Here is a 133,943-nt window from a genome sequence, read left to right as displayed (position 1 = left end):
AAAATTAGGATGTAATGGTTGTAAAGAAGATAAAGACAAAGGTAAAGTAAGAAGGGTAGCTGTGTGTAATAGTTGTAAAGAAGATAAAGACAAAAGGTAAAGGATGTAATGGTTGTAAAGGTTGTAAAGAAGATAAGACAAAGGTAAAGTAAGAAGGGTAGCTGTGTAAAATTAGGATGTAATGGTTGTAAAGAAGATAAAGACAAAAGGTAAAGTAAGAAGGAGGTAGCTGTGTAAAAAAATTAGGATGTAATGGTTGTAAAGAAGATAAAGGTACAAAGGTAAAGTAATGGTTGTAAAGAAGTAAAATAGGATGTAATGGTTGTACAGAAGATAAAGTAAAGGTAAAATAAAGAGGGAGTAGCTGTGTAGAAATTAGGATGTAATGGTTGTAAAGAAGATAAAGACAAAAGGTAAAGTAAGAAGAATTAGCTTGTGTGTAAAATTAGGATGTAATGGTTGTAAAGAAGATAAAGACAAAGGTAAAGTAAAGTAAGAAGAGGGTAGCTGTGTAAAATTAGGATGTAATGGTTGTAAAGAAGATAAAGACAAAGGTAAAGTAAGAAGAGAGGTAGCTGTGTAAAATTAGGATGTAATGGTTGTAAAGAAGATAAAGACAAAATAAAAGTAAAGAAGAGGTAGTTAATGTAAAAGTAGGATGTAATGGTTGTAAAGAAGATAAAGACAAAAGTAAAAAAAGAAGTGTAGTTGTGTAAAATTAGGATGTAATGGTTGTAAAGAAGATAAAGACAAAGTAAAGTAAAGAAAGGTAGCTAGTAAAATTAGGATGTAATGGTTGTAAAGATAAAGACAAAGATAAAGTAAGAAAGAGTAGCTGTGTAAAATTAGGATGTAATGGTTGTAAAGAAGATAAAGACAAAAGGTAAAGTAAGAAGGAGTAGTTGTGTAAAAATTAGGATGTAATGGTTGTAAAAATAAAGATAAAGACAAAGGTAAATAGAAAAGAATAGCTATGTAAAAATTAGGATGTAATGGTTGTAAAGAAAGATAAAGACAAAAAAAGTAAGAAGAGGTAGCTTGTGTAAAATTAGGATGTAATAGTTGTAAAAGATAAAGACAAAGAGTAAAGTAAGAAGAGGAGTAGTTATGTGTAAAATTAGGATGTAATGGTTGTAAAGAAAGATAAAGACAAAGGTAAAGTAAGAAGAGTAGCTGTGTAAAATTAGGATGTAATGGTTGTAAAGAAGATAAAGACAAAGAAGAGTAAAGTAGAATTAGGATGTAATGGTTGTAAAGAAGATAAAGACAAAGTTAAGAAGTTGTGTAAAATTAGGATGTAATGGTAAAGAAGATAAAGACAAAAGGTAAAGAAGGGTATAAAAATTAGGATGTAATGGTTGTAAAAGATAAAGACAAAAGTAAAGTAAGAAGGGTAGCTGTAAAATAGGATGTAATGGTTGTAAAGAAGATAAAGACAAAGGTAAAAGTAAGAAGGGTAGCTGTGTAAAATGGTGTAATGGTTGTAAAGAAGATAAAGACAAAGGTAAAAGTAAGAAGGGTAGCTGTGTAAAATAGGATGTAATGGTTGTAAAAGAAAAGATAAAAGACAAAAGTTGTGTAAAGTAAGAAGAGTAGCTGTGTAAAGTAAAAGTAATTAGGATGTAATGGTTGTAAAGAAGATAAAGACAAAAGTTAATAAAAGTAAGTAAAAATAGGATGTAGGTTGTAAAAGAAGATAAAGACAAAGGTAAAGTAAGAAAGGTTAGCTGTGTAAAATTAGGATGTAATGGTTGTAAAGAAGATAAAGACAAAGCTGTAAAGTAAGAAGGTTAGCTATGTAAAATTAGGATGTAATGGTTGTAAAGAAGAGGTAGATAAAGACAAAGGATAAAGAAAGATAAGAAGAAGGTAGCTAATGTAAAATTAGGATGTAATGGTTGTAAAGAAAGATAAAGACAAAGGTAAAATAAGAAGAATTAGCTTGTGTAAAATTAGGATGTAATGGTTGTAAAGAAGATAAAGACAAAAAATTAGGAATGGTTGTAAAAGAAGATAAAGAAAGAAGAGGAGTAGCTGTGTAAAAATTAGGATGTAATGGTTGTAAAGAAAAGAAGAAGGGTAAAAGACAATGTAAAAGTAGAAATGTAATGGTTATAAAAAGATAAGACAAGGTAAAAGTAGCTGTGTAAAATTAGGATGTAATGGTTGTAAAGAAGATAAAGACAAAGGTAAAAAAATTGTAGAAGAGAAAAGGATAGCTTTGTGTAAAATTAGAATGATGTAATGGTTGTAAAAAAATTAGATAAAGACAAAGAAAGTAAAGTAAGAAGGTTGTAATTAGTTAATGTGTAAAATTAGGATAAATGGTTGTAAAGATAAAGACAAAGATAAGTAAAGTAAGAAGAGGTAGCTAGCTGTGTAAAATTAGGATGTAATGGTTGTAAAGAAGATAAAGACAAAAGGTAAAATAAGAAGAGTAGCTAGTAAAAAGAGTAGGATGTAATGGTTGTAAAAAGATAAAGATAAAGACAAAGGTAAAGTAAGAAAAGGTAAAATAGCTAAAAAGTAAAAATTAGGATGTAATGGTTGTAAAGAAAGATAAAGACAAAGGTAAAGTAAGAAGAGTAGTTGTGTAAAATTAGGATGTAATGGTTGTAAAAAGATAAAGACAAAGGTAAAGTAAGTAAAAATAAGAAAGAAGATAAAGACAAAGGTAAGTAAGAAGGTAGCTATGTGTAGAAATGTAGGATGTAATGGTTGTAAAGAAGATAAAGACAAAGGTAAAGTAAGAAGAGGTAGCTGTGTAAAATTAGGATGTAATGGTTGTAAAAAAGATAAAGACAAAGGTAAAGTAAGAAGGGTAGCTGTGTAAAAATTAGGATGTAATAGTTGTAAAGAAGATAAAGACAAAAAATAAAGTAAGAAAAAAGTAGCTGTGTAAAATTAGGATGTAATGGTTGTAAAGAAGATAAAGACAAAAGTAAAGTAAGAAGAGGTAGCTGTGTAAAATTAGGATGTAATGGTTGTAAAGAAGATAAAGACAAAAGGTAAAATAAGAAAAGGTAGTTGTGTAAAAATTAGGATGTAATGGTTGTAAAGAAGATAAAGACAAAGGTAAAGTAAGAAGGGTAGCTATGTAAAATTAGGATGTAATGGTTGTAAAGAAGATAAAGACAAAGGTAAAGTAAGAAGAATAGCTGTGTAAAATTAGGATGTAATGGTTGTAAAGAAGATAAAGACAAAGGTAAAGTAAGAAGGGTAGCTGTGTAAAATTAGGATGTAATGGTTGTAAAGAAGATAAAGACAAAGGTAAAGTAAGAAAGGTAGCTGTGTAAAATTAGGATGTAATGGTTGTAAAGAAGATAAAGACAAAAGGTAAAGTAAATGAAGAAGTAGCTTGTGTAAAATTAGGATGTAATGGTTGTAAAGAAGATAAAGACAAAAGGTAAAAGAAAGTAAGAAATGAAACACAAGGTTAAAATAAAGTAAAAAAATTAGGATGTAATGGTTGTAAAAAGATAAAGACAAAGTAAAGTAAGAAGGGTAGCTTATGTAAAATTAGGATGTAATGGTTGTAAAGAAGATAAAGACAAAGGTAAAGTAAGAAGGATAGCTGTGTAGAAATTAGGATGTAATGGTTGTAAAGAAGATAAAGACAAAGGTAAAATAGAAGAGGTAGCTGTGTAAAATTAGGATGTAATGGTTGTAAAGAAGATAAAGACAAAACAAAGTAAGAAGAAGTAGCTATGTAAAATTAGGATGTAATGGTTGTAAAGAAGATAAAGACAAAATTAGGATAAAAGTAAGAAAAGGTAGCTGTGTAAAAATTAGGATGTAATGGTTGTAAAGAAGATAAAGACAAAAGGTAAAGTAAGAAGGGGTAGCTGTGTAAAATTAGGATGTAATGGTTGTAAAAAAGATAAAGACAAAGTAAGGTAAAGTAAGAAGATTAGTTGTGTAAAATTAGGATGTAATGGTTGTAAAGATAAAGACAAAGGTAAAGTAAAAAAGGAGAATAAAGTTGTGTAAAAAATTAGGATGTAATGGTTGTAAAGAAGATAAAGACAAGGTAAAGTAAGAAGGGTAGCTGTAAAAATTAGGATGTAATGGTTGTAGAAGATAAAGACAAAGAGCTGTGTAAGGATGTAATGGTGTAAAATTAGGATGTAATGGTTGTAAAGACAAAGAAGATAAAGACAAAAGTAAAGAAGTAAAAGAGATAGTTGTGTAAAATTAGGATGTAATGGTTGTAAAGAAGATAAAGACAAAGGTAAAGTAAGAAGAGTAGTTGTGTAAAATTAGGATGTAATGGTTGTAAAAGAAGATAAAGACAAAAGGTAAAGTAAAGAAAAGAGTAGCTGTGTAAAATTAGGATGTAATGGTTGTAAAGAAAGATAAAGACAAAAGGTAAAGTAAGAAGAATTAGATAGCTATGTAAAATTAGGATGTAATGGTTGTAAAAAGATAAAGATAAAGACAAAGTAAGAAGAGTAGTTGTAAAATTAGGGATGTAATGGTTGTAAAGAAAGATAAAGACAAAGTAAAGTGTAGTGTGTAAAATTAGGATGTAATGGTTGTAAAGAAGAAAACAAAGGTAAAGACAGAAGTTGTGTAAAAAATTAGGATGTAATGGTTGTAAAAAAGATAAAGACAAAGGTAAAGTAAGAAGAGGTAGTGTGTAAATTAGGATGTAATGGTTGTAAAGAAGATAAAGACAAAGGTAAAGTAAGAAGAGGTAGCTGTGTAAAATTAGGATGTAATGGTTGTAAAGAAGATAAAGACAAAGGTAAAAGTAAGAAGGGTAGTTAGTAAAAATTAGGGATGTAATGGTTGTAAAGAAGATAAAGACAAAGGTAAAGTAAAGAAAGGAAGGAGTGTAAAAGATTAGGATGTAATGGTTGTAAAATAAGATAAAGACAAAAGGTAAAGTAAGAAAGGGTAGCTGTGTAAAATTAGGATGTAATGGTTGTAAAGAAGATAAAGACAAAGGTAAAGTAAGAAGAGGTAGCTGTGTAAAAATTAGGATGTAATGGTTGTAAAGAAGATAAAGACAAAGGTAAAGTAAGAAGAGGTAGTTGTGTAAAAATTAGGATGTAATGGTTGTAAAGAAGATAAAGACAAAGGTAAAGTAAGAAGGGTAGCTGTGTAAAATCTAGGATGTAATGGCTGTAAAGAAGATAAAGACAAAAGGTAAAGTAAGAAGGGGTAGCTGTGTAAAATTAGGATGTAATGGTTGTAAAGAAAGATAAAGACAAAGGTAAAAGTAAGAAGATAGCTAGATAAAATTAGGATGTAATGGTTGTAAAGAAGATAAAGACAAAAGTAAGTAAGAAGAATAGTTGTGTAAAATTAGGATGTAATGGTTGTAAAGAAGATAAAGACAAAAGGTAAAAATAGTAAGAAGAGGTAGTTGTGTAAAAATTAGGATGTAATGGTTGTAAAGAAGATAAAGACAAAGGGTAAAATAAGAAAAAGGGATAGCTGTGTAAAATTAGGATGTAATGGTTGTAAAGAAGATAAAGACAAAGGTAAAGTAAGAAGGGTAGCTGTGTAAAATTAGGATGTAATGGTTGTAAAGAAGATAAAGACAAAGGTAAAGTAAGAAGGGTAGTTGTGTAAAAATTAGGATGTAATGGTTGTAAAGAAGATAAAGACAAAGGTAAAGTAAAGAAGTAGTAGGTAAAATTAGGATGTAATGGTTGTAAAGAAGATAAAGATAAAGACAAAGGTAAAATTAGGATAATGAAGAAGTAGACAAAGGTGTGTAGCTGTGTAATTAGGATGTAATGGTTGTAAAGAAGATAAAGACAAAGGTAAAAGTAAGAAAAGATTAGCTGTGTAAAATTAGGATGTAATGGTTGTAAAGAAGATAAAGACAAAGGTAAAAAGTAAGAAGAATAGCTTGTAATTAGGATGTAATGTAAAATTAGGATGTAATGGTTGTAAAAGGGAGATAAAATTAGACAAAGAAGTAAAGTAAGAAAGAGTAGTTGTGTAAAATTAGGATTAGGATGTAATGGTTGTAAAGAAGATAAAGACAAAAGGTAAAGTAAGAAAGGTTAGGTAGTTATGTAAAATTAGGATGTAATGGTTGTAAAGAAGATAAAGACAAAGGTAAAGTAAGAAGGGTAGTTGTGTAAAAATTAGGATGTAATGGTTGTAAAGAAGATAAAGACAAAGGTAAAGTAAGAAGAATAGCTGTGTAAAATTAGGATGTAATGGTTGTAAAGAAGATAAAGACAAAGGTAAAGTAAGAAGGGTAGCTTGTGTAAAATTAGGATGTAATGGTTGTAAAGAAGATAAAGACAAAAGGTAAAGTAAGAAAGAAATAGTTGTGTAAAGAATGGGATGTAATAGTTGTAAGAAAGATAAAGACAAAAAATTAGTAAGTAAGAATAATAGTTGTGTAAAATTAGGATGTAATGGTTGTAAAGAAGATAAAGACAAAAGTAAAGTAAGAAAAGAATTAGCTGTGTAAAATTAGGATGTAATGGTTGTAAAGAAGATAAAGACAAAGGTAAAATAAGAAGAAGTAGCTGTGTAAAATTAGGATGTAATGGTTGTAAAAGATAAAGATAAAGACAAAGGTAAAGTAAGAAGGGTAGCTGTGTAGAAATTAGGATGTAATGGTTGTAAAGAAGATAAAGACAAAGGTAGTAAAGTAAGAAGAATTAGTTGTGTAAAATTAGGATGTAATGGTTGTAAAGAAGATAAAGACAAAGGTAAAGTAAGAAGAGTAGCTGTGTAAAAATTAGGATGTAATGGTTGTAAAGAAGATAAAGACAAAAGGTAAAAGAATAAGAAGAATAGAAAAGCTGTGTAAAAGGGATGTAATGGTTGTAAAAGATAAAGAACAAAGGTAAAGTAAGAAGAGGTAGTTAATGTAAAATTAGGATGTAATGGTTGTAAAGAAGATAAAGACAAAAGTAAAGTAAAGAGGTAGTTATTGTAAAAATTAGGATGTAATGGTTGTAAGAAGATAAAGACAAAGATAATATGTAATGGTTGTAAGAAGATAAAGACAAAAGGTAAAGTAAGAAGAGGTAGTAATGTAAAATTAGGATGTAATGGTTGTAAAAAGATAAAGACAAAGGTAAAGTAAGAAGAAGGTAGCTGTGTAAAATTAGGATGTAATGGTTGTAAAGAAGATAAAGAAAAAAGAAAAAGTAAGAAGGATGTAGTTAAAGTAAGAAATGTAAAATTAGGATGTAATGGTTGTAAAGAAAAGATAAAGACAAAGGTAATGGTTGTAGTAAGAGAAGTAGTGTGTAAAATTAGGATGTAATGGTTGTAAAGAAGATAAAGACAAAGGTAAAGTAAGAAGAATAGCTGTGTAAAATTAGGATGTAATGGTTGTAAAGAAGAAAAGATAAAGAAAGTAAGAGAATAAAAATTAGGATGTAATGAAAGAGGATAAAGACAAAGTAAGTAAGAAGGAGTAGCTGTGTAAAATTAGGATGTAATGGTTGTAAAGAAGATAAAGACAAAGGTAAAGTAAGAAGAATGTAAAAATTAGGATGTAATGGTTGTAAAGAAGATAAAGACAAAGGTAAAAAGTAAGAAGGGTAGTTGTTGTAAAATTAGGATGTAATGGTTGTAAAGAAGATAAAGACAAAAGGTAAAGTAAGAAGAGGTAGCTGTGTAAAATTAGGATGTAATGGTTGTAAAGAAGATAAAGACAAAAGTAAGAAGAAGTGTAAATGGCTTGTAATGGTTGTAAAAGAAATAAAGATGTAATGGTTGTAAAGAAAGATAAAGACAAAGGTAAAGTAAGAAGAGTAGTTGTGTAAAATTAGGATGTAATGGTTGTAAAGAAAGATAAAGACAAAAGTAAAAGTAAGAAGGGTAGTTGTGTAAAATTAGGATGTAATGGTTGTAAAGAAGATAAAGACAAAGGTAAAGTAAGAAGAAAATTAGGATGTAGCTGTGTAAAAATTAGGATGTAATGGTTGTAAAGAAGATAAAGACAAAGGTAAAGTAAGAAGGGTAGTTGTGTAAAATTAGGATGTAATGGTTGTAAAGAAAGATAAAGACAAAGGTAAAGTAAGAAGGGTAGCTGTGTAGAAATTAGGATGTAATGGTTGTAAAGAAGATAAAGACAAAAGGAAGATAAAGTAAGAAGAGTAGTAATGGTTGTAAAGAAGATTAAAAGTGTAAAAATTAGGATGTAATGGTTGTAAAGAAGATAAAGACAAAGGTAAAGTAAGAAGAATAAGTTGTGTAAAATTAGGATGTAATGGTTGTAAAAAAAGACAAAGATAAAGGGTAGCTGTGTAAAATTAGGATGTAATGGTTGTAAAGAAGATAGCAAAGGTAAAAGAAGGGGATGTAATGGTTGTAAAGAAAGAAGATAAAGACAAAGGTAAAGTAAGAAGAATAGCTGTGTAAAATTAGGATGTAATGGTTGTAAAAGATAAAGACAAAGATAGTAAAGTAAGAAGGGTAGCTGTGTAAAAAATTAGGATGTAATGGTTGTAAAGAAAAGATAAAGACAAAGTTGTAAAAAATTAGGATGTAATGAAAGGTAGCTAAAAGAGGTGTAAAAATTAGGATGTAATGGTTGTAAAGAAGATAAAGACAAAACAAGTAAATAAGAAGGTAGTTGTGTAAAATTAGGATGTAATGGTTGTAAAGAAGATAAAGACAAAGGTAAAGTAAGAAGGAGTAGCTGTGTAAAATTAGGATGTAATGGTTGTAAAGAAGATAAAGACAAAACAAGTGTAAAATAAAGAATGGTTGTAAGAAGATAAAGTAAGAAGGATAGTAAAAATTAGGATGTAATGGTTGTAAAGAAAGATAAAGACAAAGGTAAAGTAAGAAGAAAGTAGTTGTGTAAAAAATTAGGATGTAATGGTTGTAAAGAAGATAAAGACAAAGGTAAAGTAAGAAAGAAAGAAGATAGTTGTGTAAAATTAGGATGTAATGGTTGTAAAGATAAAGACAAAGGTAAAGTAAGAAGGGTAGCTAATGTAAAAATTAGGATGTAATGGTTGTAAAGAGATAAAGACAAAGGTAAAAAATTAGGATAAGAAGATAAAGGGTAAAAAGTAAGAAGAGTAGGATGTAATGGTTGTAATGAAGATAAAGACAAAAGTAAAAGGGTAAGAATTAGGATAGTTTGTGTAAAATTAGGATGTAATGGTTGTAAAAGTTGTAAAGAATAAAGACAAAAGTAAAGTAAGAAGAATAGTTGTGTAAAATTAGGATGTAATGGTTGTAAAGAAGATAAAGACAAAGGTAAAGTAAGAAGAATAGCTGTGTAAAATTAGGATGTAATGGTTGTAAAAAAATAAAGACAAAGGTAAAAGTAAGAAGAGGGTAGCTGTGTAAAAATTAGGATGTAATGGTTGTAAAGAAGATAAAGACAAAAAAAAAGAAAGAAGGTAAAAGTAGTTAATGGTTGTAAAAAAGATTAGGATGTAATGGTTGTAAAGAAGATAAAGACAAAGGTAAAAATAAAGGTAGTTGTGTAAAATTAGGATGTAATGGTTGTAAAGAAGATAAAGACAAAAAGTAAAAGTAAAGGTAAGTGTAAAATTAGGATGTAATGGTTGTAAAGATAAAGATAGCTAAATGTAGAAAGTAATGTAAAAGATAGGATGTAATGGTTGTAAAGAAGATAAAGACAAAGGTAAAGTAAGAAGAGGTAGCTAATGTAAAATTAGGATGTAATGGTTGTAAAGAAGATAAAGACAAAGGTAAAGTAAGTAAGAAAAGCTATAGAAATTAGGATGTAATGGTTGTAAAGAAAGATAAAGTGTAAAAGGAGCTAGGATGTAATGGTTGTAAAGAAGATAAAGACAAAGTAAAATTAGGATAAGAAGGATAGCTGTGTAAAAATTAGGATGTAATGGTTGTAAAGAAGATAAAGACAAAGGTAAAGTAAGAAGGGTAGCTTTAATAGAAAATTAGGATGTAATGGTTGTAAAGAAGATAAAGACAAAAGGTAAAGTAAGAAGAGGTAGTTAATGTAAAATTAGGATGTAATGGTTGTAAAGATGATAAAGACAAAGGTAAAATAAGAAGGGTAGTTGTGTAAAAATTAGGATGTAATGGTTGTAAAGAAAATAAAGACAAAGGTAAAGTAAGAAGGGTAGCTGTGTAAAAATTAGGATGTAATGGTTGTAAAGAAGATAAAGACAAAGGTAAAGTAAGAAGGGTAGCTGTGTAAAAATTAGGATGTAATGGTTGTAAAGAAGATAAAGACAAAGGTAAAAAGGGTAGTTGTGTAGAAATTAGGATGTAATGGTTGTAAAGAAGATAAAGACAAAAGAAAGAAAGTAAAAAGAGGGTAGCTGTGTAAAATTAGGATGTAATGGTTGTAAAGATAAAAAGACAAAGGTAAAGTAAGAAGAAGTAGCTGTGTAAAATTAGGATGTAATGGTTGTAAAGAAGATAAAGACAAAGGTAAAGTAAGAAGGGTAGTTGTGTAAAATTAGGATGTAATGGTTGTAAAGAAGATAAAGACAAAGGTAAAGTAAGAAGGGTAGCTATGTAGAAATTAGGATGTAATGGTTTTAAAGAAAGATAAAGACAAAGACAAAGTAAGAAGAGTTGTAGTAGTGTAAAATTAGGATGTAATGGTTGTAAAGAAGATAAAGACAAAAGGTAAAGTAAAAAAGGGTAGTTGTGTAAAATTAGGATGTAATGGTTGTAAAAGAAGATAAAGACAAAAGAATGTAATGTAAGAAGAAAGACAAAAGGTAGCTAGTAATGTAAAATTAGGATGTAATGGTTGTAAAGAAGATAAAGACAAAGTTAAAGTAAGAAGGGTAGCTGTGTAAAAATTAGGATGTAATGGTTGTAAAGAAGATAAAGACAAAGGTAAAAGTAAGAAGAATGTAGTTGTGTAGAAATTAGGATGTAATGGTTGTAAAGAAGATAAAGACAAAGGTAAAGTAAGAAGGAGTAGTTGTGTAAAATTAGGATGTAATGGTTGTAAAGAAGATAAAGACAAAGGTAAAGTAAGAAGAGTAGTTGTGTAAAATTAGGATGTAATGGTTGTAAAGAAGATAAAGACAAAGGTAAAGTAAGAAGGGTAGCTGTGTAAAAATTAGGATGTAATGGTTGTAAAGAAGATAAAGACAAAGGTAAAGTAAGAAGGGTAGCTGTGTAAAATTAGGATGTAATGGTTGTAAAGAAGATAAAGACAAAGGTAAAGTAAGAAGGGTAGCTGTGTAAAAATTAGATGTAATGGTTGTAAAGAAGATAAAGACAAAGGTAAAGTAAGAAGGGTAGTTGTGTAAAAATTAAATATAAACGTAAATTAGTACTAATACTGAAGATAACGGTAATGTAAGAATGGTAGCTGTGTAGAAGTAAATACAGGGTGGACCAAGATCGATAGCCCTAGTCAAGAAAAGTAGGAAAACAAAGGGCATTTAGGGAAGATAGCTATGGGAAAGAAAAAATAAGGAAACGTAATAGTTATGGAGAAAATGAACGTATAAATGAGAAATAACAGAAACCACGTAGTGAGACAGTCCGATCAGAAAGTATGTCAAAACTCTTCACATTTATCTCTCGGGTTCAGTATGGCCAAGTGGTTATGACACTCGACTCGTAATCTGAGGATCACGGGTTCGAATCCCGGTTGCACCAAACATGCTCATTTTTTCAGCCGTATGGGAGCGTTATAATGTGACGGTCAATTCCACTATTTGTTGGTAAAAGAGTAGCCCAAGAGTTGGCGAGGGTTGGTGGTGATGACTAGCTGCCTTTCTTCTAGTCTCACACTGCAAAATTAGGGACGGCTGGCGAAGATAGCCCTCGTGTAGGTTTGCGCGATACTCAAATCAAACGAAACTGTTACTTAGTTCCGTTTCATTTTGAAGAAATGACAAAATTCAAACGGACAGCAAGTTATTTTCCCTTGTTTGTGGTTTTCTTAGACTCATAATGGTTTACGTGCGTATTAGACATGAGCAGTAAGAATTTAAACAAAGGATCTGAACAAACCGACCTTGAAATGAATCAAACTATGAAGATGTTTGTTTGTTTTTTTCGTTCCTTGTAACCTTCCTAACCATTCGTGTATTATCAAAAGGAAAAAAAAAACTTAATACAAACTTATTACGATGTAACGTAACCTAAATCTAATCAGTTCAATCAAACCACCCTAAGTTCGTCGACGAAAATTGGATCTGGGTCAGTATTCGCACGTGACTTGAGCTAAAGGGGGATATTGTGAATGAGGGACTGAAATTTTAAGAATACGCTTCCCTTCAGTGCTTCCACGAAATCTTCAAATCTCGTGCACCTACGCTCTTCTTTTGTCCAATGGCTTTATCTCAGGTATATGTGTCATCGTGTCAACGAGCCAATCATAAGTCGAGTAATACGAATGGTGCTAGCTGGCACTTTGGTAACGTACAAAAAGATACCGTGAAGAAACTGAACATCCAGAGTTAATTTAGTAAACCAGAGGGAAGTCAGAGGTTGAATTCAACCGTTTCATTCGTACTTACTACCTGTCATGAAGGTCCTTTTTATCGTGGTGTCCGTGGTGCTAGCTGGAATCTGTAAGTACACATATTAAATTTGGTAGTTTTACTGGACATATCGAGAATAATTCTAAGATGGTATTGCCACAAAAGGAGCATAACAGAAACTTCGTTAAATATTTCGGTATTCTCTCTTTTTATCGTTTGTATATCCTACAGCGCAACAACAGAACTGTTTTTGTTCTTGTCATTGTATTATACTTATAACAAAACTGCGACGCCCTCTACCTGCGTCCCTAATTATTTTGATCTACTGACTGTCGATATTGCAGAACGTCCTCAATGGGCTAGTCCTCGCCTTTTTTTTTTTCTAACTTTAAAGAAACAACTAAAACGGTTAAAGTAGTAAGTTGAAAAACTGAATTTTCTTTACAGAATTAGAAGTCAGTGTTAAAAAAACAAACTCGCTTGTACGTTACCTCGGTTGAAACTGACAAATATGTATGTATCACGTGTTTTATTCATAATTTAGTGTAATAGCAATACTCGTAATAATTACATTCGTTATAAATTACCTTTATAAAAATCTCGTACACTAACCCTCAATACTAATTATTACTGACAAGGTCCACAAATTACGTCATATTTATAAACGTATGTTTTTGCCTCACAACATTGTATAAAGAAGTGATGAAATATATGGTTGAAATCGTCTATTTTCTACGTGAAATACATAGGTGGCCTCGGTGCTAACTAAAAATGTTAATTTAAATAATATCTTTTTTATTTTGATTGTGTGTGTCTTTAAAGACAAGTATTTTTATAATCGACAAAATCTTATCTTCGTGAACCATTTTGTGCATCAGTAATTAAGAAAAATATGGAACCCATCAACATGTCTCACTGGCCCGGCATGGCCAGATAGTTAGGATGATCGTTTTTTCAGACGTGGATGCGTTATAAGGTTACGGTCAAAAGAATAGCCCAATAATACACTGCTAGATTAGGGACGAATAACGCAAACAGTCCTCGTGTAGCTTTGCGCGAAATTAAAAAAAAAAAAGCGAACTGTCTTCCAGTGACATTACGATACGTCTGTGGACTTACACGGTTAGAAACCCGTGATTTTGATACCCGTGATTGGCAAAGCACATGTAATTCTTTGTGTAAATTTGTGCTTAACTACAAACAAACTCATCAGAAGTTCTATGGTTAGTAAACAACTGCTTATCGAATTAATTGATTGTTTCTCATACATTTCGCTCAAAGCCTCAAGAGGGCTATTTGCTCTAGCCGTCCCTAATTTAGCAGCGATAGACTAGAGGGAAAGCAGCTAGTCATCACCACCCACTGCCAACTCTTGGGCTACTCTTTTACAAACGAATAGTGTGAGTTACCTTTACATCATAACACACACACGGCTGAAAGGGCGATCATGTTTGGTGTGACTGAAATTCAAACCCGTGGCTCTCAGATTACGAGTCGATCGCCCTAACCACCTGGCCATGCCGGGCCACTATCGAATTGATAAAAAGGACGCAATCACTTTTTCCATGAACGATTAATTTTATATTTAAATAATATTCTGTACAAAATAAATAGTCGAATACCTTACTTATGTGTAAAAATTACCGTCTTTGCCTTCTTTTGTCGAATATCTCAGCTTCCTGGGGCAGAAAACTATCTAAAGCATACTTTTAGTTCGTAAATGATACTGAATCAAAGTTTAAACCATGATCGAACTACGATTAACATAATGAGCCATTTAAATAAAAAGTGTTATATTTTGGAGATTCTTGGTTCTAGAAGGTAAAATAAAAAGTTGAGTTTTGTGGATTTTTGTTTCTTGAGAGAGCGATTTGTAAAAACTGAATCTGCTGTGAGGTTAATGTTCACTCCTCTTGTGAGACAGCGATAAATCTACGGACTTAAAATTCGGTATTTGATATATCGCGATAAACACTGCAGATGGCCCAAAGTCGTTTAACTCTCAGAGAAACAAACAACCTAAATTCATTTTATTAAACAGTATGTTTCTGAAATAATAAAACAATATATTCAGACATTTTTGTTGCATTGTTAGCCCTAATTTGTATCTTTCTTTCCTTTTTCCAACTTTGAGTGATAAATTACCTCAAATTAAATTTCCGTAAATACAGCGAGCACACCAAGAATTATTTTTAACCGCAGCATAACGGCTCAAAGAATGTCTCTGAGTTCTATTTTGTTTTTTCAAACACAAAATTTTTAGCTTAGCTCCATCTCGCCATCGACTCGAAATCTAATTAAAGCTGCGGCTCTTGAGAATTCCCGCTTGTTATTTTTTTTTACGTGTTAGTCGTGATTTTCATCTTGGATTGATTACAAACCTATAGTCTTTCACAGGATACCGCATCATAAGTTTTAGCTGTAGCATTTTTATCTCGCATTAAAATAATCGACTGATTTAGCATCTTATTTGTGGTAACGCAGGCCTTCCTTTATTGACCACTATGACACTGGTTTTATTTAAACTTAACAACAACAACAAAAGAACCGAGAAGCTCTTTCAATGTTCATTTCTTAATTCAATCGTTTCAAATTGTGAACATGGAAACATTAGTTTTATCATAGTTTCGGGCTCGTTCATTTTATTGTTTATATTCAATGTGGTATTTTGGAATAAATAACCATTGAAGTTACGAATATGTTGCACGACACGCACTAGCCGTCGCTTGTATAGTTGCATTGAACCATTCAAAAAAGTGGTCAGTGAAGTTAAGTAGGCTTATGTGTCAGAGCAACAAGTAAACCTGTGAAGAACACGTTTATTGTACTGTTTAAAAGCTTGTTCTTGCTTATAATAAACTGACATTTGTTAGAGAAACAATGCACATCAGAATGTTACTGTTTTCTTGTTTAGCTATTTTAATATACGTACAGTAAAAAAACTAAATCTATGTATAAAACCTAGATTTTAACCGTTATTGTTTAATATATTCAGGAAATTAAACGTTCGAAATACAAATCAAAATGAAAGCTCAAAGCGTCCAGTGGGTTTGCTGTAATAAGACCTCCTGAACTGTCGTGTTGTAAAAGCTCACCGAGAAACGGGACACGAGTTTTCTTTCCAGTTGTGTGCGCTAACTCTTTAAGTTCAACGCTTTGTAAACGCTTTTGTTGTTTTAATTGACATATACTCGCGTTTGAGAATTTATATGGTTTAATAATGTGTGCTTTCACATATCATAAAATTGAATGTAACGCAGGCTTTTACACTAAATATTTCAGTCTATATATTATAGGTCTCGCATGGTAAAGTGGTTATGGGCGCTCGACTAGCAATCTGCGGGTTACGAGTTGTAAACGTCGCGTCCAACTAAACACGCCCACCCTTTCAGCAGTGGGTACGTTATAGTGTGACGATCAATCCCTCTATTCGTTGGTAGAAAAGAGTAGACAAAGAGTTGGCGGTGACTGGTGATGACGACTATTTGCCTTCTCTCTAGTATTCTCTGGTTGGCGCAGATAGCCCTCGTGTAGCTTTGCGACAAACAAACCAAACCATACTACCAACTAGTTAAGGGACATAACATGGCCAGGTGGTTAAGGCACTCGACTCGCAATCCGAAGGTCGCGTGTTCGAATCCCTGTCACACCAAACATGCTCGCCCTTTCAGCTGTGAAGGCGTTACAATGTTACGGTCAATCCCACTATTCGTTAGCAAAAAACGTAGCCTAAGAGTTGGTGATGATGACTAGCTGCCTTCTCTCTAGTCTTACACTGCAAAATTAGGGGAGAGCTAGCGCAGATAGCCCTCGTGCAGCTTTGCGGAAATTCAAAACATATCAAAAGATACTACCAACTAATTGAAATACTTTTGTTGGTTTGTAACGTTTTCTCAAACCCATTATCATATAATCTTAAACTTTTTGTCTTCCCATTTATTTGAAGTTAAGCACAAAGTTAAACAATGGGCTATCCGCTACTAGTGGACAGATTTCAAAGACTAAATACTTGTATGTCGTCCTTAAACTTCAAACAGGCGACAGGAAAATAATTTTAATTAAATCTTCGTTAAATCATTATTTATATTATTGAGTTTTCTCAATATGTATTTTACATTTATTCATTAACGAGTCAAAAAACAAAGAGTGTACCTAAGCACTTGATTAAAAAATGTGTGTGTTTTCTTACAGTAAAGCCACATCGGGCTATCTGCTAAGCCCACCGAAGGGTAGCGAACCCCTGATTTTAGCGTTGTAAATCCGAAGACATACCGCTTCACTAGCGGTGAGCAATTTGAAAAAAAAAAAAAAAAAAAGAAGTTAATCTAAAGACACTTATATAATATAATTTTCACAATAGATGGCAACACCTCCGAAAGCACCGAGCAATTTTGTTGGATGTAAAAGATTGTTCAGTTTAATGTTTGCTACTTAATGTATCTGTTGATTTAATATTTAATGATTACTTAGTTTTCATCACAAAAGTGCTAAAAGTTGCTTATTAAAAAAAAGCAAGTTAAGAAAGATAATTACATCTAGACTGACTTACTGTCAGTTCAGCCGTGATGTACGTTTTCTGAAGAAATTAAAAACGGTTAGTGAGAAGTTAAACTAATAGTTAGTTTAGCTGTAACTGACAATATATATAAAATGAGTTTCACTGTGATATTGTAACAACAGAAATAAAGAAAAATAATTTGTTTTCTCAAAGGTTGTTCTTAGGTAATTGAGTCCGCCAGTTTGGACTTTGACAAAAAGCTCTTGATACCACTGTGATTAATCAATATCATAAATATTTTTTTGTACATGCGTTTGATTTACTTTTAATATAGTATTTTAAAACAAATAGATTATGTGCTGTCTGTTTATTGTTGACATTTATCGCCAACAAGTTACAGACACCTACTGAAAAAATCCAGCCTCATAAAACCTGACAAATATAGTGCTATAAATTGGGACGTGGGCCACTTCCTATATTTTGAGGAGTAATGCACGAAATGTACATCCGAGGCAAAGATATCCGTGTTACGCGTGGCATTAAACGTCATTTCGGTAGGTGTTAGCTTTGCATTTTGCTTGGGACACTTTTAAGTCCTCATTCTCGGTAATATTGCTGTTTGTTTTAGAGCAAAACCACATTCAGCAGAGAATATAACCTCGGATTTTGGCGTTTTAATTTCGGTAATAAGGTGAGAAAATTGAAATAAATATCTCGCTAGTCTACATCATGGGGGTAGTGGGTTTACTTTGACCCCAATGTTGCATATACGCCTACATCCACTAATAAACATATAGCATATGGATAAAAGAAAGGAAGAGGTGAATGAACTTCAATCTTCCAGGTCTTAAAGACCTAAATTCTATCAAAGAGAAAGAAAACCATTGAGAAAGAAGATTCTGAATTCATCTACTAAAATGTGTACAGAATTGGTTAACCCACAACTGCCCATCGGTATTTATACATACACGGAAATTCGACTGTTTGTTTTGAATTTCGCACAAAGCGTTCTGTTCTAGCTGTCCATAATTTAGCAGTATAAAAGTAGAGGGAAGGCAGCTAGTTATCATCCATCGCCAGTTCTTGGGCTACTCTTTTATCAAAGAATAGTGTGATTAATTGCCACATAATAATGCTCCCGCAGCTGAAAAGGCGTTCGTGTTTGGTGTGGCAGGGATTTAAACCCGCAACTCTCAGATTACGAGTCGAGCACCCTAACCACTTGGCCATGGCGGGCCCGAAACTTTCTTGCACATAAATACGTTTTGTTAGGCTAGTAACATTATTTGCCCAACATAACTGGTGTTTTAAAAAGCCTAGTCAACTAAATATCCCGAAAGGCTCAAGAACTGAGATCGCATTGATTGAAATCGGAACAATTGTCATCAGACGTCACTGAAGAAAATGTATATAGAGAAAAATAAGGACTTGAAGATATCCAGTTTCCTCTTGTCTCGTGCAGTTCAAATGTTAATTATGCAAGTTTGAAAAATAGACGCCTGTCTCATTGACTAAAACAGAGATTTCGGTTTTCAAAATAGAAGAACAGTAGCAGGAAATAACAACAAATTCCTTGAAAGATCAGGTTTGAAGTGTAAAGCATGTATAAAAAGCGTAGGCGGTCATTTCGGTCATATTTTATAGGTAATATCGAGGACGTTGGCAGAGGTCTATTATTAGTTTCGAGCATCAATGAGGTGTTCAAACAAGAAATTCATGTTCAGTGTGGAAGCATTTAGGAACAAGAGTACTAAATTAGACGTCACACATTTCGAACCGGGTTTTAAGGCCTGTTAAGTAATTATAATTAAATTATTCTAAATCTAATGGCCCGACATGGCCAGGTGGTTGAGGCACTCGGCTCGTAATCTGAGGGTTGCAGTTTCAGATCCCCGTCACACAAACGTACTAGCCCTTTCAACCGTGGGGGAGTTATAATGTTACGATCCATTTCACTATTCGTTGGTAAAAGAGTAGCTCAAGAGTTGGCGGTGAATAGTGATGACTAGCTGCCTTCTCTCAAGTCTTACACTGCTAAAGTAGGAATGGCCAGCGCAGACAGCTCTCGTGTGGCTTTGCGCAAAATTCAAAACAAGTCAAACTAAATCAATTCTATTTCAATTTATCGAATTTATTTTTTAAGGTTAACTGTTTACGTTTACTTATAGGCCTGGCACGGCTGCTAGTAGTTAGCATTAGTGGGCCGTGAACTCGAGGATTCGCTGTTCGTAGCCCGTTCCTGAAAAACCCACTCTTTGGGACTATGGATGTGTTGTAACAGTAGCTGTCACATTCAATTAGGCAAGAGTAGCCGAAGAAGGTTGGGGTCCGTCAGTAGCACAGCGATATGTCTGCGGAATCGCAACGGAAAAAACAGTTTCGATGCCGTAGTGAGCAGAACACAGATAGCCTTCATGCTGAACTTCGAACAAAAAAACAAAACACTTTGTGGTGACTATTATTGGTTAGCTTCCTTTTCTTTAGAGTTTAGTCACCAATTGAAAATCAGAAACTGCTGTATACATATGGCCTATATGTAGCGTTGGCGAAATTCTTAAGAAACAAATAAGACGTTTATTAATATAAATTAAAAAATTCGGGACCATAATTTAAATGAAAAATTTGGCTACATCAGTTTAATTCATGTTGTGTAATAAGAAACTTATGCTAACTGGTTTTGTTTTTCTAAACAAGATATAAAAAATATTAAACTTCAGTAAAATACTTTACAGTCCTGGCCTAAATGGTTTAAATAATTGGTTTTACAATATAATCATATTTAGTCCACAGACAAATCCAAAATTAACAAATAAAGGTATCGTTAGGCCTAAAAAAGAAAGCGGTATTTTACAAAAGGCTACATAACTTAAGGCCAGACATGGCCTTCGTAATTTGAAGGTCGGGGGTTCGAATCTCCGTCACACCAAACATGCTCGCCCTTTCAGCCGTGGGGGCGTTATAGTGTGACAGTCAGTGCCGCTATTCGTTAGTAAAATAGTAGACCAAGGACTGGCCGTGGGTGGTGATGACTATTGGCCTTCCCTCTAGTCTTACACTGCAAAAATTAGGGACGGCTAGCGCAGATAGCCCTCGTGCAGCTCGCGCGAAATTCAAAAACAAACAAACATAACCTAATGGAGAACAATCTCCTCACCAAAAATATCCCTCCCCCTCATAAATAATGTTAGTATATAGTGTCTACTCATGTGGAAAGCAATTTTAAGTATATCCTCTTAATTCTAAGCCGTTCTAACACACGTGTGTGTTTCAGGCTCAGCACAACAGCGAGGTAAAGACTCTACTTGTGTGTACGACAATGGGCAATTCCCACACGAAGACTACTGTGATTACTTCTACGACTGTATAGATGGCGTTGCCACCTTACAACTATGCCCTAATGGTCTTGCATTTCAAGGTAAAGGACGTGGTCTTATCCAGAGCTGTGATTATCCAAAAGGGTTGGTTGTCCAGACGGGAAGCGTGTGATGGGACGTAAGTAGTGAATGTTGGTTTCTCTTTTTTGTTCCAACATTGAATTTGATGACGTCGTTTCAGATGTATCTTATGTAATTAATGGCTTTTAAACAGAAATGTTTGTTTTGCTTGTTTGCGTGACAAAATGTAAGGAACATGATGAAAATATATATTTTGTCTTTTGATTTTTTCAAACTTTCGAGTTCTTTATAAACTAAAAACGCTAGAGGGCAGAACGAGGACAATATCAGTTTAAGTTTCATCGAAAAATAATTATTATTATGACACAGAAAATAATTACATCGTAGAATATAATTATATGGCAAAGATGTCCATGATTTAGTTTCACTTAGCTATCAAGGCAATGTTTTAGTGGAGCAACCAGTTACATTATTCTGCATTCTAATTAATAATTGTATAACTTTATATTTTCCTATTTATTTATATTACCATGTCGTTAATTTAAAATCGATTAATAAAAATTACCTTCTAATAATAAGATAAAAGTAAACATTCTGAAGATTAGACTTTCCGCTGAGCCACTGCGGAATATACCATCGAGGAATTTAGTTTATAACTTTAAAAACTGAGTTTTGATACTCATGATGGCACAGCAAAGGTAGCTCACTCTGGAAATTTGTGCTTAACAAACAATTTTATCTTTTTTTAGTTTGAATCCCAAGCTTTTTTCCAAAATATTTACAACTTATTTAGATACGTTCTTTTTTCTCGAAAATAATATTAACTTGAAGTAATTGAAAGTATTGTAGTTCATAATATTTAATAACTTTGTAAATAAGATGTCACACTTTAATTGAAAAATGGATTGAGTCCTTTATTAGCTGTGTAAACAAAACGTTCTAATCTGTGAGGACGAGAATACATATACATTTACATGTATTTTATAAAAAATATATTACATATTTGTAAAACCCGTTCTAGCATAAATTCCCTCGATTTCTGAGTAAACCTTGGAACAACTGAGCGGGTGTGATTTATACTCCATTCTTATATTTACAGAAAGTCCCATCTCAACGGAGAATTGTAACTGGCTGTGGGGGAGGTTTCCCCACAAGACAAGCTGTACAAGTTATTGGGAGTGTTGGAACGGCACTGCCACCCTCAGCAGGTGTGGAATTTCCCTTCTTTACAGCACTGAGAGTGAGGCCTGCGAGTGGCCAGAAAACGTACCAGGATGTCAGCAACACCGTAAGTAATAACAAACTCGTAGAAACTTTAATAAACCAGTACAAAATTTGACACTTCGTTAAAGGCCAGTTTACAAATACAGAATTGTCACAAAATGGCGATTGTTACTCCTATATTTATAACAACGCACGACACTTTGGTGAGTGTGGCATTTTTTATTTTGAGGCTTACTTGGACAGTAACAACTACCCTTTATAATATGTAACGTGGCTTTTGAAGGGCATAAACAAATGTAATTTCATCACATATATGTTTGCACAAAAAGTAACGTGCCATTGCACTTATTGCATAAAAAAAATAGACCATGTTTAACGACAACATACGACAGATCTCTTTATGAATAACGCTGGATTTTCTAGCCAGTGCAAAGTGTGTTTACAGAATAGAAAGGTTTGTCTGAACTACTAGCGACATCTTAAATTCACAAATGTTATAATTTAACGCTGAAATCTAATTTGAAAGACACGTATAACAGAAAATTTTAAAACGTTTATTGTATTACTGTTTCATTGAATATTGTCAACGAACAATGTTTGCTACTAACCTTTAGCAACCATATTGTATACGCAAGACTGTTGGTTTAAATTATTACTGAGTGATATTTAATTTTCATAACAAGAGCGTCAAGGGCTCATCAGATTAAAAGCGGTGATTATGACATGCATTGTGTATGTAGTTTAATGATGACGCCCTCTACTTGAAGTTTCTCTCGTTGTGTGCAATACTGTTGTCACTAGTAGACTCAATTTTCCTGTCGCGTATTATAAACACATATGGATACAGAGGTAAAGGGAAGACAGCAAGATACTAGCATCGTTAACTCCCGCGATTTCTGAGTAAACCTTAGGACAACTATGTGATTACACCCCATCCTTACATAAAACCTTCAACAGTTATATTAATTGCAAGTTATTGGTGAATTATTCATACTACTGAACGGTCAGTCACCGGTTCCGTTTCCCAGTACAATGTAATGACTAGCGGCCACAACTTAAAACAAAAGCTATATTCTGGTCCGAATAAATACTTCCCAATTCCAGGTGGAATTTTTTACTCTCAACATCGAGGTCGTTATTGTTATTGTGATCTTTTCCGTTTTGTAGCGACCTGCAAAAACATTGCGAATGGAGCTGTCCCTATTGAAAACAGTTGTAAGAACTTCTGGCAGTGTATTGGAGGTTATCCTTTTATCCAAGAGTGTCCTGCTGGTCTGGCATTCGATCCTCAGTTCCTAGGATGTAGGTTAGCTGTGGACGTTCCTGGATGGTAAGTAGTTTATTGTATCTTATTACAGTATTTAAAATACAATGCAAGCTCAACAAAACTCATACAGGTTTTCCAACTTTGAGTCATTTGTACACGAGAAGAAAAAAATCTTAAAATTATGGTAAAATACGTGCTCGACTTTTATAAGTATATTTGAAGAAAAAGTTACCAAAGATGCAATCAAACTGATCTAAGTCTTCATAATTTGGACATGGTTAAACCAATTACAGCGCGATAAATGTCATTTGTAAGTGAGAATGACGTAATCAATTTACACAATGCAATCAAAACCATAAAAACAGTCTTATTATGGCGTAGAGCAGGAAACTAGTAACAAAAAACACAAAATTAAATAATTGAACGGTATCAGATGTTTAGTTTAAATTCTTTACTTCTAAAAAAAAATACTCAAGCTAAAATTTTTAGCCTTAATATTATATTAACGTTAACAAAAGATGTAAAGGGCATTTTATAGAAAAACAATTAAACCTTGTGTTGAACTGAGAGTTTGTTTTGAATTTCGCACAAAGCTACTCTAGGGCTATCTGCGCTAGTCGTCCCTGATTTAGCAGTGTAAAACTAAAGGGAAGGCAGCTAGTCATCAACACCCACCGCCAACTCTTGAGCTACACTTTTACCAACGAATAGTGGGATTGAACGTCACATTATAACGCCCCCATGGCTGAAAGGGCGTGCATGTTTCATATGACGGGATTCGAACCCGCGACCCTCGGATTACGAGTCGAACGCCTTGACCCACCTGGCCATCCCGGGCCTGAAGTGACAGTTTTACAACCTATGACAGAGAGAATTTCAGTTTTAGTGGATATTAATAAAACTGTTAAACTTTATTACCCTTTCAACAACTAATAATTAAAACAAGCTCTCTGGCGATTAATGCACAAAATTATGTGTATCTGATCCATCCCGTTACAGCAAACAAATCACTCAAATAGGAAGGATTTTTCATACTTTACTACCAGAAGCAAGATCTGAAAAATGTCATTCCTACCAGTCGCGAATTTGAACTTAGGGTCATCTTGCGTCTTAACTTCTTTCTTATAGCAAAGTTAGTAGAAAAATTAGTTGTTTTTCCCCACTATCATTTTTAATCTTTGTTATTCAAATGTGTTAAGTTATTTAAGGTCTAGTTTCTTGAACGAAGTGGAAGCTTATTTTAAATTCAAAGTGTTTATTTTAGTGTCTAAGGACTTTGTCAATATGAAGAACGATATAAATTAAGCGTAAGATCCCAGTGAAAGTAAAATTTTTCTTATCCCCTAAAACCAGTCCTCTACTCGACTGGTATTATGAAATCCTTGTTCCATCTATCGAAATATCGCACGAAATAAACTTTCTTCTTTCCGTCCATTTCGTTTCAGAAGTTTTTTGGAATGTAGATTTATAAGCATGTCTAAGTATTTTTTGTATTTAAGCTGAAATGTTCCGTTCTGTTTTTGTTGTGTTTTTTTTTTTTGCACGGATAATGGGATTCATTAATTTTGATCTGTTCGCTACAATTTCACTTTTTTTAGTGAACCACCCCCTACAACAGCAGCACCGGAAGACGAAGAGCTTCCAGTTTCCGGTAATCGTCGTCGTACAGGCGCAGGCCTACAACGACAAAATTATCAGAGTTTGGATACTGGCAGTTCCAACCAGCTACCCCTTAATAACAACCGTGTAAATAACAGACCACAGTTCAGGACAGTGCCTGGCAAATAATTTAACTAACGACATTTAATAGTGCAGGGCAAAAAATATCAGTTAAGCCAATTTAAACATCTTATTTCGAAGGAAGCCAAACTCCATAACGCTATTAAAAGAAAGGTTTGATACTTCTCAACGGATAGATAATATGCTAACCCTTACCTTTCGAGAGGGGACAGTAGTTAGGCTTTCGTTCTATGCTGTTTTTTATATTCAATGTTTATTACTGTAAAACTTTTTTTTTCATACAATGTGTTTTATAGTAGACTGTCCCCTTTAAAAGGATTTAAAATGGCGATTTTAACTTTTATGAGGGGGTTGTTCGTGTAATTCAAGAATTTTTCTTAAAGATCAGTCTTAAAACTCTATATAGTAAAAATTCATTTGTAGCACTTATTCACTCAACCACCTTGTTTATGGACATGTTATCAAATCAGGTTTCAAGTTAGTTTTTTTTCATTAGTGTTCCCATTATCATATTTAAAACTACTCTATTCGTGGCATTTTGTCAGATTCATAACATTAAGTAGTAATGGGTTTGTCAGTACTTCATTACTATATTTTTCCAATTTCAACAATATCGTATTTTTATTTGACTCTTAATTTGTATTTCGTTCTGTTATATTTAAAGTTTTGTTTTTGGAGGTATGGAGGTGCGAGGTTATATTAATTAAAAAAAGCGCTTTTTAACAAACTGCTTTTCTCGTTTTAATCAGTGTTTGTATTCATTCTACATTAATATTTGTAAATAAAGAAATGAGTGAAAGAACCCCTGGTGTCCTTTTGATGAAATTATTTCTACGCGGAGCGAGTTGCGACTTTTCGTTCCAGTAAAAATTAACCGATAGGACAGGCATACCTTACACATTAGGTTTACGAAAACTAAACAATACCATGTTTAAAAAGCTGGATCTCTGGTACCTGTTTTAGTATTCATTTGAAATTAAACATTAGCAGCCATTATAGAGAAAAAATCTCTGTACCTACACTGTTTAAGAATGTATTATTCGTCAATTAATTTGGTCTAGTTAGAAAACAAATGAATTCTGGATTTGATATTATATTTAGATTTGAGCAAATGTGTTATAAAAGTGAGCATTTTGTTGATATACAAATAGTTTTCATTGAAAATCAAATGAAATCATTCAGACATATACCTATGATGTATAAACATCTACTGTGTTCACCACCACCACCAGTGAAAGTTTAAAAAAATATTAAACATTGATTTCATACAACATGTCAGATATTTATTTCCTACTTTATAGGATTATGGTCACAAATCAACATTCGATGACACATATATAGTCAACATTTTGTAAAAAATAAACTGTACAACAAAAATACAAGTTAAAGTTAGAATCTCACTCAAGAAATACACATTACATAAACAGAATAAAATAGTTGCAAACTAATGGCTTGGAAAATGACAAAAAGTGTAATTCATAAAGAATGACTTTACTAAAGCAGTTACAGTGAAGTTACTTGTTTTTAATGAAGACAAGGCCTGTGTGCAAGGACTAACCCAAATGTCCAAGTAAACTTTAAATACATATATATATAGGGCAGAGAGAGAGAGATTGGAAGTAACAAAGCAAAATGAAAACCAAACAAAAATTGAGCAGTAAATTTCATTCAACAAAAACAAACTGACTGATAAACAATGACTCAACTTAATGCCAACCAGAAAAATTTAACAAATCATCAATTTTTATATGTGAACCACAATGTTCCTCTTAGTTAATTCAACTTAACGAATCTTTTACACCAACAATTGTAGTTGAGAACTAAACACGAAGCTCTGTACCTTTCCATGACATCCTTTACTTACACCACCAAAGCCAACTGCAATATCAGCTTTGAACTGTAACTATATCCACACTTAATGGTAGATGTCAGGACAACAAGTAGATAAAAAAAAAAAATTAACTAAACATAAAGCAACAGAGGATTTCATAATTCAAAATTCAGATTTCTTAACCCTCAAACTATCACCTTATTTTTACACCATTCACTACTGGGAAGGGGGGTGTCAACACCTTACATCAGATTGGATATACATTATGCTTTGTTTTAAAACACTCAAGTGTAAAGAAATGACCAGAAAAATATTTAATTTTAAAATAAACCACATAAGGAACTACAGTGGAATTAAAAAAAATAACACCAATATTGTAATTCATTAGATATTAGGAACTCTTAAGCTATTTGGTAAATGAATGGTTTTGAAAAAGGCAGATGGAATGCACATGGGTTACAGCAATAATTCTAGGGTTAGTGAATATGAAGAACATTTCTTTCTAAAAGCACAACTTCAAGAACACAACTGCTACTTGTGTTAAAACAGTTAAATTAGTAGTTGAAAAGACAGCACATACAAAACTAAAATTGGAAGTAATTCATTAGTCCATTAACAGGTTATATCTGCTTATGTCACATCATATGCATTTTGCTTAAGCAAAAAGACATCTTCAGATAAAAAAACTTGCCCAAGTAATAAGTAATGGTAAAAGTATTCTGAGGGTGGTCAAACATGTGGATAGAAAACAAAAGCCAAAATACTAAAGTGGACAGTTCTGTATATGGATACAGAAGATAGGATGGCAAAGGATAAGTAATTCTGCAGATGAAATCACAATATCCTGGAAAGATATTTATGATCCTAAATCAATAAAAAAAGATGGGACTGTCTTACAACTGGAAGACAATGTATGGCTAAAGCTATGGAACAAATGTATTCTAAAAACTCTAATACATCTAGGTAAAGTACAAAATTTAGTTATTACTAGTATAGATTAAGAGGATAGCATCTAAATATAAAAATATCAGGACTGGACAAGGCAATTAATTAGCTCTGAAGCCTAAAGAACATAAACATATATGCAAGCTGAAAAGAATGACAAGAAATATTTAAAATCATACAAGTTCCAATTCACAACTCCTGCTATTGTCAGGTTTGAAACCTAATAAGCTTACAGGTAAGTTTTTGAAACAAATTGGTATCAAAAGGTGAAAAATATGAGAGGTCTTCAGATGTGACACCTTCAACAATGATATGATGGAAACGCCATCAAAGTTCAGTATATTTCTAAAACAAAAATATCCTACTATGCAATTATTGGACCTTCAATTGTTAAAACCAAAAGTCCAGAAACCAAAGCTGAACAAGAGTTAGCAAGGAGAGTAAGGGTATTAGTAACATAAATACCCTCTCCACCTGTCAAAGAAATCAATAAATGAAAAGCTGTGATACTGAAGTTCAGTCGTAGCTTTGCAAATCAGGTATCAGAAATAAATTTTTAAATCCTTGCTAGTGTGGCAGAAACCTAGAATTTGAATCATTACAAACAGAGATTAGTAAATACAACAAGTAGTAGAAGATAGTTCATGTGCCTATGAAACATCGTTTGGCATCAGAATTTAATAGAGCTGTTGTAGCAATGAGTATGGAGATAGAAGAAAAGCCGCCAGATGGATAATGGCAAGATAACTTTGACATATATCTTGTCTAAATGATTAACTCGGACAGTGTTGTAGATGTTAAAGTTTTTAGATTTGCCTACAAATAATAAACCAACACAGATCATATGTTGATGATAAAATAAAATAATGGGTTTTGGAGTAGTTTCATGTTAAGTGAAAAATTGTCTTTATGTAAGCCTTTCACTACAAAGAGAAAATTATCCGACCGTTGTCAAGAAAACTTCCAAAAATTTACATTCTCATAAAAAAATTAAGATATCTATTGTACAGGCTTTACGTTTTTTGAAGAACACTCGGCTGAATAGTTCCTTGAAAACGTAGTATTTGGAATAAAATATTAAAAAGTATCAGATAGTTTCATAATTATTAAAAACAAGAGTTTAAATCTAATTATTTATAAATTTTCTTAACTAGTTCAATTCCATGATTTTTCATAAAATAGTGTAAGAAAAACACAAAAGTGCAGTTGAAAAGCTGATAACTCTTTAACAAAAAGGATTTTTAACTAGACTCAGATATTTTTAATTTGATGACAATTTCTTTTAAGAATTATAAAGTCTTAACCAGACTAACATTGTTTACAAGTGGTTTTACAATAATTTATTTTAAAAATAGTTACATAAAGAAGTCACATAATATTTTTGTCTTTAACAAAGAAAGTTAACCAACGAAATTACTTCAAAGATTTTTGGTAGTTCTTTTAAACATCTAGCACAAAATCATTAGAACATAAAAATGAAAAGACATTTTATACAAACACTGTTAGTGCTAACAGAAGCTCATAAGGCACATTCGTTTATTCTTTACAAGCAGAGTTCTAGTTAGAATTCAGGTTAAGGCCGCTTAGCATTACTGTACAGGCACACACTATCACACACTAATATATACATGTATCGAAATTTACAGAAGTGGGGAAAACTAGTACACCCACGCACTCACATGTGATGAAATAACACATTTTACTTTACTATCTCTTGAGAGAGACAAAAATATGGCATTCAATGAAAGAGATATTTTAGAATGTTTTATATAACTAATGTATTTATATAATACATATATTCATTTAGGACAAAATTAAAGTCATCCAAATGTACACTTCAGACACTTTCTCATCAATTGGAGATTCGCATTTGACTTCTTGTATTCTTACTGTATCACATAACTCACCATCACTTTACAAACGTATCTTTAGAGTGAGTAATTTTCATACATGCCAAAGTTTCACTTTTGTACTAAATGGAAACAGTACATGAAAAGAAAAGAGACAGACTAAAAAAAAAAAACAATATAAAAGAAACAACTGCTCATTTAGTATGACACATTAAGTTGCTCTCTTAGAAGAATGACAATTACCTTAAAAACTTATGGCTACCAAATCCAGATATTTTTATACTAACAAGCAGAAGTGGTTGTTCTGAGAGCTGTTAATATCCTACTGTGAATTTCCTACCTGAACTATTCAGCAGAGCAGTTTTCTTTGATGTTGTTTTAGAAAATGCAGTCTTACAGAACGAATACTGCTTTCCTCAAATGTGGCAACCTATCCACAAGATTACATCTGTTTTCCATGGAAGTTTTAGACTTTATTAAAGTGCAAAAACCACACTTTCTATAAATCTTGAGCATCAGGTATTGTTTCATCATCCTTTCTTTAATGTTTTCATTCTATTACTCCTTCATCAAATGTCATTAGGTTTGCTGGAGGCTTAAATATAAAAATAATAAAAACCACAATATTACTATATGCAGACAAACCACGATTTTCATAAAATAAGTTTTGTTATGTTTGATTCAATTTTTCTATTCTCCTGCCATGTTAAAAAATTAATATACTTTTTTTCTAGATTAAATATTTCACAAGTTTAATGTATTTAGTATTTTTACCTGAATGGCACTGTGCAACGTATGATCTGAACATACAGCTAAGACATGGCTAAATTTCAGACTTAAGACATCACAAACTTAAACTACTGACCAGAAAGAATACAACTAGCCATTAACAACTACAGCACATGCTGTTATTCTGAGCTAAATAGAACTGACTATCACAGTTATAATGTCCCACAGTTAAGTGTTTATAGTGATATTTCTTACCTTGAACTATATTCACTCCAATTCATGGTCCAGCACTAGTTCCAGTTCAGTGTATATTACAATTTTAAAACAAATAATCCACACTCCCCAATATTAGAATTAATTCAAAAGACAAAAAAAGGTCGCTAATTTGAAAATTTAAGTTACACATTCTTCAAAACAAAAGAGTGTGTCAGTTCCACACTCACAGCTATAACAGTCTCAAAATCGACTATTCATCTCTTTCCTTTTACACTTCTTACTGTTTACTTTTTTTGCATGCAGTTTGTAAAACAGAAACAAAATTAATGAAAACAATAACTACAATAAGTTCATGTTAAATAGTCTCATTTCTTGATGACTAGAAATGTACTTGATATAAAAATATATCTCAGAATGGCTGGTATGGGTATTAATACTTTTACTGATAAGGAGAGAACGGGTTACGAAGATGACCTAGGAAGGTTGTAACGTTGTTCTTTCCTTTCAGTAAGTGTTAATACCCATACTAGTCTAACATTTGAACAACAACTTTCAGAGGAATAGAAGCTCACAATCTTGACATGTGATATACATAAAAATTTCCTACACAAGTTAACTCACGAAAAGACCCAAAGATATTCATCATGTATTACACAAAATACTTCTTCCAACATTGATATGTATATCCTACATTGTAGTTTCAATCAAGGTTTAAAAAGTTTCACGTTCGAAACCTTTTTTTCTATTTCAACTTTGTCTTCTAAACTCGTGACGATTAAAACCTTTGAGGCTTCCCTTACATTTCTGATGAATTTGATACATAATTTTAATATATATTTAAAAATGTAATTATTGTAAGTTCTTTCAACTACTACACTTTAAGCATATGGTAGTATAGTGCAAAGTGAAACATTTTTAAGATGCACAGGAAGTATTACAGTGTCTGGGTAGCATCTAAGAAATATTTTGCTGTTAAATTCATGTCCCCTCAAATAAAAAAAGTCAGTTGATTGCTAGAATTCTGCCTTTCAGTATAAGTACAAATGTTAGCCCTCTACTGACAATAAATAAAGCATTACAGAGCTTAGATCTCCAGTTTTCAAGTATTAGTCAAAGAGTTATATCTTTCTCTGCCTTCCAACTTAGAGCAGCTACACTGTTTTATTGCTACTAATGTTATATCAGATTTAGGCCTAGATACAGTACGAGATTAGTGATAAATTATATCAATGTACAGTTAATCAAGTTGGGAAATGTGACAGTTACCAACTACTAATTATATATAAAGTATTCTATATAAGCTCTGACAAAACCTAACTAACAATTACCAGTCAAGGGTGACTAATAAAGCATTGTCCTGTTTGTTCTTAGAATAAATTTCAGCCCTGGTAAGACAGTGAATTCATGATGACGAGAAACCTACTTGAAGTAAAAATGAATCTCAAGATGGCTGGTATGGGTATTAAAACTTTTATTCAAATAAAGTTGAGAACAAAATTTTGATCTAAGTGAACTGTTTGATAACTTAGTAGAAATCAGCCCAGACATGTACATCTTCAAAAGACAATTATAAAGACCTAAAAATAAAATGTACAATTGCAATGATTTTGGATAACAAAACAACAAGTGCCTTGTATGAAAACTAGAAACATCCTGATGCATGTTGTTCAGAGTAAACAAAAATTGTTACATCTAGTACAACTCTCATCCTGACTTTGTTTTGGTAAATCAGATACAATTTTACATTTTTATGTGATTTTCAGAAACACATTAAATTATGTACCATGCATTAACGATATCAAACCACTCTTGGAAGAATATTCTGAATTTCAATCATACCGTTTCTTTTCCTGTATTTTTATTGTTATTTTTCATATACAATAAAATCAGTATCAGTTTTACAAGTTAAGTAGCTACACTTGTCGAGAACTCTTAGTCTGATGTTAAGTTATTCAAATTACTTCAATTTACATGTATATTTCTAACTTTTATTCTTCCAAATAAAACATTCTCCACCTGATAGTGGACTTTCTGGTTCTAATAACGAGAGTTAAGTTCAAAAAATCAAAAATTATTTAAGATAATGTCTAATTTGTTGCTTTCAGAAGTTGTCATAATAATTTATTCAGACAATTTTCTAGCTGTATTTAGGATTTCTTTAATACAGAATATAGTTTGTAATACAACTTTTCTTTTTACATGCCAAAGTACCACTAATTTCTGTCACTAAAGCATGCAAGTTAAGTTACTTAAGACGTTAAATGTTAAGACAAATCCCAACCTGCTCTTGATATTGCTTGGTAGCTTCATGAAGGTAGTAGCACCACTCGAGTGCCTTAATTTGTGTGCCAGCTCGGAACTTGTATATGTTTCCTTTCAGAGGATCACTCAGTTGGAAAGTATCAGACTGGCGAGGGTTTTCACTCCGAACAACCATCCAATCAACAATTGATGTTATTTTGTTGGGGGTGGACTTGAACTGTTTAGAGACAATCATTAAATATAAGAAATATCACACTTCTAATTCGTACACTTCCTGAGTGATCACAATTAACAATTTTGTGCACTTGTTAAGGAAGGAGACATTTCTTTAATTTGTACTCCAAACAATTTCTTTTTGAATAATATGTACATGGCAAGCATTTTAGGGTTTATTTAATGTTTCAATTTACATGAGAGAAAAAATACTCAATGTTTCATTTACAAATCAAATACACAGAGATCTAAATAGGTGTCCTTGTAATGATATTTTGAGAGATCTAAATAGGTGTCCTTGTAATGATCTAAATAGGTGTTCTTGTAAGGATATTTTTAAGCTTCATTCTTATTTTAAATCATATTTACTGTCTATCCTTTTACAGTAACTAGTGGAGATGTCACTAGTTCTATAAATACACATTAACTGAAACATCAAGGTGATGGTACAACCACTGTGTTCCAATGCTCTTGGTTCAAATGAAATTTCCAAAGTTTCTTGATGGAAGTAATACACAATTTCAAAGTGCTATTGAACTATAAAAGAAATATATCAAATAACGAGAGAAAGAACTTTATAAAAAGTGTAGTGAACTAGGGAATTTTAGAAGTACTTAATTTTATATTTTACCTATTGTTACACAATTTGTATTTACAAGTAATAATAATAATAATGTTAAACTTACATCTGGTCTGTCACGTCCTTTAAGAGTTTTCGGAGAGAAGTAAATCAAGGATGTTCCCCAAAGACTCACCCAATATCTCACCCATGACGACACCTAACGTGTAAACATATAACACAATCAGAAGTCTCAAAATCTCACCCATGACGACACCTAACGTGTAAACATATAACACAATCAGAAGTCTCAATATCTCACCCATGACGACACCTAACGTGTAAACATATAACACAATCAGAAGTCTCAAAATCTCACCCATGACGACACCTAACGTGTAAACATATAACACAATCAGAAGTCTGAATATCTCACCCATGACGACACCTAACGTGTAAACATATAACACAATCAGAAGTCTCAATATCTCACCCATGGCGACACCTAGCGTGTAAACATATAACACAATCAGAAGTCTGAATATCTCACCCATGGCGACACCTAGCGTGTAAACATATAACACAATCAGAAGTCTGAATATCTCACCCATGGCGACACCTAGCGTGTAAACATATAACACAATCAGAAGTCTGAATATCTCACTCAGGGCGACACCTAGCGTGTAAACATATAACACAATCAGAAGTCTGAATATCTCACCCATGACGACACCTAACGTGTAAACATATAACACAATCAGAAGTCTCAATATCTCACCCATGACGACACCTAACGTGTAAACATATAACACAATCAGAAGTCTGAATATCTCACCCATGACGACACCTAACGTGTAAACATATAACACAATCAGAAGTCTCAATATCTCACCCATGACGACACCTAACGTGTAAACATATAACACAATCAGAAGTCTGAATATCTCACCCATGGCGACACCTAGCGTGTAAACATATAACACAATCAGAAGTCTCAATATCTCACCCATGGCGACACCTAGCGTGTAAACATATAACACAATCAGAAGTCTGAATATCTCACCCATGACGACACCTAACGTGTAAACATATAACACAATCAGAAGTCTGAATATCTCACCCATGACGACACCTAATGTGTAAACATATAACACAATCAGTACTAGTAGTCCCAATATTTCATCTGTGATGACACCTAATGTGTAAACATATAACACAATCAGTACTAATAGTCCCAATATTTCATCTATGATGACACCTAATGTGTAAACATATAACACAATCAGTACTAGAAGTCTGAATTCCTCAAAAGACTTTATAGTTACATAAACAAACTAGTTAACTTTCAAAGAATTCTTTTATTTGGCACTGATATAAATTTATTTATTTGGCAATAAGCCTTATTTAGAATAATTTTAAAAATACAACTCTTAATATCATTTTAGGTTTAAGAGGACCCTAATTAATTACTCATAAAAACAAAAGGGCAATAATGAAACATTCCCTTCAATTACTTCATTATTATATATAACACTGTTTCTCAACAACAGCTTCAAGGGATTCAAGAAAGATGATAAAAAATCACTCATGTAAACCAAAATGTTTTTGTTGTAATTGGTTTTAGCAGTTGATGACAGTTCAGGGAGGCAGCAAGCTAATCCCCAGTAATAAAGAGGTTCACAAGTGATGGTATCAGCTACCTATATTTTTCTACTCTTTCAAGCCATAAGTATTTCAGTATCTACCACTAGTTACTATAATAGTACTTTACAAACTGTTATTACTGCTTCTATATTTGTGCTTATGTCAAAGTTACTAAGGCTACTTGTTGCTAACCCTAGTTTTAAGCTATTGACCAGAGAGAAAGTAGCCATACTGAGGAACTTACAATCATTCTTATACTGCATCAACAGTTTAAAGTGCAAGAAGTATTTTGCCGCATGGTATGGATTCAAACCTGGTTCATCAGCTTTAAAATCCAAAGTGCTACTACAGGGCCAACCCTCATTCTTTGTTACTTAAACTTACATTGAAGAAGTTATCTAAAAAACCTTCTATGTTTAATTCATTTGGAAAATTAAAAAACAGAATATAAAAGTTTTTAACATATTATACTTTAATATTTATTTCAAACTTTTCTTACAAAGCTACACCAAGGATTAAATGCAGAAAGCTTTTCCTATTTTCAAATCAACAGACTACCCAGACAACAGCTTTCTAGTACCAACTACTGTTAACTGTTCAGATACTCACATCTTACCATCACTCTTAGGGTGTACCCATAGCCCCTAAGAGTGCATTCTTGCATCAGAAGAGCATGAATCATCAAGCCTCAAATTAACAGTCTAGCTACACTAACCACTATGGTTTGATCCACTTTGGAAGTGAAATACACAACCAACAGCTAGCTTGTTCCATATATCCATTAAATATTCAACCTTCATAAAAGTACATGTACATAATCTTAAAAAGCAATCAAGTTGTTTGTAATAATAAAAAAAAACTACCCTATCATGCCATCAACTTATAAAAACCACCTAATATTTTCCCCCACAACAAAGATTAAAAAGTGTGCTAGTCAGTACAGTAGATGCTGATAGTACTACACTTGGATTTAAACAGTGAATTCATTTTTTATTTTAAATAGTTCACACTACATCTATTCCCCTCCCAAAATTAAGAAATACACACATAATTAAAGAACTAAGTTCATAAACATGACTTAATATCTCAGTCTTGATAATAATACAGATCTTTAACAAAGTGAAGATAGATGCTTCTTAACAAATAACAGAATATACATTTGATTGAAACCTCACATACCACTGGTTTCTTGCCTTCCTTTAGCAAAGTTTTTCTTTTAAGACATCCTTGAAACGTCATTTGCCCTTCAATTAGTTCTGGATTTAGCTCTTCTGATCCACTAATTTCATGTAAAAATACAATTTACCAATGTAAATCACTAACTACACATAAAATGAGTTCTTCAGTTTTTCAACCACTAATCACATTTAAATATTAAAAACAAAGTTTTTGATGGGAATCAACTGGATATTATATTTAGAAAGATACCATCAATCTTACTTCAATTGATTCTTTTAGAGTACATGACTATAGTTCATTTCTTAGTTTAGCAACATGTTAGATTTAGTAAATAATAATAACAAAAAAGCATTGGAGTGACCATAAAGAACTAACTTTGGAAGATGGTTAGTTTCTGTTGAATATAATGTTACACAATGGGCTGTCTTTGTTGTGCCCACCATGAGTACCAAAACTATATATATTTTTTAAGCATCATAAGCCTGCAGATGTTTTTGCTGAGCCACTGAAGGCCAACCCAAAAACAGATGATCAGTTACACTGCAGTAAAGATTAAACTGTTAACCTGAAGATGACCCAGTAAGGTCAAAATGTTGTCCTCTGCTTTATTAGTAGAAGTGTCAATATCCATACAAGCCGTTCCGAGATGCATTCTTACTTCAAGTGGATTTCTCATCATCAAGAATATATAGTTAACTTTCTATAAATAACATTTATATTGTGTCACATGTAGACAAGAATAAGCTATGAGCAAATAAACTTGTACTGATGGAAATACAAAAGCTAACCCTAACTGTATTTTTGTTTTTAATCTAGAGAGATACATTTAACTTATATTAACTTACTACAGTTGGTTTAAAATGAAACAAGTATAATTAAACTGACCTTGTGGGGTACACATGTACAATGATAACACAAACCACTGTTATAACATCAGTCAGCACCAATAACTTATTGCTATGCAAATTAGTCAACAGTTATGTGAATTGAAGAACAAATAATAAGTCATGATATATACAGCAGCCACATATAATCTTGTATCATTTGTAAATTTTAACTAACTCAAAGTTAAAGTTTCAGATTGTTCATAAATCACAATTAGAATTCAAAAAAAGTTTGTATATTTCACTCCAGTAGAAAATGAGATGAATGGAAGTCAGCCAATGATTTGTTAGAAGAATGTAAAACTGCTTCAAACCCAGTGGTATAAGATAATTATTTACAAGCAGACACTAATTAATTGTAGTCTCAATCACTGAATCTAGAAAAGACATCCTTAGCTATGGCAGGATGCCTTGTCAACATACAGATGGTTAGGAACAGAGTACACAAGGATACACTACTAAGTAGCACCCAAATCCAAGCAGCTCAGCAATCAGTGATACCACAATACATCCAGTGGGCCACCAATATGCAATGTACCATCAGTGATACCACAATACATCTGGTGGGCCACCAATATGCAATGTGTTTACACACAAGTTGGCAAATGCTATACATTCAAGATAAAGATTTACAGTCAAATCCAATAACATGTTCATTTAATAACAAGAGGCATCGGGGAATAGAAATAAGCACTGCTGAACTGACATATTAAAAATGTCATAAAGTAAGGAATCTCATTATATGACCTTTTGTTTTCACAGAATCCACTGTTTCAATTTGGTCTAGCTCCAGCCAAATGGATATTGATGCAACTTCAAACTGGTCAACACATTTATTGAAGATGTTTGACAATCATAGGAAAGAAGTTGCATTCCATCAGCTGGCTCAAGATACCAAAGGTGATCTGGGAAAAGCTATTTCACAAGCATAGTCAATGATTTTCTGAAACCTTACCAACACTCTGAATTTATGCATGTAATGTTAATGCCAGGTGTTTAGGGTGATTGTTCTCTACGCTGAAGTGAAATTCCACAAACCTTTGAACATAAACGTAATGATGAAAAAAATCCACATTTCAAATCACCAGGTTGACTGACTTCACACACACTTTTTCTGGATCAGGAAGTTTAATATTATTTTACAGCAGATAAATTATGCCACAACTGACATATAGGTTATATCCCTTCAATTTGTTCATTTGTTCATGCGTGCGTGAGCGTGTTACAAAGTTCAGTTATCTGCATTATTCTATGAATAAAGGCTCTAATATCATGTTCAGCCCAACTATGGCCTTTATTGTTGTACAGCTGAACAGATAAATAAACATCAGGATACAAATGCATGTTCTCACTACTGGAAGGAATGTAATGTATTGTTCGTTTGAATTTCCCACAAAGTTACACGAGTATTATCTGCACTAGCCGTCCCTAATTTAGCAGTGTAAGACCAGAGGGAAGGCAGCTAGTCACCACCACCCACTGCCAACTCTTGGGCTACTCTTTTACCAAAGAATAGTGGGATTGACCGTCACATTAAATTGCCCCCCCACAGCTGAAAGGGTGCACGTTTGGTACAACAGGGATTCAAACCCATGACCCTCAGATTACGAGTCGTAGTGCCTTAAACCACCTGGCCATGCCTGGTCCGAGTGTAACGTAACTGATGTTTAATCAGTTTCAACGTAAAATCAATAAAAATAAGAGTAGGCTAGTAGCAGTTCCCAAAACTAATTTTACCCCTTCAAAATAGTTGATTACCTCATTTTACTTGTACAGTTCTACTACAGTATATTTGTAATGTAAACACACTTGATTTATTATTAATGACATTTTCAATATTCCCAGGTGAAACATTTGAAAAACAAGTTTTTTTTCTATTGAATGAAGGTAATGTTTTTTTTGTAACAATGTTTTTCACATAACAACCCATGAATTGTAAAATCACAATTCATTACAAAATTAAGCACAATTCTGTTACTCTAAGATTAAACTTAAGACTACAGTTTTTAATGACAACAAAAACAGTGAAATATTTCATGTCTCTAAAAGACTCCAATTGTGATAAATGCAAACAAAGTTCATGTGATTTCATAATTTTGTTGTAAAAGCTCTGTTTATAAATCAGTAAGAATTTGTTAAGTTCATTTTAAAACAGCCCGAAGTACAGGAAGGCAACAAAAAGAAAAATATCCAACAGAAACGTCAACACAAGCTAAAGGCCTTGGTCAGTTATGGCATTTCAGAAATAAAACTGTTTAAAAGTAGGTTTAATAACGGCTATTTGCTCGCGTTGTTTAATTAAAACTGTTTAAAAGTAGGTTTAATAACAGCTATTTGCTCTTGTTTAATTAAAACTGTTTAAAAATAGGTTAAATAACAGCGATTTGCTCGTGCTGTTTAATTAAAACTGTTTAAAAGTAGGTTTAATAACAGCTATTTGCTCACATTGTTTAATTAAAACTGTTTAAAAGTAGGTTTAATAACAGCTATTTGCTCACATTGTTTAATTAAAACTGTTTAAAAGTAGGTTTAATAACGGCTATTTGCTCACATTGTTTAATTAAAACTGTTTAAAAGTAGGTTTAATAACAGCGATTTGCTCGTGTTGTTTAATTAAAACTGTTTAAAAGTAGGTTTAATAACAGCTATTTGCTCGTGTTGTTTAATTAAAACTGTTTAAAAGTAGGTTAAATAACAGCTATTTGCTCATGTTGTTTAATTAAAACTGTTTAAAAGTAGGTTAAATAACAGCTATTTGCTCATGTTGTTTAAAACTGTTTAAAAGTAGGTTTAATAACAGCTATTTGCTCGTGTTGTTTAATTAAAACTGAACGGAGATTAAAAGTTAAAGAACAAAAACGAATTTGTCCTTGGCCTCATATCAGCTACTAAAAAACAATTGCTTAATAACAAGTGTTTCTTTTTGTGTGTTCGTACAGCAAAGCCACATCAATGCCGAGTCCATTGAGGGAAATCAAACCCGATCTTAGCATTGTAAGTCCACAGATTAATTGCTGTACTAGCTGGGAAGGGGACAGTTATTTTACTTTTCTGATACACATTTGTTAGAAATAAGTACATGAACTGAATGCTATAGAAAATTATAACATACATTAGCTAACTAAACAAGGCAATGAAAACTTGAGTGTTAACATTAACTCAGTCAATTTGACTGACCATTATATGACCTGTTTGTACTTGTTTAAAGTCTCTCTAGATTTAATATTTCTAACTTACAATATAGTGTGTACGTCTTCACAAAATTTCTCAGCCTTTTAGTTAATATTACAAGTTTCACATATAAAACATTTTTAGTGAAGAATTTTTAATAAACTAAAATAAAGATTTATCCATGACTACATTAAGTATTTGTTTTCAACAATCTGTGTGAACAGTAAATTAAGATGAAAAGTATTTTGCATTAGAAAATCTTCAAATTTCATTATGATGTCGAGATAGTTTTGTTTCAACTTTGTTTTTATATAGATTATTTTTACTGACATATCTCTGAATGGGTTCAGTCAATATGACTGATCTTATAACCACCATATAAAATTAGGAAATGAATACAAGTTATGGGTCTTTTTTTGTTCTAGAATAACTAGAAATTATAACACAAAAACACGAGTTTAGACAAAATATTAAATCTCGTAACATTATACATTTATATAGATTTACTATTTTTATTATGTTGGCCTTTCAGAATTTACAATGATGTGACACATGTGCACTCGTGTTACCTTATCCAATAATATAAAACTTGCTTTTAGTTCTTACAAAGTGACCCATCTTGGCTGTGTTTTAGTCTATTAGTATTTGGTAAAATACAGTCACATTTCAATTATTATAAACCATATTTTACAAACACACACACATGGAACAGTACATAATGAAATAAAGCAAATAATCACATCCTCTTGTTATGATCCATGCACTTTGCTGCTGCTTGTCACAGCTTGCTAAGCCTTAAAATGGAGGATACGAAATAAAAATTTTTTTACATTTTATGTATACATTTCAATAAGCAAAAATTCTTACATTACTTCATCAATACAATAGAATTTCATTATAATTTATCAAGTTTAATAACTAAGCTGTATTTGTATTTAAAACAATATGAAATATTGAACAGGCTAAAGACAACTTACCAGCATGAAGGTGTTTTGAATGAAAGAGGGGATGCCATTATATTTTAAAATGGCTGAGAAAATCACTAAGGGGACATTCTGTGTTTTTGATTGGTTATTAACATCATATATAGAAAGTGTATATATGGGAATGTTTCCACAAATGGAAAGAAGAGAGTGGGGACACTGTGTTTGATTAAAAAACAAAATATAGTAATATCTTAGCAAATAGAAGATAAAAAGGTTTTCATTCTATATATTTGCTATAAAATTCTAAGACTTTGTATTTTGATATCACAAACATCTTACTTAAAAACCAGTGTTGCATTTAACATACAATGTGGCAAATTTATTTTTGGATGTGTTTAATATTTACTTTTAAATTACAAAATTAAAGAGTAATATAAAAAAATTGAATTAAAATCTACAGTTTCAGACTAAACTGAAAGAAATGAAGTCCTAAAATAGTAGTTCAATAAAATTTGAAATGCAAGTCTACACAGTTATGACAAGGCCTCTGACTGCAACCTATCACAAGAGTTAGGGGTAGGGTACTTGTGAATTAATCGATGCATTTTATTAAAAGAAATAAAAAGCTCCTATTTGTGATCATATAGTAACAAAAATATTCATCAACACCAACAGTAGTAAGGCAACACACATACCTGGTATGTATCATTGGAAGAAACAAATTCGAACTTTCATCCACATGGTCCAGTCCATTGTTTATCTCTATTGAAAATACAAATTTTGTTACTGTAAATTAGAAAACAGTTGCCAATGCAAATGCACTTTTCTTCACATTAACAAATGAAGTAATAAAACTTATTTCTTTGATGATCCATGCCCTCAAAATATAATTTCTGAAAAGAATAACGGCTGAACATTATACAAATGTCAATGTTCAGCTACATGCTGGAAGTAACAGTTTCTCGACTAAACAGTGTGTGAAAACCTCAACCAAACAATATCATTAATAGAGTAACTGCTCAGACATAAATTTCCTCCATTATCGTATGTTAAGAAACAAAATCATATGAGTGCCACAAACTTGTAATTGGATTAGCAGGATGCATATTGCAACGATAGGCATGAAAAGCAAACTAAGAAATTTAACTTAAAAAGTCAAATATGTTCACATTACCCCCAACAAATAAAATGAAAAGGCAAAGCCCTGATGCTTGAAATTTACAATATTCATTGTATGCTTGCAGACCTACAAAGCTGCTCATAAAATATTGACAGCACAATTAAGATATTTTAAACCTATATAAATCTACATCACTTTTCTTCAACAAAATTTACATTTGTTGGGGGGGGGGGATTAACTATTAGTCCACTGCTAAATAATAGTAGAAAATTAATTGTGACAACACATCACTTTATCCAAACACAAATGGTTAGAGCTTAGTGGTTGGTTGTTTGGTATTTATCGGCACAAAGCAACTAGGCTATTTGCACCATGCAACCACTAAAAAAATTAAAAGTAAAATTATTAAAGTGTATCAAAAGAATTATGTTAAAAAGAAAACAAAGTCCAATTTTTGAATTAACAACTTACAGTTAAAAAGGCTAATGACTCTCAGAAATTTAAAATTCACTGAGGTGGACAGTGTCACCATCGCCAATGACAATATCAAGGGTGAACCCATTGTAATAATACATTTGAAATGTTGCCAATGCTTAGAGTTGTAACGATGGTATGAAAGTAAAATGTGAACTATTGCAACTTGAGTGTCAAACTAATCACACATTGCTACATCAGTTCCAGATAAAAGACAATGATGAGTTAAAAAAACTTACCAATACATAGCTTAGTTCGGACAACTTCCTCCTTCTGATCGTTACAAAAGCAAAATAGCCAAAGACCAACAGAAGGTTTTGTCTGGAAAATCTTGTCATCACATACTCACTTCAAGTCAACTGCCAACTGGCATGGAGCCGAGCACTGAACACAGGACCGTTGTCCATGCATGAGACATGAACAGTCATGATAAAACCAGAGTAGACAGGCTTAGCTGTGGTATCAGTAAGCTCATTCCTGCAAATATCAATGTGTCCTGGAATCCAGAAGAACTGGATGATAAAGAGAAACGAGCCAGTTGGCTTTGAATATTGATAAGAGGGTTAGAACCAACATGTAAAAATTCCAGGAACAGTATACATCTAAGTAAATTGGTATAAATAGTACAGTTTGTGTACTGTATAGCTTCTATGTGATCCAGGGCAAAAGAAATAGTGTACAGTTCAGCAGTGAACACAAACTGTAGAGGGGATTCTGTGTGCAATCACCAAACCACAACAAACTATGGCAGAGCCCAGAGATTCACCTGATTTCAAACCATCCATATAAATGAGAATAGAAAGATAGTTTGAAAGATGTTCGGCAAATAGAAGACAGTATTTCTAATTAGGAGTATCTGTCTTCTTCGGATATTTCAAAGAAAGGTCACACTAGGTGGTTGTAATAAGCCATGGTGGGATGGGATGACCAGTGGAGAGAGCAACATCCTCCAAGGACAGATCCAGTTCAGCCAAATGTGCCTCGATATGAAGCCCATTCTGAAAAAGCATGGTCCACCAAAAAAGGAGAAAACAACCTCAGGTGGGATGCTGGTAAAAATTGAAGCTTAGAAGCATACAGTAAAGAGAGTTGCAAAAATTAGAAGTGTAGAGGAGATTTATGAGACTCAGTGTAAAACCTCTGGACTGGAGAAGTGTAGAAAGCCCCTGACAGTGAAATGGGTCCAACATCTCAAGGACGAGGTCCAGGCAGAGCTAATGATCAGAGACACATAGTCTAGTTTTGATCAAATGAGAGTATGGCAGACATTTAGCATAGAACATTGACTGATCCACTCTCCACAAGGTGGAAGAAAGAACACAGATTGTTTAGTGCCCTTAATACAGAGTTGCTTAGTGTGTGGTATAAAGGTCAGATTACAGTCAGAGATAAGCCCTAAGAACTTTGTCTCAGGTACCACAGACTGCATGACTTCACTGATATGGAGTTCAGGATCAGGGTAAATACCTCATTGGCAGCAAAAGTGCATGCAAATGGTTTTTGTGCAAGAAGTTAAAGCCATTTGCTGTGGTCCACTTCAATAAACGATCGAGGGCAGTCTGTAGCTGCTGCTCATTGTACCTCATGTTCAATGACTGACATGAGATGTGAAAGTCATCGACATAGAGGTCGTTTGCAACAGTGAGAGGGAGTTGTTCAGTGATGGCATTTATCTTTATACTGAAAAGTGACACTCAAAACACAGCCCTGAGGGACTCCAAGTTCCTGTAGAAAAGAATGGCAAAGTGTCAAAAACCACACAAACTTGAGACCGCCTGTCCATTAAGACATTTTTAATAAAAATAGGCAAATGGCCACATAACCCATATATATGGAGGTCTCGCAAAATGCCATACCTTCATGTTGTATCATAAGCCTTCTCAATGTCAAAGAATATTGATACAAGATATTGTTATTTGTAAAAGGCTTCTCTGATGCTTCAAGTCTAATCAGGCGGTCCATGGTGGAGCTGTTATCGGAACCCACACTGGGTAGGAGAGAGGAGGTTGTTTGATTTGAGGAACCAAACACGATGAGCATTAACCATCTTCCACAGCAATTGGATGGAACTTTGAAGGAATCTTGGGATTCTTCCCAGGCTTAGAGAAAGGGAGGACAATGGCCTGGTGCTCGGCATTAGGAAAAACATTCTCCTTCCAGATCTGGTTAAAAACAATCAGAAGAACAGCAAGAGAAGCAGGAGATAGATGATGCAGCATTTCATAATGCATATCATCAGGTCTGGCTGATGTACTGCCAGACCAATGAAGGGCCATTTTGAGTTTTACCAGTGTAAAGGGACAATTATAGTCATAGAGACCATCAACTTGAAAGGAAAGAGGTGATCCCTCTGCTTGAGTCTTGATGGCTAAGAACGTGGAGGAAGAAACAGAAGTGCTAGATACCCAGCAAAAGCTTTAACCTAAAGTACTGATGATGCTCTGGGTATCATCTACTTCCTGGCCATCAGAGAGCAAGATCGAGAGGGGGATATAATTATACTGCCCACAAACCTTTTGAATCTTGTCCCATGTGACTTTGGAACTAGTGGTAGAAGATGTGTTGGTTGTGAACTTAATCCAAGATTCCTTCTGGCTTTGATATCTTACCTGCAAAGTATGTGCATGGGCCCACTAAAAAGTGATGTGATTTGAAAGTGTCAAATATCTACTAAAGCTATCCCAGGCCTATTTTTGACACTTCCGTGCCATATGGGAGGCAGGATTCAACCATGGATGAGGATACCATTGAAAACATGCAAAGGTTTTAGGAATCGACTGAACAGCTGCTTGGACAATACAGTCAGTTACTACTGCCACAGTTTTCTATTAATGGCTTACAGACAATAGCACGATCAAGTTCCGAGAGAGCAGTGAAAGAGGGCCAGTTGGCCTGGTCCAGCTTTCACTGTGGCACAATGGATCAAGTGATATCAACCATGGTCAGTCTCCCTCAATATGATAGTAAAATGATCACTGTCCCATGGGTCACCATCAACCCTTTAAGAGAAATGAGAGAAAAGTGAAGGGGATCAGAGAAAGATCAACAGCAGTAAAGATTGACTAGGTGCATTAAAACAGGCATAAATACCAGTATCGAAGAGAGAAAGGTTATCATCCAAGAACATACACTCTATAAAATGACTCCTCCCATCAATATCAGCACCACCCCAGAGGGGATTATATCCATTAAAGTCCCCTATGATTAAAAAAGGAGACAGCAACTGTTCAATGACAGCATCAAGGTCTACTCAAGAGACACGTACAGAGAAATAGTAATGTTACGAATGAAGTAAACACAGATGACTACAGCCTCCAAGGGTGTGTCAAGTGAGTGGCAAAGGTAGGGTGGGCACATGCTGCATCAATCAAAAGTGCCACACCTCCATGCACCTGTCCATCACACAACCTGTCATTCTTAAATGAAGAAAAAACTGCTGAAAGGTGACTATCATCAGGTTTTAGAAATGTTTCCTCTAAGGAAAGACACACCGGATAGTAAGAATTAGTGCTTTGATGTTATCCAAATTAGAATGGAAACCTCAACAATTCAACTACATTAAAGTGGCCATTTTTACTTATGTTTTCCACCACATCATTTCTCCTTATTAGAAGGTCTATCAACCTCTATGAAGCCTGGGTCGAATGGGTAGGTCTCTTTCAGTAGATGAAGATTCCAGTGACTGAGGGCATGAACAAATAATCATTCTGCATTTCAGGGCCAAAGAAAGAGATGGGCCTGAGGAAATGCCAGAAGTTGGAACCAAAGAAAGGAATGGTAGGGATATAGATAGGTGCTGATGTTGACTTGTCTTCTCTCTTAACCTTCTTCACGTGGCTTGAAAATGACTGTCAGAGACAGAGATCTGTCTGCATTCCCACTCTAACAGTAGAATTGAGTGTACAGAATTAGTCCGAGATATAGTGATGGACAGTAACTTTCGAGCCTTGGAGTAAGAAATGTCAAGAACCATTTTCAAAAGCTGTAACTTTTTCCTCCACCCACCGAGGGTAAAAACGAAAGTTACTACAATTAACATAATGAGAGTCCATTTAACACTCATAAGCATCACCATACTTGCCAAAACGAGCACACATCAAGGAACCATGGCATGATGTCCAAGTGACTGAACCGCTGACACTGGAAAACTGTTTGAGAGGGTTCGGAACATACAGCCACACCTTGCAGTATCAATAACTTATCTTGTTGGTAACAAGTGGAGGTGGTGATGTAAAGGTCAAAATTAGAACACTGGTTGGCATCATAGTTCAATCTTTGCAAGTGGAGATGCACCTAACTGCAGAAACTCCTTGGGTGGAGAAACAAGTGAGGATCTCCGACTCAGGGATGTTCTTCAAATCTCTCTTAACAATATCTCCTCATGACAAATTCAAAGTAGCATGAGGAGTAATCTCAATGTGTATATCCACCAATGGCCTTCAAATGCCAAAGGAATTCAATCTGTTTTGGAGTGAATGTTTCCACTAAGATGTCTTCAGAATGTAGCTTTTTTGACTAACTTTTTGACTAAGAGCCAGTAAGTCTCTCTAGTCACTTCTGAATAGAAAAGGGAGACATTTGCACTAAATATTTGTCTGATAAAGAATGTAATATCAGAAAGTGAGGACAGCTGTTGAAGAATATTGTTCAAAACATTCAAGACGTGATTCTTTACTTATGTTTTGTGTTATTGTTATATTTTATTTTTGAGTTGGGGTATCCATAATAAAGAAAGAATAACAACACCAGTTGAGTACATCCAAAACTGGTACTTGGTTGACTGTAGCCCAAGTCAACCAGCTGACTGACCTTAGGGGAACCACTCCAAGGCTGCCTCCACCTACAAGAATTCAAGGCCAAAGTGGTGTATGAAGGTTGAACCTCTCAACCACCAGGATCCTTTTCTCCCCTTCATGGGTCACAACACACGGCAAACACATGGATGGATGTTTAGACCCCAGAGGAGGAAAAATAAAAGTATAGAACCTTTTCTGGGTTCACCACGTACAGAAATTCACACCAAGGGGTTTGAGGTTACTAGTGGTAAGTGAAGGATTATACATCAGAACCAATCAAATGGTTTATGCCATTATATTAGATCTACCATATTTATTCATTTCACATTTTTAAGCGTCACTGATGAGCCATGAATTCAGCAAGACCAGTATGCTGCAGCAGAAGTGGCAAAACGAACAACAGATGTCTTTTCTTCACTGAAATTAGAGTTTTGAAAAGGAATTAAGTAAAAAGAATTCACTGATTGATTATTGGTTTGAAACAGTTAACTTAAATTTCACTTTATACATATACTGACTGATTCAAGCTCAGGTATCCATTGTTTGTTCCGTTTATGAACTTAAAAAGATATGTTGGTAGATGCAATGACAAAACACAAAAATACTTTCTTCTAATTTATTTATAACATATTACAGTGTTCATTATTACCTTATCAAATGTTTTGTACAAACTTTAAAAACTGAGCATATATATATATTTAAAACAGTGGGTAAAATTCAAGCAACAGCTTTTCATATCAGCCTCATGGTGGCTGTTGCAGTAAAAGATTCAGCTAACTTTAGTAAATATTGATGCAACGATGGCAGCCATATTTTTCATTGATTTCCTCCACAGAGTGCACTAGTGCATCCTCAGATATACAAGATGCTTGTGTGCCCTCTCCCTCCACAGCATGTTACGTTACAGAATTTTTTCTGTGTGACAACAGTGGCACCAGTTATGAATGTAGTTAACCCTAACTTCCATCAAATATAATAAATGCTCAATAACAGAAATAACTGGGGTGTGAAGGGGTTATGATGCCCCCAATTACATGCTCCTTGATCCAAACTATCATCCCAAAAAGTTTGGTTAAAATAAATCTAGTGACCAAAAAGTAGTTGGATAACAGACACACAGACAAAAATATTTGTGCTTTACTTTTTTTGTTATTGACAAAGAAAAATAGAAAAGTTGTTGTTTGTTCAGTTCTGAAAAAAAAAAGTACCTTAAAACTAATTGCACAAGCAATCCATAATTTAGATATGATGAGATTAAAAGGAAGACAAGTAGTCAACACCACACACTGCCAACTCTGGGATACTCTTACCAATGAAAAGTGGAACTGACCATCACATTATATCAGCCCCACAGCTGAAAGAGCAAGCAAATTCAGTGTTGAAATTCAAACTTGTGACTTATATAAAAGTTGTAAGTCAAGTATCTTTACAACCAGACCCTTAAAAAAGGGTACATAAGCATCATTAAATAATAATAAGGGTTTAAATAAACTTCAAATAGAATTTTCTATTTACTTTTGTATCACTGATTACAAGTTCAGATTGTGGCCAAGGTTTTTAACAATTTTAAATTTATCATAAATTTGTCAAAAACTAAAAAACAAAGTTATGATTCTACAGGCATACATAATACGTGTTTATTCAACATAACATACAATAACAAACACAGAAAATTTTCTAGTTACAGACACAAAATAACAACAAGTCTTTTAAATTATTTCAGAGAAAAAAAATCAACTTTGATGTTAACAGCAGATGAAACAACAATAAAAAGCTACATAAGTAGCAGAATTGTATTCTTAAGACAGTTAGTGTGGGTACTGAAACTTTAATTAAAATAAAGTACAGAACAACGACCTCCTGTATTTTAAAATTTCAACACCAATATCAGCCATCCTGAGAATACATTTTTACTACAAGTAGGTTTCTCAATCATCATGAAAGAATAGAATTATTTCAAAATCTTACCTCCTTGATCTGGGCCTAAAGATGTTGCCCTCGAAAGCTGCGGAGTTATTTCTAAAACACTGTCGTCAAGTAAATGTCTCATTTTACAAGCAGTTGCAGATTTGTACCTACAATTTAAAAAAATGTAGACTATTCAGTTTATGCTGGTAAACATTACACTCATTTTGTAAATTTAATGGGTTATTTTAAATTTCAATCACTTGTCACCAGTTATTGTAATTTTACTTCAACCAAAGCAGTAACTTTTCCATGTGAATTTGGTTCTTTGAATAGTTTGATTTTACTAGCAAATCACCAGTCTTCATGGTAGAGAATTTTCACAGCATTATTACTACCAAAGAATGTATTGGGTGGATCACGACCACACACACAACAGGTAATTAGGATATTTATTTAATTTTACCATATTTAACTGACACTTTTATGTTACTTATGCACTGGTAATGGTAGTGACTATTTGTAATGTTAAACAGATTCATATATTATACAAATACAGATGTGATCCATCAACTATATTAATTGTAACAGTTTAATACATCTCAGCATATTCATGCTTTTCATTAGAAAATTAGTCTGAAGACAGAGCAACATTTGTTGTATACGAGATAAGACAATACAACTATATTAATTGTAACAGTTTAATACATCTCAGCATATTCATGCTTTTCATTAGAAAATTAGTCTGAAGACAGAGCAACATTTGTATAGACAATACAACTATATTAATTGTAACAGTAATACATCTCACTTCTCTTACATATTGTATAGCTCATAAAACACTTCTCTTACATATGTACTCGTAAAGACAAATGCATTTTATCATAATTGAAATCCACTTGTTCACATTTTTAGCCATGAACCCAATGGTTTGGATAGCTTGGGAGGCTTAGGTTAGTCCCAAATAAAAATTTTAAACTTACAATGCAAACTGCTATTTATAATATAGGTTTAATCATTAGTGATAATTCAAAATTAAACAATTACACTTGATATAGCAGATGGTATACTTATACTGCCAGTAAAAGAAACAATAAATAAGCAAAATAACTCACCTTTGTAAAAAATATTTAGCTAATAGTTTGTATTAAAAGGAAGTGTGCAAAGGTTTTTTCTCAAAAGATCAGAAAGAGGAATAATTATCTTTTCAGAAAGAGGAATAATTATCTTTTCAAAACAATTAAAGACATTTTACCAGATTTATTTTTTTATTACAAAACGAATCAAACAAAACACTGAGAAAATAATGAAACATCTTTTGGAAGAAATTTCATACAACATTCATGTTTTTGTTCTTCTTTACTGAAGTAAAATATAAATTTTTAATGAATCAAATGTTACACTTCTGCTATTTCACCACAAAAAGTATACATGAAATGGGGATTTATGTAAACCTAAATACTGTCCCCTTTACATTATCGTCAGAAATATATTATACAAAAAATATAGGTCACTTTTGGCGATTTTTTGTTCATCAAAAAGTTATATAATAATAATAATAGAAAGCACAGATCTTCTTACATGAATCCAAATGCTAACCCTATAATTTATAACCAACAACCTTTATCAACTAGTTATTACTTCGTAAATGACTTTCAAAGATTTAGATTAACAGTTAGAAAATGATGATGTATTATTTGTCCTTCAATTTTAAGCATCTGTATCAAACACAACGTTTTTTTGAACACTTTACCAAATCAAAAATAACTTAAAACAAACATTACTCACGTTGTCAACTCACATGCACTTGATGATGCAAATATGCTACAATAAGTAAAACAAAAACAGTATTAATTCATGTTGCATCAAAACTTGAATTAGGAGTATACATAGAGTTATTAATAATAAACTATTACACTTCCCAGTCTGATTAATAGGAGTTTCATTATAGTATGGAACATAAAACTATCAATATTCACAGTTTGAAGTTTAGATGTAAGAAAATGGTGTTTATTTTTTACAAGGAAAGGAAAATCATCACAACAGTGGTTCTCAGCCTCATTTATGGATCCCTTCATACACTAAAGCAACATATAAAAATTAGCACTAGCATTTGTAACACTAATAAGATTTTCAATAAAACATTGACTTTCGTTTACTCAGGTATAGTATCAATTTTTCTTTTAATGAAATTTCATCTTTAATAATGCAGACCCCCTTTTTGAATGCTCATGAACACCCCATGTTCCCCAGGATTGAGGACCATAACATTAGAGGAGATTTAAATTTCACTTTTGTTTTTTTTATGACATAAGATATTACATTAAATAAAACTTTCTAAATATTTCATTATACAAACAAGTTATTAAATTGAGAACAATTTTTAAGAGGAAATAAATTGAGAAACGTTCAAAGCAGTTGTAACTAAATTAAACATTATTTTTACACACTATTAAAGAAAAAAAAACCAACTTAAACCTAACTGTTTTTGGCACAAAATTTTGTTAAATTGAAACAAAAAAGGTCATTTAGGTTCAAAAACTCCCATTTTATATTTTTGTTCACTTCCCTGTTTTTTTATTTTCATGACAACCTACACTAGCTGTCCCCTTATCTTGAAGAGATAGATTAGAAGGAAGGCAGCCACTCAACACTATCCATTACAATACCCGAGCTATTCTAATTAAATAGTGGGGTCATCATATATCTCAGAGTGGTTGGTACATGTATAACACTTTTACTGAAAAGCAGATAACATTCTGACCTTCCTAGATCATTTTCAGGAAGGCTAAAACATTCTCTGCTTATCAATATGTGCTAATACTCATACCAGCCGTGTTGAGATAGATTTTGATTTCAAACAGGTTTCTCTTCATCAAAACGAAGTGGGATCACTTATGCTTCCATAGATCAGATGTAATGACTCTGAAGTAGTAGAAGAGAAAATAATGGAACAACTCTTCAGATTAAAAATAAAATATAACAGGAATTTGTATTCTATTTAAAGTGTGCATTAATTACATAAAAGTAATAAAATAATAAGCTTACATTAACCCTTTCGGCGCATTTGGTGACCTCAGTCGACTTGAAGGCTCAGCGAGGCAGGCAGCCTTCCTCTTTCCTGTTATTCTAATGTATTGAATTTAACGTATATAGTATTGGGTACAATCACTGAATATTTCAGGGACTTTTGTTGAGTTATTACCAAGATATCATGCTTTTAGTACTGATACCATAATTAGTTGAAGTGTCAAACATATATATTCAGTACCATGCCAAACATTAAAAGTTGTTATTCAGTGCGAAAGGGTTAATATTTTGATATTAATATAAGTTATCTTTCTTAAGAAACCAAAATTCAGCACAGCAGTATTCAAATAACTTTAAAAGGTGAAAGCACGTAAGCTTACTTTGTGCCTAAGCTACGAGCTTTCCTGTGACACGGAACAAACTTAGTTCCCACGTGTCCATGACCTGGCATTGATCCAGATGATCTAGCAGTCATAACCCCAGGAACGTGAAGGGTTCTGTTACTCTCAGAGAAAGCGAGGTCTTCACGAGAATGACTCAGGCTTGGATGAGTATCAGGTGGTTCCAATTTAAGTGAAACTCTTCAATAACCAATATCACAATTCATAAACTTAACACTCATCCATAGTTCAAAAGAAAATGATAACATACAAGATTCTGTTTCTATCTAAAATCTTGTTCTAAAAAACAAGTAGCACTAATTTAAAAAGTAAATATACTGCATATGGAAAAAAAACAAAAAAAACACATTTTCTTTAAAATAAAATTTGCAACATGACCAAAAGAAAGTTTTAGAATAATACAGATAGTTACATAATATCTAAACCAGGTTTTATACGAATTCATGTTCCTTTTATTCACAATTTTACTGATTTACATTTAAACAGCAATCATACATGTATCAAGTTCATTTTAGGTTCATTACTGTTAAGATTAAAACCTAACTTATTAGCTACATCATTAGTAATAATGTAGTAGATTTTTTTCAAATTTGCCAGATTAAGAAAACAACTTGTAAGAATTGATGATAATTCAACTTTAACAAATGTATTAATGCAATAAACAGTACACAATATAATTTCTTTAGAACAATATATTTCTCTCTATAACTACTAATGCTTGAATAAAAAATAGGTACAATAAAAAAATAGCTAAAACCAAGAATGGGATATTTACTTATAATTGTCTTCTTCCATAAATCTTTGAAGTTCTTCTATGTATTGTACAGACATTAAATAATTTTGAACATGTGACAATACAGGTAAGTGATCTGAAAAAAAAAACAATAAAGTTCTGAGATTATACTATGATAGTAGTACAATAGTAAAAGAAATCTGTTCTGAACAAAGCATGGACCCTGAATTATCATATTAACATTGTAAGACCAATGCTCTATTAGTTGAACCACCAGGGTCCAGAACCTGATGCAAACAATCTTATATGTGGAAATGAAATATAAAACCTGTAACCAAATGTTTTCAAAAGTGGATCTTTCTTCCTCGGGGTTATAGGTTTTCTATTTCATTTCTATCGAGACTTCTTGAACCTACATGTTTTTTTAACATCACGAATCCTACACGTGGAACATGCCAAAACAAACTTGAACAAAAGAAACTGAACTCACAATAAAAAATATCATTTCTAAATTTTGTAATAAACATTTGACAGAACAACATTGTGTAATTTCAAATTTACATTTAGCTAAAACGTCTTTACAAATTCTCTTTTGAAAAACAAATTGTAAGCGTTAAAATAAGCTACTGTTATAAAAGTAATACAATAAATAAACTACAGAATATAAATAAAACCATTTACGAAGCTTACTGGTGAGTGGGTGTAATAACTGTACAAAAAGCTTCACTTAGCAGGGACATGTTTTCTAAAATAGTCATGAACATCAGTTCCTTTTGCTATTTAACTTCATGTAGAACATATTTTTTTAACATGTATTTATTTAAAATATAAGCACTGTTACAACCCCTAATTATTTACAAACATTCCAGACATTTCATTTGCTTTACTTACAATATTTCGATTGTTGAAAGTCTGCAATTATTCTAAGTATGTTGTTCATAAGCATCTGACGCTGATGGTTTTCAAGCCCTCTAGACTCTGGGTGTGCAACATCGATGTACACTATATCTGTGAGGTATATACCTAAAACCAGAAAAGAATTATTTTAGTAAACTGATAAAACACATACTGTTTAATTTTAATGTTTTCACATAATGATTATTTTCATCATAATAACAGCATTCAGTGCTCAGTAAGTCCATAACTCAACGTGTCATTCTGAACACTATGATGCTACACAGTAACCTAACATCTCTTATTAGACCTGCAGTCATACTAAAATGAAAGTTGATAAAATAGGACATTTGGCCTACCAAGAAAACTCTACAAATGAGAAAAAATTCACCTTTCACTTAGAGTATTTATAGCCAGGAATAAAAAACTGGTTTTCCAATTTGTTAAGGAAACACGGAAAGCATAAAATGAACATCACAGCTAAGAACATGCTGAAGTGGAAAATCTAGGAATTTTATATATATATTCTGAAGAACATTCACAATCGAGATGCCAGAATTCTCTCCCTTCTTAGAGTTTTCCATGTGTTTAACAAATGTAACAGAAAATTAAAAAGTTCATGCATGTAGATTTTTTTTATTTATTTAAAAGGACCTAGAATTTTGTGGCTACATATTCTAGAAGTTTTCAGTGCTTATGGAACTAACTGCCATCATAAAGTGTTGCTCTCAGTCAGTTAATGCAGAACAAAATTAGTTCATAATTTCTAATAGTTTACTTAGTTTGAAATTAAAACTGAATTATGCATCATCTTTTCAGTTTTTAGAGGCCTTCATAATTAATAAGTAAAGAATCTGGAAAAGATCTGTTTATCTCTTCAAACTTTGCTTTTGCAACCTGTGTAATATATAACAAAAAACTGATGGGAGACAATATTTTGGGGCTGATACGTGAAAATGATTTACATTACAGTCGCAAGTCTCGAAAAACTACTCACTTCTGAAAATTTTTGTATAACTTTAGTATAAATACATGTAAATCTTGATTCATATGTTGTTTTATTACAACCTTATGTAAATGAAAATGTACAAATTTGCCCGTTTTTACATATAAAACAGGTTAATTTCTAAATTTCTTTATCCAGGTCACAAAAGCAAAGTTTGAAGGGAATAATGGTCATTTTCTGTACTTTTACAACACAAGCAATTAAGAAATAACACATACTATCCAGGAACAAAATTTGTGTTACATAGTGCAATTTATATAATAATCCAGCCATACAACATTTGTCAGACTAGAATGAATAAAAAAAACACGTACTCAATAAAAGAAATCAAAATGACGAACTAAGTGACAAGTTTTAACATAACCTGCACACAATAAAATTAATTAAGCAGAGGACAACATTGTTTAAACAAAAATATTAAAGAGAAAGATGATTTATTACCAAACTTGAATCATTCAATCAATTATAATTGTGATAATAGAACCATATTAGAAATGTTTTTTTTTTTATTTGTACACACTACATCTTTGATTCTGTCCTACGGGGCTTTTCTGAGAAAACTGTATGAACATTATTTCAACACTAGCATGGCCCATATCCATTGCCAATGGTGCATTTCACTTAGTAACAAAGCTCAAACATTTGTGACTAGAACACCATTTAAACAAGGAATTTGTTAAAATAAAAAATGTTATGGTGTGAACACCTTTTGCTAGTGATGTGCAATTATAATGAATTAAACTAAGGCAATACTAATAGGCTTAGTGTTTTTCTAAATATTACTCATTTATCACCTTAGTATTTTCCCAGACAAAGAAAAAAGATTATCACATTATTATGACATTTGTCATATCCATACCCATTATTCTATTAAAGATATTACATAAATAGCACATCACCCACTACTGTAATAATTTGTATCCTACCAGATGCAATAAGCTCACATGTTGAACAAATAATCACCAATGGATTTATTCAGCATAGTGTGGACAAAACAGTATAATATACTTTATGAAAATTCTAAGAATAAATAAATAAAACAGTATTCCAAAGCATAACACACTAAGCCTAATATTACCTAATGAATAAATATGACTGATTACGAACATGCCTCCAAAGGCATTCACAAAATAACACTTAATTTAAGACTAACAATAAAAACATGACATTTAAGACAAAAGTGACAGTATTTAAACTGATTAATGAACTATTTTTATAATATAATTTAAAATTAACCTTGTCCACTGTGGAAAAGCTTGGACAAATCTACAATGTTGTAAAATGACCAATGTTTAATTTGTGATCTACTATTAACTACTAAGTTTTGTCAACTCTGTGGTAATTATCTTATCATTCAAACATACAAGTTGAAAAATAAACAGTAGATAAACTAAGAAAAACAAAAAGGTACAAATATTTCCTTTCATAAATGTGTGCATATTTAGCCTACAACTCCTATATATTTACATGTAGCTTCATACAGTCCTATCACAATGAACATTTAACTAATACATACTATTAACTGATAATACTTATTATGGGTTTCCACTTACCAAGATATGGAATGCAAGGAAGCTTAATGTTTGAGACATGTTCACGAAACTTTTCAAAGTTATTTCTTTCAGAAAAAACATCTGCTAACTTTTCAAAAGTAGCTTTATCCTTTTTGGAAACTTGCTACAAAATACACATGAAGATAAAATTTAGTACTAGCAAACTCAAATTTTATTTCAGGTTTTAATAAACTGCATATTTCTACTAAGTTAGCAAGAGATACACCACATTTCTATATTACTCATCAGAAAATTGAATGAAAAAAAAATTTGCCTTTTCCAGAAAAACTTCAATTAACAGAGCAAAACAAAATAATGTAGTGTTCAAAACACATACAACGATTTTACCAAACCAGCTAAATTAACAGAATCCTCAACATATGACAGTTGCAGTTAGAATTCAATTTAAAATAAATATGCGACAGTGTCAAATTTTGAAAAACAAACTAAAAACCTATCATCCAAATGTTGATAAGACTGATATATAACATGACTATCAAAAGATATTTATAATAAAATAAAATGCAATTACTTGAGAATAGTAGAGTAATTACACTATGTAACAAAATTTTTAATTTTCTTGTTCCTGAGCAGAAAGTGTTATTTCCCAATTGCTTATGCCTAATGTAAATGGAAAAAGACCTATTTTTCTTTTTTCAAACTTTGCTTTTGTAACCAGGAAGCATATAATAAAAACATTATGGGAGACTATATTTGGGGGCTGATCCGTGAAAATGATTTATATCACACAAGTCTCGAAAAACTACTCACTTCTAAACATTTTTGTTCATTTTTGCACAATTTTAGTATAAATACATGTAAATCTTGATTCATATGTTGTTTTATTCAGACCTAATGTAAATGCAAATGTACAAATTTGCCTGTTTTTACACAGAAAGTAGATTAATTTCTAAATTTCATTATCCAGGTCACACAAGCAAAGTTTGAAGGAAATACTGGCCATTTTCTGTACGTTTAGGACATAAGTAATTGAGAAATAACATACTATCCAGAAACAAAATTTGTGTTGCATAGTGTAATGAATCATAAATGTTTAGTGAATTACAAAGCTTTACATGTGAAAGTTTAAAAATATCACTTGAAATATGTTGAATTCTTTTTTTTCCCCCTTAGAATGTTCTTTTTGAAATTTGAATGTTAAATATCTTTATTTAGGGAAAGGTTTCTATCTTCTTTTTAAGATAATAGTTCATTCTTTATTTTATGATATATTTTCTAAACTTACACAATCCCATCTTGATTCAGTAATAGAACTTTAAACAAATTCATTTCTCTGCTTTCAGTTCTACTTATTTTTCTGTACTCGTACTAAAATTTTATATCTTAAATGCGATCATTTTGATAGTTTTTCAGACAAGCATTAAAAAGCCTAAATACTTTTATCATCTCCTACAAACCTGAACCTAGTACTTGCAAGATAAATTTTTCACTAAATTTAAAACCTTAATAGCCAGTTTTGTTAAAAGAAATCATTTGTAGTATAATATAATGCTATCCAAATAAAAAAAAAAACAACAAACATCCAGGACTGGCTTAACTTACTGCCCACGTTCTATTGAGCCTAAAGATTGAAGCACTCTGGAGAGCAGAAATGATGGCAAACTCTGAATGCAAGTTATTCAGCTCATGAAGTCTTTTGGCAATCTTGATAAAATGTACAACGATTTCTCCCCGTTGTTTCGCTGTCTGGCCATTTAGAACTTCTTTTACAGCCCAAAAACTGACCTACAGTAAGAAACCAAACATTGAAATATGTTCATTTAAATAGCCAGTCCTAGGAAAATGATTATTGTTGGTAAATAAACTGAATAAGATATCTTTAAAACAAATACATACATCTGCACATTATTCATAGGTCTGAAATTAAATAACCATTAACGAACATTCATATTAAACAACAAAACAGCATTAAATCTGAAATTGAAATTAATATTTTCCTACACTGAAACTACAGTTCCAATAGGTACTTACCTCTGCTCAGAATTGTTCTTTACTTCAGTGCCCTCTAGTGTGGAGATATTCACTCACCACTAGTCTTTAAACTCTTAACTAATTCCACACACACACACATATATATTAAAGTATGCACATTTGCATGCAACAGTCCTACACCAACAGAAGTGCAACTCACCCTCCTATCACAGCTGACCTCAATTTTGACTTCGAGATTAAGCACAGAAAACAGCACCAGAAGCAAGGAACGTGGATGGGAAGAGCAAACAGAATTAGGTATGTGTAATAAATATATTTACAGTGTTGGAAAATTCTAACTCCTGATATGGTTTCTTTACCTCCATTCGTAATTACAGTGAGAATCCCACATTGGGAAGTTGGAGAGACTAGTGTAAAATTAATTTGATAAATCACCCTTCAAAGCCATCTGAAGAGCACCCATGGAATGTGCCACCACTACGGAAAGGTAACATAACCACAGGAGACATCACTACATCTAAGCCAGGTATATTCTTCACTTGTGTGAAGCCAATTAGTGCCATGTAGTAATCCCAGGGGTGGAACAAGTTATTCCACATCTAAGACACATCTTCATTAGCTAGGTCACATTGGACCATAACACTGGGAGCCAAACCAGGGTCTTAAGAATGAACTCAACTGGCCCCTGGCAGAAAGGGAGTCCTCAACCATTCATTTCAGGTGTAGGATCCAGCAGAACCTAAATAACCTGTGTGCAAATCTAACATAACTTGGAACAATGAACCCCAGAAATGTACATCTGGACAATGTCAGAAAGGTGGAAGTGTAAAGTTTAGTGTCTCCCAAAAGGAAGAACCTGGATAGGTACCACTCACCATACAACAGAATCCATAATATACTACGTAGGCCTCTAAAAATAAACTTACTCATCAACTTATACTAATGTAAGGAAAATTATTACAAGAGGGGAAGAGATGATATCCAGTTGAGCAGAAAACTGCCTGATGGTGCAAGTAGCATGACGCCAAGGTATGAGGGGTGACCCACATGTTGACCTGGATAACTTCCTCTAAAGAACAATGGAAATAAGCAGCCAAGGGAGATCATAAGGACACTTTATAGTCCATAATAGCTGAAAAGCACAGCCCCTCCCAAACCACAATGTTAAAAAATATATCTGAAAAAGAAAGTGGAAAATTTATTCCAGATATTAACAGAATATTCTCCACTTATGTTGATACACAGACGTGGATGTGAAAACCACAGGGATGCTACATGTGTGGATAGTCCTGGATTTTGCTTGGTTAAATAGTCTGGAGTATGAAGGTTTGAACCCCAAGAACAAGTGGATTTAATAGTCCATTAAGAAAGGATATGCTTAATGATGACATGTGGGTTGTGCATGAAATGTTGCAGTACATGGGGAAGGGGACATGGCATACTAACCCCCACAAGTAACTGTTCTGCAAAACATTCAGTATGTACCCCAATATTAAAACCAGGCACTGCAGTTAATAAGTGAAAGGACTACTTAACAGAGGGGACAAATAGAAAACAGAACAAACCTATGACAATATCTAAAAATGGGGACTGAGGTATAGGAATCTATAGAACAGATTGAGGAGGTTTTTGCACAGCAGAGAAACGGGGCAGGAGGGTTACTGTCCCCATGAGAAAAGTCATGTCCAAGTGAACTGCAACCAGCAATTTCTCAACTGACAATGCCACATCTGCAGTGTTGCCATGAGCTGTTGAGTGTTGGCACAATTGGCAGCCATTGTAGTCATAAAAGAAAACTGAATTCTTAAATATTGACTGGCCACTGGTAACTGAGCAAAAAACAGAATTCAATCAAATAAACAAAATGTAACTGAATATTTTCAAATTGCACAAAATAAAAAATGTCCAAAATTAAACATTAGGTCTCAACATTGTTGTGACAAATGAAAATTTGGTTCAACTAAATGTTAGGAGGGTTGTTGCATGCTTAAATACAGTTGTGTGTTTTTCTTATATCAAAGCCTCATCTAGCTATCTGCTGAGCCCACCGAGGGGAATAAAACCCCTGATTTTAGCATTGTAAATCTGTAAACTTACTGTTGTACTAGCAGAGGGCCTTAAATACAGTTAATCCATGTGGGGTACATGTGGGATTAGGTGAGAATTCAAGACTAGTGGCAAGAGAAAACTTGTACATCACAAGGCAATCAAACAGAATATATGTAACTGAGGGAAAATGAGTAATCATATTGGAAAATTAATGTATTAACTTTGTATCATGTTAGTGCAAATTTGAGAAATTTCACAGAACTGGTTAGTTACAAGGAACTTCCACACAATGCTTAGAGGATGAAACATTTTGATTAGTATGACTGAATAAAGATTAATTGAGGGTTGCACTTATTTCATTATTATGGTCCATTTCAGTTCTCAAGTTCAGGATTTTCACTATTTAAGGTGTGAACATTTTATAGATATGTTAAGATGGAGTCTTTTATACGTTCATAAACTGAAATTAGCACCTCAAGACATTATGAGATAGTTTTCTGTAACTAACAGTTTCTCTATATCATCGATTCTCAACATAAAAGTGCCTTGCTTGAGACTGAACATACAATGATATGATGCTAATAAATCAGTTTAAGTTATTCATTTGTAGCTATTTCAGTGCTACTTAAACAACTCATGGGTTCTTCATATCCCCTAAAAGGCAGAAGCAAGTAGAAAAATTTGAAGTTAAACCGTTTAAAATCAGTAAAAGATAATTCACCGGAAACCATTAAACTAAGATGTATATATAACCAGTCTTACTAATTACCACAAATATACATGGAACAAGTTAAAACATTCTCAGTTACAACTACATTATAAATTAATTTGTAAAAACTAATTACAATTAACATTAAACCATCTGATCAGTTAATCATAATATCTTTTGAGTCTTCTGCTAATATTTTGTTATCTAATAAATTTATTATTATTATTACTTACCCTATTTGTTTAGTATGTAGATTAAAAGAATTAGTAAAGTTACTTTATTTTCATTTAAATTTTTTGTTACTGCAAAAGTACTTCATAGCAAAGTAATAAAGCACATTTGCTCAAATCATACACATTTTACGTCATATTTATTTAACTTGTTGCTTTGTTTATGGTACTTTCTGATGACTTTGTGGTCAATATGAAGCACCATATGGTAATGTGCCTGTAGTATATCAAACCAAGTAAAAATAGAATGTAGTAATATCTTAAGAGGTTTTGAAAGATGTTAACATTCTTTGCATCTTCACAAAAGATTCTTATTGTGAAATGTACAGACGATGTACAAAATTATACAGATCTCAAGTGCTTCTCTTTATTTCTCTTCACAATCACAGAAATCTTACATGATTGAATCTTCTTGTCAGACCAACAACATTAGGTGCTACAGTGAGTTTGTCCCTCCTGTTCCAACCACAACTGCTGAGCTCCTGTCCAAATGCATGGCAAAAACAAAACAAAAACACAAGCATACATTATGACAATATCTTAAGTTAACTTGGCTATTTTTTTACTTCCTCAAAAGACAACTAATGTTCCAAAAACTCCTATATTTAATTCAACATTAGAACATTTTGCTTTCTATTAGGTTTTCCACTGTATTTCCCCCAAAATGGTTTCTAAATGATGTTACCTTTAAACACAATTATCATAATTTGTCTAACCAATTTCTCTTTGTTAGCAGTTTATCACCCTATGCTTTAAGAAAACTGATAAATTTTCTGTATCATTTCTTCTACAAGATGCATTACAAAAGTCAGACTTTTAGTAAATTGAATTTACTTTGACACTAAGAACAAATTTTTAATAGATGTTTTGTTTTTACCTCTCTGCTTATTTATAAAATAAGCCTTTAAGTAACTCTATTGGTAAATAATTACAAATTATTTAACTTTGAATTTTGTATTTTTATATTAAGTTTTAACTACCCACATTTAACAATTTACTTAGTTATAATCACAAATTTAAAGTAGCCACTTATGAGTCAGAAACGTTGCTGTTTAGATATGACAGTACAAACAAAATTAGACATTTTGAGCATAAACGTTAACACAATATAAATCAACACTTCACTGTCTAAATAATACATCATAATTTCACATCAGATACATACCTCTGGCTGAATAGCCTTAAACACAGGAAGATCAAGCAGTGTCAGCTGACTCTATATCGAGAAAATATAAGTTACATTTTAATTATGTGATGTCTAACTCACAACTTTATATTGAATGAGTAAATAATGCAAACTTATAAAGAAACATGAATTCAACACTTAATATTATCTTTTCCATGCTTATCAGTAGTTGTTAGTTGTGGCAAGTCTGTTAACTAAGTAACTAATATTCCAACCATAGACCAGTAGAAACTTATTAATGTAATAGAATTTTGTTTCTTTTGGAAAAACACTAATACTGTAACAATGGTTTTTTTTTTTAAAATGATATAAAATTGATTACTAGTACTTATATGATACATTGTGTTCACAATGCTACAGCTTTCCAAGTTTTTCCTTGTAATACTAACAAGCTCCATGTTTTTTCTTTGTATGTTTATAACATTCATTTAACCCCTTTAAATTTATTTACTGTTTGGCTGATAGTTATTGCATTAATACGTTAAAACTACTAGTTTCTTATCTTCAGTTTCCTTACTTCAATCCTCTAAAACATGTCTTCTATTTCCAGATATATTACACAGGTTTAGTTTCTTGATGTATCACACTTAAATACTATAAAATGTATGTTTTTTCAATTTGTTCTACTAACTTAACATTCAAGTCTTTATAAGCACTCTAGTTGTTTAATATGTTTTTGAAGCAATTTAGATATTTTGAAGAATTTGTGTGTCCAATTGCTTATTTATTTCTACATAAAGTTGGTTAGATATAAAGAAAAATCAGTGATACGTTTAGCAAATTTCAAAACAAAAAATAACTTTAAATATTTAATCAAATGGAAGATAGCAAAAGGAAAATTTGAGAAAAGCAAACTTTACACATTTTTGTAAAGATTTCACATGAACAGCAAATTGAGAAACTCATTTAAATAACTAAAATTGTTTTTGGTTTGTAACAGAAAACCTGATCTAAATATTTGGGTGTTCAAAGAGCATAAGACAAATTAAATGTTTTATAAATGGTTCAATAAAACTTACTGCAAAGTCTTCTGGTGCCACTCGCAGAACATCAAATACAACTGCATCATAGCTTTTAGTGCTATGTGACCATTTACTGTCAGTGGTATCTGAACTCTGGATATATAACCAATAAAAACACTTAAAACATTATCAGATATTTGGTCTTGCTTACAGCTACTGAAAATATATAAAAATACTTTAAAATAAGAGAAATTTTTTCTACAATAAATTAAAAGTAATTCATTGAAAAATTAAAAACAATAAATGTGAAACAAAATAGTATAACTTTGTTTCCAGAATTTTGTGCAAAGCTACACAAGGGATATCTGCACCAGCTCTCCTTAATTTAGCAATGAAAGGCTTGAGAGAAAGCACCTAGTTATCACCACCCACCACCAATTCTTGGGCTACTCTTTTATCAATGGCTAGCGAGTATCACATTATAATGCCCTAACCACCTCGCCATGCGAGGCCCACTGATTTTGTTTATTCCAATCTTATTAGAAGCTTCTATCTAAACATTGTATGTATGGAAAGTGATAATTGTCAAAATTATTTTTTAAAAAATGTATGCAGCAAAATGTGCAACATAGTAATTTCAACTAATGTTCAAAAATTTAACAGTTCAGTGCTATGAAAACATGATTTAAAAACAACTCGATATTGTCCTTTAATGAAATGTATTAAAATCTCATCCTGAATGAAACACATGTAGGTCTAGTTTTTAATCTTTTAATTATTATAAAAACAAGTGCACTAAAGGAGAATTTTTTTACACTGACCTCAATTTTTACGATAATTTTTAGATCTGTCAGTTTCCAATATTTTGCTAGCTTTTGACATTTAATGAATATGGTTTCCTTATTTTTGCATTTACTTACACATATCCTAAAAAATATATTCAATTAACAGATCTGTTCATAAACATCTGAAAAACAAAATATAATTAAATCCTAAGTTTTTGAGTTTCTAAAGAATAGAATGTTCTAGCAATTATTTTATTGTTTGTTACCTACAATTAATTCCTTTTATGTTTCTACATGCATAAACACTAGTAACTTAAGTTGAGCATGTTTGTGTGTATACAGACAACATACACACCTTGTAACATTACTAACACAGATTGTGTGAAACTTTTATTTGACTATCTGCAACTCTGAGTAGCACAGGCTTTGATGAAGGTGTAGTTAATCCAACAAATTATTTGCCAAAACAGTTATAGAGAAGTTCTACAAATAAGTCTTGATATACATTTTAAGAGGTGTGGCATGGCCAGGTGGTTAAGGCACTTGACTCGTAATCTGAGGGTCGAGGGTTCGAATCCGTATCACACCAAACACGCTCACCCTATCAGCCATGGAGATGTTGAAATGTGACAGTGAATCTAACTATTCGTTGATAAAAAGGTAGCCCAAGAGCTGGTGGTGGATAGTGATGACTAGCTGCCTTCCCTCTAGTGTTACACTGCTAAATTAGGGACAACTCACGCAGATAGCCCTCGAGTAGCTTTGTGCAAAATTCAAAACAAACCACATTTTAAGATGTAAAATGTCTGAATTTCAAGGATTTGGAAACATCATATAAATATATAGATATACACTCTTTACTGAAATTACAATTTTGTATGTAATTCTTGGTATTTGAATGTTTCATTTTCTATGGAACATCTTAACTTTTGCATATACTCTCCAAAATATATACATAAAACTAAAAAGTAGTTAATTTAAGTCTTATTTCAAATACATATAATTATACAGAATAATTGGTCTTATAATCAGGATAGATGAAGCCTTATTAGCAGCTATTCATAAGGCATACCTATAGTTCAATCAAGATATACTAATAAGTCATATTCTAGTTACATGACTGAAACCTCTATCACCATCTTAGACTTTGCAACCACAATTTACTGACAGCTTTGCAATGTACTTGCACTTACCACAAGTCTGTTTAATTTTTCTTTGCCAAAAGCAATAGTGTATACACACTGATGTTTAGCTGTGTTTACAATTAAGATAACAGTGCTTAGAGCCCTGAAAAATTTATTAATGACACAAAAGGACTTTGTCATTTTGATGTTCGTAACTATGAAGGATAATAAATTATTTGAACAATGCATGACTTTAAAGCAACTGCTTTACGAAAATACAGTTTCGAATATTCTAAGTTAACATGGATAATGTATATGAAAATAAAACTAATCCGATCCATAGCATAAATCCATCCAACAAAACTAACAATCCATTTAATCAACTTTATTTATTGATGTTAATATGGCACAACCCAATGGTCACATCAGTAGTACTAATAGTTGACAAAAGCTATATGTATTTGTAAAAAAATGTTAAACCCACATTCCTCCATTACTAAACACATTATATGTACAAGTGGAAAATTTGTTAAAAACTGGCCCGTAACTAATAAAGCATAATATTTTTTCAATATCTGAAGACTTAAAACATTCTCGAACTTAAATGACAAAATACTTGGATTTATAAAAGTAATATTTTCCTAAAATAACTTAACTCTCTTTCTCACATCACTTTGGATAAAGAAGTTGAAAGTTATCTACGAATTGTAAAAAATACCACTACTGCTACTAACATTAGTCTTACCTCCTCTGTATGCAAAGCTGCGAGGTTGCCGGACGCAAGTTCTGCTGCCATTTCACAATACTTCATTTTACTGCACTTCTAGGATCTACCCGATACAGTTCATGCTTTACTATTCATAATAATTTGTTTCATGTCTGAAAAACAAAATTAGGAGTTGTAAAATGGAAGCATAAACGTTCACATGTCGACAGAAAAACATGAGTTGACTATACTACACCTCAAATTGCATTTTAAAAAAACAGCTCTTATTGCAGATGTATTCAGCAGCGCCACTAGGTGTCTCAATAAGCAATCCTAAAATATATAAAAAGAAATCATGTATGTTCATTTTAATATCTGAACAGAAAGAGTGTAATACGACAAAATTTCCCGACGTACCGATAAGTATAATTATGAATTTTACTCCCGCACAATTAAATATTTCATATGTTTATATTCTTCAAAGTAAAATATTTACCATGTTAACATGAAAGTTATTCATTGGCGAATGCAGATAGGATTCAAGAATTTATCGAAACCCTCCAAACCCAAGAGAACTCATTGTACCATATTATTTTATCAAATTAAGGGGTAAATCAGTAATAAAGTCACTAATTATGGACTGATCAAACCACCAACTTATGTTATAGTGATGACAGAAATTATAGCATATACTTAGGCATTTATTTATAAGAAGGTAAAACATAAATTTGACATTTTTTCTCAAGTAATTTAATTTCCCAAATTTGCGTAGATGTGTGGGTTGCGTGGAAATGGAAAGTCATATTTGAGGGTTGTTTTTTATTGTTTTTTTAACATAAACATCTTTCTTTGGTCTTTTACTTTCAACTCCCAGGCTGGAAAAGGCCTGTTCCCATGAGGTTTATTCAGCCATAATTTAAACGTTTTGAATATATTTACCAGACAGTTTCAACGTCAAATAATCAAACTTTACTTATATTAGGTAAAAAATCAAAGTGTGTTTAATGCTACCTTTCTACAACTCTTGTACTTTGCAACATCCTAACGACATTGCAGTGTTTGGTGAGTAACATTCAACCCTTTTCATGCTGCCGACAGAATGTAAACAGCTATAACGGGAAACAATATGGGTACAATAAATGACTTAGAATTGCTTACGAGATAAAAATTTAGATCATTTTGTGATATGGATAAATAAATGGAAAGTTGGTTTCAACTATAATAAATAAATGCATACAGGTTATCATAATTTGAATTATAAGTATAATCTGGATGACAATAACACGAACAGTTATGAAGAAAAGGTATATAGGTGTAATAGCCCATCAGTTTTAAAGCCATCCAAGCAGTGTATTATTGCTAGCAAGATGGTAAGTAGAATTTTAGCTTGTACCTCCAAAAATATTCAGTAAAGGCCGAAAAGATGTTATAATTTCATTTTACAGATCACTGGTTAGGCCACTTTTGAAATATTATGCTCAGTCTTGAGCTTCTTACCTTAGGAAAGACATTGAATTGTTGGAAAGGGTTCAAAGGGTTACTAAAATGGTACATGAAATGGAAAGGTTGAAATCTTTACTATTGTTTTCTCTTCAGAAAATAAGAGTTGGGTGGGCTGACTGAAGGGTTTAAAATTGTAAAAGAATGGTGAGAATAGATGAATTAGAGGGCACTAATATATATTTTAGCAGAGTACAACTTGTTTGTTTGTTTAGAATTAAGCACAGAAGGTACACCATAGGTTAGCTAAGCTCTGCCCACCACGGGTATCGAAACTCGGTTTTTAGCGGTGTGAGTCCGCAGACATGCCGCTGTGCCACTGGGGAGTGAGGTACAAGCCATCGACAGCTGAGTTTCATTTTTATAAACAGGGTGATTGGCCTTCGGATGTTGTAGAGGTAATAAATTTAAAAGAGCTTAATTAACATACGAATTTATGGTAAGGGCTAATTTTAAGTTGTTTTCTTTATTTATTAAAAGTTTTAGTTTAGTTTAGACAGGTCCAACTTTGTTCCAAAACATTATGATATATCCTGAAGAAAGTTTTGGGTGAAGTATCCAACGCAACACACTTCATGCTGAAGGCAGATTGTAAACAAATTTAAGTGAAGATACAGCAAAAGCAAATTATTTTAAACCTTGGAAACATCCGTTTATACATTCTAAAAATGTATAAGACCAAAATTAAATATAGTGACGTTCTATCAGTATTTGTTCTTACTGATCAATTTTTAAGTATTATTTTTTCTTGCAAAGCTCGCATTCATTAGACTCTCATTGAAAATAACACAAAGACAATATATTATGAGCAAAAACGAGCTCTCACTTCCTCTTCTGTCGTTCCTATATGTATTTCTGTAAATCTTTCATTTGACCACTTATGGATTATGAACACACGCAATCTGTTGTATGTCACATGTCATTAAGATCGGACATTTTTAGGTAGTGCTTTTATTAATTCATCACGTTGTTTATTTAGACAAACTTCCAGCTATCACACAGGCCTGCGATGGTTTTATTATGTTGAAAATGATATCCGCCACATACAGATTGTTCATAAAACACCACGCGCATTTTTTACATAAGTGATTCATTTTCATTGAAATCGTATCATATTTTGTTATGCTTAAAATGTTGACAACCATTGGCTATAGATCTCTCCAGAGTCTAGACTATAGAACAACAGCGATGCAAGACTTTTATCAATCATTCTAGAACCCAAACATAACAAGAAAACGTTCATTGTAGTAAATTAAATAAGATAAGTTGATATAACTGAGATTTTTTCTTTACGATTTGTAAAAAAATCCTTCCGTGATGGAAAAAAAATATTTTCGAAATTTATGTATTATGGAAATTCATTATTAAAATCAAAACAGCTTTTATGAAGTTTAAATTCGCAGGCCTGTGTTATTAATCGGTTCTCATTTTCTTACACGTTGTAGAAACAAATTGGGTGTGGCTATGGGATGGAATATCGCGACTCTTTTATAACCCACGATGACATTTGATAACTAAATAATTATTCTTCAGGAAGAAAATACCGAAAATTTCCCGTACAGCGCTATTCTAAATATAGTGTCCATCTTTGGAATACCTAGGTTTGATTTATAATTGAATCTATTTATCCTCCGCGATTTCTTAAAATATTTTTTCTTGTTGAGCAACTTTGTAGTTTCGTATTTCTTTCCTCTGGTCGGTATTTTTACGTACGACTTCCGTTTCCTGTTCACATTTCCAAAAGTTGTACTTTTATTTTCTTTCTTACTTTTGATGAGGTACTTAATATATTTAGGCCTGGCATGGCCAGGTGGGTTAAGGCGTTCGACTCGTAATCTGAGGATCGCGGGTTCGAATCCCGATCGCACCAAACATGCTCGCCCTTTCAGCCGTGGGGGCGTTATAATGTGCGGTCAATCCCACTATTCGTTGGTAAAGAGTAACCCAAGAGTTGGCGGTGGGTGGTGATGACTAGCTGCCTTCCCTCTAGTCTTACACCGCTAAATTAGGGACGGCTAGCACAGATAGTTCTCGAGTAGGTTTGTACGAAATTAAAAACAAACAATTTACTACATTACAGTGGTTAAAACAGAGCATTTAGTCTTCGATTCACCCTTGTTTAACAGCTCAATATCGCGATTTCAAGACACTTATTAAAATAAAACTAGTTCCAGGTATATCATTTAGATTTACTGTACTTGTGTAAAGTTGCGAAAGTTAGTTTTCTAGAGAATGAAAAAGTTGATTGCAATAGTAATATTGTATTGTTCAAAAACCATACCGACATCAGAGAAGACGTCCATACCTTTAATCAATACAGCAATCTAATCCTGTTACACGATTATCGCCAGTGGCGCTGGAAGCTTATACGAGTTAACTCATTGCACCAGTTACAGAACTCTAAAGACAGTTTCATTTTTCTACAGGGGTGATCGGATTTCGGATGTTGCGAGGCTGTAAATTTAAGTTAGTTAAAAAAAAAAAGCTGGTAACTGTGTGAATGATAAGGGATTCATTTAAGATGACAAAAAGTAGTTTTATAAGATGGAACAGTTGAGATGAGACAAACAGATCCAATTTTGTTCCAAAATGTTATGTTATATTCTTAAGAAAAGTTTGTGTGGAGTGTCCCGCTGTTTTTGTTTTACAAGCAATGAAAAAAGAAAACAATCAAATGGGGAACGGCGCTAATAATGTCAGTTAGGGATATCTTTAACACTCGTCTAAAATTTTGTGTTTACGACGTTAAACCTAATTGCTTGAAAATCTTTAAAAATTTGAATTAAAGTATAAAAAAATTTCAAAATGAACCCACGTATTTTTCAAGTATAATAGCAATTTTCTGAAGACAAAAACCAGTGAAATAACATAAATAAACTTGAGAAGCGACATTGAAAAAATACAGAAAGGTCACAATCAGTAGTAGGGGGTATGGAACCATCTAGTTTATATGTAAAACAATTCTATTATAGGACGGTTCTATTTCCTGTATGGAAATGTGAAAGTAAATATAAGTGGCAAATTTAACTGATCATATATTGTGGCTTTGAGCCATTGAACGATTAGTTAATCACGATTCGTTTCGCAACAGATGAGTGTGGAGATCCGATTCCGGGAATCCACTCTGGATGACAGGTTAATAATCTCAGATTATATTTCCACATAAGATGGACGATAAACAATCTCGATATCCAATGTAAATGTCAGAATAACATAAGGTTGTCTTGAAATAACTACATTTGATTAATTGGTTTTGTAACAAACATATAAAGTAGTTGCTCAAATAGATAATCGGATGTGGTGTGATGCGCTAAACAGAACATATCTTTATACATTTACAATATTTGAGACATAGAATATAATACTTAGATAACATTTAATGTCACATGTCTATTGGCGTGCCATTACTTGGTAGAAAAGTTGTACACTTTGTATAAAGAAACTCTCACATATACATGGCCAGCATCAGGACATTGTCTACGCTCACGAAGATTCAGACCTTTTCAAATATTTTGCAAACATGTTTGTTGAAGCCGTGCAATAAATCAGTAAAACCACAATATTAGTATAGGATTGTCGTAAGTTATTATAATGAATAGTTAACAGTTCCACCTGGTGTAATACACGGTTACAATTAAATAACAAGTCGAATTACGCGCAGCACAGTCGTCGTGAACAACCAGAATTGACATAAGACCACTAATTAAACCCGGTCATCTACTAACAGGTACAAACACGTGACAGGTAAGTCAAAATCGAGACGAAAGACAACAAGAACTGTTGTGTTCAGACAGAAGAAATATCGTAAAACCCTTTGTGACGATGAGGGGTAAACTGGTGGATTGCAAAAGTCTATTATAAAACCCTATGATGGGTAAACTGGTGGATGACAAAAGTCTATTATAAAACCCTATGATGGGTAAACTGGTGGATGACAAAAGTCTATTATAAAACCCTATGATGGGTAAACTGGTGGATGACAAAAGTCTATTATAAAACCCTTGGGTGACTATGACAAAAGTCTATTATAAAACCCTATGATGGGTAAACTGGTGGATGACAAAAGTCTATTATAAAACCCTTGTGACTATCACGGGTAAACTGGTGGATTGCAAAAGTCTATTATAAAACCCTTGTGACTATCACGGGTAAACTGGTGGATTGCAAAATTCTATTATAAAACCCTATGATGGGTAAACTGGTGGATTGCAAAAGTCTATTATAAAACCCTATGATGGGTAAACTGGTGGATGACAAAAGTCTATTATAAAACCCTATGATGGGTAAACTGGTGGATTACAAAAGTGTATTACATTAATTCTCGAATTCTCTTTACCAATGCTTAACATGGTAATGGACATGAAAACCCATTTAAAAATGTTACTATCATATTAATACCATGAACTGTATTATCATATTAATACAAAAACTACACAAATCGTATATCTATATATTATTCCGCACTGGCTCTGTAGAAATAAAGGCAGCTCAAGGGTATTTTGTACAACAAATGTTGATTGGATGGTTCTGGTACTTTTCTGCGCATCCTGGAGGTTCAGTGGTAAGTTTTGGAGCTTGCAATGCATAAAATTGGGGTTCGATGATCGCTGTGAGCATAACACAGGTAGCCCATATGTGGTTTTGTGTTTAACAATAAACGAACAAATATTTTTCTACATATTAATTACGACATGAAAAACTCACTCAGTTTTTTGTTATACAAATATTGTGTTACCTATACTGCCATACTAACTTATAGACGAGTGGATAAAATTGGTAATTGGAAAACCTCACCAACATAACAAGAGAACCAATAATCCTAGTTTTCGTAGTATGGTACACTAATAATAATAATAAAACATTAAACAACCTCACAGCAGAACAATTTTGTGTTTTTGTTGTTGTCTTTCAAATGGGTGACCCTCGAAGGGTGGAAATCCCAATAAAACGAGTTAAAGCGAGATATACTATCGAGTTGTCAGGTATACTGGCGAGTTGTCAGGTATACTAGCTTGTATCATTCACATGCAAAATGGAAGCTGAATAAGTTAAAATAACAAAAATCAAACAAAATGAACACTGCCACCCAAAACACAAAAAGATAAAATATTATAACTCAGGTTTTACAATTTAAATATTTAAAAGATGGTAAAAATCGATGTTTATTGATTAAAAGAGGGGGAAGGGTTCGGTTTCAAATCAGTTTCGTTCTGCTTTCAAGTACGATATAAACAAACTTATGCAACTATTTCCTGTTCTATTCAGAGCTAAAAATGTCGATATAAAAGTAAGATGCTTTTAATAACAATGCTGATCACTTTACTGAACAGCAACTATATATTCATATGTTTGAGCTTCTAACATTTGCAAAAAAAGAGTAAACATGGTAAAAAAAATGAAACAGTAGAGATTACACAAACAGCAGAGATTACACTGCGCAACAAAGTTTTTGTTTCTTGAACACTGTTGGGTGTTCCTTATAGATTTTTGGCTGCTGATCATGAAAATCACATCCAAATTTGTCCATCACGTACCGTTTCATCGAGATCTTCAGTTTCACCAGGACATTACTACAATGGAAAAACGATATCAGGGCAACTGGAATCCGTCAATGCTGGCTGACTTCTGTTGGACACTGCAACGTGATGCACCGGACATTGAATACAAACGAAAATCAGGAGCAAAAACACTTTTAACTATGTTGAACTATTAGAAACATAAACGCAATTAAATACGTTATTGCCGGTAAACAGTTAACTGTCTATTTCTCAAAGTTCCTACGTGATGAAGCAAAACCAAAACTATATTTGTGCATACCCACCAGGTACCTGTCACAATCAGCAAAAACGTTTCAGGAAGCAAAACTTATCGAAAAAAATTGTTATGCAGTGTAATTAAAGATCATATAAACTTGTTTAGAAGTAGACACCATTATTTTGAAACTGGGATCTAGTCCGAAACTTCTTGATCCGGGAAAGACACTAACAATCGTGTCGTTTCTTTGGCATTTCGTGAAACCATGATTTACACTATTCTCTAAACTTGTGTCAGAAGCACTTAAAGTAACTTTTCGTTTAAACTGTAAGTCATTTTCAGCCAAAGTTTTAGCCCTAATCCCTCAGTTTATGCCAGACAGCAACACATTCTCGGCTGTGAGCCAAAAAGACTTCAAAAAACATTCAGGAAATTGCGTTCTAATTTTATCCATTGCTGTTTGTCAATGGAGTATTGGAAGTGGGCACCTGTCCAGAATTAAGAAGAATCTCATTCACCACAAACAAAAATAAAAGCGATAAGGAAAGAATACTTTATGAGCAGCTGTACTTTGAGCTGAAAATGCGTGGACACATCCATTACACGCCTTGGTAGCCTCATGATTTGTTAAAACACATAAAGTCATGGATGATAAGGTGTTATCAGTTTCTGACAACCACCCTGCACGTTCGTAGTCATTATTCAAATACACAGGGAGTAACGATTTGCTGGTTTTAACCAATCAGAAGCTCTCAGGGTCATCCGCAAATTATTTATGTTACATTAATAAGGCTTGTCGCATCTCTATTAATAAAATAGATACCGAAACCATACGTCACGCAATATAAAGGAACTTGTGAATTGGGATTACAAGAACTTCCTTTCGAACTCGACTGTCACTAGTTTGATTAAATTTCAAGGTCGAGAGACCTCTACATATATATATCCCTTACTTAGATTGTCGTCAGAATTGGTCAAGTAGTTTTCGAATACTGTAGTGCTAACGCTAACTGGTTTGTACGAATTAAATGCTTATTTTTAATTAGATAAATTAAAATCGTTTCTTAGTAATGATAAAAATTTACGCATCAGTAAAACATAAGAAAGTCATATAATAAATCTATTCTTTTGAAACGATGTTTTGAGGTATTTGTTATTTTTAACATATTTTGTGACGTATTGGCCTAAACGGCTACGTAAGAGACTCCAGGAATACACATCTTTACCTCTGAGACAGCAACCAATCAAACACTTGCTGACAACACAGCTATATTTAATTACTCACAACTGAAAGTGCAAAGGATGTTCAGTGTAGATAATGATTCGAACCTTAGACCTTCCGAATCATAGCCCAGCATGTTAACTACTAAACTGAATCATACACGTTACATATAACAAAAAAACATGGAAAACATTAAATATAAAAGAATAAATCAGTAAATACGCATTTAGTTGCAAAAGCTCTGACGGTAAAAATAATGTTCGCAAATAATCATCAGATTATATATTCCGTCCACTTACTGACTCTGTGACGAAACGTTCGTGAATTCTATCAACCATAGCACATTACAGAAACGTTTATGCTTTTGATAAATGCGTAAAACCAAACATTGAGCATGCGTACTAAATTACAGTCAGCAATACGTAAAGACATTTTTTTTAAAAAAAAGTATGCTTCGCCTTTTTGTTTACTAATAGTCTCATTTATGTGTAGAGCCATAAATTATGACCACACATGCGATAAGAGACATTTAGTTTAACACCGAAAAACGTTCCTGTACCAACCTAGTTATTTAAGATATTTCTTACACTCAGAATATTTATCAACTCTCACAAACGAAAACAAAATCCACATACATTCGGTTGAGTTTCTCAAATATTGCCTAGCGCGTAAGGCGTGCGACTCGTAATCCGAGGGTCGCGGGTTCGCGCCCGCGTCACGCTAAACATGCTCGCCCTCCCAGCCGTGGGGGTGTATAATGTGACGGTCAATCCCACTATTCGTTGGTAAAAGAGTAGCCCAAGAGTTGGCGGTGGGTGGTGATGACTAGCTGCCTTCCCTCTAGTCTTACACTGCTAAATTAGGGACGGCTAGCACAGATAGCCCTCGTGTAGCTTTGTGCGAAATTCCCAAACAAACAAACAAATTCTAAAACTGCGATGTGAAAAAGAAAATAACCTCATTAATTGAATAAGAAAATTTTGGATTAGAGAGCCTAATGCAAGTTTTCAAATTCTAATAACTTGTGAACGAAAATAAAGAAGACATAACAATTAGCCTAAAGTACCGTCATATCTGCTATACCTAAAATTCGCTAAGCCTAATGCGTACCATATTTGCTATATTTAGTGTTCGCGAAGCCTAACGCGCAATATAGGAACAGAGATATTGATAAAACATCATGTTGTGTTAGAATTCGGTGAATCTAGTTCAAGAAAGTTGACGAATTGAATGGACCACCAAGTAAGAATCTGTCGTCGTTGTGTCTGAAGGAGGCTGGGTGGAAACGTGACACGACCCACATTGTGAATGCTTGAAACGAGTCTTCAAAGCATAAAAACTTGTTAGATGGCAGTATGTACGATCCCACGATATAAGATGTATATAAAAGACTTCCAGTTTGTGATTGGTTGGGCCTTTAAATGGCAGTTTGTTTGTTCGTGTGTTCCCAACACTTACCCCCGTAAATATAACTAACATTTTAGTGAAACCGTATATTCATTCATTTTTGCCTTGTATATGAAGTTTCTTTATACAGTAGATTCGTGAATAATAAAAGTAAATGATGTTGTTAGTTATTAATATTCATCCCCATGAAAATTAGTTGTTTTTTTGAAAGGATATTTAACTTACGTTCTGCTATCTGAGTCTATTTAAACAGTAACACGTGTTGTAATATTTTTTCTCGAATGTAAAGACACTCAAGCGTAGACAGTCAGTCATCCATTGAAATAATAAAATATGGGCCTTTCCATTACTTCAAAATTGGGTCTGTCATCAGAAACAAATAAACGTATTCAAACAAAAGCACCAAAATACCAATACATATTACGGGTGACGTAGATGCTTTCAATGTTAATACTAGAATTGTGTACACATTTTGCTGGGGCCTTGGTGGATAGCAGATTCCTTGTGTTTAACAACATACTGATTTGGAGGGATTGCCACGAGGTGGTGTTGTAAATAAAATATATATTCGAATATACATTTAAAGTTATGCAAGTTACTACATAAGTATATGGAATGAACAAATACTTGAACTGTACGTCGCAAAGGTACTTTGGTGTAAGACGTTAAATACACACGTGATTAGGGACACATAATATGTTGGATGACGTTAGAATTACCATAAAAAAAGTTATTGTTCTAATATATATTATTTACATTTCACTAAAGATAGAAGAAACTAATTTAAAATATTTCATTTTTTGTCACATTAGCAGATGTCTGTTGAAACAACTCAACGGTAACTTTCCTAAAAATGGAGAAATTAAATACAAAATATGCAATCAACCAAATCCCTTGGATAAGAACGTGTACCAAATATGATTGTCTAGTGGGTCGTTTACAACTGTCTTGTGTCATTCATTCCAAGTGTTATTTCATTGTGTTTCTTTATAGGCACCGATTACAATACTTGCATTCATTTTCCAAGCAAAGCAGACTGTTTCCAATAACATTTTTGTCATAAATGTTTTGGTTTAGATGCAACAAATACATCCAGCATTAGGTTCGCTAAGTAGCCGAAGGATTTTTTTTTTCGTTGGATGCCGGCGTTTCTTATAATTTTATTGAGCGCAAGAAAAGGCCGGAACTTGAATGAGTGTTTTTAACAGTTGTCATTCCTATAAGAAATGTGAAAGAAAATATATTTAATTTAAATAACTTTATTCCTCATGGTACAATAAAATCATACATGAAATATAAATAAATATAAAACTGAAAAACAATAAATATATATATATATATATATTGTGAAACACGTTCCTCTTTTTATGTGTTTTTAACGTTCATGCTTCTATCTTCGAAATATTTCTTTCAATAAGTCGATGGAAGAAGTCCCGTTTCTTCGTCAAATTTCCACATAAAAAGAAACATTTTATGTTCTTAAGTTTTTAGCAGATTAACCGTTAAACACGAACAAATACTGGCGGATTGATGTGACATTTTAGGAATTTGAAAAATAACTTTCTTGTAACGTACTCTTAAAAAGAAGCATTTTGATAAGACAGACATTTGACTGTTCTATATATATATTTATATATATCTTGTAAAGGTGAAAACCAATAACTGAGGAAGTTTGAACAACAACAAAAAAAGTATAAATTCTTGAAGTTATCTTGAGCTGTGAATATGCAAGTTGGTAATTTATGTTAATCAGAGTTGGTTTGGTTTGAATTTCGATCAAAGCTACACGAGGACTATCTGCGTTAGCCGTCCCTAACTTAGCACTGTAAGAGATACTTTTTCACTAACGAATAGTGGAAATTGACCTTCACTTTATAACGCTTCCACGGCTGAAAGGGCGATCATGTTTGGTGTGACGGGGATTCGAACCCGTGGCCTTCGGATTAGGAGTATGAGTGCCTTATCCCATCTGGTTATGCCGGACCTGATCAGATCTGAGTTAACTGTTATGTAAAATAAATACAGGTAATTATTTTCTGTACAACGATCCATGTTAGGCTTATGTAAAAAACAAACTTCGGTTTCCTATCAGATGTTTTCAGTTTGTGTGTTTGTATTTAAGCGCAAATCTATAAAGCGGATTATCTGTGTTCTATACCCGCGGGTATCGAAACTCCATTTTTAGAGTTAAGTTTACAGATTTATACCAACAAGTCACTGAGGGAAGGCAGATATTTTCAGAAGTCTTACACACTGAAACTTAAATTTTATGTTTTTACAAGAAACTAACTGATATGTTGCATACAGATGAAATTAAAACAAACACACACAAATCATCTGATTCCCCGTGGTGGATACAGTGCAGCTCTGCGCTAAAGACACCAGCACATCAACACCATCTGTAAAGTCAAACTCGCCTCTAGGAGGTACCAGTTGAAAATTATTGTCAATCATGTTTTGAAAAGTTTAAAATAGACACAGAAATTTGGACTTTTGAGTAAAAACAAAAAACAAAATCGGCGCTAGTAAGAAACTTTTATAATTTACTCTAGCAAATGATTTGCCTCAATCATTTTTTTTTAATACTGGTATATTATTCTAAAACATTTTCTTGTATTTGTTTTGTAGCCAAGATAAATATATATTTTTTTCTTAACACATTGCGAACGGGGCCACGAGTTCACTCGCGTTTCGTGCAGAGCGCCAAAGGTGTTGGACGCGTTTTTATTCGTTCCAGACGGTTGCTGTTTTTCCGATTACAATGTCCATACTTTTATATATGGCATATCGAAGAAAACGTAATGTATTGAGTGAAGATAACATACCTGCTGAGCTTGTTGATGATAAATTATCAGTTCTTCCAGGTGAAGATGAAGATTAGATATGCTTCTGACAATGACTCTAGTCACAGTGACGATGACTAGAGGGTCGCGGGTTCGAATCCCGGTCGCACCACACGTGCTTGCCCTTTCAGCAGTGGGAAAGTTATAATGTGACGGTCAATACCACTATTCGTTGGTAAAAAAGAGTAGCCCAAGAATTGGAGGTGGGTGGTTATGATTAGCTGCCTTCCCTCTAGTCTTATGCTGCTAAATTAGGGACGGATAGCGAAGATATCGAGTAGAGTGTTTTAACCACCTGGCCATGCCGGGCCAGGTTTCTCTTAAAGGCTTTGTTTAACACTAAGGTGACAAACTTTATCCTTGTGACCAAATCCATATTTAAAAAAAAAATGCATATGTGTGAATTTATCTTTGTCGAAAAACATAGGTTTCTATAGGTCCTTTCGTTATATAGAACTGCTTTCAAAACATTGGTTCACTAGGAAGTGTGATAGATGTTAAAATACTTTCAACGTTTTGTATTTTTCAACAAATAACAATATTGTTGTGGTTGCAGTGACCTCTTTACAACCCATAAAGATGTGTTCTAAAATCAACCGAACAGCCTCGTTTCCATATTTTGCAGACAAACAAAGTTTGGTGAAAGACGCCTGAAAAACGCCGATCCGCCAGTCACAGCAGGCGTTTTCGTCTGCCCAGACCTGAACATCAAGTGCAAGTACCATATGTTGCACGCACACGTGCCAGATGTTGTCTAAAACTGCACGAGTCACAAATCGGTGGCACGTGTACTTTTATTTATTAACTGGATTCGTATTTGCACCTGCTATAAAAAAAAAAATGAAAAGCCAAGGAAAAGTCTTGTTACTTTTAAAGGTTAAACCCAATTTTTAAAGTGCGTATCAGACGTGTCTAAAGTTACCTTGCACGTGACAAAGAACAAAAATATATATTATGTTAATATAACACTAAGGGGTGATTCTGAAAGTGAGGACATCTCGTGAGGAATAAAACAAGTTTACGAATTTATTTGAGCCCTTACGGTTCTTGACTCGTTGCGACATCACGTCTTTTAAAAAGAATATCTCCTACAAAAATAAAAATGCAGTATATCGGAGAAAGAGACACGTGTTATTTACTTGTAGTTCAACTTCGAAGATTATGGTAGTTAATTCAAGGCCTGTTCTGTATATGTAGTACAGGGCTCTAGAAAGAATTGTACAATATTTACACTTCAACCTATAAACATTTTCCCCTGGAGCTCTGGAGACGACGCAATCGTGTCACACATTTCCCAAACTCTGTTCTCAGTTCTAGTCCACATCAAATATCTGTCACCTTCCTTAGCTATAATGAACAGATTGGTACAGAACATGTTGATCTTAAATACTAGTTCATAAACATTCAAAATTCAGTTTGATTCTTTGTTAGTTCAGGTATCCAACATCTGGTTCGATTATTGTTACTCCCCCCTTTGTATGTGTGTTTCGAATTTCGCGCAAAGCTACACGAGGGCTATCCGCACTAGCTGACCCTCATTCAGCAGTGAAGAGATAGAGGAAAGGCAGCTTGTCATCACCACCCACCGCCAACTCTTGGGCTATCCTTTTAACATGATATGATAACGCTCTCACGGTCGATAAAGCATGTTGGTGGGACAGAGGTTCGAACCTGCGACCCATATATTGAGAGTCGAGCGCCCTAACCATCTAACCATGCTCGACATTGTGAATCCAGTCTTATGAAAAATTAAGAATAGGAAAAACTGGATATCAGCAGTTTAGAAGGAATATGAAGTAAAAGCACTTGATACAATCCTATAGGAACAAATAATAGTCTTTCCAAAGTGCTATATGATTAGGCCCGGCATGGCCAGGTGGCTAAGGCACTCTACTCGTAATCCAAGGGTCGCGGGTTCGAATTTCCGTCACACCAAACATGGTCTTTCAGCCGTGGGGGCGTTATAATGTGACGGCCAATCCCGCTATTCGTTGGTAAAAGAGTAGCCCAAGAGTTGGCAGTGGGTGGTGATGACTAGCTGCCTTCCCTCTAGTTTTACGCCGCTAAATTAGGGACGGCTAGCGCAGATAGTCCTCGTGTAGCTTTGTGCAAAATTTAAAAAAACACAAAAAAACAAACTTTATGATTTTATGATTATTTTATCCTTTTCATAAAACGTATTGTTTAACGTTTTGTTTCAGTGAGAAGAAATTATTTTCTTACTAAATTCTAAATATTAACATAAACAGTTGATAAACAACTGTCATATATCCTTGTACCAAGTACAATACTCGAATTAGAGAAACTCGAAATCTATAATACGTAGCTACATGAAGACAAAATAAACATTACAAAATAAAGTCAGTTCCTCCTGCCACAGTTCACCGTTATTAAAATCCAGCACATGTTAGTAGTCATACAAATAAACTGAAAATAATATGACATCAAACCTTTATTAGCTACAGTGATATCACACACCCTCGTTTCACTCACCACTTTTATGTTAACCACAAAATGTTTTACGCAGATGGAAATCCACTCAGCACATACAACGTTAACCAATCACAGCAGATTGTGATGAATCGGCTCCACCTGTCGTTAGTTTGTTTGTTTTTAGTTTCGCGCAAAAGCTACACGAGAGCTATCTGCGCCAGCTGTCCCTAATTTAGCAGTGTAAGACTAGAGGGAAGGCGGGTAGTCATCACTGCCCATCGTATAGTGTTGTTCTACTCACTTATCAACGAATAATGGGATTGACTGATACATTATAACGTCCCCGTGGCTGAAAGGGTGACAATGTTTGGTGTAACGGGGGATTCGAACTCGCAACCCTCATATTACGAGTCGAGCGCCCTAACCACCTTGCCATGGCGCGCCCATGAGTCAGTGGAATGAAGATTTGTTTCGTAACCATAGTTACCTCTCCCCTTCCCCCAGAGAGGTCGTGCTTCATCCTGAAGTTCGATAACAGGAATCAGATCCATCTCGATGAAACTTTGCACAATGGACGGCCACTACAGTCGCGTTTCCACAACAGACAGTTGTCGTCCATTCTACTGAGCAATTTATCATAAATACAGACAGGTCCATCTCATTTTTAAAAAGAAACGAAATAAACGCACAAGGTCGTAGTAGACATATACAGTTAACGAGAAGAAATACTGGAGAACGCAACCACCTCTACTTCCCGTGGAATGGTGCCCCTAACCCACATGAAACAGACCACATCCTACGACCTCTTGTTTTAACATAAGCTGGTACATTTGGCCCTGACTTTAGTCTAATGGACGATGTTGTCCCCCCCCTCTTTGTTCTAAGCTGGTCAACACATTCGTTAATGAAGAACAGATTGACCAACTGGTGTAGTTTGCACTCTCATAGTCCATTATTCCCCTCAAACTTATTGGCACACTCTTTGTAAAGTGTCGTTTCCCGTCTAATGAATGACCTTAAACCAGTGATTGTGCCTGGACAGTATACGATTCCGGCCGGTATGGTAGGAAATGTAAAACGTAAAGTAAGGCTAAGTTTTACACCTGAAGGCATGAAATATGTTTAAAAATTTATTTTATTATGACGTTAGAGACGGCTACACGGTAACTGTTAAACATGACATGTCAATAAATGTTTCACTAGAAAAGACCCTGAGATTATGAGTCGAATGCCTTAACCACCTGGCCATGCCGGGCCTAGCTGGATCTTTAACTGTGGTATCAGAAAACATATTAAAATGTCACTCTCTTTAACCTTGTTAATAAATTGTACGACGTTGTGTTATGGCCACAGGGCTTAGCAACTACAGGGTGGCCCGTAAGTCCCTACCCATCCATATGTTATTGAAAACAACGTTATAATACTAATGATGAGTTGAAGGCAGCTGTTACCGCGGCATTTGGAACAATAACCCCTGTTATGTTGAGGAAGATGTCTCACAGAACATGGCGTCGCATAATATTATGCAGCGAGAATGAGGGACAGCACACAGATACACTGGATTCATAAGATATATGGATGGGTAGGGACTTACGGGCCACCCTGTAGGATATCTGCACCGCCCATATGACACTTCCTTATTTTAGAAATGAAATATCAAACAGCTTTAAATGTATTTGTACACTTTTTGCTGTTTCTAAACACACGTTATGCAATTTTTTTCTAACCTGAAGCAATTTGTATTTCTTCGAATAAGGGCAGTTTGCTAATTATTACTTCAATACATTCAATAAACAAGACATACAAATACAGGTGACCCGGCATGGCCAAGCGTGCGACTCGTAATCTGAGGGTCGCGGGTTCGCATCCCCGTCGCGCTAAAAACATGCTCGTCCTTTCAGCCGTTATAATGTTATGGTCAATCCCACTATTCGTTGGTACAAGAGTAGCCCAAGAGTTGGCGGTGGGTGGTGATGACTAGCTGCCTTCCCTCTAGTCTTACACTGCTAAATTAGGGACGGCTAGCACAGATAGCCCTCGAGTAGCTTTGCGCGAAATAAAAAAACAAAAACAAATACAGATGTAGTGATAAAAATTGTAATACGAGAAACGAAAAGTTAAATAACACGGAAGAGCTCAAACAGAAAACTGAGAGCTAAATTTCGGAAAATAACCTTCATTATCCAAAGGAGATGAAGATAAGGGGAAAGTTCTTCCTTTCAGATACTCATAACCCCGAATAAAATGTTTTTAATTATCCCAAGAGCTAAAACTCATGAGTGATACCTAGTTGTACTGAGAACTGAACCTGGATTTTAATGGTGAATTACTTTTGAAAAATCTCAAACCAAAGTTTCCTGAATTGATCTCCAAGACAACACGTAATTTAAATAACACAAATAATATGAAAATAACCAGAAATACAGTCTAGATAAGCATAATGGAGTGACGTGTAATACAATATTTTGAGTGCTGTCTTTCAATTAGCATGAACCAATTTATAACGTATGCGTGATTAAAGCTACGCAACGTGACCGACGTCAAAGATGTCCAGCTGTCTCTGTTTTCAACCTACAGCGACACCACAATGTTGGAAAACGAAAGACACCTCGATAGCGTATTCTTATGTAGTTAGATTCTTCTTGAGACACAAAATGGAGGAAGTTCCCGATAAATTCGGTAATATTTGAAGGAGTAACACTTTAAAATTAAAGGCAATTCTTATTATCTAAGAATTTGTTGTAACGTAAGATTTTACTGAACATCTTACGTCGTCATGAATCTGACAGTCCAAATCTTAAAATATATTCTATATACGATTTATTTTGATTAAAAAAAATATATATATAACAGTCGCTGTTCCACAAATTATTTACTAATGCTAATATTTTAAATGTGTAAGAAATGCAACTAATTGTTTTGTTCGTACGTAAACCATTAGGGTCTTAAATGTTATATAAAAGGTATAAAAACGTATGATTCAAATGCTGATTCCCGATAACACTGTCAGCGAAATAAATATCCAGGAATAATGGGGTCTACAAATTAGTGTACTGTAAAATTTACCGAAAATGTCGTCAACAAATGTATTGTCATAGCTTTTACATATCTAAAAAGTTTTCTTTAGCGTACATTATGTTAAGTTCGTATTTAAATATAAGGATAACAGTTTATTTCAGCGCCCTCTTTATTACGTTAAATTAGCTTTTTAATTTCCGAAAAACAAAACGCCCCCCCCGCCCGAGTACAGCGGTATGTCTATGGATTTGCAACGCTAAAATCAGGAGTTCGATTCCCCTCGGTGGGCTCAGCAGATGGCCCCATTTGGTTTTGCTCTAAGAAAACAAACACACAAAAACAAAACAAAAAATATATGTACAGTTGGTAGTATCTTTTCAATACTTTCATCGCAGGGGCTGCCCCCCCCCCCCACAAGTAACTGTATAACTTTGTGCTTAACAAGCCAACCAATCAGCTTTCAGATCAGGTTTCATCCAAAGACGTCTTTCTTAAGTTGAATGCTGTAAGCTCTATCAATCACAATACACAAAACATACACTCGTAATTCGAGGGTCGCGGGTTCGCGCAAGCGTCGCGCCAAACATGCTCGCCCTCCCAGCTGTGGGGGCGTTATAATGTTACGGTCAATCCCACTATTCGTTGGTAAAAGAGTAGCCCAAGAGTTGGCGGTGGGTGGTGATGACTAGCTGCCTTCCCTCTAGTCTTACACTACTAAATTAGGGACGGCTCGGTGCAGTGGGCTAACAACCTATTCACTTAAATACTTGTTGAAGAATCCGCAAGCGATTGCGGCCCTATGTGCCTAGATGGAACACCTAAATAATCTCATGGCCCAAAAGTGACATGCTCCAAGATACAAACATCACAGACATCTGGGCTGAGATCAAACAACAACCAGCGACTAAAAATTTTAGAATTTCTCTGATGGACACTTGTAATGATCGAAGAATGAAAGATTGACCTACATATTATATTTGCACATGGATTTAACAGTTAAAATAACAAAGTAATTATATAAACATATCGATCAAAATCTGTTATCGGATGGACGTGTAGAGTTCAAACCGTAACTAATTCTTAAATTTTATATCTATCTTACGAATGTGACAGTAAAAAAAAGTGTCTAAAAATTGGAATTGGTCGTCGATTGGTGCAAAGCAACAGGTTTATCTGCGCCAATTAACGGATCACTTTGTACAAAATTCTGTTTATCTAGAATTTGGTAGTAAATCATGGACGTAATGCAGGAAGTATTTTGTAAATTTCCAACAATTACTGCTGCATCCTTAACTGAATTTGGATGTGAAGAACATTGGAACATCAAGAAACATGCAATGTATATTTGTCATAAGGTTATTGACGACAGAAGACAAAAATATTCTAGTAAACGTAGAGTTCTTGAATCTGTATAAAGTTTCTGAAGAACTATCTGTGCCAGCCATTTTGAAGTGATAAACTAGATGGAAAGCAGCTACTCAATATTAAATTCCTCCTGCTATGCGAATAGTGAGATTTGACTGTCACTCTTATAACGTACCAGCAGCCCCAGAATCCGAAATGAGATTTTTTTTTTTTTTTCAGCAACGAGGCACAAACTACGGAACCTCTGACCCACAGTCTAGCATGCTAACCATTGGTCTAAAGTTCAACCCTCTATCGTAAAGGTATTCTGAAAATTTATGCGCGTATGTTGGGAGAGGGGGGGGGAATACAGTATTCAAAGACTCTGAAAGAAAACAAAACTTTGGATAGAAGATTCCTGCCTCCCTTAACCTTGTGTATATTAACAATTATTTTAACAATTATAAAACTGGTTATCCTAACTCACACAAAATGTTTGTTCTTAAACGGTGTTTTTAACATGAAGGGGAAACTTACTGGTTCCTTCAGAAAGTTTGTTCACATTAATCTAACATGGAATACATAACCATATAATTATGTGAACAAACAAAAAACTAGTTATCCTAATGGTCCCCATAACCATCTAATTATGTGAACAAACAAAAAGTAGCAAGTGGACTGATGGTCACCATAACCATCTAATTATGTGAACAAACAATAAGTAGCAAGTGGACTAATGGTCACCATAACCATCTAATTATGTGAACAAACAATAAGTAACAAGTGGACTAATGGTCACCATAACCATCTAATTATGTGAACAAACAATAAGTAACAAGTGGACTAATGGTCACCATAACCATCTAATTATGTGAACAAACAATAAGTAACAAGTGGACTAATGGTCACCATAACCATCTAATTATGTGAACAAACAAAAAGTAGCAAGTGGACTGATGGTCACCATAACCATCTAATTATGTGAACAAACAAAAAGTAGCAAGTGGACTGATGGTCACCATAACCATCTAATTATGTGAACAAACAATAAGTAACAAGTGGACTAATGGTCACCATAACCATCTAATTATGTGAACAAACAATAAGTAACAAGTGGACTAATGGTCACCAGATAAGCTGGCGAAAAGGGGTCTGCCTTCGGATCACAGTCGCCTCAACCGATTCTATTGTTCTTTGTTAAATACACACTAGATATAAGACATTTGATAGTTTCCGGTAATAACGGATATTCAACTCCTGATATACGATCCAATTCGGATATTTTCACATATACTATTTAGATGTGGCCATACATACTAAACATATACCACAGGCACGAAATACAACTAATCTAGCTACTTTGTGAAGTTAATATGGACGGTACACAAACACATGGTCCCCAGCTGACACTCTGTTTGGACTGTGACTACCAGTGTTGTCGCTGTCGGTATCGTAATATCCAGTGGCAACACAAGGGGTGGGCGTGATGTTTATATAAACTACGTAACAACTATCCGTAGGTGTCTTTAATATAGAGGAAAATGTTTAGAAGCTGGTTGAAAGCATCAGTCAGCTAAATAATGCAATTCGTACTCTCTGACTGGATAGTATTATTTTGGAAATGCTACTTGATTGTCGATTATTCGATTCGTAGCATTCGGAAATATTCGATCACATATTCACTTCATCCTTCGAACAAATACTTGTATTGTTAGACGAAAAATCTTCCAACAGTATTGTTGTAACTTGGTTCTTGTATTTTGAAAAATGTCACTGAATATAGTTGATAAACTTGCAGTAGTGAAAATTATGGACTAAAATCAAACAAAACTTTGGGTTTCAATAAACCTTTCGTCCTCACTTTGGCAGCTGGTCAGCCAAAGCGAAATACGTTGTCTACCCAAGATAAGCTTGTTTACATCAAGTGCCAGCTGCTAAGAAGGAAGCGAACTGACGTTCCAACCCTCCTTTACCCTGTGGGATGGGGTGACTCACTGCTGTGACCAAATATCTTGGGGACCGTCTCCACAAGTTGAAACAATTTATTCGTACCATATTGTCTTCGTACATTTTATTTACTGCCCCTAATTAACCAACAGAATATAAAACAACCATATAATACTGTATTTACAAACCACGTTCGAGTCCCACACTTCCACGAATCACAACGTATCATAATAATTCTTAATATATTAATTTTTAATAAACTTGAACAAAGAAACCCTAAGTAGAAAGAACGTGAATGACTGACTAAAGTCTACAATGAACAACTTATTAGTGAGAAAGACGTTTCCAGTGTAAACTGTGGTACTTGAACTGTGGATACGGATGTCTTTGGGTTATATTACGTTGTCTCTTTACTTCTAGTTTTCATTACGTTGGATATTACGTTGTCTCTTTACTTCTAGTTTTCATTACGTTGGATATTACGTTGTCTCTTTACTTCTAGTTTTCATTACGTTGGTTAATAGCTTATCTACAAGAATTGTTTTAAACTAACACACCCTAAATTCGCCTTCTATCTTATCTCTCCAAGAACTGTTTTTATAGCTATTTACTATAATATTCAAATCCTTTCCAGATACCTGGACAGCGTGGTTTTGTTATCTCGACTTTTTTTTTTTTTTTTCAACGTGAATTTGCAAATAATTACAAAATATACTTACTGTTTACAGATAGCTTGTCACTTTTATCAAAATTTTACACGAACTGTTACAGAGGCTAAAAGTATATTTTTAGTACACTGCCTGCGTTAGGATAAGTAGATTTTTTTTCTTTCCACATAAGCGTCGTAAGTCCCAAAATTATATAAACACATTTTTGATGAACAATCTTAGAAACGAAATAAAACATTTTTTTCTGTTAAATGCAAAGCAAGACAATAGACGTTAAATGCTGTCGACCATATGGGATCGAACTTCGGATTTTTGTGTTATATAAGTTACACAGTGAACTGTCTACGTGTTTCCGCCGTCTATCGCAGGTAACAGAACTTCCGATTTTAGTCTCATAAGCCTCAAATTCACAACTGAGCCACCAGGGTTCTCTACAAGTTGAGAATTTCCTACTAAACACGTTACATAAATATTAACATATTTTCCAAATATGCAGCAACAACTTTAACAGAGAAACAGCTGGAATGATTAGGATTCGTTTCTGTTGTTACTTTTTCAACATAAACAGTTTTTATCGTATACATATTCAAGAACTGAAAAGCCCAGTGGTAAGTCAATCTTCGTTTCTCTTTGTTTATATAACTTTCTATCCGTCTTATTATAAGTATTTCACTTTGTGCTATTAATTCAATACTAAATTTTTTGACACTTAAGACTTTAAATGTTTAAAAACGACAACTTTTTTTTTCAAATTCTTTTTCTCGAATATTTCAAATTCACTTTATAACAGTATGAACAAACGAGATGGCCCCTGGTTTTCAGGTTTGCAATGCGTTACCTCTCATTTTCCACGTTTTTTTCCCCCCTCTGGTTCTTTTTTTTTTATGTAGCGTAACAAACAGTAAGCAGACATATAAAAGTACGAGAGTGGGGTAGGTACTCCAAAACTGTAAAGAAAACACAGTAGCACGTGTTAAAATACTTTACAGGGAACGTTCTAGCCTATTACACTGCAGCTTAAAAAATACTGAACTTTAAAAAATTAAATATTGTACGTATGTATTGTAACAGTCTTATGTCTGAACTGTTTTGTTTTAATCACATTGCTTCATTATTATTAGCTCAATTATAGATTTAGAGATTCTCTCTTTCTGGGCCACGTTTCAACACGATTACATAAACTTACTTGAGAGTTACAAAGTGGTTCTTATCTTTGGTGCTAATTCTATCTTTCACTGTTTTAAATTCTTTAAGCTGTAATTTGAATAATGGGTTATTCGGATACAATGACAAAGGTAACTTTACAAGAAAAACAAATAATATCGAAAGTGTAAATTGTCCCCATAATGGTTCAAGAGTGAGAAAACTGAAGAGCTGAAAGTGAGAAACACCGTTCAGAACATATGTTATTATATTACAACTCGGGTTGGCTCTTAAATTAAACATTTCAGCGATACACTACCAAGTTTAGATCAATAATCTATACAGATCACTGCTAAACACAAGTCATGTATTTGTTCGCATGCTCTTCTAGCTTTCACTCTTAGGGCACTTCAGTTTTAGCAACTTAGGCTAGAATAAAAGAAAAAAAAACAACAACACGCAACCCCTTCTAAAATTGTCTTAAGTTTGTTGATTACAAAAGTAATGCACAACAACAGATAGTTGAAAAAAAAATTACCCGATATTTGGTAACTGGGAATAAATACGAACTGTAAATTTAAAAAACTAGATGGCTCTTAATAAAAGTTGTTGAATAAAAAAATCGATACGTGAATCCGATCAAATAATAGATGTTATTCAAACCTCTGTGATTTCAATAGTTTTTTTTTTGCTCGACATATTCTTCTCATAATTTTTGAAAACCCGCGACCTAAATTATGTGAGTCGAGTGTCTTGACCACCTGGCGGGGGCCCGGCATGGCCAAGCGCGTAAGGCGTGCGACTCGTAATCCGAGGGTCGCGGGTTCGCGCCCGCGTCGCACTAAACATGCTCGCCCTCCCAGCCGTGTGGGCGTATAATGTAACGGTCAATCCCACTTTTCGTTGGTAAAAGAGTAGCCCAAGAGTTGGCGATGGGTGGTGATGACTAGCTGCCTTCCCTCTGGTCTTACATTGCTAAATTAGGGACGGCTAGCACAGATAGCCCTCGAGTAGCTTTGTGCAAAATTCAAAAACAAACAAACCACCTGGCGGGTTTAACTGTTAATACTTAAAAGTTACTGAACCTATACTTTATTATATTATTAATACATGTATATTTTAGGTTTTAAGTTCTATATCTTCCCTTTTGTGTAAATAGTAACACGTGTTAAGAAATCGATTCATACTGCTTTTTTCTATCGCTTGGGAGAATTATAGATACATTTGCATCACATTTATCTAAGTTATCAAGCCAACCGCTAGTAGCGTACTTTATGTTTATCTTATTTAATTCTCTGTTGCAACTTCTTTTAGAATTGAATGTGTACAAGTGCAAATACACGAATGCATATATTGACCTTTAATATATTGGTATTAATAGTAAGTTGTGTGGATCTCACGAGGCAACAAATGTATATTTTGTAACAATCACTTACCCCCAATTTTTATCACAGTTAGCTTCATTAAATTTATGACTGTATTATCTATAAATAGTTTACAGCAGCGTTTCCGAAAGTGTGTGGCACGCCCTCCAGGGAAGAAAGGGGTGTTTTGGTTTCAATTTCCCGCAAAGCTATACGAGGGCTATCTGCGCTAGCCGTCCCTAATTTAGCAATGTAAGACCAGAGGGAAGGCAGCTGGTCATCACCATCCAATGTCAACTCTTGGGCTACTCTTTTACCAACGAATAGTGGTTTGACCGTCACATTATAACGTCCCCACGGCTAAGAGGATGAGCATGTTTGGTGCGACCGGGATTCGAACCCGCGACCCTCATATTACGAGTCGAATGCCTTAACCACCTGTCCATGCCGGGCCTAAAACGACGGTCACTGGAGCGAGTCAATAATGGAAAACTAAACGTTTTAGTATATATATATTTATTACTGAAAGCAAGTAATTACTAAAACATACAGTATTTTAATGTGTATCCGCGTATTATATTTTCCACTCATTGAAATAAAAGAGATAACCCACAAAGACAATACTTATTAGCTCTGGATGTGGTGTATGAAACAGTTATGAATCTTAATGAGCATTTTTAGCTTGATACAATATTTTGGAATAGCCTAATTCTTTTACGTTGGCTAAAACCCGTGTAAATTTATTTGGAATTATGGACGAAAACCTCATCAATAATCGTGAGAACAGTCAGCTGACGTTTCAATGAATTCTCATCAATGTGCATTTAATTTTATAAACTAATGATGTGCTACATCACGTCCTTCCAAGTTAATTAACACACAGGTTAGCTAGCATAATTCAGTTTCATGTGTGTGTGTGTGTGTGTTTGATCACAAACTAAGTTTTTAAGTACACCAATTCAGTCATTATGAACATAAAAATATAACTCGTTAAATACCACTAAAAGCTATTTCCTCAAGAATTTTGAAACATTTTACTTCTCCGCCAAAGAATAAATCCTCACTTGTTTAATGCCACTCCGAACACGAAACAAGAGTTGTTTTACATATATACCCACATCGCACAGCTCTGTATCAAACACTACCTGAATACGAACACAAGGTAAACACCCTCAACCACTGCACATCACCCGAATTTTTTTTCCTTAAAAATGGCAGAGAAAAAATATGCGAAGTTAAAACATAGATATATTGGTACTTATTGACTTAACGCATAATAAAAATATAAGGAGTTATTAATTGTCAAATATTGTATTGTTATGTCACGCGTACACGATTATGAATTTACGACTCAAGAATATTCGCTCCGGTTTAAATATGGCACGTGCGTTACCATGGATTTACAGCAAGGCGACACGTAATACTGGTAGTACAACGTAAATCTCGCCAAGCGAGCGAACGTTTCCTCAGTGGATAGAAACCAGTGACAACAGTTTTACAAACGTCCAAGTCTTTCCACCTTGTTACCGAAATTTGCGTGTCGTTTAAAGAAACTGTCTAATTTAGTTTCTGTGTATTTTTGTTAACGCATACTACAACACTTAAGTTGAATACACTCGAGATGTGTCGTTATCACTAACGGAGGAAAAAAAAACTACGTTAAGTTCTGAGGAACTTTGCCAAGTTGAACAATACACTTTATTGGGTTCTATATTGTGCAAGCTAATAAAACTATAGAGAAATTCGTAACAAAGTAAATTTCCCTACCTGATATTTTTACACAATAAATCAATCTTCGAAGACCTGGAGATAATTTTCGTATAAAGCAATGTCGTTTTTTATAAATATACAACACGCAGGACAGTGGGAAAGACACCTGTTGAACCAGCTACATCTGACTCTCTCTCTACCACACGTGAATCACAATACTTACATACAGACTTAGTGGGCGAGTTCATTATGAAAGTAAAGGGAGATATGCTTTGCAAGAGACACGTGGGGTGATTTGTGATTTGTTTGTTTGGAATTAAGCACAAAGCTACACAATGGCTGTCTCTATCGAAACCCGGTTTCTAGCGGTGTGAATCCGCAGACATACCGCTGTGCCATCGAGGGTATTAGTTTTCCCACAAAGCTACAAAAGGTCATGCGGCGCTAGTCATCCCAATTTATGAACTGACAGACTTCACCCTAGCCAGCTAATTAAGAATACTAGCCGCCAATCCTTAGGGTACTTTAATAAAATAGTAGGGTTTAACTGTTACTCTTATAACGTACCATAAGCATCAAACCAAGATTAAGGGTACGTTACCCACAAAGCTACAAAAGGTCATGCGGCGCTAGTCGTCCCAATTTATGAACTGATAGACTTCACCCTAGCCAGCTAATTAAGAATACTAGCCGCCAATCCTTAGGGTACTTTAATCAAATAGTAGGGTTTAACTGTTACTCTTATAACGTACCATAAGCATCAAACCAAGGCTGAGGGTACGTTACGTGTAGAGAAGAAAGTAGGAGAAAACAACATAGAAACGTGTATAATTAATTAGATAAATATTTCTTTTGTATACAGGAGCCTAGAAACGTCTGCTTACTTTAAATAATGAAGCATCACATGCACTCGAAAGGTACTATTACTGAGTACCAATATATACATTATATTTTTGAAAAAGTTACAAACATAAATTTAGAATCTATAAATGGAATTTTCATTGTTCATTTGATCGTGACGATTTCCTCTGTTTGAGAGTGACCAATACAGCTTTTGTTTCCTCCTGCACATAACCCTGGTAGGGGGGGGGGGGTCAAACAACTCTCCTACTCTCTCGCACGGTTCCTTCGGCATCGTTTTTGATACAGTTTCAGCAACACTCAATACACTCTCATAAAAACTGCCTAACCATAAGAACTTTACTACGACAAAAATTACCATATTTTCCCGGCGTCCAAGACGCACTCCCATTTTGATTAGCTAAAATTTGCAAAAAACAAATAAGGTAACAACACTTCCACCAGTCTTACCAAGATGTTTCATTGATATATGCTTATCATATTTACCTATGAAAATGTGTATCTTATATTACCTCTGGAATATCTGTATTAGTACCAGTAATAACGTTACTGTAAGTCTGGGGAGTTAAAAGAGAGTGCTGAATATTACAGTACCACATGTACGGTGACCTGTTCTTGTTTATTTATTTGTTATTTAATACTAAGTAACTTACAAACTTAATTCTGGGTCATATAGATAGGCTTGGGTTACTGTTTAGAATCGAAACGCTTCCTTTAGGCTTAGGTTTAGGCCTATGAGCAACGTAGCCCTCGGCCTGGAAGACGCAGGGTAAATAAAATTTTGAGATTTATTTTGTGGAAAAAATTAACATTCACAAATATAAGGCACGAAATACTGCTAAAACGTATTGTTTGAATTTCAAAATACTGATACAAATGTTCAAACTTAACGTTGAATTTTTGAAAGATTTATTTCAAATACTACTAGCTTATTATTTCTTACGTCATTATGCTAGTCGTTCTAAGCAGTAAAGGATTTTGTTGTTTTGTTCTTGTTTGAATTTCGCACAAAGCTACTCGAGGGCTATCTGCGCTAGTCGTCCCTAATTTAGCAGTGTAAGACTAGAGGGAAGGGAGCTAGTCATCACCACCCACAACCAACTTTTGGGCTACTCTTTTACCAATGAACACTGGGATTTTTTTGTTTTGTTTTTGTTTGAATTTCGCACAAAGCTACTCGAGGGCTATCTGCGCTAGTCGTCCCTAATTTAGCAGTGTAAGACTAGAGGGAAGGGAGCTAGTCATCACCACCCACAACCAACTTTTGGGCTACTCTTTTACCAATGAACACTGGGATTGATCGTAACATTATAACGCCCGCACGACTGAAAGGGCGAGGATGTTTGGTGTGACGTAATACTAGATTGTGAGACGTAAATTACTATCATATAGAACTAATAATCTATGTAAATAAATGTCAATATGTGAGTGTATTAGTTCCTTATATATTTGTACGTTTCTTGATCAATTGGCACCAAACTCCACACAGTGATAAAGGACGACAAGAGGAAGGTCAGGTAAGGGGAGGGCTGGACTCCCACATCTATTTTTATGTTTATATGATTCTTGAAAACGGTTTGTCTTTCTCTTCAGCGTTGATATGTTTATGTTGTTATATTGAACTTTTAATATTTATTAAACACATATACAAGAGTAAGTACCAGTCCTTTCTTATAAAGGAGTTATTATATTAAACACAAATACAAGAGTAAGTACCAGTCCTTTCTTATAAAGGAGTTATTATATTAAACACAAATACAAGAGTAAGTACCAGTCCTTTCTTATAAAGGAGTTATTATATTAAACACATATACAAGAGTAAGTACCAGTCCTTTCTTATAAAGGAGTTATTATATTAAACACAAATACAAGAGTAAGTACCAGTCCTTTCTTATAAAGGAGTTATTATATTAAACACATATACAAGAGTAAGTACCAGTCCTTTCTTATAAAGGAGTTATTGTATTAAACACAAATACAAGAGTAAGTACCAGTCCTTTCTTATAAAGGAGTTATTATATTAAACACAAATACAAGAGTAAGTACCAGTCCTTTCTTATAAAGGAGTTATTATATTAAACACAAATACAAGAGTAAGTACCAGTCCTTTCTTATAAAGGAGTTATTATATTAAACACATATACAAGAGTAAGTACCAGTCCTTTCTTATAAAGGAGTTATTATATTAAACACAAATATACAAGAGTAAGTACCAGTCCTTTCTTATAAAGGAGTTATTATATTAAACACATATACAAGAGTAAGTACCAGTCCTTTCTTATAAAGGAGTTATTATATTAAACACAAATACAAGAGTAAGTACCAGTCCTTTCTTATAAAGGAGTTATTATATTAAACACATATACAAGAGTAAGTACCAGTCCTTTCTTATAAAGGAGTTATTATAGTAAACACATATACAAGAGTAAGTACCAGTCCTTTCTTATAAAGGAGTTATTATATTAAACACAAATACAAGAGTAAGTACCAGTCCTCTCTTATAAAGGAGTTATTATATTAAACACAAATACAAGAGTAAGTACCAGTCCTTTCTTATAAAGGAGTTATTATATTAAACACATATACAAGAGTAAGTACCAGTCCTTTCTTATAAAGGAGCTTTTATTTCACACGTATAAGGGGCGGTACTCCAGTTGGTATGCCATAAATGACATTTGGGCTTTGAACACGTGCCACGAGGCCACCATCTTCAATTGGTCGGTGCTCTTGCGTCATCTCATCTCTCTGTATATATTAACTACAGGGTGCTTTTTTATTAAAAATAAAAGTGTGTGTTTCCTTATAGAAACGCCCCCCGCTAGTAGAGCGGTAATTCTACGGATTTACAACGCTAAAATCAGGGGTTCGATTCCCCTCGGTAGTCTCAGCAGATAGCTCGAGATGGCTTTGCTAAAAGAAAACACACACCTTATGGAAACGTCAGATAGGGCTATTTACTGTCTCCACAGAGAGGAATCGAACCCTTAATTTTAAAGTTGTTAATCTGAAGACTTAGTGTTGTCCCACCGGGGGAAATAATATTAGGTCGCATCTCACATTTTAACACATTCTTTTCTCCTGCTTTGATTCACCAATTTTTTTAAATTGCTGTAATTTTTGTTATTATTCTACAATTTAATTAAATATATTATTTATAAATACAAATAAGGTTGTGGAAATCTTCAGGTACAATATTTATTATTCAGTTGGCGTTTCACATAAATTATTTAAAATTAACATATTTTATTTAATAGATATTATAAAACACTTGCTATTTTGTTTATTGCTGGGTTTGATTTCGGTATCGCACATTCTTGTTTGTTTGTTTTTGAATTTCGCGCAAAGCTACACGAGAGCTATCTGCCCCAGCTGTCCCCAATTTAGCAGTGTAAGACTAGATAGAAGACAGCTGGTGATCACCACCCATCGCCAACTCTTGGGCTACTCTACGAATATGGGATTGACCGTTACTTTATAACGCCCCAAACAGCAAAAAGGGCGAGCATGTTTGGTGCGATGGGGATTCGAAGTCGCGACCCTCAGATTACGAGTCGAGCGCACATCCCTTCTATCTTGTATTCGTTTCTCTCTTTGTATTCATTATTATAATATGTATGTATTTTGTGTCTATGTTTTCCATACCATTGCTGTTCAAACGTATTTTTTATATGGGACTATTTCTACTCTTAACTACTCAATTACCCCTTAGACTTACAATTGATCATCACGCGTATCGAAACCCGGTTTCTAGCGGTGGGAGTTCCCAGACACTCTGCCATTGTGCTTAATTCTAAACAATCAGTCACTTACCCCTCAACTGACTTCACTTTATATTATTGTTCCGAGTAGTTATCGAGCTACTATGATGTGTATTGTTTGCTGTTTGTAGGTAACTTATTTTACTTTATACAAAAATGCATTGTATTTTGCTAAACCTACTTCGAAAAGTTGGAAGTCGTCTTGGCAAAGCGTCCACCAAATGTATTTATAATTGTTATAATAACCCGAACATTTACAATAGGACTTCAACCTCCTACAGGTTTGTCGTTTTAATAATATCTACAATTTATTCTTTTTTCCCCATTTAGATCTATTTTTCATTAAGTTAACAAACACAATAATTGACGTTTTTTGTTTCAGTACACGTGAAATACAGTTAATTTCTCACACAACATATGTGGTGTCATTTTAATTGTCCAATATCGTTATTTTAATGCATTCAAAATGTATTATTCAAACGAACGAACCTACAAGACCGATTCAATCCTGCACAGAATCACGATAATGCATACATTCTAGTATGTACTGAAGTTTATTCAGTCAATAATATTTACCGAACCCTAAATGACATCTTGAACAAGATCCTGGTATAATTATGCAGGATATTATAAAACAACCTGTCCAAACTTTCAATCAGGAAAGTAATACAATATATGGCGTGTAAAACACTGCACAATGTAGTATTCCATGTATCACAATGAAATTCACACATTATATGGTTTGAAATCTGAACAGAGTACAATTAATTATGATAATGAAAATATGTGGTTAACATGCTACACTGTACTAGACAACAAGTGAAAAGAGTCCTAAATAAAACAATTAGGAAGTAGGAATGGAAGCCTCAAAATTTAAGGCTACAAGGTAGGAATGGACGGGTTAACTTCACAACATTTGTTGTTTCTTTGACATGGTGCAACTTCAAACTGAGTGTGGCCAGCATTCCGCCCATTCCTATTTCGTGTCCTTTTTGTAATTTGGTAATTGTTCAAACTAAATTACAGGTATGTAGAGCTACATTTCTCTGTTGAAAACTTCGTTTCAGTAACCAAATAAAGATACATATATGTAATCAAATTACATAACATTAACATAATGCGTGACATCATAAAAGAGTATTCGATGCGAGACGTGAGACAGAAAGCTCTAATAATCATATTTTGCTTATGAGAAATATTTTAGCTACCAGTGAACCTAAACTGCTGACTTTTTTTAATTTGGTAAATATTTAAAAAGTTACTAATCAAAGTTCAAGTTAAAACATGAAGTAGGAATGAGCAGAACCATGGTCACACCCATTTTGATGCTACACCCTGTCAGAATCCACCAGTGTTGTAATTTTACTCTTTTCTTACTCTGTTTCTTCACTTTTAATGTTTTAGTTTCAACTTTTGAATTTTTATTTTCAAATTTTTTACACTTGTCTCATGGTTTTTTGGTACTAAGTCTCGAGAGTGATTGGACTCTAGGCCTATCTCTCGACACTTCTTGGCTTTTGCTGATATCTTTACAATGGCTTTTCTTCCATCTAACCAGGGTGGAACCCTTTTCTTAGATTGAATTAATGGATAAGACTTTTTTCGCATATCCAGCATTGACGTCTCTAATCTTATCTCTGTTCTTGTAGTGATGCTCTCTTCACTAGGACAAAGACTTTTCAAAATTATCAACATCCGATTTTCTTGTTTTGTTTCCTCGAAAGGCATAGTTTAAATATCACACAGTGTCAAGGGAAACCTTAGATATCAGTAACTCACACTTACTTTGAAAACGATGCAAAAGTAAATTATACAACTATTGTTCTTGTTTTCACTCCAGAGCATCCCACAACAACTGTGTTAAACATCAGCAGTAGGAAACTCGCATCTTTGGCACCGAGTGCTGTGATAGAATTGCTTTGTCCAACAAAGAATCTTCAACTCAGATGTATAGAGTTAAACTTCATTTTCAAAGATTAGATCATGGTTGGAACCTAGATCTAAAGAATCTACGTTGTTCATGTTTTTAAATCTAGCTCATAAAATTGTGGAATAATTACGTAGCGTGCGCATAACTATTCGTGCACCCACAAGTAATATAAGAGCAAATTCTTACATGGTGACTCACAGAGCGTGCTCGTAATCATAGAATATGGCTACTAATGTTAGTAGTGTTACAACATAGTTATTGTTATTACTAATTATTACCAAGATGATAAGTAAAACGGAGAAAAACGCTTTTAGCCAAGATAGCGTGATTTAATCTGTATATTTAGATTTGCATAAGGTGAAGACAGAAGAAAGCTATGCCTTTCCAACAATGTTGGTCAGCTAGGCCCGGCATGGCTAGGTGGGTTAAGGCGTTTGATTCCTACATTAGTTTGAGGCAATAAAAGCAAAATAGTACATTCAAAAGTGGCCGGATTACGAGTCGAAGGTAGATAGTCAGATTGACAAAATTCGCGTTTTGGTGAATGTTTTTTTGTTTTGCTCTACCGATTTTCTCAAGTGCTTTAGGGGCTACTTGTTAATCTGTTATTGGATGGTTTGCAGTGCTCGTTATTTTAATTCGTATTGCATGTATTGCACATCTGATCCATTTCTAACGTAAGTATTACCGTAGAAAATGTCAAAACGCACTAACTTATTTCAACAACAATTGGAAATTAACAAAAATAACGACCTTTACCAGGGGTTATATTGAAAGGCATTTTCTTGAATTATCTTACACACTGTTGGTGTCACAAAACTGATCAACTGATCATAATGTGTTTCAAGAATAGGACTGTTTATTTATTCCTTCAACATCCGGTGTTTATTGAGCCTAAAGGGAAATGTAAATCGAGTCACAACTATGTAAATGTTGGTGATTGTAATGTAAAGTATGTTTAAATATTAAACTAAACTAGAGGCGATGCAAAACATCCGCCAACTGACGAGTCGTAACAACAACACGAAAATATGAAACTGTTTTCTTACCAATGTGAATGGGCCGGCATGGCCAGGTGGGTTAAGGCGTGCGACTCGTAATCTGAGGGTCGCAGGTTCGCATCCCAATCACATCAAACATGCGCGCCCTTTCAGCCGTTGGGGCGTTATAAGTGACGGTCAATCCCACTATTCGTTGGTAAAAGAGTAGCCCAAGAGTTGGTGATGGGTGTTGATGACCAGCTGCCTTCCCTCTAGTCTTACACTGCTAAATTAGGGACGGCTAGCGCAGATAGCCCTTGTGTAGCTTTGCGCTAAATTCAAAAACAAACAACTTATCAATGTGATATTTCCAGTTTTCTCGCAAATTGCGTGATCTCGCGCACAAACGAGATTGCATAATTACAAAACGAACTCTTCATAATGTAAACTAAAACGACTCAGAGATATATCGAAATAATCAAACCGATTAAATACGTAAAATCAGAGAGAGAAAAATATGTTATTTTAAATATGTACAATTCACTTTTAAAGTGATATTAAAATACCCATGACAATGGATAAAGTTTTAGTATTTTTCTTAACAGTTATTTTCTTGTACAACTAGAAAATATGAATATCATACCTTTAATAACATCCTACTTTGGTAGGAACGTCATCTTGTTGTATATTCACTCTGTTATATTTTTACACAGCTTCTGTGTTGTAACTAAGAACAGTGATAGTTGCAAGATGACACTCGATTAGCTTACATCTGCCAGTAATAGAACGAGGACTTCATACCTGGTACACATTATTGGATATCTATGGGTATCACTATTAGTTCTAGGCTATAATTACCTGGTATATATTATTAGATATCTATGGGTATCACTGTTAGTTTTAGGTTACAGTTACGTGGTATATATTATTGGATATCTATGAGTATCGCTGTTAGTTCTAGGTTATAATTACCTGGTATATATTATTGGATATCTATGGGTATCACTGTTAGTTTTAGGTTACAGTTACGTGATATATATTATTGGATATCTATGAGTATCACTGTTAGTTCTAGGTTATAATTACCTGGTATATAGTATTCGATATCTATGGGTATCACTGTTAGTTTTAGGTTACAGTTACGTGATATATATTATTGGATATCTATGAGTATCACTGTTAGTTCTAGGTTATAATTACCTGGTATATAGTATTCGATATCTATGGGTATCACTGTTAGTTCTAGGTTATAATTACCTGGTATACATTATTGGATATCTATGGGTATCGCTGTTAGTTCCAGGTTATAATTACCTGGTATATAGTATTGGATATCTATGGGTATCACTGTTAGTTCTAGGTTATAACCTACTTATTGACTCAGTGTGAGGGTTAATATAATATACTCTTCAAAACAAGAAACGCAAAAGGGATATTTTTTTTATTTTAAAGAGAAATATATGTAATAACGTTACAAGCTCAGAGTATGTGATGTTACACGTCTTAAGGCACTGATTATCAGACCAAAATGACAATAGAAGTTGTGCACTTTGAAAACGGAGGAAAACATCGGATTTTTCGCCAAAACGCATGCGTGTCCAATAAATTTGTTTGAGAGATCTGCATGTTCTGCAAGTGCAACATGTGCAAAATCCCTATAAAAGTGACGGGTTCTCGATTTCCATAGCTCAGTGTTAAGCCACCAACACGCAATACAGTTACGCTAAGACTGACTGAAGCACAACGCAACAACGCAATTGGTCGCTTTGAAGCAGGCGAATCTCGATCAGATGTTGCCAGAGCTGTGAATGTCCACCCAAGCACCATCACAAGGCTATGGAATCGTCACCAACAACATGGATCAACTCGTGACTGTCCACGATCTGGCAGACCTCGTGTGACCACGCCCGCACAAGATCGCTACATCTGGTTACGTCACCTTCGGGATAGGACCACCACTGCGACGTCTACTGCCTCAACCATACCAGGGATGCGTAGAATTTCCGATCAGACCGTACGCAACCGTCTACGAGATGCAGGAATCCGACCTCGACGTCCAGTCAGAGGCGTCATCCTCACCCAGTAACATCGTCAAGCACGGCTGCAGTGGACTCGGGCACATCGGGTATGGCCTCATCGACGATGAACGCATGTTTGGTTCAGCGATGAATCACGTTTTATGCTTCGTAGGCAGGATGGAAGGACCCGTGTTTACCGTCGCCGAGGTGAACGTTTTGCAGCAAACTGTGTGCAGGATGTTGACAGATTTGGTGGTGGCAGCGTCATGATGTGGGCTGCCATCGCCTACAATGCCTTCTGGCGATTCTAGGTGAACAGACATTTTTGCACATTCAAGGGAATCTTACAGCTCAACGATACGTCGACGAGATTCTTAGGCCCCATGTGCAACCCATCATGGTGAACGTCAACGACGTTTTTCAACATGACAACGCCCGTCCTCACACAGCCCGACTCAACACTGTCTTCTTGAGACACCACAAGATCAACGTTCTTCCCTGGCCCTCCAGATCACCAGATTTAAACCCCATCGAATATCTTTGGGACGAGTTGGACCGACGTCTGCGACGGTGACAACCTCAACCGCAGACTCTACCTCACCTTGCAGCAGCTTTGCAGGCTGAGTGGACAGCCATTCCACAGGATGGGATTCGTCATCTCATCGCTTCCATGGGCAGGAGATGCCAAGCAGTTATTGATGCTCACGGGGGGCATACTCGTTATTGACGTTGAGTGACGTTAAACTTCAACTAGTGAGCGTGGACTTCGCCTTTGCAGACTTTGGATGTTCAGCAGTGAATGTGTAAAGTTTCACACATGTCATACAGAACTACCCGGAATAAACTTGTTAACAATTTGTCTCATATTTTGCCTTTTGCGTTTCTTTTTTTGAAGAGTGTATATATATATAATGAGAAAATATACTGAATACAATGGAAACTTTGATATTTAAATTTTAAGTTCGATGTATTAATATTATATAGTTAAAAATTTAGGCAATTCTAAACATTGAAATATATAAAAAATTTTAGTCAAAACTAGACAGGTGATTGTGCAACAAGCATCTCGACGCAGTTCAACTATTGCACTTCAGCGTGCCACACTTGCCACAAAAACTACAAACTACTCCGTGATTTTCCCAGTAATTCTCAAACCTTCCGTGACCCCCGAGAAACATCAAACGACCCCCAAGGGGGTCACGACCCCCAGGTTAAGAACCACTGCTCTTATCAGGCTAGTTTGTCTCAGTCCCGGAGGTGGCTGCTTTAGAGGGGTTCCACTGTAATTTTATGTTGTAATTATAGACGTATTGATAAGAGGTTAGAAAATACAATTATCTTTCTAAACATATTGCTAGTTAGGCTTAACTTGGGATGTTGTGGGCAGTTTTCTTTATCATGTACAATGGCAGTGGTTCATAATAGGGATCGTCCAATTCTTCTTCTTTATAATTATTATTTAATATTTTTCTGCCAAGACACATAAAAATGACTATAAGTATTGTGATAAAATCTAGCTAGTGCATCATTGTGCATTGCATCCAAATGCATCATTGTGCATTGTGTTTGGTAGTTTTTACGTTTATTTGGCAATCTGGCAAATAACAGTGGCTGTACACCCTTTGACATCCAAGCGTTTTAACATAGCCTGTAGTATATACGGAGCCTCATAATCTACTACTTACGTAGCTGCGTGCATGCAGTAGATGTAATTTAATGTTATATGGCAGGCATGACACATGTACCATCGTAATTATTAAGTTATTGTTGCAACTGCATCAATTTCGTTTTTCATATTTTTATGTTTCACACAGGATCACAGTTTTTTGTCGCTGCATCATTGATTTCAGCCATGTTACACAAACATTTAGAATTCTCCCACAACAGAAATCCATGTTACTATTGTAAAATCAGGCACTAAACTCCGTTTCAAGCATTGGATCAGCAATAACGGTGATGGCTGATGGTAAGTGTCGAATTATAGCTAACACTGCTTGGTTGTAGAGTTTGCAGATGCAGTAGCCATTCTTGAAGATGACAACAAGGAATGTCAAAAATGGTGTAAGCTGGAGATGGCAAAAATTAGGGCGATTCTAGGTGAAATTTAGGCAAACATTTCGTGGATATATGTTTTACATTAAAAAAAAAAGTATTTAGTTTCAGATAAAGTAAGCAGCAGCGACAGCCCTCCAGAGCTGATGGTCGTCACAGTAAAGAGGGGTCGTAGAAGTGTTACGATCCAAATTTCACCTGAAGTAGACGCGTTTTGAACTATATAAGAGTGTACAGGATGTTACACTAACAGGATATCTGGCCACCGGCAGCCAAGCTGTAACTGTCCTTACTATGGCCAGCGGAGAGAAGAACAAGGAAACATAACATCAACAAGAAATATTAAAATTATTACATGACGACTCATCACATTATATTCGCATTGAATACACATGCATACACGCGTGTTTTAAAACTTTCAAAAATTATGAACCCTGCATGTATATACATGTGCATATAAATACTAGCCAACACACATTGCACGTGCATGCATGTATGAAAATCGTGCAGTTACAAAATGCAAAGACCCGGCATGACCTGGTGTTTAAAATGCTATACTCGTAATCTGAGGGTCGCGAGTTCGAACTCCCGTCACACCAAACATGCTCGCTCTTTCAGCCATGGGGCATTATAATGTGATGGTCAAGCCCACTATTCTTTGGTAAAAAAGTAGCTCAAGAATTGGCGGTGGGTGGTGATGACTATCCGCCTTCTCTCTAGTCTTATACAGCTAAATTAAGGACGGTTAGTGGAGGTAGTCCTCGTGTAACTTTGCACGAAAATTGAAACAAACAGAATTATTCATGCACCATTCAAGTATAGTTTAGTAGACAAACCCTTCAATCCAGTGTTTACAGCCTCCCCATATAGCTAGGGGATATAAATATAGTAGCTATATATATATACATATATACACTGTTGATCAAAGTCTTAAGGCCAATGAACATAAAGCAAAAATATGCATTTTGCGTTGTTAGACTCCACCACATGGTCCGGCATGGCCAAGCGTGTTAAGGCGTGCGACTCGTAATCTGAAGGTCGCGGGTTCGCATCCCCATCGCGACAAACATGCTCGCCCTCCCAACTGTGGGGGCGTTACAAGGTGACGGTCAATCCCACTATTCGTTGGTAAAAGAGTAGCCCAAGGGTTGGCGGTGGGTGGTGATGACTAGCTGCCTTCCCTCTAGTCTTACACTACTAAATTAGGGACGGCTAGCATAGATAGCCCTCGAGTAGCTTTGTGCGAAATTCAAAAATAAACAAACAGACTCAACCACTTATTTGAATAGAGCTTCGAAAGATGAAAATAAGAAAAGGGAAAATAAAAATAAAAAACTTTTTAGCATTTAATAGGAAAAATGTGAACACTATGAAATTAGCCTAAATACCAGCTGGTCAAAAGTTTAAGACCACACTGAAACGAAGCGTTAATCGGTAAACGCGTAACGACATTTAATCGTTTATGTTCAGCCGTTAACGTTGTCAACATCTCCCACTGACATCTTCTGTGTTACATTGGGTAAAAACATGGCAAAGGCTAAAAAGTTGACAGAGTTTGAACGTGACAGAATTGTAGAGCTGTAAAAAGCAAGGTCTTTTTCAACGTGCCATCGCTGGTGAGATTGGGCGTAGTAAAACTATTATTTCAAATTTCTTACAAGACTCTGAGGAATACGGAACGCGAATTTTAAGTGGTCGGCCCAAGAAAATTTCGACGGGTTGTCCGGCAAGACACCAGCCAATCGTCGAACCGGATTAAGGCCCTTACGGACGCAAAATGCAGCTCAAGAACAATAAGACGGCATCTACGAGAGAAAGGCTTTAAAAACCGTAAACGTCTTCAGAGGCCACGCCTCCTTCCACACCACGAAACAGCTCGGTTAAACTTTGCTGAGAAGCACCAAACATGAGACGTAGAAAAGTGGACGAAGGTTTTGTTCTCTGATGAGAAGCCATCGGGACCATCCACCATTATTGGTGGATGACGGAGACATTTTCTACACGACACAATGGGAGGAGGTTCTATCATGATCTGGGGTGCTTTTTCCTTCCATGGAACAATGGAGCTACAGGTTATACAGGGGCGTTAAACAGCAGCTGGCTACATTGGCATGTTGGAGAGATCATCCTTATTGACTGAAGGCCCTCGCTTGTGTGGAAATGACTGGATCTTTCAGCAGGACAACGCTGCAATCCACAATGCCCGCATGACAAAGGACTTTTTCATGGCGAATAACGTGATTCTTTTGGACCACCCAACGTGTTCGCCCGAAGTGAACCCCATTGAAAATATTTGGGGGTGGATGGCAAGGAAAGTCTATAGAAATGGACTTCAATTCCAAACAGTGCATGATCTTCGTGAAGCCATCTTTCACCATTTGGAATAACATTCGAGCCAGTCTTCTGTAAACGCTTATATCGACCATACCAAAGCGAATGTTTGCAGTTATTCGCAATGACTGCCGTGCAACTCACTACTGAGACCTCTTGTTGGGCATTTCGTATCCTGTTTAGGACTTCTTTTTGGTGTGCTCTTAAACTTTTGACCAACTAGTATTTAGGCTAATTTCATAGTGTTCACATTTTCCCTATTAAATGCTAAAAGGTTTTTTTTTTTTTATTTTCCCTTTTCTTATTTTCATCTTTCGAAGCTCTACTCAAATAAGTGGTTTAGTTTAACAACGCAAAATGCATATTTTTTCTTTATGTTCATTGGCCTTAAGATTTTGGCCAGCAGTGTATATTTACCAGCATGTACATAATATGTGGTAAGTGACCACCACACGCCATAGTGACCATTATCAAATCTAACATTGAGGCAATGATATTAGGAACAATAACCATCCAATTTACATGAAACCAATCCAGAGGTTATCATTGGTTTAACAGTGGATGTGGAAACATGGACTGATCAAACGGTCCCTTGTTGTCAGTATGCTGTGTTGAAAAAAACTTAACTTATGTGGTTTTCTCATATAAAGAGAACCTAGTACCACGAGGACCTGGGAAAATGTATAAAAAGTTTAATCAGTCGCCCGAGCAAATGTATAAAATATTTTTATTCACGGAAATAAATGAATATAAAGGATTTGAACAATTACACTTTTTACTTACAGAAAATTAATTTTACTTTATAATAACGACATTCGTTATCCTGTGGTACAAACTTTTACCTCCATCTTCACTGTGACATCCATGATTATAGGTTATTGTTCAACATGAGAAACTTTGCGAGGGACAACGTGATTAGTGTCACACTATCCGTTTTTATAAACTGACCACAGAACTTCCACTATACGCAGTTGTTTCTGTATATTAACCACACAAAATCTATTCTACTTGGGTGTTTCAATGATATGGCCACAAAACATCCACTGCGCTTGAGTGTTTTTGTAATCTGGCCACGTAACAACCACTGTACTTGGGTGTTTCTATAAACTAACCACGTAACAACCACTGTACTTGGGTGTTTCTATAAACTGACCACAAAACATCCACTGTACTTGGGTGTTTCTATAAACTGACCACATAACATCCACTGTACTTGGGTGTTTCTATAAACTGACCATATAACATCCACTGTACTTGGGTGTTTCTATAAACTGACCGCAACACATCCACTGTACTTGGGTGTTTCTATAAACTGACCACATAACATCCATTGTACATGGGTGTTTCTACAAACTGACCACAAAACATCCATTGTACTTGGGTATTTTTATAAACTGACCACATAACATCCATTGTACATGAGTGTTTCTATAAACTGACCACATAACATCCACTGTACTTGAATGTTTCTATAAACTGACCACATAACATCCACTGTACTTGGGTGTTTCTATAAACTGACCACGTAACAACCACTGTACTTGGGTGTTTCTATAAACTGACCACGTAACAACCACTGTACTTGGGTGTTTCTATAAACTGACCACAAAACATCCACTGTACTTGGGTGTTTCTATAAACTGACCACATAACATCCACTGTACTTGGGTGTTTCTATAAACTGACCACATAACATCCACTGTACTTGGGTGTTTCTATAAACTGACCGCAACACATCCACTGTACTTGGGTGTTTCTATAAACTGACCGCAACACATCCACTGTACTTGGGTGTTTCTATAAACTGACCACATAACATCCATTGTACATGGGTGTTTCTACAAACTGACCACAAAACATCCATTGTACTTGGGTATTTTTATAAACTGACCACATAACATCCATTGTACATGAGTGTTTCTATAAACTGACCACATAACATCCACTGTACTTGAATGTTTCTATAAACTGACCACATAACATCCACTGTACTTGGGTGTTTCTATAAACTGACCACATAACATCCACTGTACTTGGGTGTTTCTATAAACTGACCACAAAACATCCATTGTACATGGGTGTTTCTACAAACTGACCACAAAACATCCATTGTACTTGGGTATTTTTATAAACTGACCACATAACATCCATTGTACATGAGTGTTTCTATAAACTGACCACATAACATCCACTGTACTTGAATGTTTCTATAAACTGACCACATAACATCCACTGTACTTGGGTGTTTCTATAAACTGACCACATAACATCCACTGTACTTGGGTGTTTCTATAAACTGACCACAAAACATCCATTGTACTTGGGTATTTCTATAAACTGACCACATAACATCCATTGTACATAGGTGTTTCTGTAAACTGACCACATAACATCCACTGTACTTGGGTGTTTCTATAAACTGACCACAACACATCCACTGTACTTGAATGTTTCTATAAACTGACCACATAACATCCATTGTACATGGGTGTTTCTATAAACTGACCACATAACATCCACTGTACATGGGTGTTTCTATAAACTGACTACAAAACATCCACTGTACTTGGGTGTTTCTATAAACTGACCACATAACATCCACTGTACTTGAGTGTTTCTATAAACTGACCACAAAACATCCACTATACTTGGGTGTTTCTATAAACTGACCACATAACATCCACTGTACTTGGGTGTTTCTATAAACTGACCACATAACATCCACTGTACTTGGGTGTTTCTATAAACTGACCGCAACACATCCACTGTACTTGGGTGTTTCTATAAACTGACCGCAACACATCCACTGTACTTGGGTGTTTCTATAAACTGACCACATAACATCCATTGTACATGGGTGTTTCTACAAACTGACCACAAAACATCCATTGTACTTGGGTATTTTTATAAACTGACCACATAACATCCATTGTACATGAGTGTTTCTATAAACTGACCACATAACATCCACTGTACTTGAATGTTTCTATAAACTGACCACATAACATCCACTGTACTTGGGTGTTTCTATAAACTGACCACATAACATCCACTGTACTTGGGTGTTTCTATAAACTGACCACAAAACATCCATTGTACTTGGGTATTTCTATAAACTGACCACATAACATCCATTGTACATAGGTGTTTCTGTAAACTGACCACATAACATCCACTGTACTTGGGTGTTTCTATAAACTGACCACAACACATCCACTGTACTTGAATGTTTCTATAAACTGACCACATAACATCCATTGTACATGGGTGTTTCTATAAACTGACCACATAACATCCACTGTACATGGGTGTTTCTATAAACTGACTACAAAACATCCACTGTACTTGGGTGTTTCTATAAACTGACCACATAACATCCACTGTACTTGAGTGTTTCTATAAACTGACCACAAAACATCCACTATACTTGGGTGTTTCTATAAACTGACCACATAACATCCACTGTACTTGGGTGTTTCTATAAACTGACCACATAACATCCATTGTACACGGAGCAGGTCATCGGTACACCTCGACTAGATTTTGTGTTTACGTAGCGACATCTAGTGTACGTAGCGTTGTAATTTTGACCACTTTCTCTTGATGTGGGCCCAGCATGGCCAGTGGTTAGGGCGCTCAACTCGTATATAATCTGAGGGTTGCGGGTTCGAATTCTCGTGGCACCAAACATGCGCGCTTTTTCAACAGTGAAGACGTTATAATATAACGGTCAATCCCACTATTCGTTGGTAAAAGAGTAGCCCAAAAATTGGTGGTGAGTGAGAATGCCTTCCCTCTAGTGTTGCACTGCTAAATTAGGGACTACTTGCGCAGATAGCTCTTGTGTAGCTTTGCACGAAGTTCAGAAACAAACAAGTGGGATGTCTTGTGACAAGTGTGATTACTTTCAATGTAAAGTATACCAGATGAATTCTATTTGCGATGAAATTCTCGATTTTGGAGCAATGTTCACAGAAGGAAACTGTTTCGAAATGAAATTATATTTTTTTAAAATGCCGGTTACACAATACATTAAAGGAAATTTAAAATTCGCATGATGTCGTGGTAGACGTGAAATCTGTGGTAATAAAGCATTTGTAATTAACACTTTAATGCATTTATCCCATTAATTAAATATATTCAGAGTGAATAATGTGTAAACAGTCATTTCAGAAACTAATATTAAATTTAATTTTTTAAGTTAAAAGCTGCAATAACGAATTAGTTGCGCACTTCCCACCACCTGGAATTGAGCCTTGGACTTTAGTGTTTTAAGTCCATGAAGTTATGAGTGAATTACCAAGGGCCAAATGCAATCCAAAATTATTAAACGTTTTCAAACATTTCACTGGTTTTAACTCTCCACACAGTGGTAAGTCTGCAGGCTTACACGGCTAGTAACCGGGTTTCGATACACGTTGTGAGCAGAGCACCATTGTGTACACTTGTGCTTAATTTCAAACAATCACTCGTTCACCACTGGTTATACGATAATATCTTCAACAATCTACTCAAATTCTAATTAGTGACATGTCTGAGCGCTTATAACACTAAATATCGGATTTCGATTACCGTATTGGTTAAGGTACAATAGGTCATTGGTTAAGGTACAATAGGTCATTGTATAGTTTTGTGTTTAACAACAAACGAACACATTTCTTTATGTTACCGGATATTTGTACCAGTACATATATTGATATAATCCTATTCATTTGTTCTCTTATTAATTAAATACAAATAAATCTTCCAGGAATGTAACAACAAATGTGGTTGGTGATGTACAGAAATGCATTTTGTGTTATGGGTTTCGTTAACACATCATTTTAGAACTGTTATGTTCTAAAAGGGAAAAGTTGGTATTTAAAGTTGATATAAGACATTCTTTCGCAACGAAGGAGGTTAGAAATCTGATGGCTGTCAGTAAAATGTAATCTAATGTGGGCGTTATTAACCCACGTGAATTACACATGCGCTAAAACTAACTGCATTCTATACCATGCGTATTGAGATTACAGTTTAGATAAAAATATTTTAAAAGGTTTTATCAAAAATTGCCTTCACGCAAGAGAATATTGTAAACCGCTGATTCAGGCCTTCGATAGAAAATTGAAAGAATGTAGGCGTTGTTACATTCACCCTTTACAGGTTCTTGAGTTGTGGCACACGAATTATTTTAAAACGAAGGATGTCAGTGAAGTGAATCGTGAAATGTCTGTATATTAACAACTGATCGAAAATTAAATTATAAAATAGGTTATTTCGGACAAGAACAGAGGCCTGTCCACCTGGCGTCCATAAAGAAAAAATATTTTGTAGGTGAGAGGTTGTTGTTCTGCTGGTTATTAAGCACAAAGCTACACCACAGATATTGAAACATATATATAAATATAAGGAACAAAAGTTCTTTGCTTTATTCGTTTCGAACATCTGCGGAAAGCTAATCAAGTGGCTACATGCACCAGTCACCACTCATTTGGAACTGGTAGACTAACGGGAAGGCAGTAATAATACTCATCATGAGCTACTCTTGTGTGGCCGAATCAGGGAACTGACCGTCATACCTATAACGCACCCACGACAGCAAAGTGCAAAGGGCGATTTTATTTATTTCTTTGTCTTTATTCTGAGTAAAGGAACAGATCTGTAGTCTCTCGTTTTTATTGAACAACTCCTCACTGTGTTATTTGAGAAAATCACCAAGAGTCCTACTTTCTGTGTAAACTTACAGTGTCATCTCTTGTTATATTTTAGGTAACTGAGAACCAGTGAAAGTAAAACTAAGAGAGCTATTGTAGACCACTTAAATAATATATATAAACTTGTATTGATCAAGGGATAAAATAGTGTGTTTTAGGGTCAAGAAACAACTTGCGTCTTATTAACACCAGTTTAGCGATTTTCCATCTTCTGTAGCTCAGACTATAGTGATCCAAAGTATTATCTATTTTCAGTGGGTATGTCTTAATGGACACGTATTTAAATACTAAATTATAAGCCAATCCACTAAGGAATGTCTGAGATATAACATCTCTAATTTTGTTTGTGAATTTGCTCGCAAAGTTACGCGTAGGCTATCTGTGCTAACCGTCCCTAATTTCGCAGTTATCACCACCCACTGCCAACTCTTGGGTTATTCTTTTAACAACGAATAGTGTTATGATTCGCAGATTACGAGTCGCACGCCTTAACACGCTTGGCCATGCCGGGCCTCAGACAAAGGTTTTCGGTGCGACTACAGCGTGCAGTCTTCACGAATACTGTTTATAAACTTTCGGTTAATTACAATTAATTCCAGTTATTATAAATAACGCTTTTAAACCTATAAAGTACAAAATACCATTACATAAAGTTTGGGGGGCAAATATGATCTGAACTAAATAGATTCCAACAATCAAAACTCGTGCAGTTATAACCTGAATTATAGCCTAAATTTAAGGCACTCTTTTGGAACACAAAACTTATTAAATTATTATTATTTGCTGGAAAGAACGTGGATAGATATAAATTATTTAGCAAGAAATTATGTCTTAGTGAATCATTAAAACAGTAAAGGTGATAGTATCAGAGCAGACCGCACGCTATAGTAGCGCCAAGGTTTCTTTACAGCAGTATGCTGAATTAACATCGAAAAATATAGAAATATGATTTAATTTTTATAATAAAATTAACATATAAAACAAAATACGATTTTATATTGAATATTTTATTACCAAGATATAAATATTCATTAGTAGAAAGTGGAAAACAACGCGTTTGAAACAAAATGAATGATTTTGCAAGAAACGAAGGCTTTACTTCTCGGGCCTGGCATGGCCTAGCGCGTTAAGGCGTGTGCTTCGTAATCTGAGGGTCGCGGGTTCGCGCCCGAGTCGCGTCAAACGTGCTCGCCCTTTCAACCATGGGGTATTAAAATGTGACGGTCAATCCCACTATTCGTAATAGAGTACGGATGTCAAGTAACATACAATATGTCAAACAACACACTCCAAAAAATCCAAGTGCAACAAAACAAAATATTAAAATCCGCATTCAGTTTACCATCTTTTACGCCAACAAATTATCTACACCAAACTAGTAATTTACCAACTATAAGAGACAGAATAACAGAACTTTCTCTCAAATATTATCTAAAAGCAGAAAATAGAAACAAACTAACGGCATCACTACACAAATTATCAAGTGCACCAACGAAATACATATCACCTTACAACATATTTCAAGAATCACAATCCACTCAACAAAGAATCTAAATCAATAAAATCTATGTTATTAACATGAATTCCTTTTTTTCAGGTACAGGGCACACGACAGGCAAAACTTTCGGCGCCTGTCGTGTGAAAGTGGGTTTTCTCGGGGCACTCCCGTTTCCCCCCACATCAAATTCTTCAGGCATTGGATTTCTAGATCCCAGCCTAGGCAACCTTTTTGCCAGACCCAGAATCGGGCTGTTTGGTTTGATCTGGATTTGAATGAATTACATTCATGTTCACATCTCCCCAACTTTTTCATTTCGGGACAGGTCCCGGCCTTTCTTTCCACTGCTGCCTTTGCCTCCACCCAAAAGAACATTTAGTGAGACATTCTCCACCCAAAAAGTCAAGAATAATAACGATAATTAATATATTAAAATAATAATGAAAAAAACCACCACTTAATCTTAATAACAATCCACGAAAGGGGACGAAGAGGAACTACAAAGTTCCTGAACACCCCAGTTGGAGAGAGAACTCTTCTGATTTCTCTCTCTCTAAACTGAACCCCTGCCACGTTAGTTCAGTTCAGTTCCACTATTCGTTGGTAAAAGAGTAGCCCAAGAGTCGACGGTGGGTGGTGATGAATAACTGTCTTCCCTCTAGTCTTACACTGCTAAATTAGGGACAGCTAGCAGAAATAGTCATCGTATAGCTCTGTGCGAAATTAAAAACAAACAAACAGACAAGAGTCGATCGTTAAATAAATTAGTAATTGGTTTGAATGTCGCGCAAAGCTACACGAGGGCCATCTGTGTTAGTCATCCCTAATTTTAAAAATGTAAGACTAGAGGAAAGGCAGCTAGTTATCCTCACCCACCGCCGACTATTGGGCTACTATTTTTACCAACGAATAATGAGATTGAACATAACTTTATAACACCCCTACGGTTGAAAGGGAGAGCATATTTAGTGGAACGGGGAATTCGAACCTGCAACCCTCAGGTTGCGAGTCAAGCGCCCTAACCACCCGATCATGCCGGGCCGTCATTAAATTCAGAGATCACTGGCAGTTGTTTCAAGACTGTAATTTAACTTTTATATAAAAAATATAATTCAATGTTTGTCGTACAGTATACTTGATCAGAATTTAATGATGCGAACATATGCAAGTTGTTGTTAGCGATGGATTGTAAAATAAAACCAAATATAGTTTTTTAAAAATTTCTAATGGTTACCTTTAGAAAAGTTTCTTGAGTGAAATTCGAAACATCTAGTAAAATCACTCCGCAAACTCCGTGAACTTGTTGGAAAAACCTTTATTCAACCAGTTAAAAGTAAAGTTTTTGTAATTATATGCCACACGACGAGTTACTTCAGAGATGATTGAGCACTTTCATATTCCATTTTATGTATTTAACTTTAAAAACAAACCGTTTGCGTACGTTTTTGTTTACTTACATTTTATTTTCGGTTTAATATTATCTTTATGGTAGAGAACATTAAACTTTGCTGTTTATAGGAAGAAAATGTACGTAGGAGTTAAGCCAATTTAATCTTTCAAAACATACCTTTTATTAGCCCTAATCTTGCATGTATCTACTTTACAAGTGTTTGCGTAAACATTACTGACGTAAAAGCCTTTTGACGTCACAGCTTTTTTTTTCTAAGTCGTTTGCTCTGGTTCAAACGGCTATTTTTCACCATCCCGTTTTAATTCCTCGTCTCTCAATATCCGATCGATACAAATTATAAATTGGTTATTTTTGCTAAGATTTGGTGACTTAGATGTTGTTTCTTTTGTTTATATCCTCTTATCAAATAACTATATCGTTTTTCCAACATCTTTATTATCGTTTGTCGAAAAAAACAAGAAAGAGAAAAGAAAATCTTAGAGTTGCACTCATAAAATATTTCTTAAGCCAAAAAAATTTTATAGAGTTTATACAAATAATCTATTGATTTTGAAAATTGTACTATAATTTATTAATAACTAAAAATATGAATAAATTACAAAATGGCGCTGAATTAAACTTTCTTGTTGATTTAACACAAACGTAAGTGCAATATCCTATAATTTGTGTAAAAACGAAGTACAAAACCAACGGAATATTTGTAATACCAGGAAGATGTTTGACTGGACATCAGTGGCTCAGTGGTAAGAATGAAGGCTTATAACACTAAATTTGGGTTTCGATATTTCTGGAAACACAGCACAAACAACCCATTGTGTATATCTTTGTGGTTACTAACAAAAAGGGCCCGGCATGGCCTAGCGCGTTAAGGCGTGCGCTTCGTAATCTGAGGGTCGCGGGTTCGCGCCCGAGTCGCGCCAAACATGCTCGCCCTCCCAGCCGTGGGGGCGTTATAATGTTACGGTCAATCCCACTATTCGTTGGTAAAAGAGTAGCCCAAGAGTTGGCGGTGGGTGGTGATGACTAGCTGCCTTCCCTCTAGTCTCACACTGCTAAATTAGGGACGGCTAGCACAGATAGCCCTCGAGTAGCTTTGTGCGAAATTCCAAAAACAAACAAACAAACATACTAACAAAAACAAACTATCTTCTTTCTATAAACAAGTCTTTTTACTATGCTTGTCACGAGCCACATTCTTCGTCATATAATAATGGATTATTTCGGTGATAGTTTTGTATGTTATGTGATTCTGGAACAATATTTTTTACCACGAAAATAAATAAAATGTGGGTAAGGCGTCAATTAATTTTTCTTAAAATACGATTCAGCATTTACTGTTAACGATAATTCTAAAATTTGAATGAATATCACCAACTGGTATTGATTCATGCTGTCACCTTCAAGCGCAGTTTTCTGATACAATGATCGCTATTTCACCAGAGGCCCAGTATGACCACGTGATTAAGGTACTGGATTCGTAATCCGAGGGGCTCGGGTTCGAACCCCCGTCACACCAAATATGCTCACCCTTGCAGCTGTGGGGGCTTTATTATGTGACGGCCAATCCCACTATTTGTTGGTAAAAGAGTAAGTTGCCCAAAAGTTGGCGGTGGGTAACGATGACTAGCTGCCTTCCCTCTAGTCTTACACTGATAAATTAAAGACGGCTAGCGTAGGTAGCCCTGGTATAATTTTCCGCGAAATTCAAAAACAAACAAAAACTAACATTTATACGCGTTAGATGCTTTGAAGGGATGAACGTTAATTTTGCGAAGAAATTATTTTTAGTTTAAAATTTTCATTTTCTGAGCAATAAATGTTACACATGGTGACAGCTCGTCAAATTTCGTTTCAATAAGCCTACGTACGAACTGATGCACTAAATTCCAGAGTTCGATTCCTCACGATAGTCAGAGTGCAGGAAGCCTATTGTATAGCTTTGCACTGAGCAAATCAGAACAATAAATAAGAATTTACTTGTAACAACTGTGAGAATAATCCATAATTTATATTTCTATGAAAATAGAAATGATTTTATTACATTCAATTTAATCACTTATTAACACCTGTTTGTGTTTGTATGTTTTTCTTATAACAAAGCCCTATCGGGCTATCTGTTGTGTCAACCGGGGGGAATCGAACCACCATGATTTTAGTATCGTAAATACGAAGACTTACCGCTGTTTCAGCAGGGGACTAGCACTTGTTCAATCTGTTAAGTTTGCTCTACTTGAATTTGGGAAATTTGTACAAGTAAATTGTATGTTACCTAGAAAAAACTATATAGTTTTTACTCGTAAATGACATGTAACTAAAAATCACGAAGTGGACAAGTTAAGAATTCGATGGTCCTATCACTAAAGAACCTTAGGGTATAAATTTAATTTTTGCATATCACAACATGATTACACAACAAACGAATGTTTTAATCATACAGAAACACATACAAGTTTTAAGTAGCAAGAACTAGAATGCTTGTGAGAAAGCATTACATAATTTCGATATAATATTATAAGTATACGAAAAGTACTATTAAAATTAATATACCAGATTCTTTCATGCTGCCCCTGGTGGCTCAACGGTAAGTTAGTGGATTTATAATGCCATAAATCGGGTTTCGATACCTCAGAAAGCAGAGTACAAAAATAGTTCATTGTGTAGCTTTGTGTTTTATAACAAACAAACGCTATTGAAGATATCAGTACCACAATGGTATGTCTGCAGACTTATAGTGCTAGAAATCGGGTTTCGATACTCGTGGTGGGCATGGTACAGATATTGTGTAGTGTTTTTTTTAAAATTTAGACACTCACAAAATTTCCAAAGCTAAACGTTCACTGTATTTTCTAAAATAGTACTTTATAATGTAAGCACGCTTTTAATCAATGCAGTATTATTTATATCTCTTTATTTTTCAAACGCTTTTTGCATTTGATGTTCACTCACAAGTTTCTTAAAACACTCTGCTTTTCTTCTTCTGTCACTTGAAATACACGGGGCAGATAAATACATACATACACACAGGTTAAACAAAAGTTCAGCCCAGATGAACTTCAGAGATAAATTTGTGTTTGATATTAAGATGTATATATATAATAAAATTTTCTTACACTTTATTTTTAAGTACGAGACGTCATCTATGATACAGTAGTGTTAATTGACTCTGTTAATTTCCTGTCAATAAACAAAGATTATCAATGAACAGAAGTCGACGTTGTCATCGGTATAAAGTGAGAGATTCTACTACTTTTGAAGCAAATGGTTTTAGAAATAGAGGAAATCGAAGTGTTAGAGAAAATGTTTCTTGTTACAGTTATAGTGAACCTGATAACGTGAAAAATAGGCTTTTTAGTAAAACGCGTCCGAACCATCCTGATAATACTGTTGCTGACACCAGAGTTAGGCCTAACGTTGAATCAACTTCCAAAATAAGATACAGATGCAGGCGCGGTGCAGGTTGTAATAAATCTAACGTTACCGATAAAACTTCCGTGTTTTCAGATATACCTGGCTTTTTTTACGATCACCAGAAAAAGAAGTATTTTCGCATTCTACCTGGTCATAATAACCACAACCCTTTAACTGTTGCTAACATCTATAAACAGGAATCTGTGAAAAATTGTAAATATTTTCATACCAAAAAAGCAGAAGAAGCTAACCCTCCTTTGTTAAATAACTTTGCTACGCGCCAGTTAGGATTAATTCAAGGAAAACGCGTTATATCAAACTTTATAGGAAACAAGATGTTAAAAATGAAAAATATAACCAGAGTCAAAATTGACAACTCTGCATTAGACTATCCTCTTACAGACTGTCGCTATCTTGTTGGTTTTCCAGATAAATCGACTATCCTTGGATCATGGTCTTTGGAAAAACAACCAGGAATCCTTATTCAATCTATTAACCTTGAAGATGCTCTGGAAGGTTTATTTGAAGAAAGCAGTGAAAATGGTAACCTGTTTGAAGGGAAAAATTGTGAAATTGTGAACATTCACCCCCACTACAGAGTAGCTGATATGTGTTGGACTGATATATCTACTGACCTTTCTTTTGTTCTTATAGTATGTACAGGCTGTGACGTAATAACACCAGCACTAAGCTGTGTTCAACTTCGTCCAGTTCGTCAGCTTTGTGGTAGTTCCAGTTCGGTCCTTCAAGACATGGATCAGTTGACTCAAACCTACGAATATCCTGGCATGGCCATATGGAGTTGTGCTTGGAACCGTGCAACTTTGCAAGTTGCCTTTGGAGTAGAAGGCTTGGCATATTGTAGACACATTGAAACTGGTGATACAAAAGACATCTTCACTGAGAAAGAAAATCTCTATTCACTGTGTTTTAGTAAAGATGGAAACATCTTGTTCGGTGGGAGCCACAAGGGAAACTTGATTTGTTCTGACCTTCGAGATTCAATACAAGATAAAGTGATATACAGCATGAATGTCGGGAGAGGACTGTCTTACATTCATTTATTGAATGGTGAGAATGGGTTGATTGCTAGTGGTTATGATGGAAAATTAGCACAGGTAGGCCTAATAACTGTTGTACTTGTATCTATTGATTTATCTTTGGATAAGTAGATGCTTTAAAAATTAATTCTGTTAACTGTGATACCAAGAAAACTTTACTTAAGTTTGTAACTATAACCAAAAAAAAATCTTTTAAAGAAACAAGTTTAAATCTATGTTTCTAAAGTTTTAACCTCTTGATGGATTGGACAAGGAAACTTGTGCTTCTCAGAAATCTGAGTTAAACTTCGTCTTTTCTCATGCATATAAAAAAAAAGTCCTGTCCTGAGGTGTTTCACTTTCTGTGAATTATGAACTGAGGTGGCTTCAGTTGGATTTCTTTTCAGTTTCATGACAGAATATGTAGTTTTTGTAGTTTTAAATCTATTACTTCTAATGCTGAAGTTTTTATTTCCTACTTGTTTATTTGAATTTTAAGCACCTGGATGGCTTTCACTCCACCCAGTTATTCTGGAGGTTTCATTAAAAAAGTTATATATGTGCCATGTGATTATTGTTTAGTGGATCAGTTACATTAACTAATGACAACAGTTTAACAACTAGTAAGTGAAAACGTCTTGTTTATTGGCTTGATATTTAGTAAAGAATTTTGCTTATAGATTATAGGTCTAGCTAATGTTTTATTTATATGTTATCAGTAAAAACAGATAACATTTTGTATGTTGTTAAACATAAACTACTCAGTTGGCTATCTATGTTGTGTCCATCATGGGTATTGACACCTTATTTTTAGATTTATAAGCTCACTGAGAGATAGGGTGCAGCATGTGAAGACCCTGTCTGTTTCATCATAAAAAATTTACAAGTTTTAAGTAAGCTGAATAAATAAACTGACATAGAGAAACATAAGGGTGCTTTGTTGTTTTAAAGAGTTAACACCAGGTGAAAATTGAAATTATGATAAGTTAGAAAAATTTCATGTGTTCAGATGTAGGTTAAACACAGGTTTATTTGTTTTAAATTACCAAGCGAAGTTGAAAACTGAAAAAGTTGGAGGTTTTTTGGTTTTTTTTACTGCTTAATTATTCGTGATGATGAGAAAATCCACTTGTAGAGAAAATTATATATGTAAAACTGACTGGTATGGGTAGAGAAAACACTATGTAGGGGAGCAAACAACGTTTCAACCTTCTTTGGTCATAGTGCTTTCTCTATCTATACTGTCTGTTTTTACATATATAATTTACTGTCTAATTGTTTATAATTACTGTATTTGCCCAAATACAATGTGTGCCTAATTTTGAAAGGTTAAACTGAAGGTAATTTGTTTTTTTTGCACATCAATTATACAAAATGTATTGAATGGTTTCCAAATACAGTAAACAACCATCTATACATTAAACTTTTTTGAAAATCTTTTCATGTCATTTTACAGGATTTATTAAAAGTTTTGTACGTGGTAATACACTAAGTTAATCATTCATCTTTGTGAAAATGTTCGTCATTACTAGAATTGTCACTACTGTCGGGTTTGTTTCCAATAATCTTACCCCATTCTCTTTGGTTACTTGTCCATACGTGGTTGTAGCTTCTAGTAATATACTTAACTGAATGTGTGCAAATATGCTGTACAGTCAGTTGTTTGGGAGGTATTTGGAGTGGAAAGTGTGTGCTATATTTGGGCAAGTATGGTGTTATATTTATACAACACATTAAGTGTGGACTTCAAGTGTGCAGTTCAGTGATTCTGCTATATTTATTGACAAGCATCTGCATTAGAGAAACATGTTTTGAACATAGAATCGTAATCTAAAATGTAGAAAAGTTTTGTGTGTACATTTGTTGTTTGTAAGTATTTGTTGTTTGTGTAGAGATCCTTACACTGTGTAACAAAGCAGCTTGTATGATAGTAAGTTACTGGGTTGATGTGTAACATTGTTAACACAAGCTGAAATACCCATTAACTGACGGGGAATGCTTAAACGTAATTCAAACAATATATCCAAGTAATAACATAACCATGAACTTTATGCCAAAATTTTAAAATTATAAAAAAAGTGTCTCCATAAGCAACATTAGCAGTTTGCTTGCAACAAATTAACGTCCTTCGAACATCCTGCATTTCACTAACCATGAGAAAGGGGTGGTTGTTTGAGAAATAGTCCAGCAACTTTTCTTACTTTGAACTTGAATCTCGTTAGAATATTCAACATTGTCTGGACCATCAACCTGCTAAGCTTGTTTGAGATTGACTCAATAGGTTAGCAGTGATTTACAAAATAGAAATAGGGCTAAGTTTGATTTTCACCCCCTTAGGATGTTCTCCGTAGTTCATAGTGTTTTCATACAAATTTTGGTGTAGATTTGCTGAGTATGTAATAGGCTCAGAGGTATTAATGTGCAAACAAACAGGTTTTGTTATGTCTAGATGTATACAGATATATGTAACTAACAACTCGTTGCCTTCAGTGGTTTAATGTACGACATACTTTTTTGTTAAGATGTAGTCTACAGTTTTTCTTTTTATCATTTGTGTAGCTGTTGTTCAGATAGCAACCTGATCTTGAGTTCTTTTTCAAGTTTCCTTCATTGACTGTACAACGTTTATTGTGCATAATCTTTACCTATTTAGATTTATAATATGTTAAGTTGTTACTGTTTCTTTCTGTCAAACTGTGTTTTTGGTTTAGTTTTAAAACATGGCTTCCCTTATTGTTCATAAAGTATTTTGGTTTATTAAGATGGTTGAAAAGAACAAACATTTTGAAGTGTTTAGTGTTAAGGCAGAATGTTTACATTTGTAATTACCATTATACTTTACTTAGGTATGTAGTGAACTTTAGTTATTGTACCAACTTATTATATTTGTCCCTCATTACACATTGTTATTAATTTCAGTACACTATAGTTACAACAGAAAGTGTTCGTACCCCTGTGTCCCAAGTAGATTTTTGCTCAAAACTTAAAAAGTATCGCAATTAGGATAATGAAAGTGTAGTATATTATAAATATTATACTAACACACATCTATATAAATGTTCATGTAAATTAAACGACAAATAAACTGTTTATAAACAAATAACCAAATATAGGAGGGGCAGAAAGTGTTCGTACATTTCAGAACGTGCGGAAAATCTGATATTTCTGTAAAAATTTTGTTTAGTTTGGTGAATAAACTACATTATACCATTCCATAACTAGACACTGGGTTTATAATTATTGGAATTTAGCCAGCAAAAAATGTACTTCCGGCAATTTAGCGCCGTCTCCATCATTTTCTGCTTGGTCATCATGGCGAACAGGAAACAACTGTCCAGTGATTTAAAATACCGAAATATTGTAAAATACAAGTCTCATGTTTCTCTTTCCGGTATTGCTACACAACTTAATGTGTCAAAATGTACTGTTCCAAACATAATTGCCAAGTTTAAGCTTACAGGATCAACTGCTAATCTCCCTCGTTCCGGACGCCCCACCAAAATTCCAGAGAGAACCAAGAGGAAGGTTCTCAGAGAAGTTAGTAGGAACCCTTGTTTAACATGTAATGACACACAGAAACTGGTAAGGGAAACTGGGATTGAAGTAAGCACCTCTACAGTTACGAACATGTTACACTCTTCTGGGTTCAAAGCATGCTGTCCTAGTAGAACTCCATATTTAAAGCCTGTTTATTTGGAAGCGTGATTGAGGTATGCAAGAAAGCATTTAGATAAACCCTTTACTTATTTGAAGAGTATTCTTTGGTCAGACAAGAATAAAATCGAGCTTTTCGGCCACAATGATGTTTGCTATATTTTGTGTAAGAAGGGGGAACAAAATCTTCTAAAGAACACCGTCCATACAGTTAAACACGGAGGTGGCTCGATCATGCTATGGGGTTCCTTCAGCTCTTCTGGTGTAGGCAGCCTTCACCGCATCAATGGAATGATGAAAAAAAAAGAGTACATTGATATATTAGGCACTTATATCAAGAATGATGCTCAGAATTTGCAGCTTGGGCGTCGTTGGATCTTCCAGCACAACAATGACCCTAAGCACGCATTGAAATATATGCAAGCCTGGTTACAGAGGAACCATATAAGCATTCTGGAGTGAACATTGCAGTCACCTGTCTCAACCCAATTGAAAACGTTTGGCATGAGTTGAAGACCAGGGTTCATCAGTGTCATCCGAAAAACTTGCAAGAGTTGGAGGCCTTCTGTAAAGAAGAACGGAAGAAAATACCAGTCAAGTACTGTCAAACGATCATGGAGGGCTATGAGGAGAGATTGTGCTAAGTAATTCACCTGAAAGGCTACACAACTGACCATTAAAGTAGACGCACGAACACTTTCTGTCCCTCCTATGTTTGGTTATTTGTTTATAAACAGTTTATTTGTCATTCAGTTTACATAGAATTTTATGTAGATGTGTGTTAGTATAATATTTATAATATACTCTACTTTCATTATCATAATCGTGATACTTTTTAAGTTATGAGGAAAAAACTACTCACGACGCAGGGGTACGAACACTTTCTGTCGTAAATGTACATATTTAAATATTATTTAATTAGCTGGTTGAAAGTTAATTTGAAAAGTTTGTCCATTTATTGTGATATGAAGATAAAATATTGTATGATACGACATCCTGCATTGCTCCATTTCTGTCTTTGTTAAGTCAGAATTCGTTTTTGGGACTTAAAGATAAATAAATGCATTCTAATCATTACACAGCTTTTGTTTGTATGAATTGTTTTAAGACTCTTATGTCATTCAGGTAGCCTTCTGCATAAAACTAGTTTTATTAGCTTTTAACTAATTTATGTGCACATTGTTTTTTAACTTTGATTAACTGTTATTGGTAATAACTTGGAACCACACATACTGTATTAACCTTAAAAACCTTGACCTAGTGCCTGTTGCAGAATTTTTCTATATAATATGTTTGAAATGCTACTCGGTTTATCATAAGAATTCCAAGTCTTACTTGTTAAACGATTTACTTCAGATAGATCTCCGCAATCGACAGGTGGTTTTCGATTATCCAGACCATAACAACAGCCACATGAAATTGCCCTTCAGTGTTGATGAAGGCTCTGGTGTGCTCTGCTCAGCCGGTCAGGATCGTATGACAAGGATTTGGAATCTCCATGATGGAAAACTTTTAAATGTGATATGTCCACAGTCTTCAGACTCTTTTCAGCCTTGGGTGTGGTACTCGGAATCATGGAAAAAGCCCTCTGGTGGTAGAAATTCAGGCTTGGTGATGGTATCAGGTGTGGACTTGGAAGTCTACAAAACATGTTAAGAGTCTCTTTCAAGTAAATTGAGATATTAAACTAGGACGTAAACTCTCTGTAACACCCACTTGTTTGATCAAATTTTTCATTAAATCAGAAATTCGTTACCATTTGATTGCTTTATAAAATAATAAAGTAAATTTTGAAATTTGAAACCAATAATAGCTTAATACTTGAAATATATAACATTACTGTATAATTCAAAATATGCACACCTACACTGAAATCTGTTCAGAAATGAGGATTTGAAAATCTATTGTTTTATGTTTTAATAAACTCAGTTACAGTAAATATCACATTAGTGTTTTTGTTTTTTCTTATATAAATTATCCATATGGAGAGCATATGTAGCAGAACTGAACATTTTTATATTTCAAGTGGTTTGTCTAATGTAAACTTAATCTTCAGATGAGTAAGATCAATATACCAATTATGCAGAAAACTGACATTTGCCAGTTTAGGAAGTACAATTTTCTCGGTGTTGGATGTAAACTTTATTCACCAGACTGAAGTTATTACACTGTATAGAAAAACTAGTATAGAAGGTTACATGATAATTTGAGTTTTTGTTTGGTATGGGTGTTGGAATGGTATTACTTTAAGAAGTGTGTTTTGTTGGGATATGTTTTGTGAAGTTTCTAAAATTCTTCTTAATGCACCTATTGGATTCCTCAGCTTTCATCTTCAGAAGTAGATACAGAGAGCATTTGTTTTTAAATTTTGTGTAAAACAACACAAGGGTTAGCTGTCCCTAATTTAGAAGGAAGGCAACTAGTCATCACACCCACCACAAACTCTTGGCTTACTTTTTTACCCACGAATAGTGGGATTGACTGTAACATTGTAATGCTTCCAAGACTGAAAAGGGTGAGTTTGTTTGGTGTGACAGGGATTTAAACCTGCGACCCTTAGATTAAGGGTTGAGCATCCCAACTACTTGGCCATGCCAGGCTGTGGAGACACTGAATATTTCAGTTTGAATGAAATTATGGATTAGTGCAATTACAAGTTAAACCTAATTTTGTATTTTAATTACGGTGTTAATCCATCATCAGCGAAAATGAAATATCTGTTTCACCGGGACACATCCAAAAACTTGTTTCTTTTATACCTTGTTCAATCTACCTAGCTTATGGATATGTGGTGTATGCATATCAGTTATTTATAATTATTTTAATACATGTTAAAGCATTTAGGGTAAGTAAGAATATATTAAAAACAGGTACAACGTTTCAATCACTGGTGGAATCATTGTCAAGTACACGTTTTTATCCCTAAAGAATCTGTAGGTCTATTAGCGCCATCTCCTGGCCATTATGGAAAGTGTAAAGTTTGTTTCTTGAATTTCGCACAAAACTACACAAGAGGTGTCTGTGCTAGCCGTCCCTAATTTAGCAGTGTAAGACTTAACCACCTGGCCATACCGGACCATGGAGGCACTGAATTGTACTTTAGTTTTAGCGACCTCTGTTTGGCTCAGCATAAATTAGATATAAATTTATTAGTATGATTAATATTTTTAAATAGTGACCTAGTATTCTTTATATTCTTGTGATTTAGCGGAAACATTGATAGCTTTTTGAAAACGTTAAAAAGCCGTGATTCAATTTAAGTTTTAGCTACTAGATGGCACCACATCCAAATTGCAAGGTAAATATTTTCTCCAATTTTAACACCGGTTTAGCCTAGCTACAATACGAAAATGAATAAAACAAACTACGGAAATTCACTATTTTATTCCAAAATGGTTACTTATCCTTGGAAACGCCAAACACATTTTCATGCGATATTACTATTATATATTACTTAAGGTTAAAAACGACATTTTCTGGAACAGAGTCAACTTGTATAAAAGTGTTAGCGGAATAGCCGGGGGGGGGGACAGGGTGCCCCACATTAACACTAGATTTGATATTATTTGTATGTCTTTCTCTAGTTAAGAACGAGCTAAGTCGAGACTGTTTAAATTGCTTACCGTGAAGAACCTTAAGGAGACAAAGGCTACAGAAGAAATATATTTGGGAACCAATCGTATGGTTATGCGTAGGTACCACAGATTTATATAATATATTACCTAGCGGTCAGGGCACTTATTCTGAAATCTGTGAGGTCGCTGGTTCGAATACCATTACCAAACATGTTCATACTTTCAGCCGTGAGGTCGTTATGAAGTGACGGTCAATCCGCTGTTCGATCAGAGCATCTCAAACGTTGGTTGCAGTAGATGATAAATAGCTTTGTGCAGAAAGCGAGGAATTAATGAACAATAGAGTGGAGTTATCATTTTATTTATTGTTGTTATTGCATGTTTTAATTCGGTGTGTTAGTTCTTTATAAGGAATATAAGAACTCTGTTCACTGGTAGTACCATAAGAACCGTCGGCTTCGAAGGTTGATAAGAATTTGAAACAAGAAGAAATAAAACTGAAATTAATAAATACGTTTTTAATCAGCTCAGAGTGACGTACTTTAGTAGTTGTAACACTTCTAATAGCATCTAAATTCCGTCGCGCCAAACATGCTCGCCCTTTCAGCCGTGGGGGCGTTATAATGTTACGGTCAATCCCACTATTCGTTGTTAAAGAGTAGTCCAAGAGTTGGCGGTGGGTGGTGATGACTATCTGCCTTCCCCCTAGTCCTACACTGCTAAATTAGGGACGGCTAGCACAGACAGCCCTCGAGTAGCTTTGTGCGAAATTCAAAAACAAACAAAAGCATTTAAATCAATGGGGTTCAAGAGGTTGGCATACACGGTAGGAATTGAAATTGGTCCACGATCCCAACGACATCAGACTAGACTAAGGAAAAAGAGCCAGTGAGTTTCCAGGATGATTAGTGAAGTAATAAGGGGCTCAATAGATAATTATTGCTAAGTCGTAGCGGTTGTACACTAACAACAATTTGATACATTTTAAAGCCCCAGACACACAAATACTTAGATTAGAGGCCCGCCATGGCCAGGTGGGTTAAGGCGTTGGACTCGTAATCTGAGAGTCGCGGGTTCGTATCCCCGTCGCACCAAACATGCTAGCCCTTTCAGCCGTGGGGGCGTTATAATATGACGGTCAATCCCACTATTCGTTGGTAAAAGAGTAGCCCAAGAGTTGGCGGTGGGTGGTGATGACTAGCTGCCTTCCCTCTAGTCTTACACTGCTAAATTAGGGACGGATAGCGCAGATAGTACTCGTGTAGCTTTGCACGAAATTCCCAAAACCAAAACTTAGATCAGCTAATTGAATGGACTTTAACTGACGTCATAGAGTGACTGTGGTAAAGAACATATCCTCAGTTAAATGGAATAAGGAGAGGAAAAGTAAAAGTGCAGATCGATTACCCTCGTTGGTAGAGCCAAAATCTGCATGAAGACAATTCAAGTGTTGAAGTGAAGATGAAAGCACATTAAGTGAGACATCTTTCCAACACAATTCCTGAGTAACAATATCAGTGACTGATGTGTAAAAATAGAACAAGTTGGGTCAAGGTCAGTTTGCGTTTGGATACTACAAAATATTTACAGTTAACTGCAGTGAAGTGAAAACCTCCCTCCTCGGAGTCCATTGAATCAGGTTATCCTAACAGTCACTGGAAGGATATTCGGACAAAGACCATATTCATTGGACCATTGGCGCGACGTCGCTCCGTCATCTGTGAATATGTTAGTTGAATGATAATGCTTTAAAATTCTGGTGAGTTCGAAGACCATGATGTTGAATAAAGTCGGACGGGTTTGAAGCCCTATGGAACACCACTGTACAGATATTTAACAGTAGATTGTACACACCCCAATTTCCAGGGGGTTGTATAACAAGCGCAGCGTAAAATTGGAGTTCTTATGAAAGCTCTCGGTCCACAGAGTATCAGAAGTTCTCTGCTATCTAAAAATAAGGTAAGAGCAACTCCCTTATTGGTAAGAACACTGGAGATTCGCTGTTGCAGTCGTGCATAGCAGTTGTTTACAGCAGAGCTACATAACGGAATATTTGCGTTCTGTCTACCGCGGAAAATCGAATCCCGAATTTTAGCTTTGTAAGTGCGGAAGCTCACAGCTGGTCACTGGTGAATAGCTGCACAGTTAATAGTACTTTGACATGGATGAAACCACTCTGATTCAGAGAAAGCTGAGAAGCAAAGAATTATAGCAACAGAGAGTCTGTTATGGTGGCCTAAAAGGTACACGCGTTTCAAACATTTAAATAGTATATCTGTTACGTAATCTACACTAACAAATTATTTACATAATTCTAGGACTAAAATCTTCATGTAAAATGATACTACACTTGTTTATGATTTCTAAAGATTGTGTAATTGACACTGACACAGCAGTATGCCTGAAAGCTTATGACGCTAAAAATCAGCTTTCGATACCTGTGATTGGCACACCACAGGGGCCCGGCATGGCCAAGTGTGTTAAGGCGTTCGACTCGTAATCCGAGGATCGCGGGTTTGAATCCCGGTCGCACCAAACATGCTCGCCCTTTCAGCCGTGGGGGCGTTATAATTTAACGGTCAATCCCACTATTCGTTGGTAAAAGAGTAGCCCAAGAGTTGGCGGTGAGTGGTGATGACTAGCTGCCTTTCCATCTAGTTTTACACTGCTAAATTAGGGACGGCTAGCGCAGATAGCTTTGCAAACAAATGCAATCCTGTTAAGTATAAAGTTAAGCAATGGACTATCTAGTGTGCTTGTTTGTTTTGAATTTCGCGCAAAGCTACGTGAGGGCTGTCTGCGTTAGCTGCCCCTTGTTTAGCAGTGTGAGACTAGAGGGAAGAGCAACTTGAGCTGTTGCTTTACCAACCAATAGTAGGATTGGTAGTAAGATTATAACGCCCACACGCCTGAAAGGGGCGAGCTTGTTCGGTGTGACGAGGATTCGAACCCGCCGTGCCACTTAAAAGAAAACAAACAAATCGTTTTATGATCTATATTATTATGGCAGTTCTTGCCATATGTTTGTTGATTCGTTAGCTTCATGTTTATCTGCAAAATTTACAGCAAGTTTTACATTTCTGCGTGTCAGACCAACGTAAGTTAGGTCACGGTTACATGAAACTATATCTTCCTATTGTAAATTGATTTTAATGTCGATAACAAAATGCCTTGATTTATAAAGAGGAGAAAATATTACGTTACAACCAATGTGATTTTTTAATATATTACCTGCCTGTGACCCCAGAGGCTCAGCAATAAACCGGGTTTCGATACCAGTGGTTGGTTTATAGTCTTGTGCATAAGTACAAACAAACCTATATATGTGGAAATACTGAGTATATGGCAAGCATATCTACGCATTATCCATATGTCATCTGGTACGTCACCTTTAGTGTATTGTGCTTTCATGAAATAGCTCTGAGTTATTTTATGGTTACATATTTTATGGATTCATTTTTGATATTAAGGCAGTTGGAAACACTACACAATGAACTAATAAAATCATCCATGATTTTACCTGTAGATGGAGTTAGGTTGGATGAGGACGGACTATTTTTATTGGTTAAGTTCAAAGAATTGTTGCAATTCTGCCAGAATATTTTATGCTCTTGGAACACTGTGCTTTACTTACAACAATGTTTGTTTTGTTTTGAATTTCGCGAGAGAGCTACACGAGAGCTGTCTTCGCTTGCCGTCTCTAATTTAGCAGTGTAAAACTAGAGGGAAAGCAGCTAGTCATCACGATCCACCGCTAATTGTGGACCTACTATCTTACCAACGAATAGGGGGATTGGCCGTCACATTATAATGTCCCCACGGCTGAAAGATCGAGCATGTTTGGTGTGACAGGAACTCGAATCCCCGGATTATGAATCAAGTGCCTTAACCACCTGGCCATGCGGGGCGAAGCTTAAATAGTTTTAAAAAATTATAGTAATCTTAAATGTTCAGGTTTTTTTTTTTTTTGGGAAATGAATTTTATTTGTATTGAAAAAAACTAGTGTAGATTTATTTCACGTGAAACCTTTTGCAAAATAATTATAAAGTATTTACATACAGTAAAATTACAAAGCTTCGCTTCATAAAAAATTACAAGACGATGATACGTAATCCCTGACAACTTTAAAAAAATTTAAGCTTTTAAATTATTGACATGCTTATATTATAAAAAGAACAAAATTATTGTTATGTCTACTTTAAGACTTTCATAGTTATGTTTAGTTCAGAATTCCGTTTTTATGCCATGTCACAGTCAAGGCTTTTATTTTCACGTTACGTATATAGGTTGAGAATCTCGTGTTAATGTTATATTTTATGTAAGCTAGGGCTCGTTATAATGTTATACTACAGTATTATTATTACATTCTTATTGTTGAATAAGTTACCATTATTAGTTGGTAGTAGTACGTATCAGTGTGAGATAACAGTATTATTATTACATTCTTATTGTTGAATAAGTTACCATTATTAGTTGGTAGTAGTACGTATTAGTGTGAGACTACAGTATTATTATTACATTTTTATTGTTGAATAAGTTACCATTATTAGTTGGTAGTAGTACGTATCAGTGTGAGATTACAGAATTATTATTACATTCTTATTGTTGAATAAGTTACCATTATTAGTTGGTAGTAGTACGTATCAGTGTGAGATTACAGTATTATTATTACATTCTTATTGTTGAATAAGTTACCATTATTAGTTGGTAGTGGTACGTATCAGTGTGAGATTACAGAATTATTATTTCATTCTTATTGTTGAATAAGTTACCATTATTAGTTGGTAGTAGTACGTATCAGTGTGAGATTACAGAATTATTATTACATTCTTATTGTTGAATAAGTTACCATTATTAGTTGGTAGTAGTACGTATCAGTGTGAGACTACAATATTATTATTACATTCTTATTGTTGAATAAGTTACCATTATTAGTTGGTAGTAGTACGTATCAGTGTGAGATTACAGTATTATTATTACATTCTTATTGTTGAATAAGTTACCATTATTAGTTGGTAGTAGTACGTATCAGTGTGAGATTACAGAATTATTATTACATTCTTATTGTTGAATAAGTTATCGTTATTAGTTGGTAGTAGTACGTATCAGTGTGAGATTACAGTATTATTATTACATTCTTATTGTTGAATAAGTTACCGTTATTAGTTGGTAGTAGTACGTATCAGTGTGAGATTACAGTATTATTATTACATTCTTATTGTTGAATAGGTTACCGTTATTAGTTGGTAGTAGTACGTATCAGACAGTGTGAGATTACAGTATTATTATTACATTCTTATTGTTGAATAGGTTACCGTTATTAGTTGGTAGTAGTACGTATCAGACAGTGTGAGATTACAGTATTATTATTACATTCTTATTGTTGAATAAGTTACCGTTATTAGTTGGTAGTAGTACGTATCAGACAGTGTGAGATTACAGTATTATTATTACATTCTTATTGTTGAATAAGTTACCGTTATTAGTTGGTAGTAGTACGTATCAGACAGTGTGAGATTACAGTATTATTATTACATTCTTATTGTTGAATAAGTTACTGTTATTAGTTGGTAGTAGTACGTATCAGTGTGAGATTACAGAATTATTATTACATTCTTATTGTTGAATAAGTTACTGTTATTAGTTGGTAGTCGTACGTATCAGTGTGAGATTACAGAATTATTATTACATTCTTATTGTTGAATAAGTTACCGTTATTAGTTGGTAGTAGTACGTATCAGTGTGAGATTACAGTATTATTATTACATTCTTATTGTTGAATAAGTTACCGTTATTAGTTGGTAGTAGTACGTATCAGACAGTGTGAGATTACAGTATTATTATTACATTCTTATTGTTGAATAAGTTACCGTTATTAGTTGGTAGTAGTACGTATCAGACAGTGTGAGATTACAGTATTATTATTACATTCTTATTGTTGAATAAGTTACCGTTATTAGTTGGTAGTAGTACGTATCAGACAGTGTAAGATTACTGTATTATTATTACATTCTTATTGTTGAATAAGTTACCGTTATTAGTTGGTAGTAGTACGTATCAGTGTGAGATTACAGTATTATTATTACATTCTTATTGTTGAATAAGTTACCGTTATTAGTTGGTAATAGTACGTATCAGACAGTGTGAGATTACAGTATTATTATTACATTCTTATTGTTGAATAAGTTACCGTTATTGGTTGGTAGTAGTACGTATCAGACAGTGTAAGATTACAGTATTATTATTACATTCTTATTGTTGAATAAGTTACCGTTATTAGTTGGTAGTAGTACGTATCAGACAGTGTGAGATTACAGAATTATTATTACATTCTTATTGTTGAATAAGTTACCGTTATTAGTTGGTAGTAGTACGTATCAGACAGTGTGAGATTACAGTATTATTATTACATTGTTATTGTTGAATAAGTTACCATTATTAGTTGGTAGTAGTACGTATCAGTGTGAGATTACAGTATTATTATTACATTCTTATTGTTGAATAAGTTACCGTTATTAGTTGGTAGTAGTACGTATCAGTGTGAGATTACAGTATTATTATTACATTCTTATTGTTGAATAAGTTACCGTTATTAGCTGGTAGTAGTACGTATCAGACAGTGTGAGATTACGATTACAGTATTAATCACATTAAACACTCCCCGTACTACACCAAGTTCCAAGTAACTTTTATTATTATTCATGTTTTATCTTCCATACAGTTCTAGATTGTATCGTTCACATGTTTATTTCGTCATTCAAATTTTACTATGGAGAATATGAACACAACTGACATCACTTGGAAAGATAATTTACATTGAACATTTTTTACCTTCA

At 34.3% G+C, this 133,943-nt stretch overlaps 2 protein-coding genes and 1 pseudogene across 5 annotated transcripts; 2 read left to right on the top strand and 1 right to left on the bottom strand.

The window, feature by feature from the left end:
• The first annotated feature begins 12,325 nt into the window (after nucleotides 1-12,325).
• On the top strand, nucleotides 12,326-25,315 carry LOC143245259 (protein obstructor-E-like; annotated as a pseudogene). Its single transcript, XR_013025541.1, has 5 exons — nucleotides 12,326-12,482; nucleotides 20,162-20,382; nucleotides 21,385-21,573; nucleotides 22,677-22,839; nucleotides 24,375-25,315. The product of XR_013025541.1 is annotated as a protein obstructor-E-like (transcript).
• A 465-nt stretch (nucleotides 25,316-25,780) lies between these two features.
• Nucleotides 25,781-93,079, bottom strand: LOC143245258 (ras-specific guanine nucleotide-releasing factor RalGPS2-like). Of its 2 annotated transcripts, none has more exons than XM_076491415.1 (17): nucleotides 92,952-93,079; nucleotides 66,581-66,714; nucleotides 63,984-64,079; nucleotides 62,944-62,994; nucleotides 62,177-62,260; nucleotides 58,401-58,583; nucleotides 56,838-56,961; nucleotides 54,276-54,407; nucleotides 53,427-53,520; nucleotides 52,631-52,831; nucleotides 51,009-51,044; nucleotides 49,284-49,390; nucleotides 41,621-41,687; nucleotides 35,945-36,044; nucleotides 33,249-33,341; nucleotides 32,369-32,566; nucleotides 25,781-29,737 (listed from the first exon to the last, which is right to left on the bottom strand). In XM_076491415.1, exons 2-17 carry the CDS (start codon nucleotides 66,644-66,646, stop codon nucleotides 29,693-29,695), a joined length of 1,677 nt encoding a protein of 558 aa, XP_076347530.1. In that variant the 5' UTR covers nucleotides 66,647-66,714; nucleotides 92,952-93,079; the 3' UTR covers nucleotides 25,781-29,692. The 2 variants fall into 2 exon arrangements, with proteins under 2 accessions (XP_076347530.1, XP_076347532.1); XM_076491417.1 differs by lacking the exon at nucleotides 92,952-93,079 and adding an exon at nucleotides 66,798-66,827.
• Nucleotides 93,080-118,537: 25,458 nt separating this feature from the next.
• Nucleotides 118,538-125,472, top strand: LOC143245257 (DDB1- and CUL4-associated factor 4-like). 2 transcript variants are annotated; one of them, XM_076491413.1, is made up of 2 exons: nucleotides 118,538-119,955; nucleotides 124,888-125,472. In XM_076491413.1, exons 1-2 carry the CDS (start codon nucleotides 118,627-118,629, stop codon nucleotides 125,185-125,187), a joined length of 1,629 nt encoding a protein of 542 aa, XP_076347528.1. In that variant the 5' UTR covers nucleotides 118,538-118,626; the 3' UTR covers nucleotides 125,188-125,472. The 2 variants fall into 2 exon arrangements, with proteins under 2 accessions (XP_076347528.1, XP_076347529.1); XM_076491414.1 differs by having other exon boundaries at nucleotides 118,575-119,908; nucleotides 124,888-125,073.
• Nucleotides 125,473-133,943: the final 8,471 nt, after the last annotated feature.

The sequence above is a fragment of the Tachypleus tridentatus genome, chromosome 2, assembly GCF_004210375.1.
Source record: "Tachypleus tridentatus isolate NWPU-2018 chromosome 2, ASM421037v1, whole genome shotgun sequence".
In the NCBI taxonomy this organism is placed as follows: Eukaryota; Metazoa; Arthropoda; class Merostomata; order Xiphosura; family Limulidae; genus Tachypleus; species Tachypleus tridentatus.
Note: the sequence above shows the minus strand (reverse complement) of the source record. Positions and strands in the feature narration are given on the sequence as shown.

Excerpts from the sequence above, each read along its gene's own strand:
- LOC143245257 (XM_076491413.1), top strand. The coding sequence starts at position 118,627 with ATGAACAGAAGTCGACGTTGTCATCGGTATAAAGTGAGAGATTCTACT. Across the intron at positions 119,956-124,887 it reads ATGATGGAAAATTAGCACAG|ATAGATCTCCGCAATCGACA; the intron begins GTAGGCCTAATA and ends GATTTACTTCAG.
- LOC143245258 (XM_076491415.1), bottom strand. The coding sequence starts at position 66,646 with ATGAAGTATTGTGAAATGGCAGCAGAACTTGCGTCCGGCAACCTCGCA. Across the intron at positions 58,584-62,176 it reads TGACAAGAAGATTCAATCAT|GTCAGTTTTTGGGCTGTAAA; the intron begins GTAAGATTTCTG and ends TTCTTACTGTAG. Across the intron at positions 33,342-35,944 it reads AGGAAGGCAAGAAACCAGTG|GTGTCGTCATGGGTGAGATA; the intron begins GTATGTGAGGTT and ends TTTACACGTTAG.